This window comes from Medicago sativa, chromosome 6 (genome assembly GCF_051527215.1).
Source record: "Medicago sativa cultivar Bolivia chromosome 6, Bolivia_mono, whole genome shotgun sequence".
Classification (NCBI taxonomy): domain Eukaryota; kingdom Viridiplantae; phylum Streptophyta; class Magnoliopsida; order Fabales; family Fabaceae; genus Medicago; species Medicago sativa.
Window position 1 is genome coordinate 22,656,283 of NC_140754.1, and position 144,179 is coordinate 22,800,461.

General features: G+C 34.9%; 7 protein-coding genes, 2 long non-coding RNA genes, 1 other non-coding gene and 3 pseudogenes across 19 annotated transcripts; 6 read left to right on the forward strand and 7 right to left on the reverse strand.

Moving 5' to 3' along the window:
* Positions 1-2,064: 2,064 nt before the first annotated feature.
* Positions 2,065-3,164, reverse strand: LOC146913770 (polyadenylation and cleavage factor homolog 4-like; annotated as a pseudogene). The gene is made up of 2 exons (XR_015013814.1): positions 2,775-3,164; positions 2,065-2,679 (listed from the first exon to the last, which is right to left on the reverse strand). The product of XR_015013814.1 is annotated as a polyadenylation and cleavage factor homolog 4-like (transcript).
* A 1,515-nt stretch (positions 3,165-4,679) lies between these two features.
* Positions 4,680-10,205, reverse strand: LOC146913771 (uncharacterized). The gene is made up of 3 exons (XM_085720982.1): positions 9,041-10,205; positions 8,685-8,914; positions 4,680-4,691 (listed from the first exon to the last, which is right to left on the reverse strand). The coding sequence occupies exons 1-3, from the start codon at positions 10,203-10,205 to the stop codon at positions 4,680-4,682; spliced, it is 1,407 nt and encodes a 468-aa protein (XP_085577108.1).
* A 2,243-nt stretch (positions 10,206-12,448) lies between these two features.
* LOC146913772 (uncharacterized) lies at positions 12,449-14,253 on the reverse strand. 2 transcript variants are annotated; one of them, XR_015013817.1, is made up of 5 exons: positions 14,046-14,239; positions 13,337-13,824; positions 12,995-13,135; positions 12,605-12,766; positions 12,449-12,529 (listed from the first exon to the last, which is right to left on the reverse strand). It is a non-coding gene; the product is annotated as an uncharacterized LOC146913772 (long non-coding RNA). The 2 variants fall into 2 exon arrangements; XR_015013816.1 differs by having other exon boundaries at positions 12,605-13,135; positions 14,046-14,253.
* Positions 14,254-15,406: 1,153 nt separating this feature from the next.
* On the reverse strand, positions 15,407-16,097 carry LOC146913773 (uncharacterized). The gene is made up of 3 exons (XR_015013818.1): positions 16,004-16,097; positions 15,823-15,929; positions 15,407-15,546 (listed from the first exon to the last, which is right to left on the reverse strand). It is a non-coding gene; the product is annotated as an uncharacterized LOC146913773 (long non-coding RNA).
* Positions 16,098-18,916: 2,819 nt separating this feature from the next.
* Positions 18,917-34,612, reverse strand: LOC146913774 (uncharacterized; annotated as a pseudogene).
* Positions 34,613-44,140: 9,528 nt separating this feature from the next.
* LOC146913775 (uncharacterized) lies at positions 44,141-46,087 on the reverse strand. Its single transcript, XM_085720983.1, has 2 exons — positions 45,781-46,087; positions 44,141-44,682 (listed from the first exon to the last, which is right to left on the reverse strand). Exons 1-2 carry the CDS (start codon positions 46,085-46,087, stop codon positions 44,141-44,143), a joined length of 849 nt encoding a protein of 282 aa, XP_085577109.1.
* A 12,540-nt stretch (positions 46,088-58,627) lies between these two features.
* On the forward strand, positions 58,628-76,015 carry LOC146913776 (uncharacterized). The gene is made up of 5 exons (XM_085716981.1): positions 58,628-58,870; positions 58,981-59,102; positions 59,193-59,277; positions 59,612-59,714; positions 74,959-76,015. The coding sequence occupies exons 1-5, from the start codon at positions 58,785-58,787 to the stop codon at positions 74,983-74,985; spliced, it is 423 nt and encodes a 140-aa protein (XP_085573107.1). The 5' UTR covers positions 58,628-58,784; the 3' UTR covers positions 74,986-76,015.
* Positions 76,016-77,735: 1,720 nt separating this feature from the next.
* Positions 77,736-84,698, forward strand: LOC146913777 (uncharacterized). The gene is made up of 6 exons (XM_085720985.1): positions 77,736-78,863; positions 78,972-80,036; positions 81,093-81,442; positions 81,630-82,366; positions 82,483-82,737; positions 84,358-84,698. Exons 1-6 carry the CDS (start codon positions 77,736-77,738, stop codon positions 84,696-84,698), a joined length of 3,876 nt encoding a protein of 1,291 aa, XP_085577111.1.
* A 1,913-nt stretch (positions 84,699-86,611) lies between these two features.
* LOC146913778 (uncharacterized) lies at positions 86,612-90,340 on the forward strand. The gene is made up of 2 exons (XM_085720986.1): positions 86,612-88,169; positions 88,938-90,340. The coding sequence occupies exons 1-2, from the start codon at positions 86,612-86,614 to the stop codon at positions 90,338-90,340; spliced, it is 2,961 nt and encodes a 986-aa protein (XP_085577112.1).
* A 1,270-nt stretch (positions 90,341-91,610) lies between these two features.
* LOC146913779 (uncharacterized) lies at positions 91,611-92,361 on the forward strand (annotated as a pseudogene).
* Positions 92,362-94,720: 2,359 nt separating this feature from the next.
* LOC146913780 (uncharacterized) lies at positions 94,721-95,311 on the reverse strand. Its single transcript, XM_085720987.1, has one exon. The coding sequence runs from the start codon at positions 95,309-95,311 to the stop codon at positions 94,721-94,723; it is 591 nt and encodes a 196-aa protein (XP_085577113.1).
* A 27,024-nt stretch (positions 95,312-122,335) lies between these two features.
* LOC146913781 (small nucleolar RNA R71) lies at positions 122,336-122,442 on the forward strand. The gene has a single exon (XR_015017151.1). It is a non-coding gene; the product is annotated as a small nucleolar RNA R71 (small nucleolar RNA).
* An 8,024-nt stretch (positions 122,443-130,466) lies between these two features.
* LOC146913782 (uncharacterized) lies at positions 130,467-143,593 on the forward strand. 8 transcript variants are annotated; one of them, XM_085716984.1, is made up of 6 exons: positions 130,467-131,070; positions 133,108-133,175; positions 140,624-140,700; positions 141,810-141,959; positions 142,067-142,181; positions 142,904-143,593. In XM_085716984.1, the coding sequence occupies exons 4-6, from the start codon at positions 141,834-141,836 to the stop codon at positions 143,347-143,349; spliced, it is 687 nt and encodes a 228-aa protein (XP_085573110.1). In that variant the 5' UTR covers positions 130,467-131,070; positions 133,108-133,175; positions 140,624-140,700; positions 141,810-141,833; the 3' UTR covers positions 143,350-143,593. The 8 variants fall into 8 exon arrangements, with proteins under 8 accessions (XP_085573110.1, XP_085573114.1, XP_085573109.1 ...); XM_085716988.1 differs by having other exon boundaries at positions 141,847-141,959; XM_085716983.1 differs by having other exon boundaries at positions 130,467-130,734; positions 141,498-141,959.
* Positions 143,594-144,179: the final 586 nt, after the last annotated feature.

Here is a 144,179-nt window from a genome sequence, read left to right on the forward strand (position 1 = left end):
ACCACTAGGTATGGCAACAAAACTCATATCCGTGGTTACCCGCCCAAACCAAACCCAATTTGACGGGTTTTCCCTTTTTTGACTGGGTTTGGGTATGAGTTTGGGTTTTCCCCGAATTAAAAACACGGGTATGGGACGGGTAACGGGTACGATCATGTACCCACCCCGAACCTATACCCAAACCCGTCCTAAATGCAAAAAATTACTTTATGTTGATATGTCATGTTATTTTGTTTAATAATTGTTGTGTTGTAAAAACTACCATTGATATTTAAAGGAGTAATTAAATCAATCGGTCTAACAAACGTCAAAGTGAACATATTGTTGGATAATGCATTATAAGATTTCTCTAGGGGTTGAAAAAAAACTTCTATTTTTTATTAATTTTTTTTTTCAATGAGAGGACGGGGATGTGGCGGGGATACCCGCACCCATCGGGGACGGGGATGAGGTTCAATTTCTCATCACCGTTGGATATAGGTAGGGTAAGAGGTAAGTACATGAGAATCGGGTATGAGGGTGGGGAATGTAAAACCCGTCCCCATCCTGCCCCATTGCCATGCCTAGAAACCACTAGCAATCTATCTTTTTTTATTAATGTTTTTACTAAATAACCTGACTTATTTGAATTTCAATAGCGTTATTTATTAATGTTTTTACTAAATAATAAAAAATGTTAAAAGATTCAAATAATTAAGTTTTTTTATACGTATTAAAAAACTGAATTATTTGAATTTCAAATGTTTTCTATTTATTCTTATAACATACTTTAATATTTTTTGTTTCCTTTCAATAACAGTATTATTTAAATAACATTTTTTTTTCTTTTTCTGTCTGATCAATCAAACGAGACATTTCAATTCTAAATGATTAAATGATACATTTCAATCTTTATAAAATCATTCTAATTTTTTATGACACGTTAATAACTCTTAAATTGCTTTATCGTGATTGTCCTTAACAAACGGAAAAAATTAATATTGAGAATTGTATAAAGTATTAAGTATACAAATATGTGAAACTTAGAGAAAAAATAAGAAGAAAAAGACATGAGATTGAGACAAAATATCAAAAAGATTACAATTTTTGATTTGAAATGGTGCGTGAAATTGCTTGCAAATGGATGCTATTTATTGGATAACTAAATTACAAATATTATTTAATAATACCCTAAACAAAATCCCCTCAAAAGATTATTATTTAATAGTAATTGTCTAATTGACAAATTAAAGGAGAAAAATATGAATATATTGATTGTCAATGAAATGAGAGGAAATGACACTTAAATTAAATGATTGTGTTTTGTTTGGTCAAAAGAAACTAGTTACAATCCCGTGCTTTGCACGGGTTGAATAACGTATCTTGTAAAAAATTTGTTCCAAAGAAAAAATGAGCAAATTAAGGAATATTGCACAAACATTAGAAATATTTATCAAAATATTTATCAAAGCCTTATCAAGTCTTGATTCATGAAAAGAGCATATATTTTGTTTTGTCAAATTAACTAAATCTCTTCTTTAAGGACAAAGTGTTAAAGATTATAGTGTAACATGAACCACTATTTTCTAAGTTATATTGCACATTGGTGACTCCATCTCAGAGCTTAGAATTCTTTTCATTCAATGAAACAACAAAACAATAGAACAAAAGTAATTAAACAACACTAAGACAAAACAGCCACTGACAGTAAAATAAAATGTCCAGCGAAAATACTCCTAGAAGGGAAAAAAACATCAAATATCTGTAGTATTCTCATTCATTCGTTCATCAATACACCGTTTAGATTTGCAGGTTAAATGTAAGCTTTTGATTGCAATAAAATATGCATACTACACAAGAGCAACTATACATGTACATAATTTAGGCAAGAGGCCATGTATTTCAGAAGATTGTGCTCTACTCTAAAAAAATGTAAAATCATACATTAATCCGGAACTCGTAAGTTACAACGAACAAAAGTGGACCACTTTAATCAGCTCCGCGTTCATTTTCTTTGACTTCCTTCTTCATAGGTGCCCTGCATATAATGATGAAAACAAAAGAATAAATATTTCCGGCTTGAAACACCAGCATATGCAAAAGTCCACTTGCAATAATAACATCATGCGAAGTTAGCAGCGATTAAATAGACACACATACCCCTTCATATACCGCAAAATCTTCACACGGGGTAGATTAAGATATGCATTTAGCATGAATAATGGGGTCTAACAGCAACATGTCCATGCCTGTTGTTATTCCATTAGGCGCATTAAGATATACAACTCCTCTGCATATCCAATCCTCCGTTTCATCACTGTAAAACACGTCAAAAGGTTCTCCACATAATGCACATGTATTTTAATCCTCATCGAACGGAACTGCCAACTCTTCATCTTTATTTTCTTCGGTGGTCTCGGTTGGCAAAAAACCTGGAGTTGACTTAACTCCCAATGTCTCTGCACCTTTTAGCCACATCGTCTCACTCACAAACTACTTGCGAGAGGACTTTTGCTTACAGTTTTTAGACATACGGTTCTTTGTCACATGCCAATCCATGTGACTGCTGTGCTCATCTTTGGATTTGAATCGATGGCCACAAGTTGTGCATTGTCTAGGAAAATCACCATATAAATCACAAATTACATATTCATGACGAACCTTGAGAATATTTGGATCAAACTCAAGGCCAATAAAATCCTACAAACAGAATACAATAACAAAATTGGTACGCAATCAAGTAAAATGGAAGGAAAATGTGATATAAAAACTGAACTAACGATTGATTTAGTTACCTTCGCAGGGGCTTGATTAGCCAATGAGATAACACCTTGGGCAATGAGTGAACTAATCAAATTAGAATATCCAACAATTGGTTGTTGGCTTGACGTATTAGGACCAAGATTCGGATGAGGTAGAATCTGGAGTAGAGCATGTGGGCCAGCTGGAGGTAAAGGTCGGAAAGAGTTGTTTCCGATTCTTTGGTATGGAATAGGAAGTGGCATAACAGGTCGTGCATTTGGCAGGGGGCCAAACTATTGCAAAGATCACCAAAAATTGCAAATGAATTAATTCATCGAATAAGTGATTGTATATGAATATGATAACTTATCCAATCATACTCGGATACTCCTCTAATCTCGACTGTCAAATAAACTTTATAAGCTATAAATAATGACTTTGAAAGTGAAGATGAAACTGATTCGGATTATAATCCATGGGAAAATTCAGGTAATCAAATTCATCAATTAATAAAATCTATTCTGATGTTTCATGTGGCTTATTAACAATTAAAAAATTTATCTTTTCTTCGTTGTGTTGAAATTTTTTGAAGTAATTTCATGTGGTTTATGTGAAGATCATTGTTCCTCTAGATTTCCTTCTTTCCTTTTAATGTTTTGCGAAATGAAGACTTAGGATACTTGGAAATGAACCCCATTAATTGGCATCATCAACAATGTTACCCACTCATAGTTAAAATCATATTAACAACTTGGAAAGGTATCATTCTTCAGTCACATAACTTACTTGGAAATGATGTTTCTTGAACAAAAAATTGGAAAAGAAAGCGCCTAATAGCCCGGTTCCAAAGACACCTATATATGCGATTACTGCAAATATCAAAAACATTAGTAATGAGATCTGAGAAAAGGCAATATTAACACACCAGTTATTATGAACAACTTAAAGTAGAAACAAACCTGTAGCAGTCTTAACATTTGAAAAAAAGGAAGCCAAAAGAAATGGCATTTGTAACACCCTGTATTCCCAACATAAAAATTTCATATTAAATCAGAGTATTTAAATCATAAACGAAATGTCACATACTACTTGAAAGTCATAAAACAGATATTAATAAATATCCTTCCAGGTTCAACATCATAAAAGTCCGAAAATACGCAGCGGAAATAGTTCAACATGAATAAAGTCTTGGCACGCAGGCCTTATCAGAAAATCTCATAATTTGGTTCAATACTTATTCATAAAAAGTTCATAAAAGACACGTAAGGAATAGATAAGAAAGCAAGTCCCATCCCGTTACGTATCAGAGCACCTAGACACAAGTGAGGAGTCCTCTCACAAACACTTATAGTCTTTATTACCTGCAAGTTACCCATACGAAGGGCAACATTTTCAAGCAGAAGGGGTGAGATTTCACAGTCAACAAATTAAGCATATAATTCATCAAAATGCATTTAACAACATAAAACATCATTAACATATTAAACATTTATCATTTACCATCATATCAGATCATAATCAAATATCATCATTAGTTCGTAATCAAATTTCATCTTTAAATCATAATCAAGTAGCATCTTAAAATCATCATCAGACATCGTATTCGACCCAGCACTTGACCCGACAATGCGACTCAACTTGACAATGCATCTCTTAACAACTTAAATCATCGTGAAACTTCTTGATATACAAATGCATGCGGTATCATTCAGGGCATCAAGCCCCCAACATATATGAGCGTAAATAGGCTCTTCAACAAAAGTGAGCAAAAGCTGCCGGGCCTCAAGCCCCCAACGTCGTTTGAGCATTAAGCTGCTGGGCCTAAAGCCCCCATCTTTAATGAGTATGCAATGGACTCAATCTTCCTACAACTTAGATGACATCATGAACATCTCTTATAATTCCATTAACATGGACAACTTCTTAAATCTTTACAACTTAGACTGACTCTTGCAACTTCAAGACATGAACTGTCAACATCATTAAACAACAGCAAGATACAACATACATATAGTGCTAGAATGCATTAACATTAATTGGGAAATGAATTACAACAACATAACCATCTTAGAACATCATAATAAAACTCATACATCATTACTAATAATCTCAGTCCTATAAACAGACTTCTGTAACATCTGGAATCATCTTAAACAACCCTCCTTCATACTCCTAAAATCAATTCATGACTACACGTGCGAAGGGATCGCAAACCAAAACTGTTCTGGGCAACTACAGGTCAACTCACAATGGCGAGTGGTTCTACTCGCAGTGGCGAGCTCAATGGCCTAGCTTGCAGTCGCGAGTGATGTTGCTCGCAGTGGCGAGCGATGGGTTGCAGCTCGCAGTTGCGAGTGTTTCTGCTCGTAGTTGTGAGCGATGAATGTCAGTACGGCCAGAAACCTAAAAATCACAACTTTTCATCTAACCTCATGGTTCTTTCATCCAATTAGCATCTAATTAACACCTAGGTAATATCTAAGGTCTGTACACTAATTTTGCATCAATCTAACATCTTTTCATGGTTCAATCCTCAAATTGGTCAATAACCCTAATTCTCAATTCTCACCAAAACTCAACCTAATCATGCTAAATTCATTTTTCAGAATCATACCCTTAATAATATTGAAAGTTAGTCTCACCATTACCTGGTATTGGCAGAATCCCAGCTCTCTCTCCCTTGTTCTCCTCTTTCTGACTTTTCTCCCTTCTCTCCAAAAGCGTTACGTAAAAAAACGTTTTCTAACTTATGTTGTTATATTTATTTCTCCTTATTACTCTCCTCACCTCTAAACTTACTCTTCTCACCAAACAGCCCCATTTTTAATATTTTTATTTTACTTTTCATATCTTATTTTATTTAATAATAAAATAAGTCACACCAACATAACAACTTCACAAAATCATATACTTCACATAATTTGTTTATACATCATATAAACCACTCAACTTCATAAATCATATAATTCACACATATAAATCATGTAAATCACTTAGATCATAAATCATATAAGCATATAGTTATAAATATATTCTAAACTTCATTGAATTAATTAAATAATTAAGACGGGCGTTACAACTCTCAACAACTTATAGAATTTTCGTCCTCGAAAATTTACCTCAAGCAAACAACTCTGGATAGGACTCCAGCATCTTACTTTCTAGCTCCCACGTCAAGCTTTCGCCAGTCGCTCCGTCCCAAACGACTTTCACAAGAGGTATCTCTTTGCCTCTCAACTTCTTCACTTCACGATCTTCGATCCTCACTGGTAAAGTTTCCACCGTAAGGTTGTCTCTTACTTGCACATCATCTCTCTGGATCACATGGGACGGGTCTGGAACATACTTCCTCAGTTGCGACACATGAAACACATCATGCAAATTCGATAAATGCAGTGGTAAACCTACTCGGTACGCCACCGTTCCAACTCTTTCCGATATCTGATATGGACCAATAAATTTCGGAGTCAACTTCTTTGACTTCAATGCACAACCAACACCGGTCATTGGAGTAACTCTCAAGAACACGTGATCTCCTTCTTGAAACTCAAGGTCTTTCCTACGCTTATCATGTTAACTCTTTTGTCGACTCTGCGACACTTTCATCTTTTCTTGAATCATCTTCACCTTCTCAGTAGTCTGTTGAACAATTTCTGGTCCTAAAACCACACTTTCACCTGTTTCAAACCAACACAACGGAGTCCTACACCTCCGACCATACAAAGCCTCAAAAGGTGTCATTCCAATACTTGAATGATAACTGTTATTATATGTGAACTCTATCAACGGGAGATGACTATCCCAAGTTCCACCTTGCTCAAGTACACAAATTCTCAACAAATCTTCAAGTGACTGAATCGTTCTTTCTGACTGACCATCTGTTTAAGGATGATAAGCCGAACTCAATCTCAACTTAGAGCCTAAAGCCTCTTGCAAACTCTTCCAAAATCTGGAAGTAAATCTTGGATCTCTATCCGACACAATGCTCGAAGGAACACCATGCAGCTTCACAATGTCTCGAATATAAATTTCCGCCAACTGAGTTACAAGGAAACTAATATTAATCGGAATGAAGTGTGCCGACTTCGTCAATCTATCAACAATCACCCAAACAGCGTCATTCCCTTTAGGAGTATTCGGCAAACTCGTCACAAAATCCATGGATATACTATCACATTTCCATTCTGGTACATCTAACGGTGTCATCAACCCAGCCTGTTTCTGATACTCTACCTTCGACTTCTGACAAATCAAACAACAATACACAAATAGTGCTACATCACGTTTCAATCCAGACCACCAAAACAACTTCTTTAAGTCATGATACATCTTTGTAGCTCCCGGATGAATACTCAAGCTACTCCTATGACTCTCTTCAAGAATCATCTTCTTTATCTCATCATTGTCTGGAATACAAATCTCCCTCGAAGCCTCAACACACCTTGATCATCGACCTTAAAGTCACCATCTTCAGTTTGAATACTAGCAACCAACAAGTCTACAAACTTAACATCAACTTTCTGCGCATCTTTGATACTTTTCAAGAAATCATTATCAATCTTCAGCATTCCTAGCTTAACACTCCGAGACGACATTTCACAAACTAAGCTCAAATCTCTAAACTGTTCAAGCAATTCAAACTCTTTAACCATCATAGCAGACATGTGTAAATTCTTCCTACTTAAGGCATCTGCAACAACATTAGCTTTACCCGGATGGTAATTCAAACCAAAATCATAATCCTTCAACAATTCGAGCCATCTTCGTTGCCTCATATCCAATTCCTTCTGATCAAACAGATACTTTAAACTCTTGTGATCACTAAACACCTCAAATCTCGAACCATACAAGTAATGTCTCCAAATCTTAAGCACAAATACAACTGCAGCTAATTCAAGATCATGAGTAGGATAATTTCGTTCATGAATTCTCAACTGTCTTGATGCATAAGCAACCACTTTACCATCTTGCATAAGCACACCGCCTAAGCCTAACTTAGATGCATCACAATACACCATAAAAGGTTCATCAGGTTTTGGCAAAATAAAAACTGGAGCCGTCGTCAAACGCTTCTTCAATTCATTAAAACTGTTCTCACAATGAACATCCCACACAAAGGTTTTACCTTTACACGTCAACTGCATTAACGGAAGTGCTGACTTAGAAAATCCTTCTCTAAATCTTCGGTAGTAACCTGCCAAACCCAAAAAGCTTCTAATCTTTGTAACCGACTTAGGAGTCTCCCATTGTGATACTGCTTCAACTTTAGACGGATCGACTGCAATACCACTACCAGAAATAACATGGCCAAGAAAACTTACTTCCTTCAACCAGAATTCACATTTAGACAATTTAGCATACAACTTCTTCTCTTTCAGCACTTGCAGGACAATTCTCAGATGCTCAGCATGTTCTTCTTCTGTCTTAGAGTAAATCAAAATATCATCGATGAACACAACCACAAAGCGATCCAAAAATGCATGAAAAATGCGATTTATATACTCCATAAACACGTCAGGCGCATTACTAACACCAAAAGGCATCACCTTATATTCATAATGTCCATATCGCGTCCTAAAAGCCGTCTTTTGCATATCTTCATCTTTTACCTTAATCTGGTGATAACCCGACCTCAAGTCAATCTTGTTGAACACACGTGCACCCACTAACTGGTCCATCAAGTCATCAATTCTGGGAAGTGGATACCTATTCTTTATAGTTACTTTGTTCAACTGTCGATAGTCAATACATAACCTCATACTACCATCCTTCTTTTTAACCAACAACACCAACGCTCCCCAAGGTGAAACACTTGGTCTTATAAACTTCTTATCAAGCAAATCTTCCAACTGTTTCTTCAACTCAGCCAACTCAGAAGCTGACATACGATAAGGTGTCATAGAAACAGGCTTCGTTCCCGGAACAAGATCAATAGAAAATTCAACTTCTCTCTCCGGCGGCACATCAGGAATTTCATCAGGAAAAACGTCAGGGAAATCATACACTACTTGTAACTTATCAATTACTGCTTGACTCTCCAAAGATAAGGATGCCATCAAAGAAAACATTAAAATTCCACCGCGTTCTAGCTGCTTCAGCTGCTTAGTAGACAAAAACTCCGCTCCACTTTCCTTTTCAACAGAGGAGAAACGCACCGACTTACTAAAACAATTAATGAGGACATGATTGTACTCTAACCAGTTCATACCAAGAATCACATCCATTCCACTCAAAGGTAGACAAACTAAATCAATCTCAAAATCACGATCAAACATTGACAAGGGACACCGCAAACAAACAAGAGAAGTGGTCACCGAACCCTTAGCTGGAGTTTCGACAACCGTTTCTCCATTCATATCAGACATAGCAAGGCCCAACTTAGAGGCACAATCAAGAGCAACAAAACAATGTGTAGCACCAGTATCAATAAGAGCAACTAAAGAAGTATCGTTAATATAACAAGTACCTCTGATCAAACGATGCTCATTTTCAGTCTGAGTACCAGTCAAAGCAAACACTTTCCCTCTAGTCTGAGCCTTCTTCGGATTCTTGCATTGAGACCCAATATGACCCTCTTCATTGCAGTTAAAACACACAACGTCTCCATGCTTACACTCTGCAAGTGTATGTCCTTTACTGCCACAACGAAAGCACCGTTTAATATCCTTAGTGCAAGCATTACTCTTATGGCCTTTCTCGCCACAAGCAAAACAAACGATCTCAGCAGCAACATCCTTTCTATTCGACCTCCTCTCATCAATAGCTCTCCCTTTTCCTTTATCAGCAGGAGCACTGTAAGGCTTTGGGCGACTTTGCTGGCCCTTACCTCTCTTCTCACTCACAATCTTATAGTGAGCTTTGCTATCATCTTCATAGATTCTGCATCTGCTCACCAAAGCAGAAAAGTCACGGATCTGCTGGTAACCAATGGCTCGCTTAATATCAGCACGCAAACCATTCTCAAACTTGATACACTTAGAAAACTCAGCATTGTCTCCAGTATAGTGTGGATAGAACTGAGCCAACTCCACAAACTTTGCTGCATACTCGGTCACCGACATGTTTCCTTGCTTCAGCTCAAGGAACTCGATCTCTTTTCTTCCACAAACATCCTCAGGAAAATATCTGTTTAGGAACTCTCTCTTAAACACAGCCCAAGTAATAACCGCATCATCTTGCTCTAGGGTAGGTTGGAGGCTCACCCACCAGTCATCAGCTTCCTCAGCCAGCATGTGCGTACCAAAACGCACCTTCTGATCATCAGTGCATTGAATAACTCTGAAAACTCTTTCAATCTCCTTGAGCCATGTTTGTGCTCCATCAGGGTCGTACCTTCCTTTGAAAGTGGGAGGATGATTTCTCAGAAAAGCCTCCAACATTCTCACTTCAGCATTAACACCAGCACCAGCATTCGGATGTTGTCCCACAGCTTGGGCCACAGCTTCCAACGCAGCAGCAATCGCAGCATCATTACTTCCAGCCATTTTAGTCCTCTTATAACAGATAAAATTTGCAGTCTCCAGGTCTCTTCTTCTCTGCACAACACACAACAATTAGAATAACATAATAATGGTATTCCAACTGCTAACGACCCTACTTGACTCAACTACTTGGCCGGACGGACCAACCTGCTATGATACCAATTTTAACACTCCGTTTTCCCAACATAAAAATTTCATATTAAATCAGAGTATTTAAATCATAAACGGAATGTCACATACTACTTGAAAGTCATAAAACAGATATTAATAAATATACTTCCAGGTTCAACATCATAAAAGTCTGAAAATACGCAGCGGAAATAGTTCAACACGAATAAAGTCTTGGCACGCAGGCCTTATCAGAAAATCTCATAATTTGGTTCAATACTTATTCATAAAAAGTTCATAAAAGACACGTAAGGAATATATAAGAAAGCAAGTCCCATCCCGTTACGTATCAGAGCACCTAGACACAAGTGAGGAGTCCTCTCACGAACACTTCTAGTCTTTATTACCTGCAAGTTACCCATACGAAGGGCAACATTTTCAAGCAGAAGGGGTGAGATTTCACAGTCAACAAATTAAGCATATAATTCATCAAAATGCATTTAACAACATAAAACATCATTAACATATTAAACATTTATCATTTACCATCATATCAGATCATAATCAAATATCATCATCAAATATCATCATTAGTTCGTAATCAAATTTCATCTTTAAATCATAATCAAGTAGCATCTTAAAATCATCATCAGACATCGTATTCGACCCAGCACTTGACCCGACAATGCGACTCAACTTAACAATGCAACTCTTAACAACTTAAATCATCGTGAAACTTCTTGATATGCAAATGCATGCGGTACCATTCAGGGCATCAAGCCCCCAACATATATGAGCGTAAATAGGCTCTTCAACAAAAGTGAGAAAAAGCTGCCGGGCCTCAAGCCCCCAACGTCGTTTGAGCATTAAGCTGCCGGGCCTCAAGCCCCCATCTTTAATGAGTATGCAATGGACTCAATCTTCCTACAACTTAGATGACATCATGAACATCTCTTATAATTCCATTAACATGGACAACTTCTTAAATCTTTACAACTTAGACCGACTCTTGCAACTTCAAGACATGAACTGTCAACAACATTAAACAACAGCAAGATACAGCATACATATAGTGCTAGAATGCATTAACATTAATTGGGAAATGAATTACAACAACATAACCATCTTAGAACATCATAATAAAACTCATACATCATTACTAATAATCTCAGTCCTATAAACAGACTTCTGTAACATCTGGAATCATCCTAAACAACCCTCATTCATACTCCTAAAATCAATTCATGACTACACGTGCGAAGGGATCGCAAACCAAAACTGTTCTGGGCAACTACAGGTCTACTCGCAATGGCGAGTGGTTCTACTCGCAGTGGCGAGCTCAATGGCCTAGCTCGCAGTCGCGAGTGATGTTGCTCGTAGTGGCGAGCGATGGGTTGCAGCTCGCAGTTGCGAGTGTTTCTGCTCGCAGTTGCGAGCGATGAATGTCAGTACGGCCAGAAACCTAAAAATCACAACTTTTCATCTAACCTCATGGTTCTTTCATCCAATTAGCATCTAATTAACACCCTAGGTAATATCTAAGGTATGTACACTAATTTTGCATCAATCTAACATCTTTTCATGGTTCAATCCTCAAATTGGTCAATAACCCTAATTCTCAATTCTCACCAAAACTCAACCTAATCATGCTAAATTCATTTTTCAGAATCATACCCTTAATAATATTGAAAGTTAGTCTTACCCTTACCTGGTGTTGGCATAATCGCAGCTCTCTCTCCCTTGTTTTTCTCTTTCTGACTTTTCTCCCTTCTCTCCAAAAGCGTTACGTAAAAAAACATTTTCTAACTTATGTTGTTATATTTATTTCTCCTTATTACTCTACTCACCTCTAAACTTACTCTTCTCACCAAACAGCCCCATTTTTAATATTTTTATCTTACTTTTCATATCTTATTTTATTTAATAATAAAATAAGTCACACCAACATAACAACTTCACAAAATCATATACTTCACATAATTTATTTATACATCATATAAACCACTCAACTTCATAAATCATATAATTCACACATACAAATCATGTAAATCACTTAGATCATAAATCATATAAGCATATATTTATAAATAGATTCTAAACTTCATTGAATTAATTAAATAATTAAGACGGGCGTTACACCATTGAAATTTGTAAGTTTACATAGATGAAATAGAACACGAATTGGATGCTGTAGTCATTCAAGGTGAAGAATTTTAATTCTGAAAATGATGTCAGCAACATTAGACAGAGTGCGAGAATGCCAAGAATAAAGAGTCAAATAATTATATTCTTACCCAAGACTAAGCCGAATATCACAAAACACAACATATATATCGCTGATAAGGCAAGAAAATAACCATATGAAATCATCCAATATGGCCCGTCACCAAGACCATGCATGAAATCATGATTATTAATTTGTGTTGCTTCTCATAAACCAGCGATGTCAGAACAACCTATATAAAATGCATATGGAGCTTGAATAGTACTCATGTTCAATAGATAAGTACACTAAAACACTTTCTCTATTGTGTTTGGATTAGATGTTAGGTACAATTATTGACTTTGAATATGAGTCATGTATTGTTCCATGAGCAGAAAATCCATAAAGAAAATTTACTTACATCATGATTACAACTTATAGACATATAACTACCTATTTGTTCAGATATTTATGCACTTACCGAAAAAAGTTGCAGGACAACCCATGTAAGAGTAGTTATCTCAATCCTAATTGGGGTCTCAGACTTAGGCATTTCCTTTACAAACTCAAATAAGATCTTGGTGCCGAATCCGTGCAGAAACTGCAAGTAAGCATTTGATATCTGCATGCATGATGATCCTAGATATCAGTCACTAAGAAAGGCTCATTCAGATTGTGCCATTGTGTACCAAAAGTAAAGAAATTACAGGCAATGAATCAAAATCTTATGAATCAAAGAGAAACTGGTTTAACAGAGGAAATGAAAGTTTGCAAGGAGGAAAATCACACACACGAACTATATAGAATCATAATGATACCATACCTATCCTTATTCTTTTGCCCCTTCTTCTTATTTGTAATCCCACCACTGCGCTCAAGCTCCAACGCCCTTAGTTTATTTTGATAAGCAGGTGTCTTCTTCACCATGGCCACAGCCTTAATTAACAAAAAAAAGTCAGTGCAATAAATCTGGATGTTTTAATCTTCTGAAAACATTTCACAAATAACAAATAGAGCAAGTTTCGATTAAGCAGCAGCCAATATGTCATGAGCCCAATTTTTACAACAGTGGCTGTCACCATAATTCCTAGCACTCAAGGACCATGACATGAACAATAATATAAATAACAAAATTGCAATAATGAAATATTATACCAAGAATCAGGCTAGATAACTTCCCTATAGAATCAGGCAGCCAATCAACTTGGTCCATCAACTTGCCATGGAGCTTGAGATCACGAGTTCCTTTCTTTGCAGAAACCTCAATTGTGCTAGCAAGTTTAATCAAACTCAACTTATCACCATCTTGACCTACAAAACAACATCCCATCGGTACAACATTCCATCAAAGTCTAATTCGACCGCAATTTAGGCAGCATCAACCACATTAGAGACCACAATTCTCAACGATATCAAGAATAGCAACACAACCGATCGTTATCATTACTACTGCCATGGTTTAAAACCTTTAATATGGCTATCCAAACAAACAATAATATAAATAGCAAAATTGCAAATGTGAAATATTATACCTGCAGCAGTTGTGGATTTTAATGATGAATCCAAACCAATTATGATAGAATGTAGACTTGGACTTGCTAACATAACTATCATCTCTTGTAAACAATTCAAAACCCTTGGCAGAAACATCTTTCTCAACACGAACCAAGGTAGAAGAAACAGCACTTGAAGGGACCTACTTATCAAAACCACTTTTAGAACCAGAACCAGAAGCCAAATTCTTCGAAAAATTTGTCGAGACCGTTGAAGAAGAACCATTAGAATAACCAATTTTCCTAGAATTTGAACCAGTAGAACCACCACTTGGATTTGAAACACAATTAGAAGCTCTCTGAATCAATTCATCAAACAGTAAATGAACATTCTCAAGATCAAGAAGTTTCAAAGCTTTGCAAACAACTATCTCAATTGCCCAACAAATGTTGGTGTTTTTCGTGGAGGGCAGAGACCAGCAACAGAATGTACTGGGCAACACAAACCTAAAATCATATCATGCCTTCAAAATATCATAGCACCTATTGTTGCATTTGTATCAATTCTAATATTAAAACACAGAATGAATAGATGCTATATTAACAATTCACACATTTTTGTTTTGGCTAAGATAAAAACTCATTTCTGACAAACCAAAAGTTTATTGTTTATAGAAGCATCCAAAAACTACAACAACATCCTCAAAAAAAATTTCAAATTCCTTCAACTCATCAAAATCGATACAAATTAACATCAAAAATCATAAAATCACCCTCTTTCACTCCAAGAACAACAACAAAAATTAAACTATCAAAACAAACCCAGTTTTTAGTTTCAATCAAAATTTTCAACTTAGAATTGATAGACACAAAACGTAAACAACAAACAGCAAAACAAAACCAAAAACCTAAACCTAAACCATAATCCAAAAAGCATTTTTGAAGACATGCAAGCAATAAACAAACAAAACCCTAAGAAATTCTTGAAAAACAAAAACTGCAACATGCCATCGGACATCGATGACACAAATGATACAAACAACAAAAAAAGGACAAAAAATCACCATCTCCAATTGATCGAAGGAAGAAGAAAATACCTGGAGAGAGAACGGACCCTACAATCTCTGGAGAAGACGATCAAGTCAAAAGTATATAGTATTGTTGCTTAATTCAAAGGGTTGATGCAACCTTTTCTGATTTCCTCAAACATTTTTTCAGTTTAGAGAGTCATTGCGAACTTTTACGCTAAAATGAACGTATCATAAAGTGTAATAGCTACCTTATTAGAATCTCATAAATCTTATGACATCAATGTTACCTTCATCAAGAAGTAGAAATTCATGAGTGCCAGGGAAGTCCTTAAGTGCAAGTACATAAGTGGTTCTAGGACCTAAAACTCCCATAGCTACAACAACTTGATCTCTTCCTGTTACTCCAATCAACTTATCACCAGGCCATACACCAAAGATGGTGCCTACTGTGAAATTTGTGTTTACTATGCTCGAACCATCAAGAGGGTCAAATGCAACACTAAATCCACCTGTTAGTTGCATATATTATGAGAAATGCATAGCCTCAAAAATGATACATTTGTATAACAGATTGTAAAGATGGTAAAACATTCCAATCCAGAAAAGATCAGACAAAAACTTTGTCAGTCCTACTTTGGCAATATCATTTCTAAATCCAAATTCCATCAATTGGGGTCCTTCTATCTAAGAAGCATCCAAAACCATATCATTCGCAAACTGACGAAAACTTAATAGTAAAATTACGGGATAAAAATGTTTGTAGCCCCTGCATAATTCATGATTACCGTAAAGATTTTGTAAATGAAAGTATGCTCATCGGCTTCGGGTTTTTTCCGCCGTTCAACGAAATCAGGACATTACATGCAAGCTTGAAATCTCCAAGGAGATAATTCTATGAGCATAGAATCAGATGAATCAATGTTAGAATTGAAAAACAACAATTACATAACGACGGAACTATAGTACCTCCACCAGGAAATTGAAATTTCTCCCCTTCCTTTATCAACCAATGCTGATCAAATTTCTGCTTGTTAATCCAATCATATGGCACATTCCTCTCATTTATTCATGTAACACAAAAATTAAAAATTTGAACAACAATAAATATATATATATATATATATATATATATAGCAAGCAACTTCAAATCAATTCAAACTATAATTATTTCAACTTATAAATCATATATTACAAAACCACTAACATGCAAACAACAAAACAAACCACCAAACACAAAATCATTAAAACCAATCCCCAAAATACTATATGAGTAACAAACTTAAAAAAGTTGATATTTTACAAAAAAAATTCGAGCACAACACATGAAAAAGAAACAAAATCTAGGTAACATGTGTTAGAACTTTTCAGAAATACAAAGACCATTCAAATGTTGTTTATCATTACACAAAATTCTCTAGACAATGATTCCAACAAAATTAACACAATCCACATACATGCATTAAAAAGGCTCTCAAATACAATACCACTAACATGCAAAAAACACAACAAACAACTCTCCAAAACCACAAAATCAACAAACAACAAACAACAGACCAAAACCACAAACCAGAATCAACAAAAAAACAGACCAAAACCACAAAGAACAAGTCTCTAAAAACATGCAACCCGAATCAAGAAGAAACCAATCCTTGAATTAAAAACCCTAATATGCATGTAGTGTCTGACCTTGCCAATGTGCTTTTGGTCTGTTGGCCCATTTTAGGGTCGGTGGTGCGTTCCGAAGCTTTTCTTTACAACTTTATAACCCCAAAACGACATCTAGGCAATGCACATAACACATAACGATTCTCGAATTAAAAATCATGACAATCATAACATAATCATCAAGAACGACTTATGAGAGATTCACTTGAACATGAAGGGGAAAGTAATATTTTCATTAAGGGAAGAAACATAGAGACTCGGCATAGTTTGTCGAGAATAGAATAACATCATAGAGACGATGTATGATAGAATGTGATACGATTAGATATCTTTTCACTAAGAATGTTTTAACAACATATGAGTGCCGTGTCTCTTGTGATCACACTAGGTTGGTTTCAAGAGGTTTCCATTAGGTGAAACGGGATTAGCCGTAAGGGACCCACACGTCACTTAAGGAGTTCCGTTGGTTTACCTTAGATAGGTTTCCATCGGTTAGATAGGGTTTGCGCTTGGGTTTACTCCACCCCGGGGCTCTCCGTAAAACGAATTCAGATATTGTTATTGTTCAACGCTAACTCCTAACTTAATTATTGTTGGTTATGAAACGACGTTAGATACGTTCAAGCTTATGACTAGAATAGTTAAGGATAGTTTTGTCGATGACGATCTTAGGTTTTCCCCTAATCGTCCGACTTAGTAATGTGACATATGTATAGACCTCGATACTTAGAGTGTATCTTGGTATAGCGGTCTTAGACTTTTCCCTTAACCGCGATGTCACACTTAGAGATATTAAGTCTATAACAAGTTTTGATGAAATTCTAGACGGGACTAGCATGCACTACCGTCTATGCAAACATGACCACACACGTATAATCAACCGTCAGGTTGTATTGTAGACACGTGGTAACCATAGGTGTTCCCCGAGGTTATCACTAGCTAGGGTTAGATAGAACTCACTGAGGCATTATGTCTCATCCCTCTCCTTATTTGTTCAGGTTCTCAGGTTTCACGTGGTAAAGGTAAAGAAAAGGCTCTGGATTGATTATGCTTGCAAGGACTTCATCTTGGTGTTAAAGTAGTTGATGCATATGTATAATTATAGATATAGTAGCAATGGTTGTATATGTAGACTTGTACGACAAATCTCTATGTGGAATAATGTATCATAAGACTTCGGTTGTTGTAGTTGTTGAACTTTTTGTCTTGATGACAATGTTGTATTGTAAAAGTTAATGTATCCAATATCAGTTTTAACGCACTTTTGATTATTCTAGACACTATCAAAGTGGGTGTTACACTGTCTGAGATGAAGATTATGTCGGTAATTTTGTTCAGGTCTGATGTGAAGAGATGGGATTGCTTTTGGATTCTTCTTCTTCTTTCTTCTTCTTCTTCGATTTTTTTCTCTTCTTTGTCTCTCAAATGAGAGCCCAAGTCAAATAAGTGAGTATATATAGTGAAAAAATGGTGAGGTGTCAACAAAGAAATTTCACCAATTAGGAAATGACCTCAATGCCCCTAAAGTGTCCAAAATGAGGGCAAAAATGGAATTATCAAGGCCTTGTTTTTTCTGTTATAGGTTAGTAGATAAAACTATTACATTTGATGATAGGAGATATATAACCATTATTGATGGCAATAATATAATAAAATAATTGTTAAAAAAAAAGGCATGTGAATGGTATTAACAAAAAAAAATTGTCAATCTATTTCATCTGTATCATTTTTAATATATTCATTTTGGATTATATATTCGTTTTGGCTATTATTTTCGTGAAAATGTAAATTTACACACAACCATTAATACATTCGAATTTTTTATGTACATGTAATATACAAAATATAATAATTATAAATAATGAAAAGGTGTAATCACAATCCACAATACAAAAACTTCTAATGGAATAAACACGATCATCATTCAATTATTTCTCATCTTGTATATGAAAAAAAAGTGGTTTAAGAAATGGGTTGAGTACATAGACTAAATTCAAACGTCTCATTATCTCAATGCCTTTTGTAATGCTTGATTCTTCTTTCTCATAAGCGGCTTCCTTTGAGGAATTATTTCTATTTGTTTCGTCTTCCCATTTGAAATAGAAAACAATAAAAGATGTAAAAATAAAACTTTTATGTAATCTGATAAAAGAGAATAAAATGAAGACATCAATATATGTTAATGAGAATGAGAGACTATCAATTTTCAAACGCCTACAAGCCAAAATCTAACATCAGGAACAATAAACAATCACTCAGAAACCAAAATCTAACATCACAAACAACAAACATTGAATTCATTTTTAGAATAAGAACCATGGAAAGTAATTTGGAAATAATAAAACATAGAATAATACAACAAACAAAGAAAATAGGGGGTTTAGAAAAGACTTTCGGACTTTTGTTTGGACCGTTGTGGAATGCCTCGGTTTAGATTTCCGTAGGTGGTTGTCTTTATTATTTTTTTGCTCTTCTTTTCTGTTTTTTCGCTTTTTTGTTTTTTCTTCGAGGGTTTTGGCCTAGTCCCCCCCCTCTTGTATTTTCCCCCTTTTTTAATAAAATTTGAGATTGTCGGCATAGGATGGGAGTTCATCGGGGTGCCAACCTAGTTGGGATGTCGTTGCTTCTCCTTGATGCCTGTCCTCTCTCATGGTTTAGCAAAAAAAAAAAAATATCTTTATCTTTATCTTCTACATCTACAATCTACATCTACAATCTACATCTACATCTACAATCTACAATCTCAATGTCATTGTTTTCTCAATATCATTAATGATATGCTAAGTAGGAGTAATTGCTTTCAAAATCAAATTATATGAGAATCATATTTCAAATCACATAATATCCTTCACATTCAATTGTTATCAAAACAATAAAAAAACTTCATATGTTTGACTAACACTTTTAAAATAAGGGTAATGCTATCCAGTTCCCCCGGGCACTGGTTAAGGCGCAATAAATTGATAGATTCCATTTATTTACCTTAATTAAAGTGAGAAATAATAAGTCAACTAATTAAAATTAATAAAAGCTGTATTCAATACTCTCTCGCTATTTTGTTTTGAAGAGGATCTAATTACACATTTAATGATTTTGTATTTGATATTTTATTTGGATATGTTTTATCTTTGAAATTGCTAATTTATTTTGGACTTTAAAATATCTTGTCTTAGTGTAATTATTTCTGCAACTTTTAATTAAAAAAATGAAAGAAAACAATATGCTTTGAGGAAAATTCACATGGATATAAATTGGTCAACTCTCAAAATTATATGATAGTTGTGCCTTTATGAGAGTATTGAATACAACTTCTGTTAATTTTAATTAGTTGATTTATTATTTCTCATATTAACTGAGATAAAATAAATGGAACTGATGAATTTATTGCTCCTTAACCAGTGCTCCGGGGGCATCGGTTAGCAGCACCCTTAAAATAATATTCATTGGAATCAAATCAAAAGTCAGCAATCAAATTAACCATCTTTTGTGAGAAATTAATAGCCATATAATTGTAATAATCCCACTCAAAATTTAGCAATCACAATTCAATTGTAGATATCACACGTTTAACCTCCATACAAATTCATCAATCAAATTAACCTTCTTTTTGACAAATAATATCCCATATTCTCTAAATCCTTAATCAGCTCCTCAATTATAGAAGCAATGGTGCTATATAATTGTACTTTGTATCCTCTCTATTCAATCTTACAATTCTTACTCTTATTTGTTGGAATATCCTCTCAATTGTAGTACTTTTCATTATGTTTTACACATGCTTTGCAATTGCTTTTTCTAATTTCTATTACAGTGACACTGAAATCTCCTCACTTGATTTTAAATCTCATGTATGCATGATACAGAGAAACATGTGTTTTCAATGAACCAAACATTTTATAATGAATTGTCTAAGTCAGGATGTTGCTCTAATGAGGTGGATCTGGTCAATCTAGAGTAGCGAATTGTAATTATTATGTCTGTACATCTTGCTAATTATTTTTTTATTTTTTTGAAAAATTGTTAATCTAAATTTTAATCTCATTTGTTTTACAAAATAGTCATGAACTTAATGAAAAACTCTCAAGGACATATCGATCTTTTGCCATGGACTGCATTGGTTCAATCTTGAACCAATTTTTTTATTGAATTTTTCACTTACAGCCATCATGTATGCGTTTATCATCATTGTAGGAATCATTTTTTTATCATGATTTTTTTTTTCAATGTAGATCTCCATAACATAATTTGTTCAAGATACTTTATCAAGAATTAATTTTGATACTGTACTACTAATAACTTGACTAATGGAAGTAATCATTTTTCGGGATTTGATATCCAACCTTTAGAAGATTCATTTATTTTTTTTTTTGGTTACAACCTTTAGAAGATTCATTTATTTATGTTAGAATGATATCTTTTACTATTTTTATTTGTTTTTGAAGGAATCTTATACTTTTTATGTTTATGATTTCATTGTAACTAATGATAGGCTCATTCAAATGTTTTTGTAAAAAAAAAGGCTCCTAGCTTCAAATATTTATCAAGTGGAGTGCTAGACTAATCTATATCTATATTATATAAATTTACGACCTTTCTTAAAGATACATATGGTAATGTTTTTCTCATATAACATGTGGCATCTTGAACCAAACCATTCTCCCATATGACATGTGGCATCTTGAACCAAACCAAGGAATGTCATGAGTTTGGCATTTAATGAAATGTATAAAAAAAAAAATTATTTTCATAATAATAATGTGAGACAATTATATATCATGTATTTTATTGATTGCCAAACAAATATGGATACAATCAATGTCTTAATTTATTGTTTAAAAAAATCAATGTCTTAATTTATGTTTTAATATTTCAAATGTTGCGAAATAAAATTGGTCAAAACAAATTTGGTGTAATTAAGTTTCTAAATATATTTTATTGACAATTAAAATTAAAAAAAAAAGGAATCACGTGGTACCGAAAGTAATAATAGTTTTGTAATACGTAATCGTATCTTTTGTTTTTGAAAGAACATATCATTTTTCTATGAGACCAAATCTCACCATTATGATTTTCCTTAACAACAAAAATAAAAAAAATTAAAATGTATTACTTTTTTTTGGGAGTTAAAACGTATTACTTAATGGTTAAGATAGAAAATATGTATAACTCGTATAGTGACCCGTGCCAAGCACGGGAAATAAAAACCTTTTAGGATCAAATGTATAGATTTTATATTATGTTATAGTATTAAAGTTATAAGTGTGGTTATAATTTAAATTTGACATGGGAAAAAAATATCATCTTAGCATATGTAATATTTTTGCAAAAATACGTCAACGTACTGTATATTATTATTTGTTGACATAATGTATTTTATTAATCATAAAAACTAAAAAATTTATATTTTTTTATATAATAGTCAGTGTCAGATGTATACACCTAGTCTGTGAATGCAAACGTTAAATTTTTTACGGGTGTGTATAAGTATAGTTTGGGCTACAGAAACCGATTGTTATTTTTTTTATTTTTTACAAAATCAATGGTCTAAAGTAAATATTGTATTTTAGGGTAACAACGATGTAAAAAAAAAACGTTCCGCGTATTGTTATACCTGAAAAGTGCATCAATTAAAAGTCAATGGCAGGAGGATCTGCTTATATAGAAATTGCATGTCTTGTAATGACCAGTACGCCTTACAAAGAAATAAAAAAAAATGACTTCCAAACAATACGCAACTTTTGTTTTCTAAATTATAGCAACAACAATTGTAAAACATAACCAATGATCATACTTTTTGAAAAACTTCACGATACACAACATTTGTGGTCTCCTTGCAAACATTATTATCTTCATCCAAGATGAGCAGCTTCAAACCTTTTCTAGAAGTAACTCGAGAGACAGCGACATAGAGTTGTCCATGCGTGAACACAGACTTAAGAAGATTAACTCCCACTCGAGATAAAGATTGACCCTGACTTTTATTTATTGTCATTACAAAACAAAGCGTCAATGGAAATTGTCTGCGCCTGAATTTGAAGGGTAGTCCTGGATCACTCGAAATAAGATTCATCCTCGGAATGAATACCCTGGTAGCTACCCTTTTTCCTGTAATTACGGTATCAACTATCATGCTCTTCCCTAGATGTGTAACTGTCAGCCTCGTACCATTACACAGTCCATTGGCATGATCGATGTTTCTCATCAGCATAACTGGACATCCCACCCTTAGTTTCAACCGGTGATTTGGAATTCTAGAGCTCTTAGTACCATTAAGAAATTCTGTTGTGAACCACTCGCTTTGGACATCAGAATTTTCACCCGATCGACAAACAGAATCAGAGCTTAAATACTTTTTCTCTTCATCTGGAATCAGTGACATCATATATTCGTTAACATGCTCAGCTGAATCAAGCGTTGGTGCGAGTATTCCCTTTCTTGGAAAAATAGCGGGTCACCAATGTTATCATTCAAATCGGGATACATAAAGTCTATAAGTGACATCAACGGATTTGTTGTGTCTGATATGAGCAAATCTTCACGAATTTCTACCTGCATTTCACCATTCTCATCCGAAGTGTCGTTGACGTCTCTAATTACCAAAATTAACAATTTCTTCCTGCTCTGCAGGTACCGAAGATGCACCTAATCTCATATTAACAGTAAGCCTCAACAAATTACAATAAGCCCATATCCTTGATGAATTGATTGAGGCATCAACAATATCCTGCCTCGTTCCTTTTCGAACAACAGGCAATATCTGCCTGAAATCACCACCTAAAACTACTGTCATTCCACCAAAATGTCTAAACTCGTTTAAGGGATCATTCTTGGACATGATATCATGCATTGATCGGTCAACTGCCTCAAAGCACCATCGGTGCATCATTGGAGCCTCATCCTAAATTATCAACTTTGCAGCATGCACCAGGTCTGCCCTAGGACTATCCTTTTCCATCGTAAGCGATGATGTCTCATTAATCTCAATAGGGACTGTTAGTGTCGAGTGCACGGTTCTTCCACCTGGTAATAGAAGAGTCTCTATAGTGCTGGATGCAACATTCAATACAATTAACCCCTTCGATCTAACAACAGTCGATAATGTTTTCCATATAAAGGTTCTTCTAGTACCACCGTAACCATATAAGAAAAAGAAACCACCGTCGTCAGAATCAACGGACTCCATGATTTTGTCATGCACACATCTTTGTTCATCAGTTAGCATCAGTAACATATCAGCGTGTGTCTTTTCCAGTTCATCTTTGTTGTAATTTAGCTCATCAACGATAAGCTTATTTGTGAAAGTTGGCATGTATGTTGCGTTTGGCCTGGGCATGGATTTGAAATCAGTAAGCGACTGTCTGTTTTCCTGAAGCAGCATTTCAATTTCAATCAAACACAGGTTTTTCACGTCATCGTCACTGATATGCAGATCTTCATATTAAATGTAAAGTCACGAAATTAATATTAACACCCTTGCATGCATATGTGTGCACGTTGAAGAGAAAGAAAAAATATTAGCTTTATATGAGAATCCTTTATATTTAAACATATCAGCCTAAAAAATGTGGAAAATGCTGAATGGTATCGTAGAGTTAGTAACTCTTAGTTTGTTCTTTACTATATCCTAAAAAAGTACCTCTTAACTACTTAAACTACTCTAATCAGCCTTTACTATATCCTTGAAGACACACCCCTCGAAAACAACATTGTCATCAAGGTTGGAATGTGCTAATTTTCTTAATGTATAATAGTCTTCAAATGTATCACCCTTATCCCTATTTTTTGTTAGTAAAGTACTGTTTTTCTTCACATCTTCAACAATAACATGAGTAGTTTCTCTCCACTTCCTTTGCATAAGCTTTTCATTTTGAGAAAAAGATAGATAAAACCATTTGAAATAAATTATTTGTCTAAGAAACTTTTATAAAAATAATTGCCTCGTCCATGTCATTTGCACCCTGATGCTAAACTCGTCATCATAGAATTCCAAGCAATTTTGGCTTGTGTTGCTTCAAAAACAACAACAAAGGAGTACGTAAAGAAAAGTGCGGTGGAGACAACATTAACAAAGCGTATCTCAGTGGAGACATGTTTTTACTTTGAATTTTAATGTTACCTCTTAATGCATTTTAAGTGCAGCTTTTCCTTTTAAAGTTGCATAGTGACACGCCATTTGTTCTAATTCTCATCAATGACAATTACAACATGTTCTAGCGTTAAAAAGAAAAACATATCATTATGTCTTGAAACATGCCTATTTTCATTTCTGTCTTTGTCATAAAAACTAAAAATGATAGTAAGAGAATATAAGCAATGCAACGGAAATTAACGTACTTATTTTATTTACTTTTACTCGAACAATTTACATATTTATTTAAGTTTAACTATATATATATATATATTTTAAATTGAATATTAATCTACACAAAGTTAGTGAATATTTAAGTTATTTGATATATAAATCAGTATAAATTTAAAGTAACTTTAGTATAAATTGTAAAGTTTTTTTTACAAAAAATATAACTCGTAATTTTGTGTAATTTTTGTAAAAATATTATATAGTTTTATTAAGATATTTGCTTTTACAAATATAAAGTATATGTAGTTTACAACTATATTTTATTTTAAATTAGTATCTTTATCCTAACTAATAAATTGTTTCAAGGGGTTGAATAGTTCAAATGGTTTGAGTTAAGGAATAAGAAATTTGAGATACTGTGGTCAAACTGAAACGAAAGAGTAAAGATTAATCTAACAACTACAAATTTGTGGGCTACAATCCAATCTCATATCCTCTTTACATTCACAATATCTTTTTTTCATTCTTATCCTCAATAATGCCTACACCATTTCTCGATCTAACTATTCCAGTTTAACAATGCTTAAATACTGAACTATCTAATTCTTTCACCTTTTCACCCACCCACTTAGTTTCTTGTTGGCACTTAAAATTAATTTTCTTCCTAGTCATAACGTCAATGATTTCCATATATGTTCAAGTAAGGGTGCCTTTATTCCATGTTCAAAAACAGATCATACTCTCATGAACTAACTTCTTTACCCACACTTGTTCACAAAGGTGGGGGACCCTTCATTATTTTTTACTTCATTCAGGCATCGATGTATCCACCTTTGCTCATTTAACATTGTACTTGAGCTATACAACACGTTTCTTCTAGGCACTGACCTAATGTTCACACTATTATATACTTGGTCCATGCCATAGAGATTCAAAGTGTTTCAATTAAATTCAAGTGTTCAAGTTTTAAACAGTAGAATCTAGTCCAAGTCTTGAAATTTTTATAACATTTAATTAAAGAGTTTTTCTATCATGTGCAAATTTACACATGTTAAGAAGTTTAAAGTAGTATCGTTGATTTGGAACTTGTGTATTTTCTATTAATATGTAATTTTTTAATAAATAATTATTGTTTTTCAATAAATAGTTGCTGCTTTTAGATACTTTAACATGTGCAATAATGCACCCTTTAACTATATATATATATATATATATATATATATATATATATATATAAGATATTTGTTAAAAAGTTATGTGCAATTATTTGTTAATCCATCCTAATGAAACTTGATTGCATCAAGTAATAGATTACAATGAAAACCGACCCATCATTTGAAATAGGTCTCCTCATCGATAATTAATTTTTTTCATACCCATAACGATCATAAAATTATATTTGCTTAAATTTAATTTTTTTTTTGAATATTTTTTTAATTAGACGACGAATGAATTGAATGATTCTATTTCCCTCATCAATGGAACTCTATTCAGTTCATTAAAAAACAATGACATATTGAAAGTGCCCATCCCACTTTTACTAAAAAAAAAATAAAAAATTCAGGAGAAAAACAGGTATATTTTTATTTTATTTTTTAGGAAAAAGAATGGTTTGCATGGTATAATATGAGTTAGAGTGTCCGTTGTACTCTCTTTTATTATGTATTATTTTTCATATTAAAACTCAAAACCTTTTTGTACCAAAAAAAAACTCAAAACCTTTAAATATCCAATTTTATTCATTTTACTTCTGATAAAATGTATTTTTTTAATTTTGATTTAATGCACATTAGGATTATAGAAATAATTTTTTTTAATGATTTCTATAATAAAAAAATTCATAATAAAAACACTAAAAATTTCAATTCTTGTAAATAAAAAACTATAATAATCATTTATAAGTATAATAAAAATTTCTACAACTAATTAATTAGCTTATCTTTAACTTTCATTTAAAATTTAAGGGTGACCATTGTTTTTCTGTTAAATTTTAAATTAGCAACCACATAATATCAAATAAGTTATTTTTCCCAATTTTTTTATCAATATGAAGTTCATATTTTGATTGATTCTCATGATTACCAAGAACTTGCTTGGTTTGATTTATTTTTTATTTGAAAGATGGTTTAATGATCTATTGTTTACCAAGAATAGTAGAAACATGTATTGAAGATTCGGATGAGGGTCAAGAGTAAACACAACTAAGAGAATGAGACATACCTATTTATTATTGCTTGATTTAAAATATTCCTTAAATTTGTTTTTTGTGATTGACTTGATTGAAGCATTTCAAATTTCTACAATTTGTTTACCTTTAATACAATTAATTCATGGGTTTTATTTTTTAAAAAATAAAAGAGGATTTTTTTTATGATGGTTTAAAAGTCATTTAAAGTTGATTGACTATGGAAAACGGAAAACTTGTTTTATATTCTCAAATGATTTAAAGAACTCAGTGAATTTCTTTTTTAAGATATCCCTGATTGTAGCATTTCAAAGTTTCAACAAATCATTTATAATTAATACAATTAAAGTATGTGTTTAATTTTTGAAAGAACAAAATAGGATTTTTTTATGCTTATTTAAAGGTTATTTAGAGGTACTTTCTAACAATTTTTTATGTCGTATTCACGCGGAAGTCACGATCCCTTGCTATAAGCATACACAATAACTAATAACAATCACTTGAACTATTTTATTTCTCCCAAGTCTCTGGAATCTAATGTCGTGAAACAAAGAAAAAAAAGATAGCCTATTTAGAAAGTTTGTACCAAATTAATTTCATTCAAAATATTACAATGTTTATTTCAAATATTACAATGCGATCACTTATTTAGAAAGTTTATACCAAATTAATTACATTCAAAATATTGTTGATCCTTAGAGATATTTGTCTTAATTAAAAAATAATAATGTCTCGAATTTTCATAATTTATAAACATAAAATATAAACTCCTTAATTATTTGGTCAAAGGTTTATTTCATGGCACTACAAAAAAAAAAGTTTTATTTCATGGCATTCTTAAATTTTTCTCGAAAAAAGAGTTTTCTCTTTACTCTTTTGTGAAAATGACTAAATGAGCTGTAACTATATAAATCAATTAATATTTTTTTATTATTTTTATTAATTACCATTTACATTACAACATATATGCTGTTGTGATGGATAAATTAAATATGTCAATTAAGATTATTACTTCCCTCAACAAAAAAAATAAAATCATAACAAATTAAATACTAAAATTTGTAAGCAATAAACGAATATACAATTTACCGAAGAAAAGAGGACATGAGATTGTTGGTTTGGAATTGAAACTTGGGTGTTGCCATTTGATAGTGTGTGTGCATGATGTTTATTTTTTATTTTGACTAAACCGACTTTAAAAAAAGGAGAAAATGATAAACTCCATTAAAAACTAATTGTAGTAAAAAGCATTAAAATGATGATTAATTTATTAACTAATTTCATCAAAATAACACTCATTTGTTCCATTTTTCAGTCTGATTACATATAAATTATAACAAAAAATTATACAATTCTTCTTTGTATAAGAGACATAAAAAGTGACTCATCATAGTAGAAAATTTATCTAGATTCTTTTCTAATAAGAACGACTATTTTTTTTTTAATCTCAAAGTTTGTCATAATGTCATCTAATTTTTTCCTCTAGGCCCTCGTGTGAAGAATATGTTGTCTTGAACTCAACCACCAAATAATCGGTTTCATCTATAAAATAATATCTCAATATTCTTATTTTTTGTACTTGTTCGTGATTTCTTGATTCAAATCACCTGTATGCATCAGAACCATAAAAGCAAAAAAAAAATATATAGTATTCATTTATGAACCATCCATAAATTTAAACAGAATAATAAAGAAAACAAAAAAGCATAAACAATGTCATAAAAACATAAGGAAGAATAAAATAAGTCACCGGAAAAAAAGTTAAAGGAGAAATGAAGATTTTTTATATAGGAGAGACGAAGAAACTATTTTTATGTTGTGAACGTTTGATTCATCAAAATCGCAGCATGAAAGAAATATTACTCTTGAAACATTGACATCAATGAAAAAAATATGAAGAAAAAAGAATAAAAAAACTAAACAATCTTTGTGTGAACATTTGAATCATCAAAATCACAACATAAAGGAAATATAAATCTTGTAGCATTGATATCACAACATAAAAGAAATATAAATCTTGTAGCATTGATATCAAAGTAAAAAAAAATGAAGAACAAAGAATAAAAAACTAAAGAAAATAGAAAGAAAAAGAAAGAGTGACATAGAAAAAAAAACGGGGGATAAGAGTTGTGAATTGTGATGTGAAATTATGTCAATCGAAATTTCTAATTTATACACTTGTTTCACACCGTAATTTGGTATAATAACCATTATTTTTTTAACATTCTTAAAAAACAATTGTTCTATATAGGGTATTCATTTACAAAATTATTTGGTCATGAATCAATTTTAATGTCCTTAAATTATTTTAATAGCCATTAAAAGCGTATCATAAAAAAGTGTCCTATTCTAAGTTTTTTTTTTTTTGAAATCTCCTATGCTAAGTTTGAGGTGATTTTGACATATATATTTAACATAATCATTTAAAAATATCGTAAAAATAGAGGTCATTTTTTTTTCTTCCGATTATGTGTTTTTTTTTATTATTATTATAATATATGTAATGATCCAAGCTTAAACAATTAAAATTTTGATCAGTGATAATAGTGAACATTTTCTCACTAAATGTTTCATTAAAAATAATAATTCTTATTAATAGTTTGTTTTCATTATTGTTTTCACATTATAGTGACATTTAAGTTTGACCCTTTTTTATAATAATATTACAATATATAAACTTCTTTATTTTCTTAACGAAAATACGACATATGCTATTTTTTAAGAACGAAAATACAAAACATAATGAAGTGTATCATTTGGTTTTGTTACTTTTAATTTCAAACACAAAATAATTTAGATATAAATAGATTCGTGTGTATATGTGTGTGAAAAGAAAAAATTCAATTAAAATAATAGTTCAGATATATTATATATTTAATATTCCATGAATAGCAACACATGAAATTAGAATAATTTTATAAAACTCAAATAAAAATAAAATTAACAGCATTAAATGTCAAATTCATTGTGAGCAAAAGAAAACATATATATATATATTTTTTTTAATAATATGGCTCGTTGATATAAGTTATAAAACATTTAAAAAAAATAAAAAAAATAATGCATGTTTTTTTGTTTTTTGTTAATAACATGGCTACTTGATATAAGTTATAAAATATACAACGACAGTCTTAAATTTAATCGGTTTCTCTCAAAAAAAAAGATTAGTTTAAATAGGGTATCAATCGGTCAATGTTACAACAATATTTTTCATTAAAAAAATTATTATTAATTTCTTTTTTAGAGAATTTATATATTGCATTACATTATAATACAAATAATATAACACAATGATATAATATAATTGATACATATGATACCAAAAATGAATTACAAAAATTAATAGTGAAAGTTATAATAATGCAAAGTTATAATAATTCCAAAAATAATGCATAAGAATAAAACAACATTAGAGTGCCACGTGTCGTGACTTGAAAGAAATTCTAAAACATTAAAATGTGGTGACACATGTCAAGAAGAGAAGAGAAGAAAAATGAAATAGGTCCTAAATTTATATAACTAGTATAGTGACCCGTGCCAAGCACGGGGAAATAAAAAAGTTTTTTGATCAAATGTATGGATTTTATATTATGTTATCTTAAAGTTATAAGTGTGGTTATAATTTAAATTTGATATGGGAACAAATATCATCTTAATTTTGTTAATGTTGTATATATTTTGAAATATCTAAACATTGCACATAACGATTAAAGTATTTGGATTTATACTTATACTAATTATTTGTAGTATAAGATGTACTCATTGTTAAACTTAGCATATGTAATATTTTTGTAAAAATACGCCGACGTACTGATATTATTATTTGTTGGCATAATGTATTTTATTAATCATAAAAACTAAAAAAATTGTATTTTTTTATATAATAATCAATGTCAGATGTATACACCTAGTCTGTGAATGCAAATGATAAATTTTTTACGGGTGTGTATAAATATAGTTTGGGCTACAGAAACGCCGATTGTTATTTGTTTTTATTTTTTACAAAACCAGTGGTCTAATGTAAATATTGTATTTTAGGGTAACAACGATGTAAAAAAAAAGTTCCGCGTAATGTTATACCTGAAAAGTGCATCAATTAAAAGTCAATGGCATGAGGATCTGCTTATATAGAAATTGCATGTCCTGTAATGACCAGTATGCCTCACAAAGAAATTAAAAAAAAAATGACTTTCAAACAATACGTAACTTTAGTTTTCTAAATTATAGCAACAACAATTCTAAAACATAACCAATGATCATACTTTTTGAAAAACTTCATGATACACAACATTTGTGGTTGCAAACATTATTATCTTCATCCAAGATGAACAGCTTCAAACCTTTTCTAGAAGTAACTCGAGAGATAACGGCATAGAGTTGTCCATGCGTGAACACTACTTAGGAAGATAAACTCCCACTCGAGATAAAGATTAACCCTGACTTTTATTTATTGTCATTGTAAAACAAAGCATCAATGGAAATTGTATGCGCTTGAATTTGAAGGGTAGTCCTGGATCACTCGGAATAAGATTCATAACTGGACATTCGACCCTTAGTTTCAACCGGTGATTTGGAATTCCAGAGCTCTTAATACCATTAAGAAATTCCAATGTGAACCACTCGCTTTGGACATCAGAATTTTCACCCGATCGACAAACAGAATCAGAGCTTAAATACTCTTTATCTTCACCTGGAATCAGTGACATCATATATTCGTTAACATGCTCAACTGAATCAAGCGTTGATGCGAGTATTCCCCTTTATTGGAAAAATAGCGGGTCACCAAGGTTATCATTCAAATCGGGATACACAGAGTCTATAAGTGACATCAACAGATTTGTTGTGTCCGATATGAGCAAATCTTCAGGAATTTCTACCTTCATTTCACCATTCTCATCCGAAACATCGTTGCCGTCTCTAATTGAGAGTATCCACTTGCCAAAATTAGCAATGTCTTCCTGCTCTACAGGTACCGAAGATGCACCCAATCTCATATTAACAGTAAGCCTCAACATATTACAATAAGCCCATATCTTTGATGAATTGATTAAGGCATCAACAATATCCTGCCTCGTTCCTTTTCGGACAACATGCAACATCTGTCTGAAATCACCACCTAAAACTACTGTCATTCCATAAAAAGGTCTAAACTCGTTTAGGGGATCATTCTTGGACATGATATCACTCATCCCAAATTATCAACTTTGCAGCATGCACCAGGCCTGCCCTAGGACTATCCTTTTCCATCGTAAGCGATGATACCTCATTAATCTCAATAGGGACTGTCAGCGTTGAGTGCGCGGTTCTTCCACCTAGTAATAGAAGAGCTGATATACCGCTGGATGCAGCATTCAAAACAATTAACCCCTTCGATCTAACAGCAACCGACAATGTTTTCCATATAAAGGTTTTTCCAGTACCACCGTAACCATATAAGAAAAAGAAACCATCGTCATCGGAACCAACAGATTCCTTGATCTTGTCATGCACACATCTTTGTTCATCAGTCAGCATTAGTAACATATCAGCGTGTGTCTTTGCCAGTTCATCCTTGTTGTAATTTAGCTCATCGACGATAAGCTTGTTTGTGAAGGTTGGCATGTCTACTGCGTTTGGCTTGGGCATAGATTTGAAATTAGTAAGCAAACGTCCGTTTTCCTGAAGCAGCATTTCAATTTTAATCAAACACAAGTTCTTCAAATCATTGGCATTGATACGCAGATTTGTATATTAAATGTAAAGACACAAAATTAATATTAGAACCTTTGCATTCATGTGCGTACACGTTGAAGAGAAAGTAAAAATCTAAGCTTTACATGATAAGCCTTTATATTTAAACGTATCATTCTGTGTTGAAACATGCTTATTTTCTCTTCTGTCTTTCTCCTAAAAACTCAAAATGCTAGGGAAAATTGTAGCCTCTTTTGGGTAGATAGCCACAAATCAAACGTGTTACTCAAATCATGGCTCGTCATACCAAAATATTTGTTAAGTTCATGACCACTAAATACATATTATCATGACGTAATACGAAGAACAATCCATTAAGTTTGCCACTAAAACTACGATAGCTTGGTAGCAGTAGCAAATGGTGTTTATTTGTCTTACATTTATATATAATCAAGTATATTGAATTGGATTGATCTACTTAAAAGATATATATAGTGGAAAGCTCCCAGGTGTGTCTATTGTCTTAGGTAGCTTGATTTTATCTTTCTTACCCGTGTGAGAGACATATATCAGTTAATTTAGTATTACAAGGCCTAAAATTATATTTTCTTCACTTGAATATATGGTCTACAAATAAGATAGTAAGACCTAAGCCATATAAATATATGTAAAACTCTAGATGTCAAATAAATATGTAAAGAACTTTTCAAAAAGTTATAAAAAGAATGGTGGCGCACCTTTTAACTTTCATTTTCCAACTCATTCTATGTTATTGGTTAGTGTGTTGAAATGATGCATGAACTCTGAAACCATTAGCAGACCAATTATATGTGATTTATATATTTAAGCTCTTCTTAAATTGAGTTTTTAAACTTGTATCTTACTTCAAGCTCAGTATTCTATAGGTTGTTGTATAAATTCTTTCTCATCAAAGTATAAATTGTATCTGTTTATTATCAGTACTTAAATAGATAAATATATTTATCGAGACAGGCATACAATACTTTGAGCATGAATATGTCAACCATTTTCTAAATTGTGCCTTTTTAATCAAAGAAAAAAAAATGCAAAAATCAGATCTTACACAAAACAAAATGGTACATAGATTTCAAAATAAGTACAATAAATATTACCCGAAATATTCAGATGCCTACTACATTCAAATAAGATACCATCGGACAGCAACTGCCATGTCGCATCCCATACAATATTCTGGCTTCATTGTGCTAGTGGTTAAGAGATGCACAAACGACCAACATAATTGTTGACCTGAACCAAACTCACCATGTTCCGTGATACCATCTATAAACTCTCTGTCGTCATCAAGTAATCCCAAAGCTTCCTGGAACGTGTCATAGGTATGTCCATTAACTGTTTTTATGCAACTATATCCCATGCAACCCTTCTGAACGGTCAACAGTATCCTCATGTAGTACAACTCCCCTATACCAGACGGCGTGTAATGAAGTCTTCCAATTTGATATCCTTGTTTACGTGGTTGCCACTGTTTGTCTTTCTTGACGTAAATAAATCTTCTTGGAAATTCAGCATACGTCAGATTGTGACCGCCTACATACCGACGATTTGTTTCAAACCATGCGAGAAAAGTTGTTGATGCTTCCTCGTTATACCTCACTATGTCCTCGATGTCACGATCACCATCGTATAGTACCGATTGTTCATTATGCGTGTGAAACGTCAGTTTAAGAACATGAGGCCATTTATGGTGTATATCAAAAGAAAATATTCTTAACATTTGTCACTAAAATAAGTAAATATTAATCTAACAACTAATTACTAAGTCACTAAAATAAGTAATACTTTTTTCAATCACTCCAAGGATAATTAGAGGCCCTGGGTTCAAACCCGAATGAAGAAGTAAATGTTAATCTAACAAATAATTAATAACATTTGTCATTCAAAAAAAGTAATAATAGTTTCAATCACATGTCAATTTTTGCACTAAGAAAATATTATTCTTGCTATTTGTTTTTTCTTTCTTTCTTATTTCTTTTAGGTTTAGTTGTACACTTATTGAGTACCGTGGTATTCCTTACAATTTTGTATGTTCTCGGTTCATTTGCGATCTTTATTTTTTTTTCCCTTCAATTATTAATATTTGAAGCGGATGTTCATTGAATTCCACAAAGTTAACACCAAATAAACAAATTAAATATATGTGGAGAGTCATGTTAAGCATGCATCATAAATTTTTGTATTTTATATTTTTTTACAATTTTAGTAGTATTATAAATAATTGGTTTTATATCCATCGTCTATCGCTCCATCACACATCGTAGTAAGTATATCGATTTCATAGTCGACCTCTCAGAGATAAAACCATACTGGTTATTAGTAACATGAGTCTCCTTTTTTAGTCTCTGTTCAATCACTCCTTTTTTTTTTATAGAATTTTATGGTATGACTCATGTTTAATTCCCCTATATCCAATTTTGTATATCCCACTTGTTCTTATGAATCAAAATTAAAGTGTTTTTCTCCACTAATCCGGCATTTGCTTTGACCATATCATTTCTTTAAAAAAAAAATTAAGCCACTCAATGCCTTTGTCTCTTAGAATTTTCCACCCTTTAATAGGTATGCTATCATGTCATCACTCGAAACGGTCTCTCCAACGCATAAATGGTTGGGAGTTCACATTTTCATCATCCTCCTTTTCAACGTTTACTTTACCTCATGTTCTTGAATCTGACGATGGTAGTTATAGTTTTGGTTCTCTTATCTAATGTATGGGTTGTTAGAGTATAGTAAGATCACATAACCTTCATTAAATAAGTTGTGGAAATACTTCTTCCACCTATGTTTTATATCTCTTTCCTGAACAATAATTTTACTCTCTTCATCTTTCATACACTTCACTTGATTTAATTCTCTTGTATTTATTTCTCGTCCCTTAGCCAGACTATATATATATATATATATATATATATATATATATATATATATATATATTCTCATTCCTTTGTGCCTAAGGATTGATATAACCTATCAAAAGTTTGCATTCTTGCTTCGTCCAACACATTCTTGGTCTCCTTGTTCATCTTATAACTTTCCCAAAATTTGACACTTTTGCACCTAAACGACTCTTTAAAACATTTTCTTTTGATTATCACTTTACTTTGAACACTTTCTTTCTGCCACAAATATTCTTTTGATTTTCCCACCTTTTCTTTTGTTACTTTTCTAATCTCATGTGACATCTTGTTACCAAGTCGTTGGTGCTTCCATGTAGCTTCTTAAAACCTCCCATTAAAATCTTGTGTTGGAAACTAATTTGTCTTTAACCCTTTAAATGTCACCACTTGATCCTTTGGAGCCCAGACATGGCATCTTTTCTCTGTTCACCTCTTAACCCTCAACATCGCAACCAATACTCTATGTTCGGTAGTCAAACTCTCTCCTGGTAAGACTTTATAGTCCAAACAAATCTTTTTGACAAATTTCCTAATAAAAAATAAATCTATCTGAGAATATGACACCCTCGCTCTTGAATGCGATAAGATGCATCTTTCTTTTCCAAAGTCACATATTAGCTATAGTAAGATCAAAAGCCGACAAAAAATCCAGGATGGATTTACCCTCCACGTTTATCTCCCCAAGGCCATACCCCCACACACGCCTTCAAAAAAAACATCTCAAAACACTCCCTCCATACCCACTTAGATTCTCTCTTAAAAAGATATTTTCTCCTAGTGGTATATCCTAAATTAAGCCTTTAAAGTTGAAAGTACAACAGAATCATTAATCTATAGAAACACCACTATTTTGGAATGTGAAATATCATTTACAACACAAATTGTATCTCTAAAATTAATTACACGAATAGTTGTGCAAAAGAATAATCATCACTTAAAAACTAATAAAATTCATTCATTCTAATCAAACTGTTTAATCCAATTTCTTCCAATTTCTTCTAAGTTCAAGTATAGTGGTAGAATTAACACACACAAAAAAGGTAGAGTGGTAGAGTATCAAATTATGATTGTAACAAAAAAAAAAGAATATAAAATTATGACTAATAATTGCATTCCATATTAATGTTGTTACCTCCACATTAAAATTGCCATTAATAAAATGGAATTAACATTTTGTAAAACATAAAAAAATAACATTTTTTCATAACACAATTCTTTTTTTTTTGAATAATTCATAACCAATTCTTATTTCCTTTATAATAACCTCATCAAGAAAATGCAATTGATATACAATGAAGTTGCAAAATCATTTCATTATCCATCATGTCTATAATAGTGTATTCTTTTCACTTTTATATGATAGAAAAGAATGTTACAATTATTTTTTTTGGTAGAAAAGAGGGCCAAAGCCCAAAGAATGTTACAATTTTTTTTGTCAATAAGAATGTTACCACAATTTAAAAGTGACATTAATGATTTTAAATTAATAATCCCTCCTTTTCAAAATACATGTCTAATTTTTGCAATGTGCACTATTCACTTGACTTACTTTGACCATACTTTTTAACTAATGTATAAATACAAATATTAGCATGTAAGATGTTGTTTGATTTATCTCGACAAATATTTTCAAAATATTAAATTTTTATAATTTTTTACTTTAGATAATTAAAGATATTAACGGTCAAACTTGTGCATTGGCATATGTGAAGTGGTTGACTTGGACATGTATTTTGAGACGGAGGGAGTATATTCTTTTCACTTTTCACTTTTTTATGTAAAAAAAATATATTTTGTTGAACCTTTTTTATTTACTGGTTACGCATCCATTACTGACTGCACATATTTTGATGGATCTTTAAAATGTCACTTTATGGTTTTTTACAAAATTTTCATGAATATGAATGATTAAAATTCTTTAATACCATGACTCTTGTTACCTTTTTCAACAAACAATATCAAATAGGTATTAAAATAGAACATCAAAATTTGAAATTCGAATTAAAAAAATGTATTATTTAAGTAAAAAAATATCCATTTTGAATTACGGTGTTTTCAATTCAATATATTTTTTGCTGAGTTAATGTTAGTAATTAACATTAAGATGTTAATTAATAAAAAAATTAATGGTATTTGTACGTTGAGACTGAAGATTTTTTTGTGGTCAACTTTGAGACCGAAATTTAAAATCGATTTTTTTTTTAAACTTGGTTTAATGATTCAATACTATTTTTAATTTTGACACCAATATTAATAACATGATCAATTTGATGACAATTTGGTTATTCCCTTAAAAATTTGCAGTCAGATTGTTATCCATTCTCGTGTCGTGGAAATGGTCCACTCTTTTGAAAATAATTCATTCTCATTGAAACTAATAATATACTCTTTGGTAATCATTTTTATGCTTTAGTCAAATTTTTTTTTTTTTTGAAAAATAAGATTTCATTCGATTATCAAATGTTTTTATCCAGAATAAAATAAATGAATATACTTAGGTCCTTGATGTTATATAACTAATTGTAAAATCTCATCAAAACAAAAAGAGAGAAAATAACATTGATATTGTTGCAAACGTCGACGTTTGATCTTTATAAGAATATATAGATCACATAATTATGAAAAAGAAAAATTAGAGCATAAACGATGGAATGTCAATTAGAAAGAATGATTGTTCACAAATACAAATCATTTTTCCTTTGTACAAACATAAGAATAACTATAAAATTTCCATTACATGTATAAATTATTTTTTTGGTCCAAACATAAGACATAACTATAAAATTTCGATTACATGTAAAAGTCCCATGCATTAAGTGTTTAGAAAAATACAAACTGAAATAAGATGACAAATGGGCAATCAAACATAGTATAAATTCAATTACATAATTTTTATAAATGATTAACACTCCTATGTGAAAACCTCTTTGCTTTTGGTTGCGATTCAGCGAATTTGTGGAAATGCGATGTGTTTGATCATGATTCTTGATTTGCTACTCTATCAAAACAAAAATGAAAAATAGGTTGATTCGGAGTATCATAGAAGAAAAAAAGTGTGATAGAAGTGTGCCTTATGAAATTAGACTGATTCGGATGTCTAATATATAGACGTATTTCACTGGGTAATTTGGTAATGTGTCATTTTATTGAAATATGAAACAGTTATTTTGGTGAATCATTTTATTAAATTTAGACGCGTTTATTAATTTGGGTGAAACAAATTTTTTGAAAACATTTTAATACACCGAAGAATTTTTTGGACTACATTTTTAATTTTTAATGCATTCTCCTTATAATATTTGTTGCGATTAAGTAACACTTCCTCTTATAAAAAAAAGTAACGCTTCTTGTACCAAAAAAAAAAGTAACGCGTATGAACATATATAAAATTGACCAAATTAAAAGCAATATTAATGCATATTCAATGTACTTAAAAGTGAGAATTCAGTGTTATTTTCTTTGATTCAATTTGATTAAAAGTAATAATTTTATTAATGCATATTCAATGTACTTCCGTTTTTCTTTTTCTGTCCTAAAATAAAAATTGAACAGTTTAATGAAATTTATTTAAAAAAAGAAGAACAGTTTAACGAAATAAAAATGTGAATAATATTTGTTTTATTACCATTAGTTTTTTAGATTTATACTTTGTGATAAATTATAAATTTGATAATCTTTTTAATAGGTTAAGAATATCTACAATTTTTCTGCATATTTAAATATAGGGAAATGTTAACCGTTGCCCCCAGAGCACTGGTTAAGGAATCAAATGTAGAAACTATTACATTGGGGTTTGTGTTGTCAACTCCTCAAAAATATAAAAAAATGTTACTTTTATTTTAAAATTTTCATTTTTAGTTCCCTTAACCAGTGCCCCGGGGGCACTGGTTAACATGACCCAAATAATAAAGATAATAATTAGTACATTTCATTAATCCAGTATTCCTTTATTATTCCTTTTTTCATATTAATTGTCAAATGCACCAAAATGCTTGGTTTGGTTTATAATGCCACATGTCACTTTAAAAAAACAAATGTTTGGTTTGGTTTATGATGCCACATATCAACACCAAGAGAAGAGAAAACTACTTCCATATTAGGACTTGAAAAAGGTCATAAATTTATATAATATAGATAAGCCGTCAAATAAAAAATTGATAATATAGAAATAAGAAATAGTAGCTCAGTTTTAAGATAAATTTGTAACCAAAAAATTAGATAAATTATTTTATATATGTATGGATCGGAGTTTAAACCTTGAATTACCACTTCATTCATCTTAAAAGATAAAATTCTAGCCATTAAGACTACTTAACTAAAAAAAAAAATGTTTGATAGTACTCAAATATTTCTTTTGGGCAAGTAGCCTATTGACTATAATTCACATTTTACAAAGTGAATAAGTAAGATGTCCGGGGTTCAAACCTCAGCCCCTACATATAGGGATTCATGTCCATGGCAACTGAGCTATGCTCACAGTCACAAAGACAATGCTCAAATATTTTAGTTCAATCAACCGAGCATATTCCCCAAAAAAACATCCCCTTTAAAATCGTACTAATTATTTTTCCTTTTGAATTAAGGAATTTTTTTATTTCCTTATTTGAACACGCGTTTTATGAGCAACCATTGTGAATTGCCAAGCAAAAATTTAATGTGTAGTACAAATTCCTCGTGGTTTTTGAATAGAAAAAGGAATATTAATATTAAATTGGGAAAAAATTATTTGAGTAAGATTATTAAATTCACGTATTTCAACAGTAATTTATAAATAGAATAGACGATTTTGATTCTCTAAAAATGAATAATATCTATATATCTATGTATAAAAAATAAATGAGAGTGTTACAAATTAATACGACCCATTCCACATCAAAATAAACATGTTCTTCATTCAAAAAAATCATACATGTAAATGAAAGAATGTCTAACATACACGTGAATCCTCATTAACTATTCATGAAATACTTAAATAAAACTAAAGTAATTTATATTCACATGATGAATTGAGTTTGAGTTCTCTTATATACAAAATGGATTCATGGAAAACAAAATAAAAATCATATGCGCACAAAAGGAAAATTTATAGAGAATATAACACACATTTGATAGGACATTTAGAAAAATGGAGAAGAGAAAGAAAAAATTTGTATTAATCAATTTAATAATAGTTATTTTATATTTGTGTTTGGAGACTATTTTGAAAGTCAGCATGAAAGAAAACATTATGTCTGGCAATTCAAAGCTTGTTCACGGAACCTATCCAATAAATCTTGGTGTTGAAATCAAAAAAATGAATACATCCTGTAAAAAATATATGTTTGATAAAATTATAATAAAATGAGTAGTGAAAATTAAACGAATCTACAAAACATATGAGCATTATGAACTTCATAAGAACCATTACATTTCAAGTCAACATCGCAATATTATCAAATGAAACTTCTTCACAAATAGAAAGAACCTAATCGTTGAATTTAACAATTAAAATTATAAAATTAATGATATTGAAACATAACCATAAAAATAGTAACAACTAACAACAATGGCAACAAACTAAAGAGGTGTATGTACCTTATATAGGCTTATGTGCAGTACAAATGTGTGCGGTACAATTGTGTAGTACAACATTATATATATATATATATATATATATATATATATATATATATATATATATATATATATTTTGGTCAAGGTACAACCTTATATTTAAAATCAGTGAAATAAATTATGATTGCCATTTAATATTCTTTTTAAGAGAATGAATGCCATTTAATTATTGCTATTTGCATTTTATTAGCACTGATTTTATGATGATTTTTGTAATTCTTAATGGTATGCTTTATTGAATTGACATGTCAGTAAAATAACTTGAGGAGGGTTGATAGTGCTTAGAACGAAATATTTTCATATATAGATTTTTTATGCATATTTAAATATATTATAATTCTAACAAAATAAAGTATATTATAATTGAAATATGATATTATATAAAACAATCTCGTTAAAATTTCGTTCTTTAATTTACAAAAAATTTAAAAAAATTCCTTGATATCAATTATAAAATATATGATTAAAATTGTCTCACAATAGTATTAGTACATTATCATCATGAAAATAAGAACAAAAGTTAGTTCATTTTATTAATTTCATTACCGTGTAAAAAAAATCATGGATTGACAAAAAAAAAATCTGATAGGGTATCAATCGGTCAATGTTACAATAATATTTTGTATTAGAAAAAAATTATTATTAATATTAATGTTGCATTAAATTATAATATAAATGATATATATGGTTACAAATATAAATATGGAAAGTTATTGAAATCCAAATGCTTGAGGATGCTATATGAAAGGTTATTGAAATCCAAATGCTTGAGGATGCTTGTTTTCCTAAGAGTGCCACATGTCAATATAATATGAAGAGAAATTAGTTTATCAAAAGTGCCACATGTCAATGCAATAGGAAGAGAAAAACATTTCCATAAAGGGCCATGAAACAGGTCGTAAATTTATATTACTAGTGTAGTGACCCGTGCCAAGCACGGGGAAATAAAAAACTTTTTTGATCAAATGTATAGATTTTATATTATGTTATCTTAAAGTTATAAGTGTGGTTATAATTTAAATTTGATATGGAAAAGATATCATCTTAATTTTGTATATATTTTGAAATATCTAAACATTGCACATAATGGTTAAAGTATTGGGATTTATAATTATAAAATATAGTTGTAGTTTAAGGGTTGTTCATTGTTAAACTTAGCAAATGTAATATTTTTGCAAAAAATACGCCGACGTATTATATATTATTATTTGTTGACATAATGTATTATATTAATCATAAAAACTAAAATATTTGTATTTTTTTTATAAAATAGTCAGTGTCAGATGTAGAGATCCAGTATGTGAATGCAAATGTTAGATTTTTTACGGGTGTGTATAAACATAGTTTGTGCTACACAAATGCCGATTGTACTTTGTTTTTATTTTTACAAAACCAATGGTCTAATGTAAATATTGTATTTTAGGGTAACAACGATGTAAAATAAAAAGTCCAATGGTTGTTATACCTGAAAAGTGCATCAATTAAAAGTCAATTGCAGGAGGATCTGCTTATATAGAAATTGCATGTCCTGTAATGACCAGTACGCCTTACAACGAAATAAAAAGAAAATACGACTTACAAACAGTACGCAACTTTAGTTTTCTCAAATATAGCAACAACAATTCTAAAACATAATCAATGATCATACTTTTTGAAAAACTTCACGATACACAACATTTGTGGTCTCCTTGCAAACATTATTATCTTCGTCCAATATGAGCAGCTTAAAACCTTTTCTAGAAGTAACTCGAGAGACAACGACATAGAGTTGTCCATGCGTGATCACGGGCCTAAGAAGATAAACTCCCACTCAAGATAAAGATTGACCCTGACTTTTATTTATCGTCATTGCAAAACAAAGCGTCAATGGAAATTGCATGCGTCTGAATTTGAAGGGTAGTCCTGGATCACTCGGAATAAGATTCATCTTGGGAATGGATATCCTGGTACCTGCCCTTTTTCCCGTAATGACGGTAGCAACTATCGTGCTCTTCCCTAGATGAGTAACTGTCAGCCTCGTACCATTACATAGTCCATTGGCCTGATCGATGTTTCTCATCAGCATAACTGGACATCTTACCCTTAGTTTCAACCGGTGATTTGGAATTCCAGAGCTCTTAATACCATTAAGAAATTCCGTTGTGAACCACTCGCTCTGGACATCAGAATTTTCGCTCGATCGACAAACAGAATCAGAGCTTAAATACTCTTTCTCTTCACCTGGAATCAGTGACATCATATATTCGTTAACATGCTCAACTGAATCAAGCGTTGGTGCGAGTATTCCCCTTTCTTGGAAAAAGAGTGGGTCACCAATTTTATCATTCAAACCGGGATATACAAAGTCTATTAGTGACATCAACGAATTTGTTTTGTCGGATATGAGCAAATCTTCAGGAATTTCTTCCTTCATTTCACCATTCTCATCCGAAGCGTCGTTGTCGTCTCCAATTGAGAGTATCCACTTGCCAAAATTAGCAATTTCTTCCTGCTCTGCAGGTACCGAAGATGCACCCAATCTCATATTAACAGTGAGCCTCAACACATTACAATAAGGCCATATCTTTGATGAATTGATTGATGATTCAACAATATCCTGCATCAATCCTTTTCGGACAATAGGAAATGTATGCCTGAAATCACCACCTAAAACTACCGTCATTCCACCAAAAGGTCTAAACTCGTTAACGGGATCATTCTAGGACATGATATCACGCATCGATTGGTCAACTGCATCAAAACACCGTCGGTGCATCATTAGCAGCACGCACCAGGTCTGCCCTAGGATTATTCTTATCCATGGTCAGAGATGATGCCTCATTAATCTCAACAGGGACTGTCAGCGTTGAGTGTGCGGTTCTTCCACCTGGTAATAGATGAGCCGCTAGACCACTTGATGCAACATTCAATACAATTAAACCCTTTGATCTAACAGCAGTCGACAATGTTTTCCATATAAAGGTTTTTCCAGTACCATCGTAACCATATAAGAAAAAGAAACCACCGTCGTCAGAACCAACGGAGTCCATGATCTTGTCATGCACACATCTTTGTTCATCAGTCAGCATCAATAACATGTCAACGTGTGTCTTTGCCAGTTCATCCTTGTTGTAATTTAGCTCATCAACGATAAGCTTGTTTGTGAAGGTTGGCATGTCTGCTGCATTTGGACTTGGCATAGATTTGAATTCAGTAAGCGACCATCCATTTTCCTGAAGCAGCATTTCAATTTGAATCAAACACAAGTTCTTTAAGTCATCTTCACTGATACATAGATCTGCATATTAAATGTAAAGTTACAAAATTAATATTAACATCTTTGCATGCATCTGTGTGCACGTTGAAGAGAAAGAAAAAATATTAGCTTTATATGAGAAGCCTTTATATTTAAACGTATCATTATGTGTTGAAACATGCCTATTTTCACTTCTGTCTTTGACATAAAAACTAAAAATGATAGGGTAAATTGTAGCCTCTTGTGGGTAGACAGCGTAAGTTCTTAGAATTATATGCAATGCAATGTACAGAAGAAATAGATATAGGAACTTCTACAAAATGATGTCATGAGTGGAAACTAATGTAGATAATGTGAAAAGTTAATCAATTAACGAACATATAATGTGAACAAATTAATCAAGATATACATAGTGGAAAGCTATATACCTACTTTCTTTGGTAGCTTGAAATTTATCTCTGTTTTACTTAAGCTTATGTTTTCTTACTTGCATACACCCATATTTAACTTCTTTCTTTCTATTATATATATATATATATATATATATATATATATATATATATATATATATATATATATATATATATATATGGGATTTGCTAGAACACACCCACTAGTTTTTATGTGGGAGTGTTTTAGCAAACTACATCTTAAGGTGTATTTAACTACTTTTTAGTTATAACTTGCTAAAACACACCTTCTAAAAAATAAGTGGGTGTATCCTAGCAAATGCCTATAGGAGTTGCTAACATACACCCACTTATTTTTTAGAAGGTGTGTTTTAGCAACATTCACCTTAAGGTGTATTTAACAACTTTTTAGTTATATTTTTGCTAAAACACACCTTAATAAAATCTAGTGGGTGTATCCTAGCAAACCCTTGTATAAACTTATTCTCATCAAATCAAAAATATTTAATAATGTATTTGTTTTTTTTTTGAAAGACTATTGGGTTTGTTTATTATTACTACTTAAATAGATAAATATATTTATGGAGATAGGCATACAATACTTTGAGCATGAGTATGTTAACCATTTTTCTAAACTGTGCCTTTTTAGCCCGAGAAAAAAATGCAAAAATCAGATCTTACACAAAACAAAATGGTACATAGATTTCGAAATAAGTACAATAAATATTACCCGGAGCATTCAGATGCCTCCTACGTTCAAATAAGATACCATCGGACAGCAACTGCCATGTCACATCCCATACAATATTAGGGCTCATCATTGTGCTAGTGGTTAAGAGATGCACAAACAACCAACGTAGTTGTTGACCCGAACCTAACTCACCATTTTCCGTTATACAATCTATAAACTTTATGTCGTCATCAGGTAATCCCAAAGCAGAGCATGCTTCCTGGAACGTGCCATAGGTATGTTCATTAACTGTTTTTATGCAACTATATCCCATGCAACCCTTCTGAATGGTCAACATTATCCTCATGTAGTACAACTCCCATATACCAGGCGGCGTGCAATGAAGCTTTCCAATGCAAGCCGTATAAACACTCTAAAAACTCTCCTTACATGACCATTTGGATCCCTTCCTAAAATCTTTTCTCCTAATAGTATATCCTGCACTAAGTATTATAAATCCTCCCAAAACTTTACTCTAAGGTTTTCTTCTAACCCTACATGAGGTGCATAAACACTAATAACATTAAGGGTATCTTATTCCACTACAAAATTTAGGACTATGATCTTATCCCCCAACCTTTTTATATCAATAACATCCTTATTCCACTCTTTACCCACAATAATGATTTCCCCATTTCTCGTTCCAACTTTGCAGTATACCAAAAGTTAAATTCTGAAATATCTAATTTGTTCTCCTTTCCACACACCCATATATTTTTATGTAGACACATAAAATTACTCGTCCTCCTAGCGAGTGTGCACTATTTTCATAATTTTTTTTGTTAAGAGTTTCTATAGTCCACGTTTCAAAATGAGAATCCTACTCTCATGAACTAACTTCTGTACCCATGTTCGTTCACGAGGATTTGGCTAAAGAAGTTACTTCGCGATTATTCTAAAAAATAAATAAAATTTAATTAACATAAATTATAAGGAAATGTTAAAGTGTGCCCTTAGGACATTGGTCAAGAAGATAAAAATAGAAATATTGCATTGGAAAATGAGTTAAAATATTATTCTTTTAAAAAAAATTAAAAAATTGTTGAATCCAATGCAAACCTACTGCATAACACTACGTGCCTAGATATTTTGAATGAAGATATGATATTAATCTCACTTGGGAGGTTTCTCATATAGTCTAATACGATGATACACCCCAATGTAAGCTCCATGAGAAGTACCAACATTATAATGATTTATTTTGTTATTTTTTGAATGTCATTTGTTTATCTTTTTTATCTTAAATTTTATATTTTTGATTTATTCACTTTCGTGCAATTTTTTTATCATGACAATATTTTTTTTAACATCTATTATTTCAAATTTCTTTGCCTTTTTTAGAGTATGAGCAAAGAAGAAAGTTAGTTCTCAAGTGTCAATCTAGTTGAGACGTCATGCCTTTCTCTTTATGTTGTTGCATTCTATTCATTTATTAAAAAAATATTCACCTTTGGTCTTTTGCGGGATCTCACAAAAGGAAAACGTAGATGTGTTATACTAAGTTAACAAAATAAATGTTTATTATACATTTAAAATTGACATGGAAATTTTTTAATAAGTGTAATATTCTGGCAGTATAGTTACCCAGTAATCTCCAAATCCTTAAACAAACTCATAAAATTAACAGCAAGTTATTATTTTCCCTTATTATTTCTCTATGTTCAAATTCCTTTTTCATTTTTTTTTTGAAGAAGCTAAATTAGCTCACCTAAATTGACTTATTTTTTTCTAATTTACTTTCTCTCTTCTCATAAATGAAATAAAAAACATCCCTCTTTGAAACCGCTACCAACCCACCTTTTTTACGATGTTGTGTCTCTGAACTTATTAGACTATCTCACCAAGTCACAAATACAAAGAATCTCACACTGAAAAGGGAGAAGTTAATGTGTCATGTGTGAGTCAAACATCTATGTTGGATCATGTACCTAATGTCTTAAGATTTTGGGTCAAAATATGGTGTTATGTCATTTTTGAGGATTATCTTAACAAAATGTGATGATCCAACTCATTGTATACTCCATCAAAACTCTGAACATTATGATGAATTGCTTTCTTATCTTTTTTTATGTCATTTGTTTAATTTTTTATATTAATTAAAAAAATTAAATTTTTTATTTTATTTCAAATTCCTTCACTTTTGGTCTTTGGTGGGGAACAAACCATGGAAAAACGCCAATGTGTTATGATTAGTTGACAAAATAAAAATAAAAGCGCCTTTTAATTTTCTCTCTATTTATCTCTTCCTCCCAATACTTTTCGTACAATTTATTATATTCTTCTTCCCAAAAAATTTCGTACTATTTCTATGTGCTTGTATGACACTTCAATAACTGAAAATGTAGACAAACATGTGTACTAATCGAATACACGGTGACAATAGATGTCTAGTAAAAATAGATGCTTAGAGCATCCCCAACGGTGAGATCTTCACCATTTAAGATCCGGTAACTAATAGGTATCCCATGAGGAATTTTTTTTTAGGGTCTTCTAATACAGAGAGTCTCACATGAGACCCCCAATTCATAAGTGGACCCGACAATACTTTTTATTAAAATAATATGTTAGTGTTGAAATTTAAATGATGAAGAGTTATTGGTGGGAACCATTTATACTTTTTGTTAGAGGATCTCCATTGGAGTGATTGAGTACTTATTATGTACTTTTACTAAAAAATTATAAAAGAATGATGTGTACATGTGGGACCCGTTTAAAAACTCAAAATTGGGGGTCTCCATTAGGGATGCTCTTACAATTTGATACATCAAAATCAAGCAAAAGACGAACAACTAAACTCTAAGATTAATGGTTTCGGACCCATTGAAAAATGAGAGTAGTATTTTTTTTATTTTTTACAAATAGTAAGTATTGTTTTTTGAAATAACAATACTCACTATTTGTAAAAAATAGTGAGTATTGTTGAAAACTAAAAAATACAATAAAATTGAAAAGAATTTTGAATTCTTTGGTCCATTGAAAACTAAAAAATACAATAAAATTGAAAAGAATTTTGAATTCTTTGGTCCAATATCAGAATTGTGTGAAGAATGGTGAAATTAGAATCAATATCTAGAAAAAATTCAAGAAAATCACTACATTAACATATGGATCCAAAATTTACTGCAAAAATAATTAATAATATATTTTATAAAAAAATTACATCATGTGAAAATGAAAAAAAAAGTATTAAGTTGCTTTTAAAAACATATGAGTAGATAAAAAACTATGAGTAATTTATTTTTTTCTCATCACAAATGTTTTTATTTTTTTTCATAAATAATATGAACTTAAATAATGTTTTTTTATGTACCATTAATTTAATCATTCCTTATATACAAAGAAAAAAACGTTTTTCTTTGACCTTTCTTATCACCCTTGTTTTTTATTTTCTTGCTTCTACAAATAATATGAACTTTTTTATGGAAAGAAATAATATGAACTTAATCAATGCTTTTTATACACCACCAAATCATTCCTTATAGAGAAAAACTAAAATGTTTTGCTTTGAATGATGTTTCCTATGTGAAATATAGACATTGATTCTACTAATTTTTGCTCCCTTATTAAATTATAGCTACTATGTTGGTACATGTAATCCTTCACAAAAAAAAAGTTGGTACATGTTATATTTATTTTTTTTATCTCTTTTTTGCATATGTTGTGCCTAGTTTAGATACTATCAATATTTTTTAATTTTAATTTTTTTTATTTTATGGAGAGAAAAAACATTAATTTTCGCACATAAATTTTTCAAATCACATGAAAAAATACAGACGAAATTTTATATCAATTCTAATGATGCAAAACAAAAAATATGTAAACTATAATTAGTTATGATAGTGCTACGTATAAGAAATTTTTATACTGAGTTAAAAAATGTCAATAAAGTTTAAGGCATTATTGCATACATATAAATTTTCATCGCAAATTAATTTCATTTCATGTCCATTAAGTGTAAAGTTAATTTGATTAAATGTCATAACATTTTTAAATGAAATTTAAGGTGACAGTAAAGATAATTGGGACAAAGACAATCATTGAAATTAATGGAAAAGATTATGCTGCCTCTTTCTTTGAATTCGGTTTATGTCCATAATTGTTTATTTGGCTAGGTTTATGTCCTTTAATTTTTTTTATTTGTCATTTTTTTCTTAATAATTTTTTAGCCTAAAAAGCTCGTTAAAAAATATGCTTAAAATATCTATAATTTGCTTTTTTTTTTTACAAATATAATTTTCTATTTTAAATACAAAAACTATCTTGAATACTATTTACAAATGAATGACATAATATTTTATTCATTATCATAGTTGAAAAGTGATATCTTTAATATATTGAATTGATAAAAAAAAAATCATATAAAACAAATGATTTTTTTAATGACAAATGTTAGTAATTAGTTGCAAAAAGAAACCATTAATTACATTAATTGGAACATTCCTTTAGAGTTAGAAGTCGCGATTATGTGTCTCGAGAAACCATGTTTATTGGTCAATGGCTGATTGAAGCTTTTGATACATTCTATTGAAGAAACTGTGATAAATGAAAAGCCGTCATAGTAAATCATGATGAAGTTAAAATATGTTCTTATTATAAAAGGTTTGTCCAAATTAGATGATCTGAACCAATTGCATGCAACCATTAGTATGATGTGTAACATATCGGGAGATGTGTTAAGAATTTATCAAATAAGAGTTCATGTGTAATACAAACTCTAAGCTAAATATTTATAAAATAAGAGTTCATGCAAGATAAATATTTATAAAATAGTTATAGATAAAAGCTAAATCAATATGTTTTTTCAGGGAAAGCTAAATCAATCTATTGAGATTAGTTTTTCGACAGATCAATACATTAAGTAATATTCAACCAACATAACGTATCTAAACTCTAACATCTTGATTCTATATCAAATACAAAACATTGCTTCGACTTAAAATTATATTGCTGATTTTGAACGCCTTGAAGTCGAAGAATGGAGATACATGCTCTCCAATGGGACCCTGAGAAAGTAGAATTAGCAATTAACAATTAGATACAAATAAAAATTAAAATCAACCCCATAATCTACAACAAAGTGATTCAACATTCGTGCTTTTTTTTTGACAAAAAACTTCCATGCTTTAAAAACATAGAAAATTCTTTTCTTTTATGAATTCTTTTATGGGGGGAAGAAATGGGGGAAGAGACATATGAAAATAATGGAAAAAAAATTATCTATATATAGGGAAAAAAATCATGGAATGATCAATTTTGATTGGTCTATGAAAACTAAATGCGTCATGATTCATTTTGATTGGCTAATAAAAAAGAAATGAGTCATGATTCAATTTGATTGGATTATAAGAAAGCATTAATGAGATGAAGAATGTGATTTACATTTTTTTTAGGGAAGGTTTAACGTTTATTTTAGCAAGTCCTTAAATACAATCATAAGTTTTCATATTTTTTATATTCTTTGCCAATCACCCATTTATGTGCGGTTGTCCATACTTAAAAATAAACATATCTAAACTTTTTCTTTTACCGATACTTAAATATGAATTTGAAAAGAAAAAAAAAGTATTTGTTTTAGGAAAAAAAATAGTTATATAATAATTTTAGTTTTATTTTGAATTTTGAGTTTTTAACTGGGATATTTCGAAATCGTCTGTATTTTTTATTATAACTTTTAACTCGGTTCAAACAAAATAGAGGTATATGTTTCTTTATTTTTTTATTACATTTTCTAACTCGGTTTTTAAAAAATAAATAAACATAGGTCATGTAAAAAAAACGATATCATGTTAAAATTATTTAAATGCATAATTCTTTGACCAAATCATATCAATAATATTTTAATCAATATGAAATATATATTGCCATTTTTGGTTCATGTCATATTAATAATAGTATTATTTTTGGAAAAACAATGCATCAATTTAGAATATTTCATAAAAAAATAAACACAAAATAATAGCAATAAATGTCAAATGCATAAGAATGCTTGGTTTAGTTTATGGTGCCATGTGTCGTAACCATACTTTGAGGGGTTCATTAGTTTATGATGCCACTTGTCATAACCAAAATAAGAGAAAATAACTTCCATAATGGGACATGAAATAGGTCCTAAATTTATATTATATAGATATAGATATAGATATAGATTGGCTAATGGCTAACTTAAATGTTCTTATTTTACGAAATTGCCCTGTAAAGTATGCTATAAATTAGACCCGTGGACTAGCAACTTCTTTACATCACAACTTCATTTGTCTTTCTTTCTATTTCGTTAGTTTTTCTATACATCTTTTTCGTACCTCTCTTATGACATAAAGTTTTGTTTTTTATTTTATTTTATTAATTTTTATTTCTAATTGAAAGACGAAGTGAATATAATTGTGAATCATAGTAAGCCGAAGCCGATTTTGAGAAAGAATAGCCACATTATTGAGCATTACAAGGCTTTAAGATATTGAGAAATTTAGATTTAGTGTATGGGAAGTAGAACTCAAATTTTTTAGTTATCTCATTCTTTATTTTTGTGTTATTTTTTATATAAAAACGTTTAGATTTTATTGTCCTCATTTTTATTTTCACTTATCAGATCACTTAAAGTTTTGATTTTTTCTATAATATATATTTTATGTTTTTTATTTTAGATCTAGAGACGAAGTAAGTAAGATTTGTGACTCATAAAAAGCTTTTTATGAGAAAGAATATGCAAATTATGGAGCATGACAAGAGTCTTTGAAATTGAGACGTTTATATTTAGTCAATTAGAATTATATCTGAGACTATTTTAATCATTTTATTTTTTTCTACCCTTTTATTATGAGTATAAATCATTTAGATCTTTTTACCTTCTATTTTAATTTCTCTTTTGGATCACGTGATATTTTTATTTTTATACATTTTTTATTATATATTTTAATTTAAAATTCTAAGAAATATATATTCCTCAAATGTATCATTATTTCAATGCACTGCAAATCATGTCATTCAACATATAAATTAAAGGATCGATTGAGTCAAAACCATATGAATGGTAGTTCATATTTTTCATATCCTACTATTTCAATTGTATAATAGTTTTAATTATTTTTTACACTATATGCAAAATATACCATCTATAATGGGGTCATTTCCCTATTTGCGCCCTACTAATAAATATTAAAAAATAAATTAAAGAATGGATGCAAATGTTTTTATTAGATAGACGAAATAACAATAGTCATTGAAAACTCACACAAGGATTCAAACCTCAATCTTGGTGTTCAGTCAAACAATTTGGATTTTTGTCATTTGATACAAGACTTGTGGATGTTGCAATTTGGTTTTCCTTTTCAAACCTCAATCTTGGTCGTTTTTCTTTGCGACATCATATAGTTCACCCTTTGAAATAAAAACCATCACATGTAACATATCATTGTTTTTTTTAAGGGGTAATTTACCATTGTTTTAAATATGTTTTTTTTTTGTCTAGAGTTTTAATTAATTTTTGAATTATTTATAAAATTGAAGAAAATAAATAGTTGGAGAACATGTCTATTAAAAGACAGATACTACCCACACCCCAAATAATCCAAGTTACACCCCAAAATTACTAATATACCCTTTAATTAAAATAAATTATTTTATGTAAACTGAGTTTACACAGTTTATGTAAACTAAGTTTACGTAGTTTATGTAATCTGAGTTTACATAAACTGAGTTTACATAAGTTAAGTAAACTAATGTAAACTGATTTTACACAGTTTAAGTAAGCTGAGTTTACGTAGTTTATGTAAACTCAATTTACGTAGTTTATCTAAACTGAGTTTACATATACTACGAAAACTGAGTTTACACAGTTTATGTAAACTAAGTTTACGTAGTTTATGTAAACTGAGTTTACAATAAGAGTTTACACAGTTTATGTAAGTTGAATTTACATACACTATGTAAACTGAGTTTACATAAGTTAAGTAAACTAACGTAGTTTACACAGTTTATGTAAACTGAGTTTACTTAAGTTCATGTAAACTGATTTTACTTAAGTTCATGTAAACTGAGTTTACGTGTATGTTATTCCTCTTTAGAATATGTACGTAAACTAAATTCATGTGAGACCTATGTAAACGTAAATTACGTTACCCTTCTACGTAAAATTAAATCAAACAAATCGACAGACAAACGTGAAATTAACAATAACGATAAACATTCATGGTAAAATTAACAACATCAAATAAATCATAGAGCAAACGATAAATAGAAACTCGAAGAAAATTATGAAATTCACTTACTTGTATGAATCGAGTACGTATCAATGGATGAGATGTTGATTTAATTGGCGATTTTAGTAGGTATTGATTGCATATCCATGGTGGTTTGTGGGTGAAAAAGGGGTGAGGGTTTAGAATGATAATGAAATAAGGGTTTTTAGAAATTTACATGAAGAGGACAATTTTGGTATTATTGTAAAATTTTAAATAAATTTGGGTGTAACTAAAATTATATGGGGTGAGACTAGAAAGAGTCCTATTAAAATGGATCTTAAATTAAAAGGAATAAACAAATTCACATTCAACATGTCTTAACTAAAAAAATGATTTCTTTTTTTTTTTGACAAAAAAATGCTTTCATATTTTTTTCTAACATGTCTAAACTAAAAGATTTTATTTCTATACACACACACTATTTTCTTTTAAGAAGTCAGAAGAAAATTATTGAAAAAAGATGAGAACCATTTAAGCACAAGTTGTGCCTCAAATGAACTCAACACAAAATATTTTATAGATTAACTTAGTATCTTAATTCATATTTTAAGTATTTTAAATGTTTTCAAATTATATTTGTCACAAAAAAAAAGAGTTTGTCGATTAATGAAATGAGATTTTATTTGATTATAATAATAATAATAATAATAATAATAATAATAATAATAATAATAATAATAATAATAATAATAATAATAATAATAATAATAATAATAATGTGACAATTTTAATATTTTATATATTTATTTTTTTGAAATATAATATTTTATATTTTATTGAATGCCAAACAAATATGGATGGAAATCGATATCTTAATTCATATTTTAATATTTTAAATATTGTCAAATAAAAATTGTTTAAAAAAGGGTTTAATTCAGTTTATAAATAATTTTTTGGTTAAAATCATGTCAAAAATATTTTATTCGGACCGTCATTAAAACAATTATACACAAAAGGAATTGCTTTACTTAACCAAATGAAAAAATAAAATTGTATGTTCTTTTATAAAAAAAATGGAAACGAACATATTGTAAAGCCAAAAAAACGTATTGCAAGATTTTTTTTTTTTTTTTTTAGAGAAAGAGGTATTGCAAGATTTTTATTTCCTTAACCAAATGAAGAAAAATGTATGTTCTTCAAAAAAAGAAAGAAGACATGTAAAGGCAAAGAGAAAAAAAAGTATTGCAAGAGGTTTTAAATCATTCGGTCAAAGATATTTGTTTTCAAATAGCATTAAACCAATTAAATACAGTATGATCTCATTGATATAAATGCCAAATTGTATTACAATCGGAAAAAAAAACATTAGACCTATTGATATTATTTTTTTCAGTTCCGGTTAGACCTATTGATATTGTTTGACAAAAAAAAATTAATATAATTTGTTTAATAGCTAAGAAATTAGCTCAAATATGATTGGCCAAGTTAAATGTGGTTGTTTTACAAAACTGTCCTCTAAAGTCTACTATAAATTAGGCCTATTGGCCAACACTTTCTTCACACCACAACTCCAATTTTGCAGTTGTCTTTCTTTTTCATTTCTTTTTCTTTGCGTCATCTTCGTATCTCTCTATTAAATCAAAATGGCCCCAAAGATCGACTTGATTTCTGATATTTCTCCTTCCAAAGAAAGCTAGAATATCAGGGTTTGAGTCGTTCACCTTTGGTTTGTGAGGGATATGAACAAGGACAAACTTTCTTACTCCTTGGAAATGGTTCTAATAGACAATAAGGTTTGTTTGACTCGAATATTTTTTTTTTATTTTTATATCCCCTTTTCTATTACATCATTTTTTTCCGTCTGGTTTTTGTTTTTATATTTTTTATCCGCATTTATATTAGATCATTTATTTTTTTGATCAATAAAAATGATAATAGTTGAATTCGTTTCAGATATCTCCCATTTGCATCAAGAAACTTGGAGTATCGTATCAATGGTTGAATCATGTTGATTTATTTACATTTTTTTCCCGTTTATAATTATAACAAGTGTAAATTCTGTCCGATATTTCCTTTTTTTTTTTTGTATTTGGGAGGCAATCGTAAAGAAGAATAAATAAATTTATTGATCCTAAATAAGCTAACAAATCATGTTTTTTTTTCCCAAGGAACCAAATCGTGATCTTTTAATAAGAAATTTTATTTGGTTTGGATTTTGCAATCATTTCTTATAAAATCTATACCAAAATGATGAAGATTTGAATTGTCATTTTTAAACATTTAAGAAATTTATTTAACGAAAAATTCTACAAGACATAAACTTTTGTTTTTTTTCAAGAAACATACTTTTTGTTCAGAAATATATTATTTTAAAGATATTTTTAAAACTATTTTATAAGCCGTCAAAAAAGAAAAAAAAATTACTAATCTTATAATCATAGCCTCCCAGCAATATCATACAGTACTTTCACATCAATCCACCATGAACAAATATTCTTTTATATAGAACCATGAAAAGTAACATTTCTGAGCATCATTTCAAGTTAATTTGTATTTCTCAATTTTTGTTGGATTGGACGGACAAACACATTTTGTATTTTAAAGCAAATGTTTTTATTATCTAAATTAAAATTGCTTTTTTTATTTTATTTGATGGGGCGAGCGAATTAATATGTATGTTAGACGTACTCTCATATACAAGTATGAGAAGGAGTTGAGTGAGGATCATGTATTCTCCATTGAGAATTTTAGTGTTGCCTCTAATATGTTATCATATAAGATAACGAGACACCCTTAATTAGCATCTCACAGTTGACCAAAAATAAATCTTCAGTCTCAAAGTACAAATGCCATTAAATTTTTATTAATTAGCATCTTAATGTTAATTACTACCATTAACTCACAAAAAAACATATTGAATTTAAAAACTCCACAGTTAAAAATGGATATTTTTTATTTAAATATTAAATTTTTTAATTCGAATTTCAAATTTGATGTTCTATTTTCAATCCAAATTGATATTATTTGTTGAAAAAGGTAAAAGAATCGTGTTATTAAGGAATTTTGATTTCATTTTAAATGTTTATAATCATTCAAGAAAATTTTGTAAGAAAATCATAAAGTGATATTTTAAAGTTTCATCAAAATATCTGATTTGTTTACGGAAAAGTTAAAACTGAAAAGAATAGTATGTTATTTCAAAATTATTAATGTCACTTTTAAATTATAACATTCTTTTCTATCATATAAAAGTGAAAATAAAGAAGGTAATTAAAAAAAGGGAAAGAATATATTATTTTACACGTGATGGGTAATGAAATGATCCTTCCACTTATTGTACATCAAATGTATTGTCTTGATAAGGTTGTTATACAAGTATGAGAAATAGTTGAGCGAGGACTGTGTCTTCTCCATTGGGAATTTTAGTGTTGCCTCTAATGTGGGATGGTATAGGACGGCGAGACACCCTTATAAGATTAACTTTCAGTATGGTACCAAAATAAAACAATGTGATGATAAGTTTGTTCCTGCTGGCATCTATGTGATCGGTGATCCTCGCGAAATCTTTCAATCTCAATATGATACGGATTACTTGATTGGTAAGCTGGCCAAAAATAGAATTATCAATTAAAGCAAATCTGATCTTTTATTGAAAGAAATCATTTTTTTTAAATCTCGGTTGATATTCCTTTATTGAAAGGAATCATTCTTTGGATCCAGCTCTTCCATTTCAGCTAATAGTGAACAACAAAGAGAACATTATCTGATATGTGTTTGGTTGGTTTATGGAGTGATGCAACGACAAAATCTAATGATATTGTTGTTGATGATAATTTAAACCCCAAAGTCGCTCACGACATGGAGGTTTTAAGTCAGTTTGTTTGGAAAGGAAATGGCGTTACAAACGCGGGGCCTCGAGTGTATACGGATGAGGAAGAGATAGCGGTTGCTGTCAGATATCTGAGGAATCGTTCTGCTACTACGGAGGAGCCTTTCACTGAAGTGGTTTCGAAGGCCACAAAAAAGGATTTGAAGAAAGGTTTTCATGTTCACAATACCCGCTCTAGGGGTAAGTTACCTGATTGACTCGAAGACTTTCTTTGAGTTTGTTTCCTTTACTTGCTATCTTTTGTTTTCCTTTTGGTTTCGTTGTTTTTTTATTTTCTTCTCTTTTATGGGTTTTTAGCTTTTTTGTTGTAGAGGGTTTTGGTTCATGTCCCCAATCTCTTTTTGTTCTTCGCTTTTATCTATATATCTAGGGTGTTGCAGTTGTCATCATCTGCACCCCATTTGCTTAAAAAAAATTCCTTTTTAAGTCATATACTATTGAAAAGAATCAATATAAGATGTTTTCTAATTCATGCCTTTTTAAGTCATATTCTTTGTCCATTTTAATTTTTTTTAAATTGGATGCAATTGTAAGACATATACTATTGAAAGGAATCAATATAAGATGTTTTCTAAGTAAACTAATGTATATATTATTGCCAACATAGAGGAATCAATTTATTGACCAAAAAAAAGGTAGGAATCAATTTAATATCATTTAATCAGTTTTTTGTAAACATCCGAAAATATCATTATCAAATAAGGCAAATTTCATGTGTTGCAGATAGAATTTGTCAAATAACGTACTTTTTTTTTTTGTTGACAAATCAAATAACGTACTCAAAGCGTGTGTTTTTTGTATTATTATTATTTATTGGAATCATTGAAAAATTATAATATCTCCTCGAGTCAAGATATGCAATATATAAAAGATATAATGTGTTTTTGTGTTTACGTACATTATTTTGGAATATCAATGAATTTTCAGATGTTATAGGTATGCTGAAAGCTATTGGTGTTGAGAAGTCTTATAGCCGCAATGGATCTCAATCGAAGATGATTCCTATTGAGTTGGATTATGATGGGTACACCATCCTTATATAGTTCAGTATTTAAAATATGTTTAAAAAGTTTTTTTCACATATATTTGTGTAAATAACATTGTATTTTTGTTTTTTAAAAATTGTTGTATTAGGTTACGTTTCAAGGACACCCTGTTTGGTTCTTATGTTGATGAGTTGAATGCCTTTCTTGCATCTGGTGAAACCGATAATGTTGTTGTTGTTGTCCTCTTGACCAAGATCAAGATCTTTCAAGGTATATTTATTTTATGATCATGTAACCATTTCTTTGTTACTGACTTTATAAACATTTGACAAGTTGTTTTTTCTCAATTTATGTATCCAGGTCAGGCGACGATACAAAATACCATTTATGCAACAAAGGTGTTATTCAATCCAACTTTCAATGCTGCTATTCTTTTAAAGAAGAGGTAACATGTTGTGTACATGATTCATATTCATTATGGTGATAGTGGATTTCCAAAATGAGATTGTGAAAATGAAGGGTGTATGTTTAAACTCATGAACATAAAATTCTTATTATGGAAAAATTGCACAAGCTGATTTTTAACCTGTTAAAAATATAGATTCAGATTTCTAATCTTCCCTCAAAAAACAAAAAAAAAAAATTCTAACCTATCACAGAGTATAAAAAAAATCACACCTTTGATTCGTTGAACTGATTTTTAACCTGTTAATACCTTTTATGGTTAATACTTGGTGTTAGCTTATGAGTCCAATTAGGTTTGTTATGCATGTTTGTAGGATGGTTGAGAATGATGATTCTCCGGCACCGGGCACCGTTGAGGAAGACTTTCTCAATTTGACCTCGATGACCACTATGGAAGGCCTTAAGGATTGTGCCGAGGTAATTGAAAAAAAAAATCGTTTTTATATGGTTTTCTTTTTCTGGTGTCAAAAGTATAATAGTAGTATTATTTCATGAAGAATGTTGATCTTTCAAGAAAGTGTTTGTTTTTTTAATTTAGAATGAACGCTTAGCCACTAGGTCAAAATTATAACATAAAAAAAGGGATTTTACCAATAAGCGAAATGTATTTATGTAATTCTTTATATGGTAGCAAGCTTTGGTTGTTGGCAATAAATCTAGAGCTTTGTCTTTCAAAAAAAAAAAGAGAAATGCTAATATCACACTCTCTAACACACTCCTATAACACACACCAATTATAATTCAACACGTCATCCACTAATAACTTGCTACCGGTTTCACCAATTTGTTATTTGTTAATTTTAACTTAAAAAAATAATAGCTTTTCAGCTTCCCGTTCACTTCAACTTACCACCATCATCTCTTCCAAGTTCAAGGATTCATCAAGGACCCGTAAAAAAATTACATCCAAGCCAATCATTTTGGAAAAATTCACTACCCCACTTTTCGAGTTCAGTTTCGACAATCTTTCTTCACATCTTTTCTCTTGTTCTAGTTGAAGGTTAGAGATGAATAAAAATGTGAAAAATTAAACCTCATTAAAAGGTTCCAATTAAATTGAAGAATTCTGATCTGGGTGCTCTTGTTTGCAAATGGGTTTGGGTAAAGTTTGAATATTTTCTTTCAATTTGTTAAGGATTGTAAATGGGTTCTTTGAAATCAACGACGACATCAACAATGCTTAAGAAATCGACCAAAAGAGCTTGGCAGAAACAGAGGAGACATGAGTGCGTCAGAAAAATTGGAAGAAAAGATGGGAAATTGGGACAGCGATGAGCATTGCAGTTTTTGTGTGTGTGAACAGTGCAGATAAATTTCCAGAAGAAAATGTATTTTCTCAACCTGTACAACCGGTTAAAAGGTAACATAATAAAACAAGTAGATGATGTGGCAAATTATAATTGGAGTGTGTTGGAGGAGTGTGTTAAAGGGTGTGACCCTAGCATTCCTCAAAAAAAAATAATCTAGAGCTTTGTAAATAAAAAAAAAACAGACGGTATTCATGGTTCATTCTCATTACCATCATTCACATAACTTGATGACGACAAAGAGTTTATAGATGGTATCACAGAAAATGGTGAGTTAGGTTCGGGCCATCAATTGCGTTGGTTGTTTGTGCATCTCTTAACCACTAACACAATGACGAGCCCTGATATAGTATTGGATGCGACATGGTAGTTACTGTCCGATGGTATCTAATTCGAACGTAGGAAGCGTCTGAAAATTCAGGGTAATGTTTATTGTACTTATTACGAAATCTATGCACCATTTTTGTTTTGTTTACGATCTAATTTTTGCATTTTTTTTCTCTGGCTAAAAAGGCAGAGTTTAGAAAAATGGTTAACATAGTCGTGCTTAAAGTATTGTATGCCTATCTCAATAAATATATTTATCTATTTATGTAGTGATAATAAACAAATACAATATTCTTTCAAAAAAAATAAACAAATACACTATTAAATATTTTTTATTTCATGAGATCAGGTTTATACTGTTGGAACAAAATGTGTTTAACAATGAACCTTAAAGGATTTTGATGATAACAAGGTATTAAAAAATTGTAAATTGGACTAGCTAATATTTGTTCAAGTGTACAGAACCATAATTATAAAGTTACATCATCATTGGTTCTGAATGAGCAAATAAAGAGCTATGGAAACAACAAAAATTTGAAGCTTGGACGCTCCTGAAGGCATCTTGCTACTGAAGAGAAAAAGCGCTCCTGAAGAAATAGCGCTCCTGAAGTAAGCTGCTCCTGAAGAATAGTGCTTCTGAAGACAAGAGGTCCAGAAGCCACATCATCAGAAGCTGCGTCATCAGAAGCTGCAGAAGTCATATCATCAGAAGCTGCATCATCAGAAGCTGCCTCATCAGAAGCCATTTCACCAGAAGCTGAATATCAACTGGATTTGCAAAGAATCAAGAATTGAAGAATCATCAATGCAAAAGCTGTCTATTGGATTCGAAAACACAAACAAAGGATTAGTGGAGTTTGCAACGGTCATTTCAAAGGTGTTTGAAGGCGTGTGTTTGCAATTTGGACGAAAGCGTTGACATTGTACTTTGTACGAATTGTACAACCACGTTCTCCACTACTCTGTTTTGTGTCCGCACTACAGGACAAGAAAACAGCTCCAGAATACGGTTTCGCCTGCATAGATGTTCCTTTGGATAAGGAATGGATTTCAAATTTGTTCTTCATAGGACAACAGCCAAATCAGGCAAAAGATTATTGGTGAAAGATCAAGCTTCAACAACGACTCTTTGGTGTGCTGGCAATTTCACAACGTCTCTCTCACACCTCTATATAAAGGAGTGAAGACTTAGAGAATTGGTAATGCAAGAACGCTGAACGAAAGACTCACAAGATTTTCACAAGTACCAAACCTCTGCTGAAATTGTTCTGCATTCACTTAGAATTTCTGTGTCTCAAAGTCATATCTTAGAAATTCTTAAGTCCATTGAGTCTGTATCTGATTTGTATTGTGAGCACCTCTGATTGTATATCAAGTGTTCAACCTTAAACAATTTTCTGTGTAATTTTGTTTAGTTAGGAAGTCTCTTGCAGTTGTGCTTGAGCAGGAAGTCTCTTGATTGTGTTCTTGAGCAAAGGAAGTCTCTTGCTTGTGTGCTTGAGCATTGGAAGTCTCTTGCTTGTGTGCTTGAGCATTTGTAATCAGATATTACTCATAGTGAAATCTCCTTGGAAGTGCAAGGGGGACTGGACTACTTCCGGATTGTGGAAGGAACCAGTATAATTGCTTTGTGTCGTTCTTCTTCTCTCTCTCTCTGTTTTATTCCGCTGCATTTAGATTCTGATTATCACTTCAGAAGCTGTCTCACTTAGCTTCTGATTAGTGTGTTCAGTTTTTAGGAGAAACGAAGAATTTTTTCAAAAACACAATTCAACCCCCCTTCTTGTGTTTTTCTCACCTTCAATTGGTATCTAGAGCCTTGGTCTGTTGTGTATCACTTAACCGTGCAACAGTCAAAGATCTGAGAAAAACATGACTACTCCCTCTCCTGATGGTGATACTAGCTATAAAAATGTCTCACATGATTATAGTGATAGTAAGAAAACCAGTGTTGGAAAAGTTCCAAAGTTCAATGGAGATGCTGAAGAGTTCTCTTGGTGGAAGACCAATTTTTACAGTTACATCATGAGCCTAGATGAAGAATTGTGGGATATTCTGGAAGACGGCGTTGGTGGTTTAGTCCTTGATGAAGAAGGAGCTGCTGTGGATAGAAAGAAACATACTCCAGAACTGAGGAAACTTTACAAGAAGCATCATATTATCAGAGGAGCTCTTGTCACTGCCATACCCAAAGCAGAATACATGAAGATGAGTGACAAATCCACTGCTAAAGCTATGTTTGCTTCTCTCTGTTCAAATTATGAAGGGAGCAAGAAGGTCAAAGAAGCAAAGGCTCTCCTGCTTGTACATCAGTATGAGTTATTCAAAATGAAGGATGATGAAACTATTGAGGAGATGTACTCAAGGTTTCAAACCTTAGTTTCTGGTCTACAGATTCTAAAGAAGAGCTATGTTGCTTCTGATCATGTAAGCAAGATTCTCAGAAGCTTACCTGCCAGATGGAGACCGAAGGTGACTGCCATTGAGGAAGCTAAAGATTTAAACACTTTAAGTGTCGAAGATCTTGTTAGTTCTCTCAAAGTTCATGAGTTAAGTCTTAATGAACATGAGTCTACTAAGAAGAGTAAATCAATAGCTCTTCCATCCAAAGGCAAGTCATCAAAAGCTCTCAAAGTGGTTGAATCTGAAGAGGAAGAACAGTCAAGTTCAGATTCTGAACCAGATGCTGCAGAAATGGCCATGCTCTCAAACAGACTTCAATATCTGGCCAAGAAGAACAGAAAGTTTCTCTCCAGAAGGGGTAACTCCAGAAGCTCAAGGAAAGAAGATCAGAAGGGATGCTTCAACTGTAAGAAGCCTGGACACTTCATTGCTGAATGCCCTGATCTTCAAAGAGAAAAGTCAAAGGACAAGTCAAAGAGGTCTACATTCAAACCAAGCAAACTCAAGAAGCAGATTAAGCAGAGTTTAATGGCAACCTGGGATGATTTGGGTAGTGAATCTGGATCTGATAAAGAGGAAGCTGATGAAGATGCAAAGGTAGCTGTTGGGTTGGTAGCAACAGCAACTTCAGAAGCTGGGTCAGATTCAGACTCAGAAGATGAAAATGAGGTATATTCCAAAATTCCCAGAGATGAACTTGTTGAGTCACTTAAAGAACTTCTTACACATTTTGAAGTAAGAACCAATGAGTTGAAGGATTTAAAAGAAAAATATGCTGATTTGGTACAACAGCAAAAATCAACTTTATTGGATCTGAAAGCTTCTGAACAAGGACTTAGGGGCTTTGACTTCATGTGTAAAACATATGAAGATCAGCTCAGGTTCTTATGTCAGAAGCTACAAGAAAAGTGTAATGAAAAACCTTTAAGTAACCATGAAATTGCTCTTGAAGATTTTATTATATCTGGCATTGACAGAAGCAGAGTAGCTTCTATGATTTATAGCATTTACAAGAACAATGGCAGAGGAATTGGCTTTCCAGAAGTGAAACTGGAGAAAACCAATCTAAAGTCTTGTTGTGAATGCATCAAGGAAGGTCTGAAAACATTCTTTGTACCAGAAGGGGCTGAGTTGGAAACTGTTGTTCAATCAGAACCTGAAGCTTCTAGTTCTAAGGCTAAGATTACTTCAAAGCCAAAGAACTCTAAGTCAAAGGCTATGATCAAATCTGATTCCAAAACTTCAAAGGTTAGGATCCTGAAAAGATCAGAACCTATTCCTCAGAGTCTGGTGAAACCAAAATCTGGGGTTCTGAAGTCTAAGTTTCAGAAGAAGACAGTTACTGCTTCTGAAGTACCAAAACCTAAGGTGATGGTTAATCAGAAGCAACCCAACTCACAGCACAAGGTACAAGAAGTGAAGAGTAAAGCCTTAAGTACTAACCTTCCAGGACCCATAGAACAATGGGTACCTAAATCTAAAAATGTCAATGATGCAGGTATGTCTAAGAGCAGTGCCAAAGCAAAGATCATGGTACCTAGACAGTGGTTGCTCAAGACACATGACAGGAGACAAGTCCATGTTCCTCAGCCTAACAATGAAAGAGGGAGGAAATGTGAAATTTGGAGGCAACCAGTCAGGCAAGATCATAGGTACAGGAACTATTGGTAACTCCTCTACCTCAATTAATAATGTATGGTTGGTAGATGGTCTTGAACATAACCTTTTGAGCATTAGTCAATTTTGTGATAATGGTTATGATGTGCTTTTTGAAAAACCCAACTGTACAGTAATCAACAAGGAAGACAAATCCATTGTGTTCAAAGGAAAGAGAGTTGACAATGTCTATAAAATCAATTTTTCTGAACTGGCTGATCAGAAGGTGATTTGCCTACTATCAGTGAATGATAAGAAATGGATGTGGCACAGAAGGTTGGGACATGCTAACTGGAGGTTAATCTCTAAGCTTAGTAAGTTACAACTTGTGAAAGGGCTACCAGACATTGACTATCATTCAGATGCACTCTGTGGTGCATGTCAGAGAGGGAAAATTGTGAAATCATCTTTTAAAACAAAAGATATTGTTTCAACCTCAAGACCTTTAGAATTACTCCATATTGATTTGGACCAGTAAGTACTGCATCCTTATATGGAAGCAGATATGGATTAGTCATTGTTGATGATTACAGCAGATGGACTTGGGTGAAATTCATAAAGAGTAAAGATGTTGTGTGTGATGTATTCAGTAGCTTCTGCACTCAAATTCAATCTGAAAAAGAATCAAAAATTTTGAAAGTCAGAAGTGATCATGGTGGAGAATTTGAAAATGAGCCATTTGAAGCTTTTTGTGAAAAACATGGAATTTTCCATGAATTCTCTTCTCCTAGAACACCACAACAAAATGGGGTTGTAGAGAGAAAGAATAGAACTTTACAAGAAATGGCCAGAACCATGATTCATGAAAACAATTTACCAAAACATGTTTGGGCAGAAGCAGTGAATACAGCATGCTATGTTCAAAACAGGATCTATATTAGACCTATTTTGGAGAAAACAGCATATGAACTCTTTAAAGGAAGAAAACCCAATATCTCTTACTTTCATCAATTTGGATGTACATGTTACATTCTGAACAACAAGCTCTACCTAAAGAAATTTGATGCCAAGGCCCAAAGAGGAATCTTTTTAGGTTACTCTGAAAGGTCAAAGGCATACAGGGTGTATAATTCAGAAACACTCTGTGTTGAAGAATCTATGCACGTTAAATTTGATGACAAAGAGCTTGAAGATAAAACTTCAAAGCAAGGTGAAAGTTTTGCAGAGATACAGGTTCCTGAAACTACTCCAGAACCTGATCAGATGGCTGAGTCTGAAAATAGTCCAGAAGCTGAACCCACATCAGAAGCACAAGATGAAGCTGCTTCTGATGAAGCACAAGATGACTCACATCAAGAAGATCCTCCCAGAAACACATTCAAACACAAGTCTTCACATCCTGAAGAGCTAATCATTGGAAACAAAGATAGTCCAAGAAGAACAAGATCACATTTCAGACAAGAAGAGTCAATGATTGGACTAATCTCAATGATTGAACCTACAACAGTTGATGAAGCACTTTCAGATGATGGATGGATCCTAGCTATGCAAGAAGAGTTGAATCAATTTCAAAGAAATGATGTGTGGGATCTGGTACCCAAACCTCAGCACAAGAACATTATTGGAACAAAATGGGTATTCAGAAACAAGCTGAACGAGCAAGGTGAAGTAACAAGAAACAAAGCCAGGCTTGTTGCACAAGGGTATAGTCAACAAGAAGGCATTGATTACACTGAAACGTTTGCTCCAGTTGCAAGATTGGAAGCAATCAGGTTACTTCTTTCCTATGCAGTTAATCATGGCATAATATTATATCAGATGGATGTCAAGAGTGCATTTCTCAATGGTGTCATATAAGAAGAAGTGTATGTTAAGCAACCTCCTGGATTTGAGGATATTAAATATCCTGACCATGTTTTTAAATTGAAGAAATCACTATATGGCTTGAAACAAGCTCCCAGAGCTTGGTATGATAGACTAAGTAATTTCTTAATCAAAAATGATTTTAAGAGAGGACAGGTTGACACTACACTCTTCAGAAGGACCCTTGGGAAAGATATTCTTGTTGTGCAAATATATGTTGATGATATAATATTTGGTTCTACTAATGCATCTCTTTGCAAGGAATTTTCTGAGTTAATGCAGGATGAATTTGAAATGAGCATGATGGGAGAGCTGAAGTTCTTCCTTGGCATTCAAATCAATCAATGCAAAGATGGAGTCTATGTTCATCAATCAAAGTACACAAAGGAGCTTCTGAAGAAGTTCAAACTTGAAGATTGTAAAGTGATGAACACTCCAATGCATCCTACGTGCAACCTGAGCAAAGAAGATGAAGGAACTAAAGTAGATCAGAAGCTGTATAGAGGTATGATTGGTTCTTTGTTATACCTCACTGCATCTAGGCCAAATATTTTATTCAGTGTATGCTTGTGTGCAAGATTCCAATCAGATCCTAGAGAATCTCATATGACTGCTGTCAAGAGAATCTTCAGGTATTTGAAAGGAACGACCAATCTTGGACTCCTTTATAGGAAATCCTTAGATTATAAGCTAATTGGATTCTGTGATGCTGATTATGCTGGTGATAGGATTGAAAGAAAGTCAACCAGTGGCAATTGTCAATTTCTGGGTGATAATCTTATATCCTGGGCTAGCAAAAGACAAACAACTATTGCTATGTCTACAGCAGAAGCAGAATACATTTCAGCTGCAAGTTGTTGTACACAACTACTTTGGATGAAACATCAGTTGGAAGATTATCAGATAACTGCTAACAGTATTCCCATTTATTGTGATAATACTGCTGCTATTTGTTTGTCTAAAAATCCAATTTTGCATTCAAGAGCGAAGCACATTGAAATCAAACACCATTTTATCAGAGATTATGTTCAAAAAGGAATTTTAGATATACAATTCATTGATACTGAAAATCAATGGGCTGATATATTTACTAAGCCTTTAACTGTTGAAAGATTTGATTTTATAAAGAAAAATTTGAACATGCACTTTGTATCTGATTAAATGCTTGCTTGCTCCTGAATAGGATTTTAGGTTCTGAAGTTAGTTCAGAAGCGGTAGTCCATCAGAAGCTCTTTATTGAGGTTCTGAGGAAAACTCGCTTCTGATGATGACGTCAGCATCTGAAGTCCAGAAGCTGGATTTGTTGCTTCTGAATAGTTGAATTAGTGGAAACGTTGGAAGTTACCTTTTAAAAAGTAACTTCTGGCCCACTAACTTGGTAGTTACTCTGTGAACTTCTTACGTGGCCTATATGTGTTGGTGTATAACTAAAAGGGCAATGATGATTTAAAAGCTTTGAAAGTACTTTTCACGCGCCCCCAATTTTGTCATTAATGTTATGTTTGTTTGTCTCTTTTGAATTGCAATCGTTTTACTTTTAACACTTTGACAATTCACACACTACTCACTCACAACAAACACATTTGCTCTCAAACCTCTTGCGAAGTAAGCGCATTCTCTCAACCTTAGAACCCTAAAATCTTCATCTTCTTCAAATCTTCGTAAATCATCAAATGGCATCATCAAGCTCGCAACGAGAAGATTCAGTATCTACTTCACGAATGGTCCCTGAATATGACTACAGAGGAAGAAGCATGAAATTGGAAGAATGGGATTTGCAGGTTCAGATAGAGAATCCAGTGGACTTTGATTCTCTGAATTTTCATAGGTGTTCAATCAGAAGCTACTATGAAGAGCAAGGACTCATGGATTATTTCAAAATGTTGAATGGACCAACATATGAAGCTCTGGTTAGACACTTCTGGGTAAGAGCAAAATTCTACAACAAAGCGGCATCCTTAGCTGAGGAAAGTCAGATGGTGCTAATGTATCCTGAATTAGAAGGGAAAACAAGAGAAGAAATGGGTCTTGCGCCATTTGTGGAAGATGAAATCAGGTCCAGCATCTGTGGTATTCCAATAAGACTTGCACAATGGCACATAGAGTATGTTCTCAAGGCTGCAGCCTCTGGATACTACTCTGGAATTGATCTTTCAGATGCTGCTGAAAAACGCATTTGGAAAAAGCAAGCCAACTTGGTGATATACAATTCTGAGAAGGAGAAGAAATATGCTGAATTGAGCATGGAAACTAAGATGCTTCTGAAGATTCAGAATGAGAACCTGTTTCCAAGTGGTGACTGTGTGAAACCAAATCTAGCTCAGAAGGTCCTTCTCCAGCACTTCATCAAGAAGGAAAAGGTGAATGTGCCCAAATACATGTTCAAGTACTTGGTAGAGTGTTTGAAACAAAGTCAGCTACTGGATAAACCCTTGGTTCCTTATGGAAGACTCCTCTCAGAAATATTCTATCAAGGAGGTATCTTGGACAGTCTCAGTCAATCTCAAGGCTTCACAGATCAGCTACTTGACACAAAAACTGGAAAATTCATTAATGCTCATACTCTCTTGAATATGAAGCTAATCAGTGAAGTCACCAAACTTCAAACTGATTTAAGTGAATCATTTGTTAAGTCTGATCTTATGAAGGACTTTCCACCCATCTGCAAGAAGGATCCCATTGAAGTGCAGATGTACTATATCAAGGAACATTTTGAGGCAACCAATGAGAGAATCAGATTGGAAGATATTCCAGAGGAAATGTATGGTGGTGCTCTGCCACGAGCCAGAGGCAGAAAGTCAAAAAGGAAGATAACTGCAGAGCAATATCTAGAGGTTGAACAACCTGCTAAAAAGGCAAAAGTTGCTACTGACAAGCTCAAAATTGGTAGTTCATCAGTACCTTCTATTGAAGAAGCCATTGAAGACATGGATTCCAGGTTGATCATGGGTGTTGGCATTTCTCTTGATCAACCTGCTATACGAAAGAGGAAGAGGAAGCCAGCCTTGAGGAGGACCAAGGATTTTCCTCATATCACCTCTACAGCTCAAGATGCTTCTGATTTGGAGTTAAAGGAGTTACAAGAGAAGAAGGCAGCAGCTGAAAAAGTCTTGGAAATTGCTGCTGAGCTACAAGAGTCTGTAGTCTCAGAAGCCAAGAAAATGTTGCAGATGACCAGTGAGTTTGCTCAAGAGGATTCTGATCCTGAACCAGAGAAGGTAATTAATATATCATCAGATTCCGCATCCAAATCATTATCAGACTCTGATGATTCTGATGATGATATACCCTTAGCTCAACTGTTTCGAAAACCAGTAAAAAGCCAATCAACATCATCCAAAACCAACGATAAGCCCTCTCAGTCAACTACTTATGAACCAGTTGGTCACATAATTATTGAGAAGTTGGCTGAACTGGCTGAGCAGAGAGAAAGAGTCTTTGATACTATTTTTTCGCCTTCACCCTCAACCTCTTAACATTCAACCTCTCAACATGATTCCTCCAGAAAATGTTGAGTCTACAACAGAAAAGGCCTCTGAAACAACTCCAGAAGCAGCTGCTTCTGAAAATGTTGTTTCAGAAAACCCCCATCAACAAACACCTGAACCACAAAAACCCACAACACCCCCACAATCACCAATAGCCATCATTGACCCCCAACTCAACAATCAAACAACAACTTCACCACAACAACCACCAACTGAAACTGAATTTCAACCTTTACCTGAACACTCTCCAGAACCAACTCCCATGGATGTTGACATCTCTCTAGTCAATGTTCAAGACTCAACCTCCACCACACACATTGATTCTAACCAGCCTTCATCTTCAAACACACAAACACACTTTACCATTCCAGTTCCTAACCCTGTTCAAGATTTGGAAATCAGTGATTCTGATCTTGAAATCCTTGAACAACCACCCTCAAACATCCTGGAATCTGGATATATTAATTCTGAGCTTCTCTCAATCCTGAGTCAGTTGCATAATCTTGTGGATCAACGAAGGACAATTGATCTCACAAGTGCATATGATGACTCCTGGGCATCTCTTCAGAACCGGGCAACTGAGCTAATTGAAAGCATAAGGGTTAAATGCATCAGAGTCAAGCAAGCTTCAGTCAGAAGGCTAATGGAAAATCTGAATCAGAGTCTTAGAGTAAGAAGTTCTACACTGCTCCTGGCAAACCAGCCTTTCTTCTTTGAAACGGATTACTTGACCAGAGAAGCCAGGTTGTGTAAGCTTCTGAAGAAACAGATGGCACAGCAGCAGCAAGAAGCTAGAGAAAGGGAACAAGCTCTTCTTCAGAGGCAACAACAACTTGAAGAACTGTTGAAGAAGAAGATTGAAGAAATGGAAGAGATGAAGAAACAACAACAAACCAACCCTTAGTTGCACACCCTTGTGTTTTTCTTTGTTTGTTGTCTGTTTTAAAATTTCTTAGTCCTTGCTTCTGAAACCATCTTGTCTTATTTCTCTTGCTTCTGAATGCTTACTGATTCTGACTGTTTAGCTGCTTCTGACAATTGATATGCATGTTCATATATTTTGCTCTGACTTATTTAGTTCATTTTCTTTTATACTCTCTCCTGTTTGAGTTTTTCTCATATCTTTTTGTCTTTTATGCTTAAATTTATTTTAATTTTTTTTGATAATGACAAAAGGGGGAGTATATGTGACAAGTATTTAAAGGCTCTGAGCCCCATTAATGGCATTTGAAATTTTTGAAAACCTTCTATCATTTTTTTTACCTTATTGGTATAAGCTATGAACGAACGAAGGAGTATCAAAATTCAAGTAAAATTAATTGAACCATTCTTCTTATCTATAAATTAATTCTTTCAATGATTCAATTTTGTTTTTAAGCTCTGATAATATTATTGTGCGAAAAATGAATTTAATTAACCTGGATAGAACTTAGGGGGAGCTTACAAACCTCATCTTAAAGACTATCAGACTCAGGGGGAGTTTGAGCTTACAAACCTCAGATTCTGAGCTTACAAACCTCAGAACCCCAAAGTCAACTTGTTAATTAGATTAACAACAATTGATCAATTTTAAATACTTTTGTTTGTCATCATCAAAAAGGGGGAGATTGTTGGAACAAAATGTGTTTAACAATGAACCTTAAAGGATTTTGATGATAACAAGGTATTAAAAAATTGTAAATTGGACTAGCTAATATTTGTTCAAGTGTACAGAACCATAATTATAAAGTTACATCATCATTGGTTCTGAATGAGCAAATAAAGAGCTATGGAAACAACAAAAATTTGAAGCTTGGACGCTCCTGAAGGCATCTTGCTACTGAAGAGAAAAAGCGCTCCTGAAGAAATAGCGCTCCTGAAGTAAGCTGCTCCTGAAGAATAGTGCTTCTGAAGACAAGAGGTCCAGAAGCCACATCATCAGAAGCTGCGTCATCAGAAGCTGCAGAAGTCATATCATCAGAAGCTGCATCATCAGAAGCTGCCTCATCAGAAGCCATTTCACCAGAAGCTGAATATCAACTGGATTTGCAAAGAATCAAGAATTGAAGAATCATCAATGCAAAAGCTGTCTATTGGATTCGAAAACACAAACAAAGGATTAGTGGAGTTTGCAACGGTCATTTCAAAGGTGTTTGAAGGCGTGTGTTTGCAATTTGGACGAAAGCGTTGACATTGTACTTTGTACGAATTGTACAACCACGTTCTCCACTACTCTGTTTTGTGTCCGCACTACAGGACAAGAAAACAGCTCCAGAATACGGTTTCGCCTGCATAGATGTTCCTTTGGATAAGGAATGGATTTCAAATTTGTTCTTCATAGGACAACAGCCAAATCAGGCAAAAGATTATTGGTGAAAGATCAAGCTTCAACAACGACTCTTTGGTGTGCTGGCAATTTCACAACGTCTCTCTCACACCTCTATATAAAGGAGTGAAGACTTAGAGAATTGGTAATGCAAGAACGCTGAACGAAAGACTCACAAGATTTTCACAAGTACCAAACCTCTGCTGAAATTGTTCTGCATTCACTTAGAATTTTTGTGTCTCAAAGTCATATCTTAGAAATTCTTAAGTCCATTGAGTCTGTATCTGATTTGTATTGTGAGCACCTCTGATTGTATATCAAGTGTTCAACCTTAAACAATTTTCTGTGTAATTTTGTTTAGTTAGGAAGTCTCTTGCAGTTGTGCTTGAGCAGGAAGTCTCTTGATTGTGTTCTTGAGCAAAGGAAGTCTCTTGCTTGTGTGCTTGAGCATTGGAAGTCTCTTGCTTGTGTGCTTGAGCATTTGTAATCAGATATTACTCATAGTGAAATCTCCTTGGAAGTGCAAGGGGGACTGGACTACTTCCGGATTGTGGAAGGAACCAGTATAATTGCTTTGTGTCGTTCTTCTTCTCTCTCTCTCTGTTTTATTCCGCTGCATTTAGATTCTGATTATCACTTCAGAAGCTGTCTCACTTAGCTTCTGATCAGTGTGTTCAGTTTTTAGGAGAAACGAAGAATTTTTTCAAAAACACAATTCAACCCCCCTTCTTGTGTTTTTCTCACCTTCATATACAACAATATATAGAATAGAAAGAAAGAATTTAAATACGAGTGTATGCACGTAAGAAAACAATAGCTTAAGTAAAACAGAGATAAATTCAAGGCTACCTAACAAAGTAGACACACCAGAGAGCTTTTCACAATTTTTTTTTAGACGGAAAATATTATTCTTCATCGAGAAGGTGTAGGAAACGCCAAACACTCGCGGAAATGAACAGAGGATGAAAACAAGAACCAACAAAGGCAACATTCCTGCACCCAAAAAATCATGAGGCCGAGGTGTACACTAGGTTGCCTTAATCAAAGACCAAACCCAGCAAAGTATCACGATAAACCGTGGTGCTGCCTACACGAGAGTACCCCTGTCTCACAACCTAATGCCCACAAAGATCCTCTAAAAAATCGCAGCTGCACAGCAGCAAAGCTGCACTACAACAGGCCAAAATACCTGCAACTAAAAAATAGAAAAGCCAATCGGGCGCAGCAGCAATTATGCACACACAGAAGCCTCCCAGACAGCGGCTACATCACGTAATAGCAGCGCAAAACTGACACCAACACACCCACAAATAATCCAAACAACATAAGGTTAATGCAGGACCTACTATCAATGCCACAAAACTGTCATATACAGCTTTCCACTATTTGTATCTTGATTAATTTGTTCACATTTTATGTTCTTTAATTGATTAATTTTTCACATTATCTAGATTAGTGAGCATTCATGACATCATTTTGCAGCAGTTCCTATATCTATTTATTTTTGCGTTAAAAAAATAATGGCTTGGGAAATCCTTTATAAATAAGCTTATTTTTTTAGTTTGAGTTAAGCTGAAAGAAGCTTTTTATGATTAAGAATTGAGTTGTAACTTTAATATCATTTTTGTCCGTTGCATTGCATATATTCTCTTACTATCATTTTTAGTTTTTATGACAAAGACAGAAGTGAAAATAGGCATCTTTCTAAACATAATGATATGTTTTTCTTTTAAGAGGTAACATAAAACTTCAAAGTAAAAACATGTCTCCACTGAGATATGCTTTGTTAGTGTTGTCTCCATTGCACTTCTCTTTGCGTACTCCTTTGTTGTTTTTTTTAAGCAACACAAGTCAAATACTGCTTGGAATTCTGGGATGACGAGTTTAGCATCAGGGTGCAAATGACATGGACGAGGCAATTATTTTTATAAAAGTTTCTTAGACAAATAATTTATTTCAAATGGTTCTGAGAAACTACTCATGTTATTGTTGAAGATGTGAAGAAAAACAGTACTTCATTAATAAAAAATAGGGATAAGGGTGATCATTTGAAGACTATTACACATTAAGAAATTCAGCACATTCCAACCTTGATGACAAGGTTGTTTTCGAGGGGTGTGTTTTTTAGGATATAGTAAAGGCTGATTAAAGTAGTTTAAGTAGTTAAGAGGTACTTTTTTTAGGATAGAGTAAAGAACAAACTAAGACTAACTCTACGATACCATTCAGAATTTTCCACATTTTTTGGGCTGATATGTTTAAATATAAAGGATTCTGATATAAAGCTAATATTTTTTCTTTCTTTTCAACGTGCACACAGATGCATGCAAAGGTGTTAATATTAATTTCTTGACTTTACATTTTATATGCAGATCTGCGTATCGGTGACGATGACTTGAAGAACCTGTGTTTGATTGAAATTGAAATGCTGCTTCAGGAAAACGGACGGTCGCTTACTGACTTCAAATATATGCCCAGGCCAAACGCAGTATACATGCCAACTTTCACAAACAAGCTTATCGTTGATGAGCTAAATTACAACAAAGATGAACTGGAAAAGACACACGCTGATATGTTACTGATGCTGACTGATGAACAAAGATATGTGCATGACAAGATCATGGAGTTCATTGGTTTAGACGACGGTGGTTTCTTTTTCTTATATGGTTACGGTGGTACTGGAAAAACCTTTATATGGAAAACATTGTCGGCTGTTGTTAGATCAAAGGGGTTAATTGCATTGAATGTTGCATCCAGCGGTATAAATGCTCTTCTATTACCAGGTGGAAGAACCGCGCACTCGACGCTGACAGTCCCTATTGAGATTAATGATGCATCATCGCTTACGATGGATAAGGATAGTCCTAGGGCAGACCTGGTGCGTGCTGCAAAGTTGATAATTTGGGATGAGGCAGTTGACCAATCAATGCGTGATATCATGTCCAAGAATGATCCCCTAAACGAGTTTAGACCTTTTGGTGGAATGACAGTAGTTTTAGGTGGTGATTTCAGGCAGATATTGCATGTTGTCCAAAAAGGATCGAGGCAGGATATTGTTGATGCATCAATTAATTCATCAAAGATATAGGCTTATTGTAATGTGTGGAGGCTTACTGTTAATATGAGATTGGGTGCATCTTCGGTACCTACAGAGCAGGAAGAAATTGCTAATTTTGGCAAGTGGATACTCTCAATTGGAGACGGCAACGACGCTTCGGATAAAATCAAATAACAATCGACGTTTTTGTAGCCCAAACTATATTTATACACATCCGTAAATAATTTAACGTTTGCATTCACAGACTAGGTGTATACATCTGACATTGACTATTATACAAAAAAATACAAATTTTTTAGTTTTTATGATTAATAAAATACATTATGTCAACAAATAATAATATACAGTACGTCGGCGTATTTTTGCAAAAATATTACATATGCTAAGTTTAACAATGAGTACATTTTATACTACAAATAATTAGTATAAGTATAAATCCAAATACTTTAATCGTTATGTGCAATGTTTAGATATTTCATGCTGGAGTTATTAAGATGTTTTCTAGAGTGAGAAAGTCTGGAGATTTTGGTCACTGTTCTTCGTCAACCTAACCCAACCTAAACCGTCTTCACCATCCTGTTTTCTTTCACCATGACAACCTTTAATACCATGGAAATGTTTAGATTATGATTCTGCACCAACCAAACCCACAATCATCCCACAAAAAACACCTAAAACCTTCGCTCAAGCCGTATCAAACCTTTGTGAGATCCCTTTGTCGCAACTACCACAAGCTGTGGTAAAAGGTGATGAGCTCGCGATTCAGATCCCAAAAGAAGAATACACTTGTGGTATGGAAACTTGCAAACACAAATTGCACGGAAGAGTCATTTGGCCAAAGGGTTCTACCCCTTTAACGGTGGCTGCCTTAAAAGCTAAACTTTCGCAAATCTGGAAGGGTCTTGCTCGCTGGGGGATCACAACACTTGGTAAGGGATTCTTTGAATTCAGTTTTTCATCATTAGAAGATGTTAGAAGGGTTAGATCTATAGCTTCGTGGAATCTAAACCCTGGTTATTTGAAACTATTTCCATGGACAAGAGATTTTAACCATAAGTTACTAAATAACTCATCTGTTCAAGTATGGGTTAGAATCTTTGGATTAGCTCAAGAATACTGGAGGAAAAATATATTATTTTCAATAGTGAGTGGGGTGGGATCTCCAATCTGCACTGATGCTTCTACTGCCAAGCCTATGTTTGAAAGGACTTTTGGTCAATATGCTAGGGTCTTGGTGGATATTGACTTGTCTTTGCCTTTGAGACACAGGTTGTTAGTTGAAAGGAAAGGCTTTGCATTTTATGTGGAGCTGGAATATGAAAATGTCCCTGCTTATTGTTCTTACTGTAAGGTTATAGGTCACCATGTAGACTTTTGCAAGAGATGGTGCCCTGATGAGGAAGCAAAGCAAGACAACGCAACTAAGAAACAACAAAATAGAGCACCAAACAAATCATTTGTTCAGAAAAAAGATGACAGGGCTGAACAGGGTAAAGGTAAAGAGGTGATTGATGTTGAAAAAGAAACTCTCAATGTTGAGGAAATGGCAGGAAAAGAAGGAAACGATGAAGGTAAAGGAACAACTCAAGAGTTAGAAAAAAGCAGTAGCAAAATTACATCACCTGCTGAGTTATTGAAGTCTCAAGATCTGCAGTTGGAGGTGGAATTAAATGCAAACTGGAATCAGAATATTGAAGAGGAAGATCAGGAAGATACCAGCTCTCAAGGTTCATATGTTGATGCAACTCAAGTGCAATCGGATACTATCCCTGAAGGGGAGGAGGAAGAGGTGCAGAATAAAGAGGATTGTAATGTTGAGAATGATGAACAGTTTGAAACCCCACCAACTCCTATCAGGGTGCAGAAAGACATGGAATTCCTAAGGAACTCTTGGGCAGCCTTAGCTGACAATGAAGATGAAGAAGCTGGTTTGTTTGCAGCCTTAGAGTCAGAACCATTAACCAATAACCCCACCATTGATAATGAAAGATTTCAGATGCATATGTCAAAAAGTAAGAAAAAAGCACAAAATAAGCAAACTAGTAGAGAAGCTTACACTACCAGATCAAAGGTCTCTAAACATCCTTCCCAATGAAGTACATCTATTGGAATGCAAGGGGCCTGGCTAACTCCCTATCAAGATTAGCCTTACAGAAACTCATTACACAACACAATCCTGATTTTGTCCTCATTTCAGAACCTTGGATGAATTTTGCTAAATTTCCAAAAAGGTGGCTAGTCAATTTACAACTTAAATTGTTTGCTCAAAATAATAGACCAGGTATGTTGCCTAATATCTGGTGTTTATGTAAATCAAGCCTTAACCCTGTTGTCCTTGCTTCAGCAGCTCAACATGTCTCTTTGACTATTATTGAGGATGATAAAACCTTAGCCTTATCTGCTATTTATGCATCCACCAACTACAGAACTAGAAGACATCTATGGAATTCCCTAAACCTTTTACAATCCCAATACACCTTACCTTGGTGCTTCATAGGTGACTATAATTCAATTATAGGAGCTCATAAGCATAAAGGTTTTTTTAACCCGGCCAGACTCCCTATAGAAGACTTTAAGAACTGGACTGACAATAACAACCTTATCCATCTGCCTACATCTGGTGCTGAATTTACTTGGGCAAATGGTAGGAGAAACAACAGATACACTGAAAGAAGGCTTGATAGAGCCATAATTAACCAACTATGGTTAGATACCTGTCAATCCATATCAGTTACAACCCTCACCAAGCACAAATCAGACCACTATCCTCTTTTGCTTGTTTCACAAGTTAACAACATATCTTTTGCATCCCAGTTCAAATTCCTGAGAATGTGGACAACTCACCCTGATTGTTTAACTATTGTTAGAGACTGTTGGAACTCTACTGTGATTGGTTGCCCCATGTTTGTCTTATCCCAAAAGCTGAAAATGTTGAAAACCAAATTAAAATCATGGAACAAAGAGTGCTTTGGCAATGTTCATGATGTTATCAACACTGCAGAACAAAACCTTCAACTGATTCAAGACCAAATTCACCACATTGGTCACACTGATACTCTTGCAGAACAGGAAAAAGAAGCACACCAAGTTTTGGAACTAGCTCTTAACAGGCAGGAAACTTTTTGGAAAGAAAAAGCAAACCTAAACTGGCATTTATATGGGGATAGGAACACAAAATACTTTCATAGAGTTGCCAAAATCAAATCAGCCATTAAAACCGTCACTAACCTTCAGGACGGTGACCAAATGCTCACAGATCAATCTCACATCACAAATCATATTATTAATTATTATAAAAATATGTTTTCCTCTAACTCTTTTTTGTAGGATCAGGTGCTTGCAGTAGAAGTTATACCACATTTGATCACTGATGACATTAATGCAATTTTAACCAAGCTTCCTTCACTTGAAGAGATCAAAGCATCAGTGTTTGCTCTCAACAAAGATAGTGCCCCAGGCCCTGATGGGTTTGGTGCATTTTTCTATCAGTTTTTTTGGGAGATTGTGAAAGATGACGTCAATAATGCCGTGCTTGAATTCTTTACAACCAGTTGGATTCTTCCTAGCTACAATTCAAACATTATAGCTCTTCTTCCTAAGTCTCCAGATGTTACTTCAATTGACCATTACAGACCAATTGCCATGGCAAACTTCAAATTCAAGGTCATTACAAAAATAATTGCTGACAAGTTAGCTTCTTTAATGCCAAATATCATTTCTGAGGAGCAAAAAGGTTTCATTCAAGACAGAAGCATAAAAGACTGCCTTTGTATAGCTTCTGAAGCAACTAATCTCTTGCACAACAAATCATTTGGTGGTAATCTTGCCTTAAAAATAGACATTTCTAAGACATTTGATACCCTTGAATGGTCCTTTCTTCTTAATGTTCTGAAACAGTTTAGGTTCAATACGGTTTTCTGTAATTGGATACATGTTATTTTGAAGTTTGCTTTTCTTTCAATTTCTATCAATGGCAAAGCTCATGGCTATTTCAATTGTTCTAGGGGTGTTAGACAAGGTGATCCTTTATCACCCCTTCTATTTTGCTTGGCTGAAGATGTGTTGAGTAGAAGCATCTCCAAGTTAGTAGCTAAAGGTAAGCTAGATTTGATCAAAGGCACTAGAAACTTCACAGTTCCATCTCATTCATTCTATGCAGATGATCTTATGATTTTCTGTAAAGGTAAGATATCTGGTCTTCATGCTCTCAAAGATCTCCTTGCTAGATATGCATCTGAATCTGGTCAGATTGTTAGTACAGCTAAGTCAACTATTTACTCAGGATCAATCACTCATGGCAGGCTGGATATCATCAAAAATCTTCTCAATTTTTCCATTGGTACTTTTCCCTTTTCCTATTTGGGAGTTCCTATTTTTAAGGGCAAGCCAAAGGTGAGACATCTACAATCCATTGCAGATAGGATTAAAATGAAACTCTCCAATTGGAAGGCCTCCTGTAACACCCACGACGTGGCTTTCGATATCCCGCCAGTTGGATACGAAAGGTTCCCGCCAGTTGGAACGGGCACTATCCGTAAGGATGACCCCACGTTAATAAGAGGAACCGAATCACATCAGAATGAGAGGGATCCAGAGGCCGTGTAGGTATGGGACTACATGGTTGAAGGAAGGCTTATAAGAATTGTTAGGTACTACCCATATCAACAAGATGCATCTTCTTTTCGGTAGCTCATTCCATAAGAACTCCACAGTTAAGCGTGCTTGACTTGGAGCAATTTTGGGATGGGTGACCTACCGGGAAGTTTCCCGGTAAGCATGTGAGTGAGGACAAAGCATGCTGAAAAGACTCGTGTTGGTTTGTGGGGTTAGTCGGCAATCCTGAAAGCAGTCTGGGATGTTACAAATGGTATCAGAGCAGACCTCTCCTAGTACGGTGTGGTTCGGGGACGAACCAGGCGGAAGCTGGTGGGCATGTAACACCCACGACGTGGCTTTCGATATCCCGCTAGTTGGATACGAAAGGTTCCCGCCAGTTGGAACGGGCACTATCCGTAAGGATGACCCCACGTTAATAAGAGGAACCGAATCACATCAGAATGAGAGGGATCCAGAGGCCGTGTAGGTATGGGACTACATGGTTGAAGGAAGGCTTATAAGAATTGTTAGGTACTACCCATATCAACAAGATGCATCTTCTTTTCGGTAGCTCATTCCATAAGAACTCCACAGTTAAGCGTGCTTGACTTGGAGCAATTTTGGGATGGGTGACCTACCGGGAAGTTTCCCGGTAAGCATGTGAGTGAGGACAAAGCATGCTGAAAAGACTCGTATTGGTTTGTGGGGTTAGTCGGCAATCCTGAAAGCAGTCTGGGATGTTACACCTCCCTTCTCTCAATGGCTGGAAGAGTGCAACTGGTTAGATCTGTCATTCAAGGTATGATGATTTATAGTATCTCTCTTTATTCTTGGCCCTCTTCTTTAATCAAGGAAATTGAGAAACATATCAGGAATTTCATCTGGAGTGGTGATACAGACAAAAGGAAACTGGTTACAGTCTCTTGGAAGAAGCTTTGCAAAAGGAAACTGGTTATAGTCTCTTGGAAGAAGCTTTGCAAACCTTACTCTCAAGGAGGTCTCAATATAAGATCCCTTAAAAATCTGAATCAAGCTTCTAATCTTAAGCGATGCTGGGATTTGTTGTCATCAAATTGTTCTTGGGCTAAAATGTTAAAAGATAGAGTCATCAAAAGAAAAAGTCCAGTTCAACATCACATTTATTCATCAATTTGGAGCAGTGTCAAAGATGAGTACAATGTCATCATGGAGAACTCTGTTTGGTTACTTGGTAATGGAGTAAACATTAATTTTTGGAATGATTGTTGGTGTGGTGAGCCTATTTTTTTTACCTTGAATATTCCCCCCTCCATCAGTCAGAATCTCTCTTCCTCTGTTAGTGATTTTATACATAATGATAGCTGGTTTTTGCCTCCTCAACTTGTTCAAATGTTTCCTTCTCTTAATCAGCTGGTTCATCAAGTTGTCATTCCCCTTAAAGAAGCCTACTCAAGACCAGCTTATTTGGAAACACTCTAAATTTGGGGACCTTCCCCTTAAAGAAGCCTACTCTTTCAAGCTTCAGCAAGCTCAGGAATACAAATGGGCTAAGTTGATTTGGAATGCTGATGTTCCTCCCTCTAAATCCATCTTAGTTTGGAGGCTTATGCATCAAAAGGTTCCTACAGATGAAAATCTGATGCTTAGAGGTTGTCAAATCCTTTCAATCTGTAATTTGTGCCTAAACACTGTAGAATCTTCATTTCATCTATTTTTTGCTTGCCCTTATGCAATCCGAATCTGGTCTTGGTTCGCTACCGCCATTAATTCTGCTCTTCAATTTACTTGTATGGAAGATATGTGGGATATCTGTGACAGGAATTGGTCTTCTCAATGCAAAGTAGTCATTATTGTTGCTCTAGTCAACTTACTCAATACTATTTGGTATGCAAGAAATCAAGCAAGATTTAATGACAAAACCATTACTTGGCAGTCTGCTATTTCTTTGATTACTGCCAGCATCTCTTTGTCAGGTAACAATACTTCCAAAGCTGCTAACAACTCTATCAGAGATTTTTCGATTTTGAAAAATTTCAAGGTCAATATTCATCACCCTAGGGCTCCTATCATCAAAGAAGTTATCCGGAGTCCTCCTCCTCTAAACTGGACAAAGTGCAATACGGATGGTGCTTCCAATGGTAATCCAGGTATGTCATCTTGTGGTGGCATCTTCAGAAATCAAGAGTCTGAATTTTTGTGCTGTTTTTCTGAACCCTTGGGGATTACTACTTCCTATCAGGCTGAGTTGTGTGGTGCTATGAAGGCTATAGAGATTGCTCATCAAAGAAACTGGCTCAATCTTTGGTTGTCTTAGCTTTCAGAAAAGTTAATCAGGTGCCGTGGCCATTAAGGAACCGCTGGAATAATGCTTTACTCCTCATTAGGCAAATGAATTTCACAGTTTCTCATATTTATAGAGAAGGAAACATAGTTGCAGATACCCTTGCTAACTTAGGTCTAACTTTGAACTCACCCCAAATCTGGAATGTTCTCCCTGATTGTATTAGGGAGTCTTTTGGTACGGATAGGTCTGGCTATCCAAATTTCAGATTTGTAACTTTTTATTAGGAGTAAGGTTTGGTCCCCTCCTTGTATATATTCTATTTTTTAATATATATTTTGGGTCGGCTTGCTCTTTGCTGCCACCTTTTTGACAAAAAAAAAGATGATATTTTTTCCATGTCAAATTTAAATTATAACCACACTTATAACTTTAAGATAACATAATATAAAATCTATACATTTGATCAAAAAAATCTTTTATTTCCCGTGCTTGGCACGGGTCACTATATTAGTCTACAATATAAACAAATGAATCCCCCTCTATTCAAAAGTACACTTGCATGAATATTACTTATTCTACAATTAATGCTTCTCTCAAATTTTATTCTAGAAACATGATCAATTTCATTCGTTGTTTTTCGTTTAAATGACTTCGTACTGTTAAGCATATCCGATAGAGAGCAAACTATTCTGTTCCTTTTCTCAATCAATAATAGTTTTAGTCTCATTTTTATCAATTTCTCTGATTGGTAGTTTCGATTATTTTTTTTACCAGGAAACAAGTAGTAATAAATAATGAATTATAATAAATAGAATTAATATGTATGGAATTCAAAAACAAAAAAATGAATTACAAATATTTTGTTAAGAAAGTCTATGGTCCAGTCGTCTAATTTGTCCTCTTTTTGTTAAAAAAAAAAAACACCTATAGCATTATATTTTTTGAAAAAGTTGAATGAAAACTAAAAATAGACTACAATACATTTAGCTATCAATTTGTGGCTCTTTAAACGTCATTTAAATATTTATTTTGAATTTTAAGATGAGTGTGCTAAAAATTGAAACCTTCCAAGTCATATTATTTTATTAGCAAAAAAAGATATTTAATCCTTTGTATATTCATTAATTCGGTATATTAGTCATCTAAACATGGACCAATGTTGCCAGATATGAATATGTAGAGGACTAAAATACAATTTAAATTGGTTTTTTGAAACTAATAAATTTTTTACTTCAAATCCTTTAAACACAAAGTGTCACATCGTATATTCGACCATTTTTTTTCTTCATTTCAGGGATGCTATACGTAGGCCATCATAAGCGAAAATTGTAAACACATACCAGTACTTAGAGCTGTCAAAATGGGTCAAGCCCACCGGGCTGGCCCTTCGGCCCTCTATTTTAGTGTGGGCCGTAAAAAAAATAGTGTATAAATAGTTTTATTAGGTAAGACTGAATTAGTGAGGGGGATAGACATGCATTGGTGTGGTGAGTTGCAGGGCAGCTTAGTGAGGGGGATAGACATGCATCAGTGTGGTGGAAATCGATATGCAGAGTTCGAGATGGTGTTGGTGAGTGAGTTGGGATGTGGTTCGATGATAACATCCGTAGAGTTGTAGGTGACGGCCGGGATACCTTGTTCTGGTACGACAACTGGGTAGGGGACATTCGGTTGCGGTTAAAATACCCACAATTGTTTGATTTGGTGGTTGATAAGGAGAGTAAGGTAGGGGATATGGGGCGGTTGGGATGGGATGGAGAGGGAAGAGCTTGGGTGTGGAGGCGTCGTTTGTTTGCATGGGAGGAGGAGAGTGTGAGGGAGTGTTCTTCCCTTTTATGTAACATTGTTTTGCAGGATATAACGTCCATGACTACTGGAGGTGGCTGGTAGATCATGATCATGGGTATTCGGTGAAAGCATCCTATCACTATATTACTACCACAGGTGCTAGTTCAGACAGGTCTCGGGTTGATGATATTTGGTTTAAGCATATTCCTTCCAAGGTGTCTTTGTTGGTTTGGCGACTAATTCGAAATCGGCTTCCGACTAAAGACAATCTGTTGCAGAGGGGTATTCTTCTTCCAACGGATGGTGCGTGTGCAACTGGTTGTGATGACATTGAATCGACTTTCACTCCTTTTTTTTACATTGTAGTACTTGCAGTCAATTGTGGTCTAATGTGCGGAATTGGTTAGGCATCTATTCGGTGCCATCTGGTGAGCTTCGACATCATTTTATTCAGTTTACCAAGATGGCAGGTATGCCAAGAACTACACATTTATTCTTAACTATAATTTGGTTTGCAACTGTTTGGGTGATATGGAAGGAGAGGAATGATTGTGTCTTCCAAAATACGATATCCAGTCCTTCAATACTCACTGAGAAAGTCAAGCTAAATTCATTCTTATGGCTGAAATCTAAACGGGCGACCTTAGCTTATACTTACCATGATTGGTGGAGACACCAGTTGTCTTGTATGGGTGTGTTTTTATAATTTTGTTTTTTTCCTTTGGTGCACTTTCGGGTACTTTGACTCTGTAAATATGTAAACTTTTCTTTTGGTTTTCTCTTTGTGCACCCTGTGCAAGGGGAAACACCTTTGAGTTATATATATATGTGTGTGTGTGTGTGTGGATATATGCATATATGCATATATATATATATATATATATATATATATATATATATATATACGTGTGTGTGTGTGTGTGTATATGTATCATTTTGATTTGTTAAAAAAAATAGGTAAGACTGAATTATTTTATTATGTAATATTGAATTTTGTTGCCTTCAAGGTTCACTTTGTGAGTTATGATAAATACTCTACTTTTGCATTGATTCTTTTGTGCTATTTATCTTTATGGATGTTGATTTAATAGGCATTTTATATATAATTTAACTAAGTTTACGAAGACATGTGATTTATTTGATATATAATAATTGTTGAGGATTTGATGAGAAAACTCACACCAATAACAACTTGATGTGTGGAGCAAGGGATAATTAAGCAACCAAAATCAAAGTGTATGGAACAATTAACACAAGCCAAAAGTAGAAAACAACAGCGAAAGAAAAGGAAGAGAGAACACAAAGAATTTGTTGACCCAGTTCGGTCCAAATTGACCTAGTCTGGGGGAGAGAGCAGCCCTCCGTTCCACTATATGATGAGTAGCGTTACAAAGAGATGGATTACAAGAATAAGTCTCCCGCCTAATTCTACCCAAATCCCAGCCTCTTCCCGTAACCAAGAGACTCAATCCTAATAGTGTTTCCCAAGGTGAATCAACCTTCAAACCCTAGTTTGTTGCCAAGAGACAAACTCTATAATAATTTATGTAATATGTTTTTATTAAAAAAATATGTGATATGTAGCTTTATTGTTCATTCCATCGATTTTTTTCTAAGAAAAAACAAAATAATACATTTTGAATTATGGATCGGGCTTGCCCATTGGGCCGTATAGCCCACTACTAATTGGGCTGGGCTCAATTTTGGTAGCCCATAAATAGAGTGGACCAACCCACTCAGACCCGTTTATATGAGCTGGCCCACTGGGCCGAGGCGGGCTGGGTCGAGCCGGCCCATTTGACAGCTCTACCAGTACTGTGCAACAAGAAGAATTAATTAAGAGAATCAAGCACAATGCAATTTTCCGCCACTTTCTATCCTATTTATTTGCGACACTTGCAATAGAATGGAATGAAAATTGATTTTTTGGGTTTTGGTTGGTGAATCTACTTCAACAATCTACAATATAAATAAATCAATAATCTTTTATCCAAAAGTACATGTAGCATTGTTTTTTTTTTTGAAAGAAGTACATGTAGCATTGTTATTGCTAATAGACAATTAATTATTATGATTATCTCATGATCATATTCTGTCACCTTAAACACGTCATTTAAGCATATTGACATACCATAAGTTAGAAATCATGCATTTATTGCATCATTGACCATTTCTTATTCACATACACCCTCCGAACTCAATTTGCTATAAAAAAAAATATGTGATATTAACTAGCATCATCGGAGATTGAAGAGAGAATTCCACAGAAATTCCTTTTCTACGGGGCAGAGCTGCGATAATCTAAAAAAAGTAAAGTGCAATGAGCTCTGGTTTTGTCTTCTCCGCTCAAAGTGACTCTAACCTACTCCACACAAAGAAACCTCCTGATCCAACCCCTAAGCTATCATTCCGAGACAAACTCTTGGGATCCTCCCATGAAATTCCTATCCAAGAAAAACAAGACATGATTGAGAAAAAGCTTGTTTGCATCGAACATGAAAATGGAAACCGGCTTCTTCCCAAAGTCTATGTCGACCCTTCAACCTTTCAAGATCTGTGCACACCTTGGAGGGATGCGCTAGTAGTGAAGCTCTTAGGGAAAAATCTTGGTTACAACACCATGAAGGATCGTCTCCACAAAGCTTGGAAAACTCAAGGCAGCTTCAAAATTATGGACAACGATAATGGCTTCTACATGGTTAAATTCGATCAAGCTGCAGACAAGGAAAAAGTCATCACTGGAGAGCCATGGATGATATTCGACCACTGCTTGGCAGTAACACATTGGTCCCCTGAATTCGCCTCACCAGAAGCCAAAGTGAAAAGTACGGTGGTATGGGTACGTTTCCCTGGACTGAACTTAGTTTATTATGACGAGAGTTTCCTTCTTGCTATGGCTTTAGCAATTGGTCGCCCAATAAAAGTGGACACAAACACACTGAAAGTCGAAAGAGGAAAATTTGCAAGAGTCTGTGTGGAAGTCGATCTTACAGCACCGGTGGTTGGAAAAATTTGGGTAAACGGCCATTGGTACAAGGTCCAATACGAAGGTCTCCACTTGATCTGCACAAACTATGGATGCTACGGCCACCTAGGATGGAATTGCCCTCGAATAGCAGCCAACACTGAAAAGACGAACCCGAACCACCACAACACCGCGGCCAGCCACCATGAAACCGCCCATCAGAAGCCCGCAACCGCCATACCTTCCCCATCCATTCCGGCCTCTGGTAACAGTAACAGTAATGATTTAATTTCCGATCAAAATGATTTATCAGCAATTAATGGAAATTTAATTAGTCATGAAGGAGAAATTAATGAATTACATGGTGACTGGCTTCTTGTCACAAGAAGAAAGAAAACAGTTTCTAACCCCCCAATCAATGCCCACAAAAACGTGACCCACAGAACAAACAAATTCTCTGCCTTATCCAACTGGACCCCACAAAATAAACCCAATCCAACTGGTCAAAAACTGCCACCAAGACCCACAAAAAGTGATGTTCCAAGTGGTCCATCTATCCCTAAACGACGTAGACAGGACGATACCATGCATGCCCCAACCATTAAGCCATCATTAGCTACTCAAAAAGTCAACCCCCCCAATGTTTTGACAACCAATCAACAGGACCCCTCCTCAACCAATATCACGCCTCACACAAACTCCCACGTGAAGCACACTCTTGAAAATTCAACATCCCATGCGGCCCACAATTTGACCCCACACCCTCATGATACTCTTTTCAACCATGACCCCATCCATGAAAGTAACTACAACAATTCCACTAGTCTTTCCACCCCTATCCAAAACCATTCGACAGACTCTGCTGCCAAAACCAACTCCATACAAACTGATGAAGAATCCATGTTAGCCCAAAGTATGGATGGAGATGCGTAGGTTGACACTACTGGAATATATGAATCACCCTCCCAGACTGATGAAGACATGGTTATTTGAAGTGTCCTTTCTTAGACACTTTATTTTTATTAGTTTTGTTATGGAAGCTTTCAAAGATACTTCAATTCTCTCTTGGAATATCAGAGGAGCCCGAACAGCAATGCTAAAAGAAACTTGAGGGACTTAATCCAAAGGTTCAATCCAACCTTTCTATCCATCCTTGAGACTCACACTCCTTATGCTAGACTCTCTGCTTTTTGGAACAACATTGGCTATACTCCTATTCATATCATAGAAGCTTCAGGCCATTCAGGAGGCATATGGCTCCTAAAACACTCAGCCTCGAACAGTACATCATCTGTCCTTCATTCCAATCATTACTCCATAACCTTCTCCCTTCACCGTGGAGATGCTACCACTATCTGCACTTGTGTATATGCCAGCTCAAACTACACTATGCGCCCTAACCTTTGGACCTACCTAACAAACATCAGCCACTCTATCAATAACCCTTGGATGCTAATTGGTGACTTCAATGAAACTCTTCTTCCGAGTGATCAAAGAGGGGGAATCTTTAACCACAATAGAGCTGCCCTCTTCTACAACTTCATGAATAATTGCAATCTCCTTAACCTCACAACTATAGGTGGCCGTTTTACTTGGCATCGCAATCAAAATGGTATCCGAATTCTTTCAAAAAAGCTCGACAGAGGGATAGCAAATGTTGACTGACGCGTATCCTTTCCAGAAGCTTTTGTTGAAGTTCTTTGCAAATTACACTCTGATCATAATCCCCTCCTTCTCCCTTTTGGTGGCCTCCCTCTCGCAAGAGGGCCTCGGCCATTCCGTTTCGAAGCTGCCTGGATAGACCACAAGGATTATGCAGATTTGGTAAGTCAATCTTGGACCTCTTCCAACCATGACACTATTACTGCCTTGAAAAATGTCATGAAAAATTCTATTACTTTCAATCAAGAAGTTTTCGGAAACATTTTCAAAAGGAAGAAACAGGTGGAAAAAAGACTTAAGGGGGTCCAACACTACCTTGAGAGAGTTGATTCTGCTAGACATACTATTCTTGAAAAGGAATTGCAGAATGAATATAACCATATCCTTTTTCAAGAAGAGATGTTGTGGTACCAAAAATCTAGAGAAAAATGGATTAAATTTGGTGATAAAAATAGCTCTTTCTTCCATGCTCAAACTATTATTCGAAGAAAGAAAAATAGAATCCATAGACTTCAGCTCCCTAATGGTACTTGGACAACTGATAGCATCGTTCTCCAAGAAGAAGCTCTAAAGTATTTCAAAAACCTATTCGCCAACACCCAACCTCCCCATAACCGCACTTTCTCTACCGACCACCAACCAACCATTGATGACCTCGTCAAGCTTTCCCTCACCAAACCCATTCCTAAGAGTGAAGTCTTCGCTGCCCTTAACACCATGAAGCCATACAAAGCCCCTGGCCTTGACGGTTTCCAATGCATCTTCTTCAAACAGTATTGGCACATAGTTGGAGATGAAATTTTCCGTTTAGTTCACTCAGCCTTCCAAACAGGTCACTTTGATCCGGAGATCTCAAACACGCTCATTGCTCTTATTCCCAAGGTGGATCCTCCTAATACATTCAAAGACTTTCGGCCCATCAGTTTGTGCAACATTGTCTACAAAATCATTACTAAAGTTTTGGTTCAGCGTCTCAGACCTATTCTTAATAATATTATTGGCCCTTACCAAAGCAGTTTTCTGCCTGGTAGGGGAACTTCTGATAACTCCATTGTTTTGCAGGAAATTATTCATCACATGAGACGATCCAAGAAGAAAAAGGGCTTTGTGGCTTTCAAGCTTGACCTCGAGAAAGCTTTTGATAATGTCAATTGGGAGTTTCTTAATTCTTGCCTGCAAGATTTTGGTTTTCCAGACATCACCATCAAGCTCATCATGCATTGTGTTACCTCCTCTACTTTCTCTATCTTGTGGAATGGAAACAAAATGCCTCCCTTCAAGCCATCACATAGTCTCAGGCAGGGGGATCCTCTATCGCCGTATCTCTTTATTCTTTGTATGGAGAAACTCTCTCTTGCTATCAACAACGCCGTTTTCCAAGGAGAATGGGAACCGATCCAAATAACAGGCATAGGGCCCTAAGTTTCTCACATTCTCTTTGCAGATGACGTCCTTCTCTTCATCAAAGCAAGAAACTCTCAGCTTAGATTTGTTACTGAATTATTTGACAGGTTCAGCAAGGCGTCCAGGTTGAAGATTAATCTTTCCAAGTCCAGAGCCTTTTATTCGACCGGTATTCCTCAAAGGAAGATCAATAGCCTCACCAACATATCCGACATCCTGAGCACTACCTCTCTTGATAAGTACCTTGGCTTCCCCATCTTAAAAGGGCGGCCTAAGCGGAGTGATTTCAACTTCATCATAGAAAGAATGCAAAATAGGTTGGCTTCTTGGAAGAATAGGCTCCTCAATAAAACAGGGAGATTGACTCTAGCTAGCTCCGTGTTATCTTCCATTCCTTCCTACTTTATGCAAATTAATTGGCTGCCCCAAAGCATTTGCGATAGCATAGACCAAACCACTAGAAATTTCATCGGCGTGGCACTAATAATAAGGGAATCCACTTGGTAAGTTGGAAGAGAATTTCTCTTCCTAAGAATCTTGGAGGATTGGGCATTCAAACAGCTAGAGAAGCGAATACTAGTCTCCTTGGTAAGCTTGTCTGGGACTTGGTTCAGTCTACTAACAAATTATGGGTGTCTCTCCTTTCGAACAAATACACAGGTGGCCACAACACTCTTCTTGCCAGTGCCAGCAGCATTAGTTCTCCAACTTGGTCTTCTATAATCCGAGCTAAAAATATCCTTAAGGAAGGGTACACTTGTCGTATTAGTTTGGGTTCTTCCTCCTTTTGGTTCAGCAATTGGAACCCTCTCGGGCATATCGGTAACTATGTTCCTATCATTGATATCCATGACCTCCATTTAACTGTTAGGGATGTCCTTTCCGCTACAGGTAACCGCACTCAGCACCTCGACACTAATCTCCCCTTAGCTATCGAAAATCACATCAACAACATTCATACCCAGTTTAATGATAACATTGAGGATGCTTTAATTTGGTCTCATAACAAAAACGGCACCTACTCTGCAAAAAGCGGGTTCAATTGGCTTCTCAACCTCAGAGACCCGGCAGCTGATCCCTTTCCTCATATCTCTTGGTCCTGGATTTGGAGAATAAAGGTTCTAGAAAAGTTTAAGTTCCTCATCTGGCTTGCCTGTCAAAATGTTGTACCAACTCTTTCCCTGCTTCACCGTAGAAACATAACTCCCTCTCCCACCTGCGTGCGTTGCAGAGAAGAAGATGAAACCTTCCTGCATTGTGTCAGGGACTGTCGTTTTTCAAGAATCATATGGCAGAATTTATGGGTGTTGATTTTGACACAGCCGATTCAGCTTACGACTGGATCAAGCATGGTTTGTCTGGCTCTCAATCAAATACATTTTTAGCGAGTCTTTGGTGGGTTTGGAGGAACCGAAACTCAATGTGCCTTAGCAATGAACAATTGTCTCTAGTTCAGATTTGTAACAACATCGCTGCTGCTATCAATTTGGCTTTTGATAGTGCAGAAAATTTGAATCGTTTCGACCGTTTGGTGACATGGAACAATAGAAACTACCAGGGCCACATTCTCAACATTGACGGAAGCTGCATTGGAACCCCCTCCCCACTCTGGTTACGGTGGTGTCCTTCGCAACAACGCAGGTCTGTTCATATCAGGTTTCTCCGGTTTCATTCCGAACTCGACAGACATTTTGCTGGCTGAGCTTACAGCAATTCAGCAAGGACTGAATATGGTTATTGGTCTGAACATGAATGATATTATGTGTTACTTGGACTCCCTCTTTGCAGTTAATCTTATCAACAATAACACACCGAGCTTCCACATTTATGCCTCTCAAATCCAGAATATTAAAGAGCTGCTACTTGGTCAGAACATTTCTCTTCATCACACTTTAAGAGAGGGGAACCAATGTGCGGATTTCTTCGCTAAATTAGGTGCTAATTCGGATGCTCTCCATGTCGTACACCAATCGCCTCTAGCTGACCTCCTTCCTCTTATTAGAGCTGATGCGATAGGCACTCTCTTTGTTAGAAGCTAGCCGTCTGTAGTTTCTTTTTTTCTGTTTCTTTTCCCTTTCCTGTTTTGTTAGCACTCTTGTAACCAAAAAAAACTAGCATCATCAAAACAATATCTTCAAATTCAATTTTTATTTGAATTCGAGATCAAATAAATAAATAAAAAATATCAATTTTCTTTTAACAAATTCAAATAACGTAATCACTACATTACTAATAACTATATTTAATGATAATCTGAATATTCAAATTGCTCAATTCTCTTCAAATCCATGTTTTTGGAACCCTTTAAAAACTTGAACCTATTTACTACATAATTTGCTTTTTAGTCTCATTACACAATTTTTTGGGTACAGTCTCACAAACCTTTTGATTACGACATGATCATCAATGATTCCACCATGCATCGTAGAATGGTTGGCTATTCATAAGAACTATTAGAGATGAGGCAAAGTTTTTTATTTTGTGTTCCTGAAACCAAACGAAATATCGCGTAAGAAGTAGTATATTCAATTAGTTTTTTTGCCTTTTCATATGAGCGATGCCATCCGCGGCCAGAAAGCAGAAATTATGACACAAAAGTACGAGAAGAAGAAATATTAAGATTTAAACTTCAGTTGAGATTTTTTTATAAGAACGAAAACATGTTACTCTTTTCTAGGACTAAAAATAATATTATAGGTTCCAAAAACCTATTTAACTCTGGCAACATCATAACACTACTATATTTGGTTTGAAAAAAAAAAACAAAAACTCATTTTAATTTTTTTTCCCTTCCATTTGGCAAGTAGGAGCAACACCTAAATGGGGAAATTACAATGAGAATAGGGCTTGGCTGAAACATCTTGTTGGGGAGCAGTAATTTCCGAGGCATTCTTTGTCACCACTTGAGGAACAATCACCACATCTTGTAAAGTACCAGAGGAGGACGCACCTTTTTCACCACGATGCAGTTGGGTAGCTTTTTTACTTGTTTTAGTCACTTGATTTTTACCAAGAGACATAACCTTAGCGGCTTCGGGGTGAAGCCACTTACACGTCGTAACATTATGCTCAATGACATAACAGCGATGACAGAAAAGCAGACGCCGTTCGTATTGTACTTTCACCTTAAAGGCAAAACCCTCCTTCTCAACAAGGATTTCATCAAAGACCCTTTTCGATAAATTCATATCTACCAGAATGCGCGCATAATGTTCGAAGGCCCTATTACGAGTCGGGGCGTCTATAGAAATAGGAGTACCCACAACACTTGCAATTTCCTTCAGCGTTCTTTCACGCCAGTATTCCTGAGGCAACTCAGTTAGTTTGATCCATATTGAAGCATGGGTCTGTTTATGTGAATAATGGTGAAAGTCTTTCGTCCATTGGGAGAGACGAAGAAGACCCGGTTGTAGAGTAACAGTGCCGCCCATATACGACTTAAATCATCGGGGTTGTGTAAACGGAAAATTATAAAATCTCCTACCGAGTGAAACCATCTTCCATTCATGAACCATCTTCCAAACCTTGCCTAATTTTGTCGCCAAATCATGTGCCGTGTAAGGTTTATCTCCCTTATTCAATGTTAGTCATCCCCTAAGTGCATACTGACATTCGGTCAGGCCTTTAGAATATTCTTCCTGCCCAATCTTGATGGAAAGCGCATCCCCCTTAATGCAGGGAACCGGATATGGAGCTTCTTCTGATGATGAAACCCTAGTACCCCTAATGTAACCACAAAAGATTTGGGAGGGGGCGCGACAGCCTTACCAGGCACAGGGACCGATAGTGCAGAAAGTGGAACATTCTAAGCAACAGGAAGCCGAGAGTGAGCCAACAGAGGTGGAACCGGAGCTGCCAATTCCGCTTGCCAGTCAAACATGGTGAGGCTGTATGGCACCAAGGAGCAAACAAGCAAGAAAAAACAAGAATGCGTACAAAAATCTGGAATCAAAAACCCTTGGAGACACCAAAATTATCACGATTGCTTACCAAGGAATCAAGGAATCCAATTGCAATGGAATTGAGTGGCACTTCCGTGAATTGGAAATTGATTAAACAACAACACTGTTTGGATATTCACCGAATGGGATTCAACATTGACGATTTGGTGGACAATTAAACAACTAGCAGAAATTTGTTTCAACGAAGGTGGACAATTAAACAACTAGCAATCATGTAATGAATTGAGAAGCCAATAGAATCACGAAGGAATTGGTTTCAAGGAAACCCTAGAAGAGCCATTGCGGCGGCTCCATGTTCTAGTCGGATTTTTTTTTTTGAATTAAAACCAATATAATAAAAAACCGGAAAAAATTACAGAATCATATCTTTTTGGATATGATGGAAAATGGGCTTAGGGAAATTTTGAGTCCAAAACCTATCAGGGTCCTTGGTAGCCTAACATGCTATCTCATGTGCTGCCTGGTTGCCACTACGTTTTGTCCACATAAATTCTATCCTATCCAGGTTGCCACTTAAAACGATACAAGCGTGAATAACCTTTCCCCAGTAAGACCTATCAAAGGTTTTGTTGATTATGGCTTGAACACTAGTCTGAGCATCTGATTCAATAATAACTTGAGCCAAAGCATGATCCTTTACGAAGTGAAGGGCTTCTAAGATACCCAAATCTTCAGCAACACGAGCTTCTTCTCCATTCCTAACAATCTTAGTAGCCACCACAATTGTGCCTCCATCCTCCCGTCGCAGAATCATTCCCAAACCCCAACGGCCATCACCCAAGAGGTGAGCATCCACATTGAGCTTGAGAAGACCCCTTGAAGGAGGACTCCAGCGAATGTTGCAGCTCTGCATGCTAAGGTTGTCCGGCGGAGTTTGATGGTGAAGAGGCGTATTGTGGGTTTTGTATTCGTGAAGAAAGGAGAGCGCTTTGGAGTTTGCTTCCATCACCGGTATGTGCTTATTCTGAAAAACAATTTGATTACGCGAATACCAAATTTGATAGATGTAAGAGGCGATAAATGCCATAGTATTGTGATCATTAGTAGTAAGTGTTTTATCTTGGTTTTCGGGTGTCAAACATTGATTACGTTCGAACCTTTTTAACCGGTGATATCTTATTTTTTCTTGGGAAGGGAAAAAGTAAGCAAAACCCTTGAGAATCGAGGTCCGGGAGTTGTTTTCGCTACGGGAAGGTGTTAGGCACCCATAACGACTATAGTATCCTATAGGAACCGTCTTTAATTTCTACGCGCGCGCTTTATTTTTAAAAGCTATTTTGAAAGAAAATATTAAGCCTAAAGGTATTCTAAGTGAAGAATTGGAGGGAGAAGAATGTGTTTGAATTTTTGTTTTATTTGAATTGAAGGAATTTTGATTCCTTGCCTACGTACCCGTTTAAGGGATCAAATCCACCGTAGTTCTCTTCCAAAAATGTTTTTGTTTTTGTTGGTTGATTTTAAGTTTGAAAATTGGAATTTGAAGAATGAGAGAGAGAGGCCTCTAGGGCATAAGGTTGTGAAATTGTGAGGTTGAATTAGTCATTTGCAAAATATGGTCTAAGTATGATTAAAATTCATTAAGTTTTTTATTTAAGAAAAGAAAAGGAAAATTCAATGGGATTTTGATCCCAAGGTTTATTAAAAAATGGTTTGAGTGATATTGTTCATATTTTTTGAAAATTGATTTTTCTAAGTATGAATCCTAGGCATTCATCTAAACATACAATCCTAAACATACATCTAAACATGCATATTCTAGCTATATATCTAAAGTGAGGTGTGTGCATGTGTCGGTGCTTGTGTCGGTGTACATTATTAGAGTCCATTGTCCTTATTACATCATTGGCCTAGATACATTCTATGGTCTTTCAAGAATTTAAAAATGGCATAAAAGTAAAGTACAAAAAATCCTAAGTATTACATTCTAATTTTGGCATGAACTTTAAAGTGTAGAAAAATAAAAGGATGAGGATGTGAGATGGAAGGTGAAATGCTCATGAGGTATGAAATACAATAGAGGAAATTGTTAGTAATATAAGGCATAGAGAGATGGAGATATAGGTAAGTAAGGTGGTACTAGCAAAGTGGCAAAATTTGGCAAAACAAGTAGTAAGTATGCCTAAAGATTCACCATGATAACAAGGCAAACACATGACCTATAATCCTCATATCATGCCAATTTGCTAAAGGTTTTATCACATTCAATGATATGAGAAAGACAAGACATGTTCAAGTCAAGAATCATGATGCATTTTATGCATATTTGGCATTTCACTCACAAACATAACTTGTAAGCCAAGCAATTATATAAAATCCACACACATGCAGCAATAACACATGCAAACAGTAGCTAAAACCTCACACAATCATATGGTAATAGACCACAAACATTTATCAAGAAATTGGAACTAGAGTCAAGCAATTTTCACAAGTTTTTTAATACAAAACATCACAAAATTAGCAAGAAAATCAACACATTATTTTTATCAATTTTAACATGCAACAAATATCACAAAAATACCACAAAACTATCAAGAAATATGTATGAAATTTTTTGGAGTTTTTAGAGAATTTTTAGACACAAACACATGTAAAATTTCACAAGTTTTAACAAGTATAATGAACAATTAACTAAAAAAATGCCACTTATTTTTAATCCAGATTTAACACATAACAACATCACAAAAAAGTCAAGAAAATGATCAAGAACACATAGGGAATTTTTTAGAATTTTTAAAGGACAGAAATGACACGCAGGGGTGTAATTAGCAAGAATCAGCAAGTAACACAGGAAAAGGGGGGGTGTGCATAGCAGGTCATGGAAACTGGGCCTAAAAGGTGGGTCAGGGCTTGGAGCGGGTCGAACCATGGGTTGAACCGGTTCAGTGGCCTATATAAGGCCATGAACCGGTTCTTGGCTCACTTTCCACATCTCTCTCTCTCTCTTAAAACGTTCTCCTTCTCTCTCTAGTTGCAGAGCTTCGCCGGAAGCTTCATCTTCTCCGGCGAGAAGTGCAGATTCCGACGAGTTTTGAAATGCTCCGATCTAGACTTTCTTTACATCTTTAAACAGCTATTTCTCTCCTCTTTTCAAATCCATAATCAATTTTCAAAGATAATGAATAGATCGGAGCAGATCTACACTTGAACTATTCGGTTCTTAGGTTTTCAAAAATTTTCTGAATCTCTTGAAACGAAACCCTAATCTACCTTATCTTCTTCGTTGATCATGGATTTGAACTCAATTTTCGCAAATAAACGGTGAATCTTCACGAATTGCACTTTTAGGGTTTCGGTTTTGATGTTTTTCGAATGTTTTCATGGTTCTTGCTTCGATTCACCGTTTATTTACGTTATCAAGTCTTCGATGATGATTTATAACAAAAAGACGAGAGGATTTGATGAGTTTACCTGGAGATTCTTCGTTCTTTCTTCTTCTCTTCTCTCTCTATCTTCTTCTTGTGATCACTTTGTTGTTCGAATTGCAGGGAGAGGACAACGATTCAGTGATGAAATCTTCGTTGAAGATATCTGAGAATCGAAATGATTCTCAATTAATTGGGAAATTGAAGCTGTTGATTCGTTTTCTGGTGAAATTTGTTGTCGAATGGTGTATTTGATGATGAATTTTGTACGAATTTGTGTTGGATTGTGTTGTTGAGAAACGGTTAGGGTTTGAAGATTGTTCAAACCTTCATCGTGTTCTTGTGAAATTTTTGGGTTTGATCCTTTTGATCTGGGAGAGAGAAAATGTGATTGTGTTTGTTGAGTTGGCCGAAATTGAATGGTGATCCCTGTATAATTGGTGATGTGGCTGTATTTATAAGCTGACATGTGGTCTTCTGGGCCAATGGGGGCCTGCCACGTACCCTGGCCTCATTTTGGACTGGATTCTGGACTTTTTGCCTTGAGGGGCTATTCTGCAATTCTTGGAAATTAAAGGACTAATCTGCAATTGAGACAAGTAGACTAAAGAGAAAATTGGACAAAAAGGACTAATTTGCAATTTGTAAAAGAAAAAAAAGACTTAAGAAAAGGAAATCCGAAATGAGCAAAAAAGGACTTGAAAATAAAATTGGAACAAGAAAAAGGACTTGAATGCAATTTTTGGAAATTTTAGGACTTAAAAATAAAATAAAAAATAATAATAAAATTGAATTAAAAAACGTAATTTGGAACAAACGTAAAGTGAAACGATTAAAATTGACAAAACGGACTAAAATGAGCCAATGGCTTAAATGAGGTACTTTAAAGTAACCTCTCTCTGCCGAAATTTTGTGTGAAATGACCAAAATGCCCCTGGGGCTAAAACGACTAAAAATGACTCAGATGTAAATTTTAAAATGATTTTTTAACAGGAAATTAAAACAAGAACTTATACAAACAAAACTAAAAGACTCAGAGACAATTTTAAGAGTTTAAACAGAGTTTCAACACATGAAAGGACTAAAATGCCCCTAGGGGCAAAACTGACTCAAAATGACTTTGAATGCAATTTTTGAAATGGATTTTGACATAGAATGAAATAGAGACGTATTCAAACCAAATGAAAAGACTCAAACAAATTCTTAAAAGACTGAAAGAAATTTTGACATAGGAAATGACTGAAATACCCTTCTATGTGAATTTTGCAAATAACCTTGAAATAAAATGCAGAGGAGGATGCAATTGATCAGAGTCAGTTCAAATGACTTAAAATACAAGAAAATAAGAATTGAGTTAGTATTTTTAGGTCCAAAATTAGGGTATGACAGCTGCCCCTATTTAAGTTTCTTTGTCCGGAGAGTCAAGAGACGGAGTCTTAGAGTTGACAGGACGAAGACACTTAAATATTAACATTTGCACTGTTTTTGGACATAAAAATACGTTTTCAGACTTTCAAACACATGAATGCCATGCAATACTTTGATTATGAATGCAAGACAAACAACTGGAGTCTATGGAACATGTCATGTCACTGGGGATCCAGGTGGACATTGACAGGGTAGACAAACCAGGGGATAGAAAATAAGGTACAAGCTGTTCTTTGGATCGAACTAGCCACTTGACCAAGGAATACAAAACAATAGATAGGTACAAGCTGTTCTTGGGATCGAACTCGGCACTTGACCGGAAACATAGATATATAGGCAGATATAAGCTGTTCTTTGGATCGAACTTGACACTTGGTTGAAAATACAAACAGATAGACAAGCACAAACTGTTCTTTGTATCGAACTGGCCGTTTGGCTGGAGATATAGACAAAAGGGTAGATACAAACTGTTCTTTGGATCGAACTTGCCGTTGGATCATCACCACATCATGTAAGTGAGTGCAAACTGTTCTTTTGGGTCGAACTTGTCGTTTGACTGAAGACAAGGCATAAGCTGGGTACAAACTGTCCTTTGGATTGAACTTGCCGTTTGACCGGAAACATAGGCATATAAGCAGGTACAAGTTGTTCTTTAGATCGAACTAGTCACTTGACCGATAACAAGATACAAATTGGAAGTCTGATTTAACAAGATACCAATTGAGGGCAAATTGTCATTGACTTGGTTTAAAGATAGACATGACCATTTTTGTTGGCCCAAAAGCAAATTGAGAGTGGATTGACATTGATTTGGAAGTTGACATTGAAAGCGAGGTTGAAAGAGAGATTGAGAATTGAGATTGATTAGAGACATAGACATAGACATTGGATTGACATTGAGATTGGATTGGAAATTGAGATTGAATTGAATTTGACATTTGAAATTGGATTGAAGGTTGAAATTGGATTGAATTTGACAATTGAAATTGGAATTGAGTTGAAACTGAAATTGAGATTGGATTGAATTGAAATTGAGGTTTGAGATTTGAGATTGCATCGAATTTGAGATTTGAAATGATTTGAAGTTGAGATTGGAGAATTGAGATGGCATCGAATTTGACAGTTGAAATTGAATTGGATTGAAATTGAGACTGGATTGAAATTGGAGATTGAAATTGAGATTGGAGGGTTGAGATTGCATCGAATTTGACAGTTGAAATTGAAATTGTGATTGGATTGAAATTGGAATTTGAGTTGAATTTGACAGTGAAGATTGGAAATGCAACATGTATGTATGGTATAATCAAGATTATTGGATGTATGAGCACATAAAATGCATGATTATGCATGTATGAATGCTTGAAATGCATGATTGGTTTGTAGTTTGACCAGAAAGTTTCACAGAGATGGACAAAACATTGGAAGATTGGGCACGTAGTGGCTCGTGCTGCAACATATTCACAGGGGAGAACCTCTTTGGAGAGACCGTCGTTGAAAGACGTATCAAAACCATGGCTGAGGGCAATAAAACTTGTAAGGGAGGGACCCTTGGAAGGTCCTTGGATACAGGTCGCCGTTGCTAGGCGTGTCAGCGCTGGGTAAACATTGGATGTTCGCATCCGTGGTCAATGCTTTTTATATTTCATTCTTTCATTCTTTCATTTTCAACCCCATTTTTGCCTGAACCGCCCTTTCGGGTTTTCGATTCACCGGGGAATAAATTCTTTTCATTGCCCCATTTTTGCCTGAATTGCCTTCATAGGTTGTCAATCAGCGGGGTGCTCATTTTTGCCTAAGCCGCCCTTTCGGGTTTTCGACTTAGCGAGCCTTTCATTTTTATTTTTCAATTTTTTCATTTTCATTCTGTTTTTTCATTCTTGCCATTGACCACAGATCATCCTGGGGAGTAACCTGCTTGTAACAAGTATTGAAATAGACATTGTCATTCATTCATGCATGCATGTTTCATTGAAATGTACCCTATTGCTCAGGTTTTCTTTCAAAATAGACAGAAAAGGATTTTTCAATTTTCAAAAATGTTTGTTTCAGACATTGACATTATCAAAATGGAAAGAAAATATTTTGTGTATATAGAATTGAAAGTAGAAAGAAAAATAGAGTTTCAAACAATAGCACAGGCTCAAATTGATGTAGAAGAGTGAGAGTCAGCCGAAGGCATGATTTCACGGATTTACAAAGCTTGGAAAATGGTAATTTTATTGGTTGGTGATACATTGAACACGATGACCGCTACAGTTCATAGAAATTTTGAATTCACAAGTACAGAAGCTTCTGATGAAGACGATCATTGACAGTTGCAGATGCCCCAAGGGGTAATGGTGATTTGCCAGATATAGTTACTTGTCTTTTATCGTCAACCTCATTTTTGCATGAACCGCCCTTTCGGGTTTTCGGCTCATCGAGGCGCTCATTCTTGCCTGAGTTGCGTACAATCTCAGCGAGCTTTTTCATATTCATTTTTTTGTCCCTAACTTTTGCCTGGATCGCCCTTTCGGGTTTTCGATCCACCGGGAAGCGCATTTTTGCCTAGGCCGCCCTTTCGGGTTTTCGACCTACCACGCTGTTCTTTTCTTTTTAGACAAAGTATTTCTTGACTATATCGGCTTTAACAGGATTTGGGAGTTCAACACCATCCATGTGTGTGAGAATCAAAGCACCACCAGAGAAAGCTTTCTTGACAACATAAGGACCTTCATAGTTAGGTGTCCACTTGCCCCTTGGGTCGGGTTGTTGACTTATCCTCCTTTTCAATACAAGTTCGCCTTCCTTGAATTCTCGAGGTCGGACTTTCTTGTCGAAAGCATTCTTCATTCGTACTTGATACAACTGTCCATGAGCCATATCATCCATACGTTTCTCTTCAATCAGATTCAATTGATCGTACCGACTTTGACACCATTCAGCCTCGGTTAATTTTGCTTCCATGATCACCTGAAGAGATGGAATCTCCACTTCCAGAGGGAGAACTGCTTCCATGCCATATACCAAAGAGAAAGGGGTTGCCCCGGTTGAACTGCGCACTGTAGTACGGTAACCATGCAAGGCAAAAGGTAGCATTTCATGCCAGTCTTTGTAAGTAGTGACCATCTTCTGAACAATCTTCTTGATGTTCTTGTTAGCGGCCTCAACTGCACCATTCATCTGAGGTCTATAAGGAGAAGAGTTGTGATGTTCGATCTTGAATTCTTCACATAAAGCTTGCATCATGTTATTGTTCAGATTGGAACCATTGTCAGTGATGATCTTGTTGGGAACACCATAACGACAGATGATGTTATTCTTGATAAACTTGACGACCACTTGCTTGGTCACATTTGCATAGGAAGCAGCTTCAACCCACTTGGTGAAATAGTCAATTGCCACTAGAATGAAACGATGTCCATTGGAAGCTTTTGGTTCAATTCTTCCGATCATGTCAATGCCCCACATAGAGAAAGGCCATGGGGAAGATATAACATTGAGGGCATGTGGAGGCACATGGATCTTATCAGCATAAATTTGACACTTGTGGCATCTCTTAGCATGTTTGTGGCAGTCACGTTCCATAGTTATCCAGTAATAGCCGGCTCTTAACAGTTTCCTTGACATAGTGTGGCCCGAAGCATGGGTCCCAAAAGTACCGTCATGTACATCATGCATCAATTTCTCAGCTTCTTGTTTGTCAACACATCTCAACAAGACCATGTCATAGTTCCTCTTGTATAGGATTTCTCCGTCCAGAAGGAATTTACTAGCCCATCGTCTCAAGGTCTTTTTATCCCGGTTGGAAGCACCAGGTGGATATCCACGATTCTGCAAGAATTGTTTGATGTTGTAATACCAAGGCTTTTTATCATTCACATCTTCATCAGCTTGATCTGGCATATTTTCAATGGTGAACACATGAGCGGGTCTATCAAGACGCTGCACTTTGATTACGGACACGTCATTCCAATGGTTCACACGAAACATGGAAGACAAAGTAGCAAGAGCATCAGCCATCTGGTTTTCATCCCGAGGGATGTGGTGCAGCTCAACCTTGGTAAAGTATGTCAACAGACGTCTTGCATAGTCACGGTATGGGATCAGCTTCTCATGATGAGTCTCCCATTCACCCTTTATCTGATTAATAACAAGTGCAGAATCTCCATAGATGTCAAGGTGCTTAATTCTCAGATCAAGGGCTTCTTCAATACCCAAGATGCATGCTTCATATTCAGCTATGTTGTTTGTGCATTCAAAAGTTATTCGAGCGGTGAAAGGAATGTGGTGCCCCTGCGGAGTTACAACGATGGCTCCAATTCCCTTACCATAAGCATTAACAGCACCATCAAACACCAATCCCCATTTGCTATTGGGATCCGGCCCTTCATTGATCAGTGGCTCTTCACAGTCTTTTGCTTTCAGATACATAATCTCTTCATCAGGGAAATCAAACTTAATTGGCTGGTAATCATCAAGAGGTTGACAAGCAAGATGCTCAGCAAGGACACTTCCTTTGATTGCTTTTTGAGCTTTGTACACAATATCATATTCAGACAACAACATTTGCCAACGTGCAATCTTTCCAGTAACAGCAGGCTTCTCAAAGATGTACTTGATTGGATCCATTCGGGATATCAACCAAGTTGTATGATTCACCATATAATGACGCAGGCATTTGGCAGCCCAAGCTAAAGCACAACAAGTCTTTTCAAGCATTGTATACCGAGTCTCACAGTCGGTGAACTTCTTGCTCAGATAGTAGATAGCATGCTCTTTCTTACCAGTCTCGTCTTGTTGACCGAGAACACAACCCAATGAATCATCTAACACTGACAGATACATAATCAAAGGCCTTCCTTCCACTGGCGGGACAAGGATAGGTGGTTCCAACAGGTATTCTTTAATGCTATCAAAGGCTTCCTGACACTCATCATTCCATACAACAGGTTGATTCTTTCTGAGCAATTTGAAAATTGGTCCACAAGTAGTAGTCATGTGAGATATGAATCTTGAAATATAATTCAGACGCCCGAGGAAACCTCTAACTTGCTTTTCAGTTTGAGGGCCCGGCATCTCTCTGATGGCTCGGACTTTGTCAGGATCAACTTCAATGCCTCTCTGGCTGACAATGAAGCCTAGCAATTTTCCAGATCTTACACCGAATGTACACTTGTTAGGATTCAAACGCAGCTTGTACTTTCTCAATCTTTCAAACATCTTTTTCAAACGCAGCTCTTCATCACTTGACTTCACAATCATATCATCAACATATACTTCAATCTCTTTGTGAATCATATCATGAAACAAAGTGGTCATGCCCCTTTGATAGGTAGCACCAGCATTTATCAAGCCAAACGGCATCACTTTATAACAGAACGTTCCCCACGGAGTGATGAAGGACGTCTTTTCTCTATCTTCCGGTGACATTCGTATCTGGTTATAGCCAGAGAAACCATCCATGAAGGAAAACACTTTGGATTGAGCAGTACTGTCAACAAGCACGTCAATATGAGGCAATGGGAAGTTATCTTTTGGACTGGCTTTATTCAAATCTCTGTAATCAACACACATTCGAACTTTCCCATCTTTCTTTGGTACTGGTACAATGTTGGCAATCCACTCAGGGTATTCAGCTGTCATGAGGAAACCCGCATCAATTTGCTTTTGCACTTCAGCCTTGATCTCAAGAGCCATGTCTGGACGAGATCTTCTCAATTTCTGTTTGATAGGAGGACATTCAGGTCTTGTCGGTATCCGATGTTCCACAATCTTGGGATCTAGACCCGGCATATCTTCATAGGACCATGCAAAGACATCTGGATAATCATGGAGGAGCTGAATAATCTTCCTTTTCACTTCTGGCTCAAGTGCAGCACCAATCTTGATCTCTCGCTTGTTTTCTTCAGTACCCAGGTTGATGAGTTCAGTCTCTTCCTGGTGAGGCTGAATGGCTCTTCTTTCTTGCTCAAGCAGTCGAGTGATCTCGTACGGTATCTCTTCATCATCCTCCGCATCTTCAGCTTCATATACCGGGAATTCAAAATTTGGAGGAACCATAGGGTCACTGTGTTCAACGGGTTTATTATGGTTCAATCTGCATAATATGATTGGGATGATTTTAGAAAAAATGTTTTTATGCAGATTTTTGAAATTAATAAGAAAATACAGATGTTTTGGTTTTTTCTGGCATTACCATTATTTCCAAGAAAAAGGCACTAAAAAGTAAAAAAAAACAAAGAGTCGTGAGAAAGACGACAACTTTTATTGATAACGGCAATGCCGAAACAAACACGCCCTTACAATGATATCACTTTCGCCTTGGGCAGAGCGAAAGGATTGTTATTTTGAAAACAAAGAAAACATGAGCAACAAGACACATTACATGGAAGCATGCATGACTAAAGGAACATCAACGGCCTCCCAATTTCTCACGGTGCCTCCTGGTACAACAAATGTGGGCACGTAACTACTTCCAGCAGTATCTTCAGCAATAGCATTGATAAACCCAGCACTGTAGAAAGTTCCTGTTGAAACACCAGAGGTTGGGGAGAATCCAAGGCCCTCTTTACGCTTGTTTTCCAAAATCTGAATCACTTTGCCCCAGCCGGCAGCTTGCCCTTCTTGAACAGCCTTCTGGGCATCTTTCAATGAAGCCATGCTAGCACTAGCCCTCCGGGGTTCTGCACCCTCAACAGTCAAGCCTTGAAATGACGTCCCTTCAGCGGACCCTGCTTCAACACAAGAGAAAGATGACACTTGGCTAACCAGATATGCTTCTTCACCATGTACAGTGACAATCTTACCATTCCTCACAAACTTGAGCTTTTGATGCAAAGTAGAAGTTACTGCCCCAGCGTCATGAATCCACGGCCTTCCGAGGAGACAAATGTAAGAAGCATTGATGTCCATGACCTGGAAAGTAATCTGAAATGTCTCGGGACCAATGGTAATTGGCAAGTCTACCTCCCCAAGAACATCTTTGCGGGATCCATCGAAAGCCTTAACCAGATAGCTACTTCCTCTTAGAGAAATTCCATGATGACTCAACTGTCTTAGTGTAGACTCAGGCATTACATTTAAGGATGATCCAGTGTCCACCAACACATTGGATATCATATCAGACTTGCAGTGTACTAAGATATGCAGAGCCAAGTTGTGGTGTTTCCCTGCTTCGGGGAGTTCATCGTCACCAAACCCCAAGTTATTGCAAGCAGTAATGTTACCCACTATTCCATTAAACTGATCCACAGAGACTTCATGATCAACATAGGCCTGTTCCAGTACCTTCATCAACACTTTCCTGTGAGCTTCTGAGCTCAAGAGCAGAGACAAGATGGAGATTTTTGATGGAGTTTGCAGCAGCTGGTCAACAATCTTATAGTCACTCTTTTTGATAAGCCTCAGAATTTCGTCCAGATTGGACTCGTCAATAGATTGACCTGTTGGGCCGGGACTCTTGTCAATAGGAGGAGCAACTGGTGGAGTTATTGTGGCAATAGGTGTAACCACCTTCTTTTGGAACAAGGGTGGACGGACCTTTCCGCTTCTCAGAGCTGTAATTTCACCCGCAACATTATCAACCGTAGCTGGGGATACCAGAGGCACTTCCACCCCATTCTCAATCATGGTCGCATTGTACTTGTAAGGAATTGCTTTTGTAGAGGCATAAGGTACAGGACCGGGTAACCTGATCACTAAGGGCTCAACATTCCTTGTTTTAGATGCACTTCCCACCGGAGAATCATGAAACACTGGCACGATCACGCATACATCACTGGTAATCAAGTACTTGTCATCCATCAGGCTCTGGATATCATCTTGCACCACACCACAACCCATAGGATTTTGAAGACATTCTGAACAAGAAGCATGATCATGATTGAATAAAGAGGCTTGGCAAAGTTTGACATGTAGCGGTACCAAGGGAGTCACAACATTACGGACATTCAATGTGGGATCCTCTTGAGGGATGGGGATCCTTTCAAAAGCTTCAATCATGTTAACAGCAGCATGGTTTGGAAGTGGATTGTCAAGAACATGAGGAACACTATTTTCAAACGCCAACCGTCCTTTTTCTATCAGGTCCTTCACAATATATTTCAGAGCATAGCAACCTTCGATATCATGGCCTTGAGCACCCTGATGGAATTCACATGTAAGATCCTGTCGGAACCTGGGAGGCAATGGATTAGGCGGAGGCTTGCCTGGTCTAGTGACACAGTGTCCCTTAGCAAGTAGAGTTGGGAGCAGCTCAGCATACCGCATTGGTATTGGCGGAAAAGAAGGTCTGGGTCGGGGACCTTGTTGTTGCTGCTGCTGTTGTTGAGCAGGAGGCTGGTGTTGTACTTGTTGAGCAATGGCGTTAACGGGCACTGGTGGTTGACCCGGTGGCAGAGGATATTGCTGATAGAATGGCGGGAAGAAAAGATGTTGAGAGTATTGCATATATTGATAGGGCAGAGGTAATTGAGTAGCAGCTGCAGATGAGTTACCAGATACCATCCCTACTTCAGATTCTTTCCTCTTATGATGGCCATTACCATACTTCTTTGGTGCACTGGCTGAAGATTCACCCTTCTCAAGAACAATGATTCCCTCTCTGACAGCCTCCTCTAGACGAGTTCCCATGGTAACCATGTCAGAGAAGTTGTTTGGAGCAGAGACTATCATTCGTTCCTTATATTCCTTCTTCAGAGTCTTCAGGAATGTCTGTGTTAATTCTTCCTCATCAAGTCGAGGAGAAACACAGGCAGCTGCCCCTCTCCATCTCTGGGCATACTCACGGAAGGTTTCATCTGATTTCTGAGACAAGGACTTAAGGGAGTCCCTATTCGGCTTTAAGCGAGTGTTGAACTCATAATGACCTTCAAAGGCAGCAGCAAGATCTTCGAAAGTATGGATATTGTCTTTGCTCAACCCAGTGTACCAATCTGCCGCATCTTCTGCTAGGCTGTCTTGGAAGCAGTGTATCATCAGTGCGTCATTATCTGCGTAGTTGGCCATCTTTCGGACGTACCGAATGACATGGCTATGTGGACAGGAAGATCCGTTGTATTTGTCAAAATCTGGCACCTTAAACTTCTTGGGAATCTCAAATCGGGATACCAAGCACAGATCACGAGCCTTAGCAGAGACATTGTTCCCACGGCTAGCCTTGACTTCACGGAGTTCTCCAGCCAACTCCCTTAACTGTCTTTTCATAGCTTCCATTGCGGGATCTTGTCCACGCGGAGTATCGACATCAATCACCTGTTGCACAGTGTGGACGATAGGATCGGTAACAACAGTAGTCACTTGAGGCATAGCAGTGGATACAGGAATCTGTCCTTGACCAGCAAAACCAGAGACACCAGCAGCAGTATTAGGAGAATAGTAAGCTGAGAGCCAATAAGGACGCCCATTAGGCATAACAAACCGAGCATCGGTAGCTACAGTAGACAGTGGGATAGATGGAATTGCTTCAGTAGAAACTGGGACAGATGTGGCTGGTTGTTCCTGTGCAGCCATCATAGTGGACATAGCGTCATGAGCCTTAGCCAAGTCTTCTTTCATAGCAGCCAATTCGGCGCGGAGCTGAGCATTTTCTTCTTCAAAGTTAGCCATAATCCTTCTCTTGTGAAATCTTGTTTGATGAATTCTATCTGGTTGGTAGACTTTGCAAACACGAGCCACTTTTCAGACTGCGGCGGACAAAACCAGGAGGCAATGAGCACGAGAGAAGTTTTTTGTGACCAGTGAATGCATATGATGCATGAAATGTGCTAATGCATATGCAAAAAGACTCTTTTTTGTGTTATCGAAGGGTTTTTAGACAAACTAGAAACTTGTAAACATTACTAAACAACAATTAACATAAACGGGAAACAAACAACCAACATATAGTTTTACAAGACGATTCCCTTTGAAATGCTAAGCCAAGGGATAGACTTTGAAATGTAAAACAACATAAACAACTGGAAATATCAACAGGAAAAAGAAATCCTCAAGCATAGGAAGTGGAAGCATCATCCTCAGACTCAGACTCATAGCTGCAGTATCGTGCATAGAAGTCACGGGCACCCCTAGCCCTCTTGGAATCCCTCATAAGCAACCTATCTTTCTCTTCAATCTCTCTCTTAGCCTTAGCTAACTCTTTCTTCAGTGTCAAGACCTCATGAGTCTGCTGCTCATCCTTTCCATCCAAAGTCATGATCAAGTTCTCGGCCTCATAGTATCTAGCCCTCCACTGATGCTTCTCCCGACTCTCCATAGCTAGATGCTCCTGATACATCTTCTAGGTAGGTGGGAGTAGAGGCAAAGGCATGGTAGGAACAGATGCAGACACATATCTCATAGAGGGGTAAGGCATACCAATCTCCTCAGCTTGGTTTATCACCCACTGTGTATAGGCCTCATGAGCAATACCGGACCTTACACCCATATGCTTCACCTCTTTCTTTCGAAGTTTAGACCAAGCTTCCATGAAATCCTCTCTTATCCACGTGGGAGCATTGGAGTAGTGAAAGAAGTAAGGAGCTGTAGCAAGATTGATGGGTTTTTCTTTCATCGGGAAACCAAATTGTCGCAAAGCAAGCTCCGGGTTATAGTTGATTCCACCCCGGGTACCAAGGAGAGGTACATTAAGAAACTTTCCACCACCAAAGATAATTTCCTTGACTCTAGAAGCGGGAGTGAGCCAGACCACTTCATTAGGAGTGAGAGCCATAATCCTCTGTGAAATAGACCAATTCTCCGGATTGTCGTGGAAAGACTTCGGGAGGTGCGAAATAAACCACCTATAGAGGAGAGGCACGCAACAAAGAATATATCCACGACCTTTTCCGGAACGATTGTGGATAGCATGGTATGTGTCGGCTAGCAAAGTAGGAACCGGATTCTTGGAGTGGAAGATCATAATAGCATTCATGTCCACGAAGTCATCAAGATTTGGAAAGAGAATAAGCCCATAGATGAGAAGTGCAAGAATAGCTTCAAGAGTGTCCTGACAAGTGGTATTGAGGTTGGCTTTCTCAAGAAGATACTCTGAAGTGAACCCTCGGATGCGAGCCTTAGTGACAAGATTCTTGGAGACATCGGTGGTCTTGAGATAGAGATCTTTAGCAATAACCAAAGGAGTAGGAGGATTCTCAAGTCCCGCAAAGGGTACCCCCTTAGCAATAGATAGACCCATCAAGTGAGAATAAGCCTCTAGAGTAGGCACCAACTGAAAGTCGGGAAAAGTAAAGCACCGATACTCCCGATCATAGAATTGCACTAGAGTGTGCACAAGCTTCTCATCCACATTGGTCTGGAGAATAGTAAGTAAAGCCCCGTAACGGCGTCGGAAACCAGTCGGATCCTCGATCTTGAGTGCCAAATCTCTCAAACTAGCCAAATCCACTTCCTTGAACTTGTAGGACTTAGTCTTCCCCATTCCTACAATGTTTACAAATTCAATTTGTCTAAGCCCTTCGATAACAATGCATGGAAAAAGTTTATGCATGTATGCATGTATGCATGAATGCATGGTTATGTTCAAGTTTGGAGAAAACATGGTGGGTTCAAAGTCAAGGAGTCGTGGGTGGACACGGCGTCCGGTAAATCTAGGGCTTTAGAACCTCTCCGACGTATATCACGGTGTCACGAGACAACACTCGCTCCATGATTATCCGTAAGAAGGTCTAGCTTGAGTGTAGTATCGCGTGACGACTAAAACTCGAGACAACACTCGGTTTAGCCTCTGCACTACATCCTAGAAAAATGGTCATGGATGGGTTTGGTTATCTACGGTTCATAGCGTCATAGAACAATTAGAAGTAAAGTGCCTAAACGCGACAACACGCGCCGACAACATCACCCCCAAAATGCCTCAGCTATGTGGGATTGATCGCATAATCCAAAACACGAGGCAAGCCCCGGAATGAATTGTCGATTATATCCCTCCTAAATCCTAAGTTCACTCAGCCCGGGTGCAGGACTATTGATATTCTCACCCCACACGTTTGCAAGAAATTAAACATTTATTCACATAGGAAGGCAAGTAAAAGAAACAAGTAAAAAGAGCGCAAGCGTGGAAATAGAGACTAGGCGTAACTCTCGAATCTCCCCAGTGAAGTCGCCAGCTGTTTTATCTTGGTTTTCGGGTGTCAAACATTGATTACGTTCGAACCTTTTTAACCGGTGATATCTTATTTTTTCTTGGGAAGGGAAAAAGTAAGCAAAACCCTTGAGAATCGAGGTCCGGGAGTTGTTTTCGCTACGGGAAGGTGTTAGGCACCCATAACGACTATAGTATCCTATAGGAACCGTCTTTAATTTCTACGCGCGCGCTTTATTTTTAAATGCTATTTTGAAAGAAAATATTAAGCCTAAAGGTATTCTAAGTGAAGAATTGGAGGGAGAAGAATGTGTTTGAATTTTTGTTTTATTTGAATTGAAGGAATTTTGATTCCTTGCCTACGTACCCGTTTAAGGGATCAAATCCACCGCTTCCAAAAATGTTTTTGTTTTTGTTGGTTGATTTTAAGTTTGAAAATTGGAATTTGAAGAATGAGAGAGAGAGAGAGGCCTCTAGGGCATAAGGTTGTGAAATTGTGAGGTTGAATTAGTCATTTGCAAAATATGGTCTAAGTATGATTAAAATTCATTAAGTTTTTTATTTAAGAAAAGAAAAGGAAAATTCAATGGGATTTTGATCCCAAGGTTTATTAAAAAATGGTTTGAGTGATATTGTTCATATTTTTTGAAAATTGATTTTTCTAAGTATGAATCCTAGGCATTCATCTAAACATACAATCCTAAACATACATCTAAACATGCATATTCTAGCTATATATCTAAAGTGAGGTGTGTGCATGTGTCGGTGCTTGTGTCGGTGTACATTATTAGAGTCCATTGTCCTTATTACATCATTGGCCTAGATACATTCTATGGTCTTGCAAGAATTTAAAAATGGCATAAAAGTAAAGTACAAAAAATCCTAAGTATTACATTCTAATTTTGGCATGAACTTTAAAGTGTAGAAAAATAAAAGGATGAGGATGTGAGATGGAAGGTGAAATGCTCATGAGGTATGAAATACAATAGAGGAAATTGTTAGTAATATAAGGCATAGAGAGATGGAGATATAGGTAAGTAAGGTGGTACTAGCAAAGTGGCAAAATTTGGCAAAACAAGTAGTAAGTATGCCTAAAGATTCACCATGATAACAAGGCAAACACATGACCTATAATCCTCATATCATGCCAATTTGCTAAAGGTTTTATCACATTCAATGATATGAGAAAGACAAGACATGTTCAAGTCAAGAATCATGATGCATTTTATGCATATTTGGCATTTCACTCACAAACATAACTTGTAAGCCAAGCAATTATATAAAATCCACACACATGCAGCAATAACACATGCAAACAGTAGCTAAAACCTCACACAATCATATGGTAATAGACCACAAACATTTATCAAGAGATTGGAACTAGAGTCAAGCAATTTTCACAAGTTTTTTAATACAAAACATCACAAAATTAGCAAGAAAATCAACACATTATTTTTATCAATTTTAACATGCAACAAATATCACAAAAATACCACAAAACTATCAAGAAATATGTATGAAAATTTTTGGAGTTTTTAGAGAATTTTTAGACACAAACACATGTAAAATTTCACAAGTTTTAACAAGTATAATGAACAATTAACTAAAAAAATGCCACTTATTTTTAATCCAGATTTAACACATAACAACATCACAAAAAAGTCAAGAAAATGATCAAGAACACATAGGGAATTTTTTAGAATTTTTAAAGGACAGAAATGACACGCAGGGGTGTAATTAGCAAGAATCAGCAAGTAACACAGGAAAAGGGGGGGTGTGCATAGCAGGTCATGGAAACTGGGCCTAAAAGGTGGGTCAGGGCTTGGAGCGGGTCGAACCATGGGTTGAACCGGTTCAGTGGCCTATATAAGGCCATGAACCGGTTCTTGGCTCACTTTCCACATCTCTCTCTCTCTTAAAACGTTCTCCTTCTCTCTCTAGTTGCAGAGCTTCGCCGGAAGCTTCATCTTCTCCGGCGAGAAATGCAGATTCCGACGAGTTTTGAAATGCTCCGATCTAGACTTTCTTTACATCTTTAAACAGCTATTTCTCTCCTCTTTTCAAATCCATAATCAATTTTCAAAGATAATGAATAGATCGGAGCAGATCTACACTTGAACTATTCGGTTCTTAGGTTTTCAAAAATTTTCTGAATCTCTTGAAACGAAACCCTAATCTACCTTATCTTCTTCGTTGATCATGGATTTGAACTCAATTTTCGCAAATAAACGGTGAATCTTCACGAATTGCACTTTTAGGGTTTCGGTTTTGATGTTTTTCGAATGTTTTCATGGTTCTTGCTTCGATTCACCGTTTATTTACGTTATCAAGTCTTCGATGATGATTTATAACAAAAAGACGAGAGGATTTGATGAGTTTACCTGGAGATTCTTCGTTCTTTCTTCTTCTCTTCTCTCTATCTTCTTCTTGTGATCACTTTGTTGTTCGAATTGCAGGGAGAGGACAACGATTCAGTGATGAAATCTTCGTTGAAGATATCTGAGAATCGAAATGATTCTCAATTAATTGGGAAATTGAAGCTGTTGATTCGTTTTCTGGTGAAATTTGTTGTCGAATGGTGTATTTGATGATGAATTTTGTACGAATTTGTGTTGGATTGTGTTGTTGAGAAACGGTTAGGGTTTGAAGATTGTTCAAACCTTCATCGTGTTCTTGTGAAATTTCTGGGTTTGATCCTTTTGATCTGGGAGAGAGAAAATGTGATTGTGTTTGTTGAGTTGGCCGAAATTGAATGGTGATCCCTGTATAATTGGTGATGTGGCTGTATTTATAAGCTGACATGTGGTCTTCTGGGCCAATGGGGGCCTGCCACATACCCTGGCCTCATTTTGGACTGGATTCTGGACTTTTTGCCTTGAGGGGCTATTTTGCAATTCTTGGAAATTAAAGGACTAATCTGCAATTGAGACAAGTAGACTAAAGAGAAAATTGGACAAAAAGGACTAATTTGCAATTTGTAAAAGAAAAAAAAGACTTAAGAAAAGGAAATCCGAAATGAGCAAAAAAGGACTTGAAAATAAAATTGGAACAAGAAAAAGGACTTGAATGCAATTTTTGGAAATTTTAGGACTTAAAAATAAAATAAAAAATAATAATAAAATTGAATTAAAAAACGTAATTTGGAACAAACGTAAAGTGAAACGATTAAAATTGACAAAACGGACTAAAATGAGCCAATGGCTTAAATGAGGTACTTTAAAGTAACCTCTCTCTGCCGAAATTTTGTGTGAAATGACCAAAATGCCCCTGGGGCTAAAACGACTAAAAATGACTCAGATGTAAATTTTAAAATGATTTTTTAACAGGAAATTAAAGCAAGAACTTATACAAACAAAACTAAAAGACTCAGAGACAATTTTAAGAGTTTAAACAGAGTTTCAACACATGAAAGGACTAAAATGCCCCTAGGGGCAAAACTGACTCAAAATGACTTTGAATGCAATTTTTGAAATGGATTTTGACATAGAATGAAATAGAGACTTATTCAAACCAAATGAAAAGACTCAAACAAATTCTTAAAAAACTGAAAGAAATTTTGACATAGGAAATGACTGAAATACCCTTCTATGTGAATTTTGCAAATAACCTTGAAATAAAATGCAGAGGAGGATGCAATTGATCAGAGTCAGTTCAAATGACTTAAAATACAAGAAAAGAAGAATTGAGTTAGTATTTTTAGGTCCAAAATTAGGGTATGACAGTAAGCATGTGGGAGATCCAGTCAATGAAGTTAACATTGGTGTGTTCAAAATTGGGGGTGAGGGGGGAAGCGAACCAGAGTTGTTTGGTCCAAGCGCAACTCATAAAAATGTGGTTGAGATCTTCCTTAGAATCGAAACAGCGGGGGCATAAAGGGTCACTAAGAGTACCTCGTTGAAAGAGGTTTGCTTTGGTGGGGAGACCATTATGTAGAATTCTCTAGATGAGGTTAGTGAATTTTGGGGGAGCTTTAAGCTTCCAAAGGGAATCCCAACTTTTGTTTGCATTCTAGCTTGAGCTGCTGGCCCTGTGACCCTGATTTTGATTCCATTGTAACCCTGTATAGTATCCAGAGCGAACAGAGTAGTTTCCATTCTTTGTGCCTAGCCAAACCAGGGTATCCTCTTGTTGATAGGGTGAGAGAGGGAGTTGGATGATTTGTGCAGCTTCAAAGTTGAGAAAGGTTTCCTGAATAATGTCAGCTTTGCAAGGAAAGGTTTCTGGATCAATGAGGTCCTTGACCATAGTGTAGGTGGGATCAGTAGGTTTGGGGGTCCAAGGTTTAAAACCATTTTGTGTGGGGAGCCAATTATCTGTCCAGATGTTAATGTTTTGGCCATTACCAACCATCCAATAACTACCTTTTAGAAGAAGAGGTCTTGCCTTGAGGATGCTATTCCAAGTGTAACTCATATTTGACCGTTGCTTGGCTTTGAGGAAAAAGCAATTTGGGTGATACTTAGCTTTAAACATTCTTACAATAAGGGAATTTTCATGTGTGATGAATCTCCATCCTTGTTTGGCTAGGAGAGCTTCATTGAATAGACTTAAATCCCTGAATCCCAGACCTCCATGTTTTTTGTTTTTATACAATTTACTCCACTTAATCCAATGGAGTTTTTTCTTATCAACATTACTACCCCACCAAAAATTGCAGATCAATTTTTCAAGGTAGCTACAAAAGTTTTTGGGGAGGTGGAAGCAGCTCATGATGAAGGTGGGAATTGTAACACCCTGTTTTCCCAACATAAAAATTTCTTTAAAAAAATCGTAGTTTAACAACTTAAACGGAATGCTACACTGTGCAATTTTGCTAACACCTCCTTGTAGTATTTTCATCATAACTCAAAGACCAAACATCATTTTCACGTCAAACCAAAGCCACTGGAAAGCTAACAAAGTTATCTAAAACTTTCATGTTTACGCCTAAGACCAATTCTGTACCAATCAATACCAGTTTTCATTTTAAATTCGGAAAAGTTGTGCTGAAAGTCCATAAAAATTCACTTCAAGCTCTATGATTATGATTACCCATATATTATCGAATGATAATCTCACCCTTACCTTAGAATTATCGATTGGCAGCCCTTCTCTTGGTTCTTCTCTCCTCTTGTTCTTTTCTCTCTAAACCTTGTTTTCTCCAAATCCTTGTTTTTTTTGTGCATATGTTAGTCTTTCAAACTAATATCTCCTCTATTTATAATACTAACTTCTCTTCTTAAATCTAATTAGGCCCAATAACTCTCTTCTTTCTATTTCAGCCCCCAAATCTACTGTTACCGTAAATCCGCAAGTGCACGGGTTTACCGTAGTAGTAATAAAGAGAGAGTATCGATCCACAGGGAGTTATTTAAATTCCAATCAAAAGTAGTAAAGGTTAGGGAGAAATCGATAATTAGGGTTTCAAGGTAATCTAAACGACGGTTGAAAACAATAGCTAAAGGCAACCTAGGGATTATTGGTTCATCCTATGGTTGACCTAACATCCTAATCCTAATCCTTGTTTATGTAAATCCTAGTTTCTAAGGAGGAATCTCTCTAAAGCCTATCCCCTTCTTCGTTCGATATCCGGGGAGTGTGTCTCTCAAGGTGTTAGACCTATTCTCATGGCTAACTCCTATATTAAGATCCTTGATTGTACGAGATTCTATAAGTCCCAAGGTTCACTAGGCTATTCTCATGCTTCGCAATCCTTGTCTAAATTCACTTGTTCGGTTATTAAGACTTCTTCGTTCGATTCATCACCTTAATAACTAGGGTAACGAATTAACAAGTACTAACCCTCCGCGTTCGCATCCAAAGTTTGGTACTTGTTAATATCGTTGTGAAGAACGGTGAATTTAGATAAGAAAAGTAGGGTTACATAAACTAGGGTTTCGGATTAGGGTTGTTGGATCAAGCCATAGGACTCTCCCAACAATCCCAAGGTCTAAGGGAATTACTCACTCATGGTTGGTGTTGCCATGAATGAATAAGAAGAAAACAATAAGAACAATCGAATAAAAACGAGAACTTTTATTGAGAAATAGTATTCTGTCACAATACAATATTCAGAATTCAAGATGATAAAACAAGGAGAACAAGCTCTCTATTTATAGCCTACTAATGACTTAAGCCCTAAGAAATAACTGAAGGAATATTCTCTGAAGATCCATGGGCTTTATCGTCAAAGCAGGCTGCGTAGAAAACCGCTGTTCGGAGCAAAAAGCAGCTAAAAGGGATGCTGGCAATCGCGCACGGCCGTGCGCCTTGCAGGCGTGGGCCGTGCGCCCTTCACTGACTTGGGGGAGCGAATTCTGATTTCTTCAAGTGCATATTTCGGTCCCAAATCTTGGAAATCTCCTATTTTTGTGCTCCAAATCCCTTTTCTTTAGCTCCAAGCCTTGCAAATCATATATTTGATCCTGAAATATAATATTGGATTCTTTGAAGTAAAAAGCTCTTAAATATAAATAAAAACACATAGAATCTAATTAAATCTAAATAGAATTAAACTAAATAACTTAATTAAAATACGTAATAAATCTACTTATCAAACTCCCCCACACTTGAATCTTTGCTTGTCCTCAAGCAAAAGGCATAGACATAGCAACATAGAAAACATTTAAGTATATGACAAAATTAAAACACATGTTCCCTCCAAGGCCTTGTCCTAAGCATACACTAATCACAACCTCAAGAGCCCCTTATGATTCCTATTCAACCCAACAAGAGAAACTAAGTGAGTGTGTGTGTGTAGTGCATCCCCTTTGCTCCTGTATAAACAGGTATTATGAGGAAACAGGTTCTAACCCCAACAGTACATCAACCGAGAAAAACCTCATTTTCATTCCATATAAGCAAGGTGGGAATTAAGTTTAAGTTGGTTCAATTTTAAATTGTGGACCATATTTTTCTTTTCTTTTGGTCTCTTTTGGGGCTACAGATGCCTAGGGGATATCACCTTTTCATAGGAAGTCGGAGAGGGACTCACTCCTTCCTCCACTACTACGGCAATCACCCTAAGTAGTGTTGTAGTTTGTAACTTCTTTCATAAATTTTTTTTCTTTTTCTTTTCTTTCTATTTTTTTTCCAGAAGTTTGTAGAAGCTATACAATCACTAAGGAGGTACCATCCTTCGCGTAGGAGTTGTTCGAGTACACTATCCTTCCCTCCATGCTCCGGCGGTGTTCTCAACTTAGTGAAAAAGTGAAAATCATGCTTCCCCCCATATTATTTCAACGTTAAATAAAGTTAATTAAATTTCCCCACACAAGCTTATACTACTTTTACTCCTAGAGACTTTAAAGGGTCCATGTACCATTAAACTTAGAACGTGGTCCTTAAAATACCTATTCATACACTTACTCAAAGGATGCACTGTGAATTTTCTCATTGGAGAAGTTTTGTTCACCTAGAATCAATGTGGGTCTATTGGAAAAACTTAAGGCAACAAGAAGCTATTTTCATGTACACAACAAGAACATTATCTAGCCTATATTGGAAGAGAACTTAACAAAAGATTATGTCATATTTAACAATTAAAACAAGAAAACTATCTAGTCGCTTACATGCCTTTCGCAATAAAACAAAACAAAAGATAAAAATTCAAGGGAGTTTGAAACACTACGACTCTTACTACGTAGACACTTTATTGGCTCCCCCCATACTTGGGAGAAGCATTGTCCTCAATGCATAAAGAAAACAAGAAATTAAAAGGAAGAGAGGAAGAGAAGAGAAGAGAAAGGAAGAGGAAAGCTCACATTTTTATTGGTTCCCCGGTGGAGGATATCGGGCGTTGAGATATTCTTGCATTTCTAGAAGAGCATTATGGGTCTCCTCACGCCTTTGGTTTGTTCTTTGCACCTCCTCTTGCATACCGGAGAACTCTTCACCAAATTGTTGTTGATTGGTGTTGATCTTTTGGAGCTCACTTTGCATCCAATTCCATTGCTCATCATCCATTTGTGTTCTGGCTTCATTAGGCAAGTCAGCACCTTCTTCACTTGCATCTTCATCATCTTCGGGTACCTGAGGATTAACAACATACAACAAATTTCCTGCCACCTTTATGTTGGTGCGGGCAGGGTTAGGCAATATAATCAATGTTTCTCCTCGGCTGCCTCGAAACTCAAAGGTCCCTATATCGGTTTCATTTCGGATAAAGTTCATTTGCACAAGATCGTGCTTGCTCAAAGTGTTGTCTCCCTCTATCCTATTGAGTCCTGCATGTCTTACCCCAAACTTATTTGCTATGCATGTTATAATACCACCGGCAACAATCACACTATCACTCTTGGTGATAGAGGATAAGTGATCAAGTAAGTAGTAGCATGTGTTCACGGGGTGATTTTTAAGTGCAGCCCAAAGAATGAAGAGCTCGGGTGCTCTAACTCTATGTAAGTCCGTCCTACCGAAGATAGTGCATCCCATAATTCTTTGAAAGTAACGGAGGACAGGGTTTTGGATAGCACTAGCTTTGTTGGACCTAGCAACGTAGTTATTCAAGCCTGTGATTGTGGTCCAAAAGGCTTCAGGGTCATAGTTCACGGGTTTTGAGTATTGACTATTTGAATCATGGATGCATCGGCGAAACCCATGGTTTGGCAAAAGTAATCAAAAGTCATGTCATAGTCAGTACCTAAAAACCGAAACGAGACCTTATGTTGAGGGTAATCCGACTTTGTCTTATCTTTTATGAAGCAAAATGAACTTAAAAACTCATAGACAAGGTTTTCATACCCCGGGTAAGTTCTCATCAAGCTGGACCATCCTAGGTTTTCAATTAACGATTCTACTTGCTCTTTTATACCTAGGTCCAACATAGCAAAGAAACAAGGATAACGATTCGGAAATAAAGGTCGAGAGAGAAGTTTGTTATACCTTTTTCTTTGCTCGGAGTTCTTAAATTTGATGCCATGAAACCTTGGTGATGCTTCCTTCCCTTGCTTGCTTGAAGACATTTTTGACCGAGTTTTTGTGATGGGTATACGTTGGAAGTAAGGTTTTTGAGTGGTTGGTTGGATTTGGTTGGAAAATTTGTGGTTTTTGGTTTAGGTTAATGGGGTATACGAAAATTGGGGTTAATGGATTGGATGGATGGAAATTGATTTTGTTTGGGTGTTTGTTTTTGGAATTGATTTTGGATTGGTTTGGGTGAAAGTTTTGTGTGAATTGGTGGAGTTTGATGGAGATATGTGAGGTTTAAGGTTGAGGAAAAATGGAGGTTTAGAGAGAGAGAAGTTGGATGAGAGAGGTTTTTGTGTGGTTTGAAATGGGAAGAAGATGAAAAATTGATGTTTATGGGAGGGGAAAGTCGCGCACGGCCGTGCGCCTTGGAGGCGTGGGCCGTGCGGACCTTGCTGTTTTGGCTGGGCAATTTTTTCAAAAAAATCGCGCACGCCCACGCGCATTGAGGCGTGGGCAGTGCGCCTGTTTTTGGTCCTCTGGGTCAAAATTTTTTCAAGTTTTCTATATCATATCGGACATGTACCTACAAAACAAGTAAAAACAACACAAAACAAACGAAAACAAAGCGGTAAAAATAGTTGGGTTGCCTCCCACGAAGCGCTCTTTTCACGTCATTAGCTTGACGATAAGAGGGGACCCTCAGATAGGATCGAACACAACATTTTGTGTGGTTGATGCTAGGTAGCGTTCTCTCATCTCATACTCAGCCTTGATGGAGGAAGGAGAGATTTCCTTCAGGTGGTTTCCTAATTCAAACTCCATCCTCTCATTATTCATATGGAACACGATCCTACCATTCAACGCATCAATAAAAGCACCTGAGACCACAAGGAAAGGAAAACCAAAAAGGATTGGAAATTAGGGGTCTTCCTTTGCATTAACTACCATAAAATCAACCGGTATGATAGTGCCTCCAAATTTTACCGGAAGATTTGAAACATAGCCAGCTGGGTCAACGGTGGAATGGTCAAACAATACTAAGGTATGCTCCGCCGGTTCTAATTTTCCTACCCCAATTTTCTTAAAGAGAGATAGGGGCATTAGATTTACGCTAACCCCTAGATCACACCTAGCGTTTTTTATACTTTCCTTCCCTATGGTGCAAGGGATGGAAAAACTACCGGGATAATGGTATTCTGGGGTTGATCTCTCTAGAAAAATGTCGCCACTCTCCTTAGGTGATGCCAGCGTCTCCTTATCCTCTTTGCGTCCTTTAGACAAAATATTTTTCAAAAAATTTGCATAAAGAGGAATTCGGGACAAGGCCTCAACGAATGGGATTTTGGCACATATTTCTCTCATTATCTCAATGAACCTTTGGAGTTGTGCTTTCTTACTATGCTTGGCTAGTCCTTGTGGGGAAGGGTTCATCTTTCTACTAAACTTTAGGGTCATAGGGTTTTTGCTTTCTACCCTAGCATCGCTAACCGCTTCACTCTCAATGACATGGATATCTAAGATGGGTCCTCCTAAAGATTTTTCTTCCACAAGGCTAACAGCATTCACGTGGCTCTTTTGATTAGTCTCAGGTTGGCCTGGGAGGGCTCTAGAGACTTGAGAGGATGAAGAGACTTGTTGGTTCAATTGGGAGATCTGAGTCTCCAACATTTTGCTGTGTGTGGCAATAGAATCTACCGTATAGGAGAGTGTGGAGATGGATTCCTTCAGAAGTTCGGTTTGTTGCTTGAACTCTTGGTTTAGTTTTTCTTGTCCTAGGACAAAATTTTCTATCATGAGTTCCAACTTAGATTTCTGGGGTGCCCTTTGGTTGGTACCGTAGCTAGGCGGTGTTGCATGTTGCCCAAAAGAGTTTCTGTTGTAAAAGTTTTGCCCTTGCCTAATACCTTGGTATTGGGCGTAGTTCATTTGCTCTTGGGTGAAAGCAACACCTCCCAGCTGGCACTCATTGCCACTATGACCAACGATTCCACATAACTCACAAGAAGGAGAAGGAGAAACAGCATTAACATTCATTTTATCAAGTTGAAGGGTTAGTGACTCTACCTTAGCAGCCAAATCATCATAAGAAGAGACTTCATGCACACCTGTTTCCTTCTTTGATGATGCTCCAGCAGTGTTGACCCTTTCGTTTGTCCACTGGTAATGATTTTGGGCCATATCCTCTATCAGCGCATAGGCGTCGGCATAATTTTTATTCACGATTGCTCCACCTGCAGCTGCATCAACGGTTAGTTTGGTATTATACAAAAGACCGTTGTAAAAGGTGTGGATTATGAGCCACTGTTCTAGACCATGGTGAGGACAAACTCTCAACATCTCCTTATAGCGTTCCCAAGCTTCATATAAAGACTCTCCATCCCTTTGGTTAAACCTAGTTATTTGGTCCCTCATTCTAGCGGTTTTGGAGGGTGGAAAGAATCTAGCAAGGAAGGCTTGTCGCATTTGGTCCCATGAGGATATGGAACCCCTTTCTAGGGAGTGGAACCAAGCACTCGCTCTATCTCGAAGGGAGAAAGGGAAAAGGTGTAGCCTGACGGCTTCTTGGTTGGCTTTAATGGTTCCACTAAGCCTAAGGAAAGTAGAGATGTGTAGATTGGGATCCTCAGCGGGGGATCCCGAGAATTGGTTTTGCTGCACAAGGTTTAAAAGTGCAGGCTTGATCTCAAAGTTGTTCCCTTCGACGGGTGGATAAACTATGATAGCCGTCGGCTCTTCCGTTGAAGGAGTAGCGTACTCCTTGAGGGTACGATTGTCTGCCATGGCTGCAAGCTATCAGAAAGTCAAAAAGAACAAGAAGAAATCGATTAGAGGAAATAAAGACAAGAGGAAAGTAAATACAGAAAGAAAACCTAACCGTCACCAAAGTTGATCGGAATTTGGTCAACTCCCCGGCAACGGCGCCAAAAACTTGTTACCGTAAATCCGCAAGTGCACGGGTTTACCGTAGTAGTAATAAAGAGAGAGTATCGATCCACAGGGAGTTATTTAAATTCCAATCAAAAGTAGTAAAGGTTAGGGAGAAATCGATAATTAGGGTTTCAAGGTAATCTAAACGACGGTTGAAAACAATAGCTAAAGGCAACCTAGGGATTATTGGTTCATCCTATGGTTGACCTAACATCCTAATCCTAATCCTTGTTTATGTAAATCCTAGTTTCTAAGGACGAATCTCTCTAAAGCCTATCCCCTTCTTCGTTCGATATCCGGGGAGTGTGTCTCTCAAGGTGTTAGACCTATTCTCATGGCTAACTCCTATATTAAGATCCTTGATTGTACGAGATTCTATAAGTCCCAAGGTTCACTAGGCTATTCTCATGCTTCGCAATCCTTGTCTAAATTCACTTGTTCGGTTATTAAGACTTCTTCGTTCGATTCATCACCTTAATAACTAGGGTAACGAATTAACAAGTACTAACCCTCCGCGTTCGCATCCAAAGTTTGGTACTTGTTAATATCGTTGTGAAGAACGGTGAATTTAGATAAGAAAAGTAGGGTTACATAAACTAGGGTTTCGGATTAGGGTTGTTGGATCAAGCCATAGGACTCTCCCAACAATCCCAAGGTCTAAGGGAATTACTCACTCATGGTTGGCGTTGCCATGAATGAATAAGAAGAAAACAATAAGAACAATTGAATAAAAACGCGAACTTTTATTGAGAAATAGTATTCTGTCACAATACAATATTCAGAATTCAAGATGATAAAACAAGGAGAACAAGCTCTCTATTTATAGCCTACTAATGACTTAAGCCCTAAGAAATAACTGAAGGAATATTCTCTGAAGATCCATGGGCTTTATCGTCAAAGCAGGCTGCGTAGAAAACTGCTGTTCGGAGCAAAAAGCAGCTAAAAGGGATGCTGGCAATCGCACACGGCCGTGCGCCTTGCAGGCGGGGGCCGTGCGCCCTTCACTGACTTGGGGGAGCGAATTCTGATTTCTTCAAGTGCATATTTCGGTCCCAAATCTTGGAAATCTCCTATTTTTGTGCTCCAAATCCCTTTTCTTTAGCTCCAAGCCTTGCAAATCATATATTTGATCCTGAAATATAATATTGGATTCTTTGAAGTAAAAAGCTCTTAAATATAAATAAAAACACATAGAATCTAATTAAATCTAAATAGAATTAAACTAAATAACTTAATTAAAATACGTAATAAATCTACTTATCATCTACTTATTCTAATAATTATATTTCTCCACTAAATATATTCTTCCACTAAATATATTCTCCCACTAAATATATTCTTCCACTAAATATATTCTCCCACTAAATGTATTCTTCCACTAAATATATTCTCCCATTAAATATATACAATAGGGGCTACTAATAAATATATTTCTACACGAGATAACATATATATTTCCACACAAAATAACAAATATATTTCTACACCAAATAACATATATATTATACTAGTAAATACCAACGTATAACATAACAAAATATCACTCATCAAAATAAGTCGACTAAATTATAAAAAGACATCTAATCTCAATAAAATAATAAATAATAAAAGTAGGACGTTACAACTCTACCCCCTTAAAAGAATTTCGTCCTCGAAATTCAAAGCACAAGAGAAAAAATGAATTTAATTATTACTTAAATATATTAAACTTTATATAGCAAAATAGTAACTTCAAACATTACACAAAAACCACATTAAAGTCAGTCAGTCAAACATGACCACATAATAAAACATAACCATTAATTAGAAAACACAATGACAGTATTCAACCGTCACACGACACAAAGACTCATCTACTTGGCCGGACGGACCGACCTGCTCTGATACCAATTGTAACACCCCGTTTTCCCAACATAAAAATTTCTTAATAAAAATCAGAGTTTAACAACTTAAACGGAATGCTACAATGTGCAATTTCGCTAAGACCTCCTTGTAGTATTTTCATCATAACTCAAAGACAAAACATCATTTTCACGTAAAACCAAAGCCACTGGAAAGCTAACAAAATTATCTAAAACTTTCATGTTTACGCCTAAGACCAATTCTGTACCGATCAATACCAGTTTTCATTTTAAATTCGGAAAAGTTGTGCTGAAAGTCCATAAAAATTCACTTCAAGCTCTATGATTATGATTACCCATGGATTATATAAGGTTTGTACACAATTTCTACATCAATCTAACAATTTCCCATCATCTAATCATCAATTCTCTCTCAGAACCCTAATTCGCAAATTCTCACAAACTAATCCTAGAACATGTTAATTGCAAATTTAGAATTACGGACTTAATATTTTCGAATGATAGTCTCACCCTTACCTTAGAATTATCGATTGGTAACCATTCTCTTGGTTCTTCTCACCTCTTTTTCTTTTCTCTCTAAACCTTGTTTTCTCCAAATCCTTGTTTTTTTTTGCATATGTTAGTCTGTCAACCTAATATCTCATCTATTTATAATACTAACTTCTCTTCTTAAATCTAATTAGGCCCAAACTATCTTCTTTCTATTTCAGCCCCCAAATCTACTTATTCTAATAATTATATTTCTCCACTAAATATATTCTTACACTAAATATATTCTTCCACTAAATATATTCTCCCACTAAATATATTCTTCCACTAAATATATTCTCCCACTAAATATATTCTTCCATTAAATATATTCTCCCATTAAATATATACAATAGGGGCTACTAATAAATATATTTCTACACCAGATAACATATATATTTCCACACAAAATAACAAATATATTTCTACACCAAATAACATATATATTATACTAGTAAATACCAACGTATAACATAACAAAATATCACTCATCAAAATAAGTCGACTAAATTATAAAAAGACATCTAATCTCAATAAAAGAATAAATAATAAAAGTAGGGCGTTACAGGAATGGCTTGGGCCAGTGCTTGAATTAAGGTACTTTTTCCAGCAAAAGAGAGATGCTTTTCTTTCCAACCTTTTAATTTTTTTCCAGATTCTGTCTTGTATGTAATCAAAGGTTTGTCTTTTTGATCTGCCAATGTCTGTGGGCATACCCAGGTATTTTGAGAAGGTTGTAACTGTTTGCATGGGGAGGAGTTGCTGGACAATCATTTTGCTTTGGGGGGACACCTTCTTGCTGAATAATAATTCGGACTTATCCATGTTCACTAGTTGGCCTGAGGCATCCTGGCAAGCAGTGATAATTTGTTTAATTTTAAGAGCTTCATCTAAGTTAGCCCTACAAAAAATCAAGTTGTCATCAGCAAAAAAGAGGTGACTAATTTCCGGGCCCCCTGGAGCAATTTTGATACCATGAATATGTTTATCCAGTTGGGCCTTTGAAATTAGTTTAGAAAAGACATTTGCACAAATAATAAAAAGATAGGGAGAAAGAGGGTCTCCCTGTCTAATTCCTCTATGAGGCTTGAAATTTGTAGAGGGTCTGCCATTAAGGAGAATACTATAGGACACAGAAGTAATGCATTTCATGATGAGGGTTACCAGATTAGGGGGAAATCCCATAGTGAGCATAGTGGCTTCTATAAAATCCCATTCTAGCCGGTCATAAGCTTTAGCCATATCAGTTTTTATAGCAACAAAACCCTCCTTTCTGGTAGTATGTTTGAAGTAGTGGAAAATATCAAAAGCCATAAGAGATTTGTCAGTTATGAGTCTTCCAGGAATGAAAGCACTTTGGTTTTCAGATATAAGGTCAGGGAGGAAGGGTTTAATATGGTTTGCTATAATTTTTGTGATAATTTTGAGGGAAACATTGCAAAGGGCTATGGGTCTATAGTCTTTAGGACTGGAAGGGTTATTGTTTTTGGGGATGAAGCATATATTAGTGTGGTTAAAACAACTAGGGTCACCACCATGGTTGAGGATGTTTACGCAGGCTGTAGAAATATCAGGGCCAATGATAGGCCAGTAGTGTTGATAAAAGAGAGCAGGGAGGCCATCAGGGCCAGGTGAAGCTAAACTTTTCATGCTTTTGATAGAATGATTGATCTCAGTAATAGTGAAAGGGTTGCTAAGGTGACTTTTCATAGAATCAGTAAGCTTATTGTGAACAACCTGGATAGTGTCATGGAAGTTTTTTGGGTTTCGGCTGGTGAAGAGAGTCTGGAAGTAATCCTTGAACACATTTTCATTGTTTTTTTGGTCATAATGGATATTGCCATCATTGTCCTGGATGCTATCAATTTTGTTTCTTCTTTTACGGTGGCTTGCCTTCATATGAAAAAATTTAGTATTTTTATCTCCATGTTGAAGCCAAAGTGCCCTAGATCTCTGGTGCCACCATGTTTCCTCCTGCTTTAAAAGAGAGTCAAGTTCTTTTTCTTTAGCTTTGATCTATTCCATAATTCCATGTTGCTCACTTATAGTCTGAAGTTCCTGAAGAGAAGTCTGAGTGAGTCTGATGTTTTTACTGATGTTACCAAAGGTGGCAGTGCCCCATTGAGAGAGGTTATTAAGGGTGAGAGTGAGTCTCTGATTGATGGGTTCCAAAGGGTTAGCCCAGGATTGTTGGACAATACTATTGTGCTCTTCGTTACTGAGCTAAACTTGTTCAAACCTCTTTGGCTTAGGATAGTTGAACATGCATTGAGGAGAAGTAGAAAAATCTAGCAAGAGAGGGTTATGATCAGAACCAAATCTAGTGAGATGAGAGTTAGAGTAGTTAGGGAAAAAAGAGATCCAATCCTGGTTAGCAAAAAATCTGTCTAATCTGCATTTAATGTGCCCCTCATCTTGGTTATTAGCCCAAGTGAAAATATCACCCTTAAAACCAAGGTCCATCAAATTGCAGACATTAATAGTGTCCCTGAAAGTTTGAGTAGTGTTTAGGTCCATAGGGTTGCCCCCCATTTTTTCTGTATGATGTAAAATCATATTAAGGTCACCAAAAATTAACCAGTTTGGATTATAATCATTAAGAGAGAGGTTAGAAATAGTATCACAAGTAAGAAACTTGTTTTGATGTTGAGGAAAACCATAAATGCCAGAACATCTCCAAGCAGTGTTATCAATAGATGAAGTTATAAGGGCATCAATATAAAAGAAATCATGCATTTTTATTTCAACTTTGAAAATAGGATTCCACAAGAAAATTAAACCACCAGATTTACCCCAACCAGCAGTGGAGCAAGACTCATACTGAGCACCTACATAAGACAAGAAGGAACATTGTTTTTTCAGTTTCTTAGTTTCCATAAGAAAAATAAAATCAGGATGGTAGAGAGAGATAAGCTTTTTGAAAGCTCGAACTGTCACAAGGTTACCAATCCCTTGACAGTTCCATGAAAGGAGCTTCATGGTTGGTGGCTGGCTTGCTGAGCCGGGCCTGCCATATCAGTGTGGGCGGGTGTGTCTTCAATTCTCTGTCTTTTATTTGTGTTGTTTCCTTTAGTGCTTGATGTAGTGGCCATAGAGGTTAGGTCCATAGAGCCTTCTTTGATCAGCTGAGGGGGGGAGTAGATTTTGTTGATGGCTTGTCCCATAGTGTGTTGTTGTTGTTTAGGAAACTGCATAGTAGATTGTTGCTGAAGTTTCATGGAAGCTAGTTGTTGAATGAGGGTCTCAGGTACAAGAGGACTATAATGGCCAAAATCTTTTGAGTGTGATGGATTACTGTAGTACTTTTTGTCCTTTGCTTCCATAGCTCTTATACCATATTGTGTAGACCGTATCCATGGTCCAAGAGGTACAGAATTACCTGTTTCCATTGGCAAATTCTGGCACAGGTTCTCAGCATGACCTATGATCCCACATCTATAGAAGATTTGGGGTAGTCTTTCATATCTATAGTCAATCCATGTTGTCCCATCAATAGGGTTTCCCACATGAATACCAGTTTGAATAGGTTGATGAATATTGATAGCCAACTTGATCTTAATAATCCTATTTTTCCCAGGGTATTCATAAAATTCTGCAGCTTCCACTCTACCCAGCAGTGCACCAAGATTTTTCCCCATCTGTTTTGTTTTACAGTGATTTGGTAAGCCCCATAATTGTATCCATATTGGCACATGATCAAAATCCAGGTCCTTGATGTTAGTTTCTCTATCCCAAGGCTTAATGATGAGCCAAGAATTTCTGAATATCCAAGGATTTCCCAGTAAGATTCTATCCTGGTCAATCTTCTTATCCATGAAGAATTGGATAATCTGTCCCTCTATTTCTTGAATTTGTAATCCAGCAGGGTTCCCCCAAATGTTACTAAGCCCTGTCTGAATTGAGTGAATGTGGATGGGTTTGTCTGTGATAAACCTGCCCAAGAGACTTCTACTACATGCTTGAACCCCTTCATGAATAATAGTTTCTGAGTACACAAAGAAATTTGATGTAGGTTGGGGGGTTTGTGGTTGAGGGTCAGGTGAAGAGGAATTGTTTTCTTGCTGATAGTGTGATTGGAAAGAATTGTTTCCTTTATGATAGTGTGTGTGATTCTGTGCAGGTAAAGTGAGCCTGGTAGGGATAAAGCCAGCATTGTGAAGATGAGGATTGGTGGAATTGTGGGTATGACTCTGAGAAGGATCAGTGACAAAAACGTGAAGATTTGGGGTGTTAGGATCCACCAAGATTCAGAAACAAGAAAACCAGTGATCAACTAAAAAATTGTGAAGAGAAAAGAAAGAAGACAGATGGAATCAAGAAGCATAGTCGAAAATCAAGAAGGGGTGAGATAAGCCAAGGAAATTGAGAGTAGGAGAGGCAAGAAACAGATGTGATTTTATACGGTTCTTTTTTACATCCACAAAGGGAGATAACAAATGAGAAACAATTCGATCAATCCATAAGAGGATGATAGAAGGTTGAAGATTTGGAACGATTGGGAATGAGAGGGTTGATTAGGTTAATTGGGTTGTGTGTATTCTGGAATCGTAAAAACGCGTAAATTCCTAATCGCAAAATCGCAAGTTATTGGGTTGAGAATCGTACAATTGGATCTTTCCATGTTCTAGTCGGATATTGTTAATTGAACTCATAAAAAAAGGGTTAATAGGTCTTTACCCCCGTACTGTAAATTTTTTTTTTTGATTTACCACCCTGTAAAAAAAATTTGTTTTGATTTACCCCCTAATAAGCCAAACAAAAACCAATTTTATTTTTTTTTCAAGAAATTTTCGTCAAAAAAAAGTAGCATTTAATATAGGTCATTGTAAAACATCTGCAATTGTATATAAATATAGATATAGATATAGATATAGATGAGAGTCATCAACTTTGATTAATGTTAATGATTTTTATTTTTGTTTGTACTCACTAACTCATAATTTTAAAATAATTTATAATTCTCTTATTTAAACCATGTGATTCCAAATGTAATTTTTTAGTACACTTGAAATAGAAATTCTAAAGACGTAAAATAAAAAAAATAAAAAAAATTATCCGACGTATGAGAACAATATGACCACTATCCTATTATACAAGAAAAACTGCTTGGCCAAAATTTTCATCTCACTAACACTAACTTTCATCTCCCGCTTTCTCCCTCACTTTCCCAAACCCTAAGACCCAAATTTTCATTTCATTCTCAAATCTCCAATTTCTCTAAACCTAACCTCACTGAATCGGAACTCAACCTCTCTCAATCTGCTGTGTTGTGCTCTGAATCGGTCCATTCTCACTCAATCTAACTGCGACACAGCACCCACACCTCCGCTCATTTTTTCGCCGCTTCGTGGCTCCGTTGATGACTGTGAAAAAGCTTTCATAATATTATGTATGTGTGTTCTTATGCTGTTTCTTTGTGATGAAATTCTGTAATTTTGCATTTTGGGTTTCTCGAAATTGAAAAAGGTTTAGGATTAGTTGATCTGTGATATGGTTTGATTTTGTTGCTATGGTGAATGGTTTGATATGTATTTGTAATTTTAGTGTGTGAAAAAAGAGATAATTTGATCCTTTAATTGGTTGTTCAGAATTTCATCAGTTGTAAGCAGTGTTTGGTTTCACTTTTTTTTCACGGTGCACACTTCCCAATGTCACTTTCACCGTGACTTTATGATGCTGGAAATTCCAGCTTTTGCCTAGACGTGCTTGTTTTAGCTTTGCACCGGTAATTGATCCTTTAATTGATCCTTTCCTAACATTGTAAAAAACTGAAGAGAAACTATATAATTGCATGCTTGATCTCTGTTAATAATCCATTCAAATTATTGTTATTGCATTTTAGAGGAAGTATACAGAAGTGGTTGGCAGATAGGTTAGCTTCTCAGAGAATTGATGTGCAGTTTTAAACCTCGTTCGTGGTTTCAATTTGTTAGGACTTTCAAGTATAATTGCTTTGTCTGTAGGAATGAGAAATTTGGACCTAATGCAATTGGATCATGTTCCTTGACATTTGGGTTTATAAGGATTTTCCTTAATTCGCTGGGTGGTTGAAATGGAGAAGAGCCTCAGGTGTTTTGTGCGATAAGAAAGTACCACTTAAGCTGAAAGGAAAGTTCTATCGGACAGCAGTCAGACCGGCAATGTTGTATGGTACGGAGTGTTGGGCGATTAAGAGCCAACACGAGAGTAAAGTAAGCGTAGCGGAGATGAGGATGTTGCGTTGGATGAGTGGTAAGACTAGACATGATAGGATTAGGAATGACATCATTAGAGAGAGAGTGGGGGTAGCACCTATAGTAGAAAAGTTGGTAGAAAATAGGCTTAGATGGTTTGGACATGTAGAGAGAAGGCCCGTAGACGCCGTGGTAAGAAGAGTAGATCAAATGGCGGAGAGTCAGGTTAAAAGAGGTAGAGGAAGACCTAAGAAAACTATTAGAGAAACCATTAGAAAAGATTTAGAGGTCAATGAGTTGGATCCAAATATGGTCTTTGATAGAACATTATGGCGGCATTTGATCCATGTAGCCGACCCCACTTAGTGGGATAAGGCGTTGTTGTTGTTGTTGTTGTTGTTGTCTTAATCAACTGCTTCAACAAGTTTAATAACCATTCTGCCATTGATCTTCGGAAAAAATTGTGAAGTTGTTTAAGTTGGAAGAACATGTTTTCCTATTTAAGTTGTTGGTTTACTGATAGGTTACTTCCCATGTTTCTTTTAGTGTTTATGAGTGGTTTAAAATATTTTAACTCATGTGAAGTGTAGTGAATGCATATAGTTTGAAGAAATGTTTCTGTCAAGGTCTTATACTCATATTTATGTTCCTTGATAGATACTTCTCACTTGATTTGAAACAATCTATATTTTCGTATATCCTGGAAATTTATAGTTCACAACATATTATAAAATCAATGTGTATAAAATAAATTATAGAATAATATGAACACTTAACCTTATTTTATGAAAGAGGAAGATTTGTTCAAAAATTCTCTCGACAAGTTTGAATGTATTGTGTATGCATTGGTGTGGTGAGATTGTTCGAAGGTAAGTGATTTCCACGAGGCTTGTTAGGCGTGATGGCATGTTCAACTAAATTCACTCTGTTATTCACGAAAGATAAAATAAAAGCTGATTATCATCTAGAAAAGCTGATTAGCCATTGAATTTTGATTAGTTCCAATACTGTTACAAGGAGTAGCCTCTGAAATAGGAAGATTTGTGTGTATAATTATGAGATGGTTTTATTTGAGATTGTTGGAGGAAGAAAAACATGTGAAAGTAAGGGAAAATCATGGAAGTTGCTGTTCACAAGTTGTTGAGAGGGAGATGATTAAGTTTATGATTTTCTATGGATTGGTGATGCACAAAGTGTAAGGCTCTGCAATGGAAGTTCTTATAATTGCTGACTTCCCCCATTAGTTGATTGTGCTGCACAGTTCTTCCTTTGGTTGAAACTTCAATATGCCAATTTAGGGTGCTTTCTTATGTAAAATAAGATAGCAAATTTTTGTAAGAAAATTCTGCTCTATATATAAACAGAAACAATTTACTTTTGTTCCCATGATTGTTAGTTAGCCATTTATGTATTTGGGTTTACTAGAATTTGTATTGATGCATAACGTTGATTGATCTACTTTGATTGGATTGTTCTTATTCATAATAAAAAAAATGGTTCAGGAAAAGAATTCATTGGCGATATAGTATTGTAATTTAAGAATTCATTGTTTGTTTTCCTAATTGTTTGTTGCTTTTGGTCATTCACAGATATTTTGATTGGGCTCAGTGAAAGAAGCATTTCGCGCTATTGGTTTTTAAAGTCTGCTGCTGTTTATGTAAGTGCTTTTTCCCTAATGTTTTTTGATCTTGGACTGTTAGGTTTGCACATTTTTCTGATTTGTTATTGCTGGAACTGTTATTCATTGTGTTGTAAAATGGGGATATAGATTATGTCTTGTAGGATATATATTTGATTTGCTTCTGTTTGGTGCTTTTTGTTTCTAAAATATAATGACACCTAGCTGTGATTTTCCAAACTACATACTGTAAACTACATATTTGTATTGTTTTGACATGTCTATGTTTAAATGAATATATTCATTTAAATGAATATATTTGTCAATATGTCAATTTATTGAAATCCATATTTTATATTTAAAGCAATGGATAAGTCATGGATTATGAAGCCACAAATGTCGGCTGCATACGAGCAAGAGATAGTGGAATTTATTAATTTTGCCTTACGTAGTGGAAAATGGTCAAGTAATATGCCCCTGTAGAGTTTGCCGTTTCAAAAAACCGCAAAGTTGGAGCTTAATGTTCGACCACCTAAAGTTTGCATTTTAATTTATTAATCTTTTATTTTATCAATTCTAACAAGGTACTATGAAAAAAACTGAAACAACATCATGAATTCTTACTGTCCAGTAACAAATAGAACACCTTGGAATGATCTCCGTCATAGCTTGAACTACTTTATGATCTTCTATAACTTTCATAACAACTACCCTACCTTGGATTTCTACAAACCGATTCGAACACATGTTATGAATAGTCGCTATAGCGATGTAGCTTAGTATAAATTGAACAAATCGCTATTGTTCTATAGTACACTATTTAATACAAATAGTTGTCAAATAGCGGTGGTATAGCAGTATAGCGTAACAAAATTTGAACAACCCACTATTTTCTACTATAACACAATTGACAAATAGTCTGGATTATCTCAATCAGCGCGATGCAAAAGCAGTTAAGGTGAGATTCAAAGAGAAGTTTCATCATCACCAATTCTCAACTATACTGTAATAAGCAGTCAAGCATATCAACAATTTGCACCTTAGTGGTTGGCAAAGATTTCAACATATAAACTGTACCGGTTTTAAGAGTAAAGAAGAAAAATATATCACCTGAAACATTATCATAGAACAGCTAGCAAATTCACTATGAAATGCTGTCAACAAAAAATGTGCTAATATTGGAACAGATCACAAAGACCAAAACTAAAAGACATTTTTTTTTAAGTGGGACCACTTCTGGCCATTGCTTAAGGAGTAAGAATTATGAGTTCGCGCCAATGATTGGAATACGAGGAATATAAGGGAATATGTTTGGAGTAGGTAGGATAAGATAAGGATAGCTCATAAGTAAAATGACCAAATCATACAACTTGTAGTGGTTGATCTTTAACTATAAAAGGACAACCACATGTTGATGCCAAGGTCCAAAAATTTGATGGTGAATTGGAGAGACCATGTTCCAACCAGGTTAGCAGCTAGAGAGTTCTCACTCCATCTCATCTTCTCTATAGATGAGCATGAGTTCTATATCTTGGAATAGACTTTAAGCACTAAGATCTAACTGTGACTCTTGTCATAGGCTAAAGATTCAGCAAAATAACACTTCGGTGAAAAATGTTGATGACCTAACCTAGCAACGTTGCTTGCTCTTGCCTTATAATTTTTTTTTTGGAAAGCTATTTGCATCAACACTACAAGAAAACAGTCAAATTAAGACGGAAAGTCGTGACAAAATTTTATTTCCGTCCCAAATTAATTAAACCGGGACGGAATTTGCGACGCTTTTGTGTTAAATTTTTTTAATTTTAATTTATATATATTTTTTGGACGGATTAACGTTTTTGTCGCAAATTTGGGATGAAACTTGTATTTTGTCACGTAATTTTTATTTCGGTCACAACTTGGTCTATTTTATTCCATAAATTTAGTGGGAATTGTTGGTGGAAATATTTTTTTGGTGAAAAGGGTGAGCGGGAATATTGGTGCCACTTTTATATATATTTTTTTTATCATTTTTTAATTTTAATATTATTATTTTCCTCAAAAAGAATATATTGTGAGATAATTAAAAACCCAATCCCATCGAAGTAACAAAAACATAAAACAAAAACCCAACCCTAAACTAACGCTCTCTCCATCTCTCTCTTTCAATCTGAAGATCGAATCCCTCCCTCTCTTGTTGTAATCCCTCCCTCTCTTGCAATTTTAGGTTTGTAGTTTCCTTTCTTTCTCAGCTTCATTCCTCCATATAGCTGATCTTTGTCAACTTGTTGCTTTTTGGTGAAATTTTTTATTTTGATAAAATGGGTTTGTTGAAATTTTGAGTCTGGTTACTTGTTGCTCTTTGTTGTTTTATTTTAATTTGATGAAAACAAATTAGAGTTAACTTGTTCTTTTCTTTGAGTCTGGATACTGATTTCTCTTTGTTGTTCTATTTTATTTTTGTTAACTTGTTGCTGTTTGTGGAAATTTATGGCTTTTAATGAAATGGATATGTTTAAATTTTGATTTTTGGTAAAAGAGTTTGTTGAAAATTTGAGTCTGGTTTAGAGATGGCAATTGGGCCCAGACCCTATAGGCACCCACAAAAAATACCCGTTACGGGTAGGGTAAAACCCCGCTTTAATGGGTATGAGCTTGGGTATGGGTAATTACCCGCAACTTTGAATGTGTATGGGCACGGGCAGTGGCGGAGCCACGTTTAGCAATGTGTGGGCTTGTGCCCCCACTAATTTGTGAAGATTTCTTCATGCACATGCAAACACATTACACACTCTACATTTATTATTTATTTATAACATTTACTCAAAAAAATGTGTATTAGAGCCTATGAACAAAAATACTCTGCATCTCTCAACATCAATATCTTTTACCTTCGTTCAATTTTTTTTAATAATTAGTATATAATATTAATATAACGTAATATTATGGAAAAACTTAAAGGTTTTGTTCAATTTTTTTTAATAATTAGTATATAATATTAATATAACGTAATATTATGGAAAAACTTAAAGGTTTTGAATCAATAGGGGCTATCAATCAATCTTTCTATTAAAATTACAAAAATAAATTGTGTTTTATTTATCATTTTGATTTTTAAATGTGTCTTTAGTCGGTTAATTTAATCCTTATATATATTTTTCAATAATACTATACAATTAGTAACCAAAGAAACTTTTGAAAATGTGTTCATAGTTTTGATAAAATTCAAATATTTTAGTGATAACACATCACACATTTAGAGACCAAAATGACTACGCCAAATTGGTATTGGTCTCTAAATTATTATTGTACATTGGCGTCTAAATTGTTTAAGATAATCCTGCTACAAAATTAAAATAAGATTTCCAAATTATTTACGATGTCCTTGCTACATATTTATATATATGATGCCCCCACTACTCAAAGTTCCTGGCTACGCCACTGGGCACGGGTATGGGCACTGTACTACCCAGCCCCGCAACCCGCATATATCTATTTATATAATATGATAAATAATTTATTTATTTTTTGTGTACAATTAATTAATTTATTTAACTATTTAATCCTAAACTTAAACCTAAAAAAACTTAATACAGTAACTCTACCCCTCCTATTGCGTTGATTATAGGGATGGCAATGGGTACCCAATGGATAGGGTACTATAGTACCCTTCCCCATACCCGCGTTTGTAAAAAATGCCCGTACCCGTGCCCATACCCTCGTGGGTAACAATTTTAGTGCCCTGTGCCCATACCCGTACCCATTACCCGCACTTTATTTATAAAAAGACAATAAAAAACATCACAATTGAATTAAAATTATGATCCAAATTTTTTTAAACCAACTCGTAAAATAGTAGAAATCGTAGCATTTAGCGAAATAAAAAAAATCCAAAATATTCCTCAAATTAAAATAAAAACATTCAAAATACATACAAAAAAGTGCATGTTAAAATAAACATCAAATTGATTTAAATCATAAATTTATAGCTCATGAACTTATGAAGGTAAGGATGAAACGATTACTGTATTAGTTTTTAGGTTTAGGTTTATGCTTCAATAGCTAAATAAATTAAATAATTGTACACAAAAAATAAACAAAATATTTATTATATTATATAAATATGCATATGCGGGTAGCGGGGCTGGGTCGTATAGTCCCATTACCCGCACCCATACCCACCTAAATTTGCGGGTAATTACCCGGACCCAAGCCCATACCCATAAAAGCGGGGTTTTACCCTACCCATTGTGGGTATTTTTTGCGGGTGCCCATCGGGCCTGGGTCCAATTGCCATCCCTAGTTGAATCTCTACCGCTGCCGGCCTTTCATTGCTTTTTGGCTAAATACTATACTATTTTATGAGTTGATTTGAAATTTTTTGGATCATAATTTTATTTCAATTGTGATGTTTTTTATTGTCTTTTCATAGTTAAAATGCGGGTAATGGGTGCGGGTATGGGCACTTAGGTGCCTATAGGGTATGGGGAAAGACACTAAAGTTGTTACCCACGAGGGTACGGGCTCGGGTACGGGCATATTTTTACAAACGTGGGTATGGGGATGGGTACTATAGTACCCTGCCCATTAGGTACCCATTGCCATCCGGTTTGTTATCTTATGTAACCTTTTTCGAATACATAAGATAAGTTACTTGGATTCTAAAATTAGAGTTAAAATTATAGTTTATAACCACTAAAATTTTGTGTGAGCACAAATACAAACTCAAGCAATAATACCCATATTAGGTAGTGGAATTTTTATTTTTGGATACAAAATGGAATCAAAGAAGGATTCACCAGTGAATGTTCTGTTTGATGGTTGAGGAAGAGATCAATGAAAGTGAAGATCTTTTTGGTAATAATGCTTGCTTTTTGTGCTTTGGTGGTTCTAACGTTTACTATCAGATAACCAAATTTTTTCTTCAAAGCCTCTGAAACGGTCCATATTGTTGGCCTTATTGTCCTCCTCATATACAAGCTCTATGTTCACAAGAGTTGTTCTGGTAAATTTCTTAATTTCTCTTCATCAATTCCACATTGTCTTGCATATTTTTTCCCTTGAGGATCACTGGGTCCTTAGAGACTTAGAGTAATCTATGTCGCAATTTCCGTTCCAGATTTCAATAGGGACGGATTTTTACACTATTGTGCGACGAAAAATTCCGTCCAGATCAATGTTTTTCTTGTAGTGCAACTTGTTCTTGAATCACTAGTGGGGGATCTTGCTCTATATTTTCATATAGTCTGGCTTCTTCTTCATTCTCAGCCATATTGGCCCAAGAAGCACTAAGAAAAGCCTTATCTTTCTGCACTCTCACTGGAGTTGAAGTATCACCTCCAGCATCCTCATCATTGGATTGAATGTCTTCCCTATATTGTGTAGCATCTACAAAAGAACCTTGAGAGCTATCACTCACCTGATCAGCTACCTCTTGCTCTTTGTGTGGATCAATATGTAATTCAACAATCAATTCCTTTTCTAGTGCTTTGTCCTGTTCTTTGTGGATTTCAGCTGGACTCAATTCAACAATTGGAGCTTTACCTTTCTTCAGTGATAATGATCTCCTTCTCAACATTAGTGTCCATCTTATCTGTGTTATGTTCCAATCTCACTACAAGAAAACATGATTTTAGCCTCAAAATTTAGCGCCGACCACCGACACCGACACCTTTGCTAATAGAATCCACTTAGAGTCGGCCTAGCACACTCCACTTCAATTTCTAATTCCCTTTTGTTTTTTGAAAAATTTAGAGTCGGTACAGCTGAGGATAAAGTTCAGGGGACCCACGTATAGCTTTTTAGAGCATATTTAGAGTCGGACAGCCGACTCTATTATTTTTATTGATAAAATTTTAATTTTATAAAATCATCAGTACCTCTTTTTTCTCAAATATGACGCACATAATTTTTTAGATCAGATATAGAGTGGGCTTAGCCGACACTACTATCTTTGCCAATAAAAATTTATTTTCTATATAAATTATTATTATAAAGCTCTTTTTTATTCAAGTCAACAAAAATATTACCATAAATTTTTTCCCTCACTTTTTTCCCTCTCGTAACTCAGTAAAAAAACCCCAAAATATTTTCCCCCTCTTTTTTTATCACACTTCTACAAAAAATTATATTTAATCACTTACCGAAAAATCTCCACCACCTACTATAATCACTTTTCATAGCTCAATTAAAAAAATCACTTTTTTTTAATTGAAAAAATCACTTTTCACGCTCCGCTCTATAGCATATCCAACGTAGCTTAATTAAAAAAAATAAAAAAGTATATACTGGAAATTACCGTAATGCCCGTCAATTAAAATGAAAATTACCAATACCAAATCATTTCCTCTTCCCCTTTCATCTGATGCAAGCACGCGATTTTCTTTTTCCTTTTCCCAAACCACCGACCATACCACCGCCACGAGCCCTCTACCACTCCTCCATCCATCACTGCCGCATCCTCCTCCATCTTTTTTATTGATTCTTCAGTTCAGTCTTCAGAGAGCTATCTCCCATCTCTCCACAAACCCTAATTGTTGTAACTTGTAAGGTAATATGAAATTGAATGTAATCTCCTTCAATTTTGATTCTAATTTTAGAATGTTTTATGTAAATTTGAAATTTAGAAACTGGTTTATCATATGGGTAATGCTTAATGTTGCAGGAATGTCAAAACACGAAACACACGAATTAATCATGTCCTTATAATTTAACCAAGACACGGCTGTGATTTCCTTCTTTCACGTGATTACTTTTTTCCAATTTATCTAAAGTTAAGCATATATGCATTCTTGCTGTTCTTGTGAAACTTTTTTCGTAACATTTAGCAGTACCCTTATCATATATGCCATGAGGATTGTGTTAAGATTTGAAATTTAAAAATATTTAGGAAGGATGTGGATGCTGAAAAAGGAAAAATAGTTATATGTTAAGATTTGAACTCACGTTTTTAACTGCTGTGCTATTTGCTAAATGCTTCCCTGTGACTATATTTGAGATTGATGAGAGCTCCTGTTGTGTTGTTTTGTTATTGGGTATTGAGATTGATGATGAAGTTACAAACTTTAATTTAAAGACGTGAAAGAAAAAAAAAAATTAAATCTAAGGTTTTTTGAATGGGAAAAGTAACTCTCAAATCTGAATTATGAAGTTTTTATACTGGGAAGTTATTTACTGCTTTTGAATGGGAATAATAACTCTCAAATCTGAATTATTATTTTTTCTACTATATATCATATATGGATTTGATTTATTGGTTTTTTTTTTTTTATCAACTCTAATGTTGGAAAAGGGTTCGTCATCTTTCTATGTAAATTCTTTTTTATTAATCCCTGCTTGTTATAGTGTATTGAGAGTTACTATTGTGTTGTTTCTCTATTGGGTTTTGAGATTGATGATGAAGTTAAAAACTTTAATTAAAAGAAGGAAATTTTGTTAAATTTATGGTTTTTTGAATGGGAAAAATGACTCAAATCTGAATCATGTCCGTTTACCTATTGTTTCAGCTCTCGCTCGCAACTCTCGCTCCACAGCACTCGATCTTTAATTGTCATCCTGTCCTCCGTCGATCTCTTCAACTAAGGTAATCTTCATCTATTTTCCTGTGTTACTATGGTAACTTTTCAGCTTCATAGTAGTTTGAAATGTGGGTTGAGAGTTGTGTTACTTTTTTGGCCTATTAAAGCAATGGACATTTTAAATATTTTACATTTCAAATTGCATTTTATTTTCCTTTGAATATCCTTCATGAATAAGATCCATCGTCTGTGGTGGACTTGGCAAACTAGGATTGTTCTAGTTTAGAATAATTCAACTTTTTCGATAAACTACTATTTAATTAAAAATTCAGATTTTTTATAGAAAAAACCATATCCGAAAATGCAATCTACTCAATGTGATTAGTCCTTATTATTAGTCCTCTTTTCTTCTTTTACCTAAATATGATAAAACAATTATGATTTTGAAACCATAATTAGTGGATATTCTCATCTTTTGACTAAGCATGACATAATATGTTTGGGACGAGCTTCTAAATAAGCGAGGTTTTTCAAATTTGATGTTTTGTAACTGAGTTGACAAAATGGTGGATTTTATAGAATAAGGTAGTGGGTTTATAGTGGGTTTATAGTGTTCGAAGCATTATTGTTTAAAGATGTCATCCTATTTAGCCTCTCTTTTGGTGTGTTTGTACTATGTTTCTATTCTGGTGTGTGTTTGTACTGTTATTGCCTATGCCTGTCCGTCTTGTCCGGGTGGGGAGTTTCAAATAAATTGGCTGATTAAAAAAAAACCCTAAAAAAGTTTATCAATTGTAGGCTTAGAGTTTAATTGTAACCATGATTGCTTAATTAACTTTCCAACCTTTTTGTTTTATTCCAGAGCAACTGACTTTAGTTTGCAATTTGATTGGCGTAAGGTGCTTGCAAAAGAAAACATACATGTATGAGACAAGTACTCACAACTCATTTCATTTTATACCCTATTTTGCAAAAAAGGAGTCTCGAAAACACAATTTCTATCACAAGCAACCTGATACAAATTAAATTGCAAACCAAACTCAGCTGCTTTGATATAAAACTAAAAGATAACTAAGCAATGATGGTTACGATTGAACTCTAAGCCTACGATGTACATAAGATTCTATTTATTTTAGAAATTGATTAGACCTTGCTAATGTTAATTTGCTGGTAGTTCTTTACGTGAGAGTATTAGACAATGTCTTCGTCAGGCACAAGAGGAACTGGTGAGCTTGTAGCAGAAATGGATGATGCTCAAATGGAAGAAGAGGAAGTTTCAGACAATAATGTCTACGATCATGATAACCATCTATTCATCTGCAAAGTATTTTCGTCTTTTTCTACTTGTTTATTTTGGTTAATAATACCTTAGATAAATAAAAAAAAATGACTCTTAAATATTGTAATTTTTTATTTCTTCTCTAATTTCAGCTTAAAAACCAAAAGAAAGTTACAATTCAAAAGCGGAATGAGTGGAGTAAGACAAAATTTGTCTCCATTAGGAAGTTTGTTTTTAAACACGGAGTGGAATGTCCTTCTAACCCAGGTAAAATGCATTGTGCTTTTCATCATATTAAACCTCGATGTCATTTTAGTTTTGTATACATATATGATTTGAGAAAGTCCTCAAAGTTTATCCATGTTACTTGAAAAAGAAAGTCCTCAAAGTTTACATACTTTTTAGCTTTCATCAATGTCATCTTTGATTCCCATTTGGGTTTTATTGTTTTCTGTTGGTGCCTCCTATATATGGTGCATGTTGTCTCTTGTATGTTCTCTTGCGCACTTGTACTTCTTATGCAAGTGTTGCGTCTCTAAATAATATATTTTTGCTCTTTAAAAAAAAAAAGTACAACTTTAGGTCATTTAAGCTCACTTTAAAAGTAGCTATATTTTATTCGATGCACATATAAAAAAATGTAAGCATATAAAAAAATGTAAGCAAATAACCATAGTACATATGGTAAGATTGATAAGATTTTGTAAATCTCAAATCTTCCTCCTAACAAACACAATCTTAAGAAACCTGAAACACTCAAATATAACACAAAATCAGAGTTAGGAATTACAAAATTTAAGTACACATCCTTGGAGATTAAAAATGCATACAAGACCTTAGTGACAAGATAAAAAAAGTAATTTCAAAAGTAGGTGTGTCTTTACCTACACATCCTTGACTTTATCTGTAATTTTATTTGTCTTATACGAAACATAATTATGTATTTACAATTGAAAATTGTTTTCAATTTCTATTTTTCTGCGTTTTAGGAATAAGTTTGACTGTGGATCAGTGGTCCATCTTAAAGGCAAATATGCCTGCCATAGAAGAAGCATATATAAAACTGGGAGGGTCCCAGTCAGAACTGGGAGGGTCCCAGTCAGAAACAAAGCGTGCCAAGAAAGAGGCAAATATAGATTTGAAAACGAAAGAAATAGGTTGTGGTTCTGCCAAGAAAGAATATGCTAAAATGGAAGGTGGTGTTGATAAGAGTGTTATTTTGAGTCAAATGAATCGATTCGAAATTGATGTGATTTTGGCGGGGCTGAACATGGACGACGTGAAAAGGGGATTGGAATTGATGGGGAAATCTGAGAGGATTGCATTGGAGGAGAGGTGGAATAGGTTCCAGATTGCCGAGAAGAAGGTTATGGATCGTAGACAGCTGATTTCGGAGAAGACTGGATTGCAGGCATTTCGGAAAAGTAATTTTTAGACTGTTTTATGGTCATTTGATTTACAAACTGTTTTGTTTTGGATCCATATATTCTCTTGCTAAACATATACATTGTTTGTTTTGGTGATTGTAATATGGTACCAGTACGTTTGGATATGTGGTTAGATAGTAGAGCTTAAGCACCGACTTGAAGATTTGGATATCTCTTGAAACGTTCAAAACAAACACTTGGTTGTTGACCTTTTGTTGCTTGTTTTCTTTGAAATGGATTTGAATTTCTATACCCAATGTTTCCATTTCTCTGCAAATGCAATCTGCCCAGTGTGATTAGTCCTTATAATTAGTCCTCTTTTCATCTTTTCAAAATCATAAAACAATTATGATTTTGAAACCATAATTAGTGGATATTCTCATCTTTTGACTAAGCATGACATAATATGTTTGTAGTCGATGATTTTCGGGTGTCAAAACATTAATTGATTTTGAACCTTCGATCTTTGGACTCTCGATTTTTATTCGTGGGAAGGGAAAAAATGAGTCAAAAACCCTTATTGAGACTTTAGATCCGGGGGTTGGTTTCGATTGGGGAAGGTGTTATGCACCCCTAACGACCACGGTATTCCGTGGAAACCTCTTACCTAACTTTATCTTGTGCTAAATTATTTATTTATTTGAAAATGTTTACTTAAAGCCTAAGTGAAAGAATGGAGGGAGAAGAACTATGTTTTTGGTTATTTTTATTTGATTTGGAAGGAATAAAATCATTTGCCTACATATCCACAAATGGAATCAAAATCATTGTAGTTCTCTCTCAAAAATTAGTGAGTTGGATTGATTTTATCATTTTTTTTTTTGAAAAACAGGATTTA

Excerpts from the sequence above, each read along its gene's own strand:
- LOC146913771 (XM_085720982.1), bottom strand. The coding sequence starts at position 10,205 with ATGGCTGGAAGTAATGATGCTGCGATTGCTGCTGCGTTGGAAGCTGTG. Across the intron at positions 8,915-9,040 it reads TGTCGAAACTCCAGCTAAGG|AGTACAATCATGTCCTCATT; the intron begins GTTCGGTGACCA and ends TGAACTGGTTAG.
- LOC146913775 (XM_085720983.1), bottom strand. The coding sequence starts at position 46,087 with ATGAGGATAATGTTGACCATTCAGAAGGGTTGCATGGGATATAGTTGC. Across the intron at positions 44,683-45,780 it reads GAGGCATCTGAATGCTCCGG|ATCTATGTATCAGTGAAGAT; the intron begins GTAATATTTATT and ends TTTAATATGCAG.
- LOC146913776 (XM_085716981.1), top strand. The coding sequence starts at position 58,785 with ATGCTGAAAGCTATTGGTGTTGAGAAGTCTTATAGCCGCAATGGATCT. Across the intron at positions 59,103-59,192 it reads CAAGATCAAGATCTTTCAAG|GTCAGGCGACGATACAAAAT; the intron begins GTATATTTATTT and ends TTATGTATCCAG. Across the intron at positions 59,278-59,611 it reads GCTATTCTTTTAAAGAAGAG|GATGGTTGAGAATGATGATT; the intron begins GTAACATGTTGT and ends GCATGTTTGTAG.
- LOC146913777 (XM_085720985.1), top strand. The coding sequence starts at position 77,736 with ATGAAGTACATCTATTGGAATGCAAGGGGCCTGGCTAACTCCCTATCA. Across the intron at positions 82,367-82,482 it reads TGCTTCCAATGGTAATCCAG|GCTATAGAGATTGCTCATCA; the intron begins GTATGTCATCTT and ends GGTGCTATGAAG. Across the intron at positions 82,738-84,357 it reads TTGTATTAGGGAGTCTTTTG|GATATAACGTCCATGACTAC; the intron begins GTACGGATAGGT and ends ATTGTTTTGCAG.
- LOC146913778 (XM_085720986.1), top strand. The coding sequence starts at position 86,612 with ATGAGCTCTGGTTTTGTCTTCTCCGCTCAAAGTGACTCTAACCTACTC. Across the intron at positions 88,170-88,937 it reads AGAATCCATGTTAGCCCAAA|AAGCTTTTGTTGAAGTTCTT; the intron begins GTATGGATGGAG and ends TATCCTTTCCAG.
- LOC146913780 (XM_085720987.1), bottom strand. The coding sequence starts at position 95,311 with ATGGCATTTATCGCCTCTTACATCTATCAAATTTGGTATTCGCGTAAT.
- LOC146913782 (XM_085716984.1), top strand. The coding sequence starts at position 141,834 with ATGTCTTCGTCAGGCACAAGAGGAACTGGTGAGCTTGTAGCAGAAATG. Across the intron at positions 141,960-142,066 it reads ACCATCTATTCATCTGCAAA|CTTAAAAACCAAAAGAAAGT; the intron begins GTATTTTCGTCT and ends CTCTAATTTCAG. Across the intron at positions 142,182-142,903 it reads GGAATGTCCTTCTAACCCAG|GAATAAGTTTGACTGTGGAT; the intron begins GTAAAATGCATT and ends TCTGCGTTTTAG.